This window comes from Panicum virgatum, chromosome 1N, assembly GCF_016808335.1.
Source record: "Panicum virgatum strain AP13 chromosome 1N, P.virgatum_v5, whole genome shotgun sequence".
NCBI lineage: Eukaryota > Viridiplantae > Streptophyta > Magnoliopsida > Poales > Poaceae > Panicum > Panicum virgatum.
The window spans coordinates 16,875,160-16,997,055 of NC_053145.1; the positions used below are offsets into that span (position 1 = coordinate 16,875,160).

General features: G+C 47.4%; 9 protein-coding genes, 1 long non-coding RNA gene, 1 other non-coding gene and 1 pseudogene across 22 annotated transcripts; 6 read left to right on the plus strand and 6 right to left on the minus strand.

Moving 5' to 3' along the window:
- The first annotated feature begins 7,331 nt into the window (after positions 1-7,331).
- Positions 7,332-7,438, plus strand: LOC120657779. Its single transcript, XR_005668317.1, has one exon. It is a non-coding gene; the product is annotated as a small nucleolar RNA R71 (small nucleolar RNA).
- A 6,600-nt stretch (positions 7,439-14,038) lies between these two features.
- Positions 14,039-17,656, plus strand: LOC120655363. 8 transcript variants are annotated; one of them, XM_039933123.1, is made up of 9 exons: positions 14,040-14,683; positions 15,487-15,762; positions 15,908-16,023; positions 16,107-16,196; positions 16,264-16,359; positions 16,435-16,494; positions 16,587-16,655; positions 16,730-16,815; positions 17,315-17,656. In XM_039933123.1, exons 3-9 carry the CDS (start codon positions 16,006-16,008, stop codon positions 17,334-17,336), a joined length of 441 nt encoding a protein of 146 aa, XP_039789057.1. In that variant the 5' UTR covers positions 14,040-14,683; positions 15,487-15,762; positions 15,908-16,005; the 3' UTR covers positions 17,337-17,656. The 8 variants fall into 8 exon arrangements, 5 of the variants coding, with proteins under 5 accessions (XP_039789060.1, XP_039789057.1, XP_039789058.1 ...); XM_039933124.1 differs by having other exon boundaries at positions 15,513-15,762; XR_005667443.1 differs by lacking the exon at positions 14,040-14,683 and adding an exon at positions 17,121-17,225 and having other exon boundaries at positions 14,691-15,762.
- A 1,147-nt stretch (positions 17,657-18,803) lies between these two features.
- On the minus strand, positions 18,804-19,689 carry LOC120655365. Its single transcript, XR_005667445.1, has 2 exons — positions 19,454-19,689; positions 18,804-19,340 (listed from the first exon to the last, which is right to left on the minus strand). It is a non-coding gene; the product is annotated as an uncharacterized LOC120655365 (long non-coding RNA).
- A 477-nt stretch (positions 19,690-20,166) lies between these two features.
- Positions 20,167-27,501, minus strand: LOC120655364. Of its 3 annotated transcripts, XM_039933129.1 has the most exons (11): positions 27,204-27,501; positions 22,666-22,891; positions 22,218-22,536; positions 21,911-21,985; positions 21,805-21,831; positions 21,596-21,759; positions 21,284-21,508; positions 21,093-21,185; positions 20,912-21,010; positions 20,474-20,806; positions 20,167-20,389 (listed from the first exon to the last, which is right to left on the minus strand). In XM_039933129.1, the coding sequence occupies exons 3-11, from the start codon at positions 22,261-22,263 to the stop codon at positions 20,360-20,362; spliced, it is 1,092 nt and encodes a 363-aa protein (XP_039789063.1). In that variant the 5' UTR covers positions 22,264-22,536; positions 22,666-22,891; positions 27,204-27,501; the 3' UTR covers positions 20,167-20,359. The 3 variants fall into 3 exon arrangements, with proteins under 3 accessions (XP_039789063.1, XP_039789061.1, XP_039789062.1); XM_039933127.1 differs by having other exon boundaries at positions 21,596-21,831; XM_039933128.1 differs by lacking the exon at positions 27,204-27,501 and having other exon boundaries at positions 21,596-21,831; positions 22,666-26,012.
- An 18,719-nt stretch (positions 27,502-46,220) lies between these two features.
- LOC120655366 lies at positions 46,221-47,886 on the minus strand. Its single transcript, XM_039933130.1, has 3 exons — positions 47,699-47,886; positions 47,490-47,608; positions 46,221-46,489 (listed from the first exon to the last, which is right to left on the minus strand). The coding sequence occupies exons 1-3, from the start codon at positions 47,809-47,811 to the stop codon at positions 46,470-46,472; spliced, it is 252 nt and encodes an 83-aa protein (XP_039789064.1). The 5' UTR covers positions 47,812-47,886; the 3' UTR covers positions 46,221-46,469.
- Positions 47,887-50,782: 2,896 nt separating this feature from the next.
- Positions 50,783-56,221, plus strand: LOC120655367 (protein FERTILITY RESTORER RF2, mitochondrial-like). Of its 2 annotated transcripts, none has more exons than XM_039933132.1 (5): positions 50,783-51,045; positions 53,615-53,703; positions 54,647-54,720; positions 55,364-55,442; positions 55,581-56,221. In XM_039933132.1, exons 2-5 carry the CDS (start codon positions 53,634-53,636, stop codon positions 55,811-55,813), a joined length of 456 nt encoding a protein of 151 aa, XP_039789066.1. In that variant the 5' UTR covers positions 50,783-51,045; positions 53,615-53,633; the 3' UTR covers positions 55,814-56,221. The 2 variants fall into 2 exon arrangements, with proteins under 2 accessions (XP_039789066.1, XP_039789065.1); XM_039933131.1 differs by lacking the exon at positions 50,783-51,045 and adding an exon at positions 51,217-51,375.
- A 4,192-nt stretch (positions 56,222-60,413) lies between these two features.
- On the plus strand, positions 60,414-68,564 carry LOC120655368 (peroxisomal fatty acid beta-oxidation multifunctional protein). The gene is made up of 18 exons (XM_039933133.1): positions 60,414-60,767; positions 60,901-60,972; positions 61,698-61,760; positions 61,862-61,918; positions 62,015-62,082; positions 62,180-62,261; positions 62,342-62,397; positions 63,250-63,552; positions 63,808-63,894; positions 64,229-64,403; positions 64,588-64,709; positions 64,868-65,031; positions 65,908-66,162; positions 66,896-67,017; positions 67,151-67,272; positions 67,387-67,532; positions 68,004-68,142; positions 68,232-68,564. Exons 1-18 carry the CDS (start codon positions 60,668-60,670, stop codon positions 68,277-68,279), a joined length of 2,181 nt encoding a protein of 726 aa, XP_039789067.1. The 5' UTR covers positions 60,414-60,667; the 3' UTR covers positions 68,280-68,564.
- Positions 68,565-86,592: 18,028 nt separating this feature from the next.
- Positions 86,593-87,624, minus strand: LOC120655369 (annotated as a pseudogene).
- Positions 87,625-87,780: 156 nt separating this feature from the next.
- Positions 87,781-89,462, minus strand: LOC120653370 (receptor-like protein EIX2). Its single transcript, XM_039931129.1, has 2 exons — positions 89,164-89,462; positions 87,781-89,131 (listed from the first exon to the last, which is right to left on the minus strand). The coding sequence occupies exons 1-2, from the start codon at positions 89,460-89,462 to the stop codon at positions 87,781-87,783; spliced, it is 1,650 nt and encodes a 549-aa protein (XP_039787063.1).
- Positions 89,463-89,745: 283 nt separating this feature from the next.
- LOC120655370 (protein tesmin/TSO1-like CXC 5) lies at positions 89,746-96,715 on the minus strand. Of its 2 annotated transcripts, none has more exons than XM_039933135.1 (8): positions 96,125-96,715; positions 95,280-95,351; positions 94,612-94,789; positions 92,820-93,176; positions 92,304-92,404; positions 91,754-91,848; positions 90,722-91,102; positions 89,746-90,230 (listed from the first exon to the last, which is right to left on the minus strand). In XM_039933135.1, the coding sequence occupies exons 1-8, from the start codon at positions 96,277-96,279 to the stop codon at positions 90,061-90,063; spliced, it is 1,509 nt and encodes a 502-aa protein (XP_039789069.1). In that variant the 5' UTR covers positions 96,280-96,715; the 3' UTR covers positions 89,746-90,060. The 2 variants fall into 2 exon arrangements, with proteins under 2 accessions (XP_039789069.1, XP_039789068.1); XM_039933134.1 differs by having other exon boundaries at positions 95,280-95,793; positions 96,125-96,713.
- A 977-nt stretch (positions 96,716-97,692) lies between these two features.
- Positions 97,693-101,246, plus strand: LOC120655371. Its single transcript, XM_039933136.1, has 8 exons — positions 97,693-97,847; positions 98,532-98,662; positions 99,351-99,423; positions 99,547-99,629; positions 100,046-100,084; positions 100,483-100,553; positions 100,642-100,756; positions 100,837-101,246. Exons 1-8 carry the CDS (start codon positions 97,793-97,795, stop codon positions 100,888-100,890), a joined length of 621 nt encoding a protein of 206 aa, XP_039789070.1. The 5' UTR covers positions 97,693-97,792; the 3' UTR covers positions 100,891-101,246.
- Positions 101,247-103,742: 2,496 nt separating this feature from the next.
- Positions 103,743-105,096, plus strand: LOC120655372. Its single transcript, XM_039933137.1, has 2 exons — positions 103,743-104,596; positions 104,722-105,096. The coding sequence occupies exons 1-2, from the start codon at positions 103,823-103,825 to the stop codon at positions 104,884-104,886; spliced, it is 939 nt and encodes a 312-aa protein (XP_039789071.1). The 5' UTR covers positions 103,743-103,822; the 3' UTR covers positions 104,887-105,096.
- Positions 105,097-121,896: the final 16,800 nt, after the last annotated feature.

Consider the following 121,896-nt stretch of genomic DNA (forward strand, 5'->3'; position numbering starts at 1 on the left):
CGCTCCGCCACCCGGCTGTGGGTACCCTAAAAATCCCGCGACACTCACCTATAGCCCCACTTTATACTTGAGAGATTTTTGGGAGATGAGAGTTTGCAAATAATAATAGGATAGCCACTTATATCGAGAGACATGAAAGGACTTGTGCAAGAATTTTTGGTCTAACCTTTGTTGCAGGGTATTTTGCTTCTAAAAATTAGAAAAAAAGAAAAAAAAAAGAAAAAAACCTCCAAGGATGGCAAGAAAAGCAAGTGTTTTCGATATTCAAGTTGCCGGCTAAAGGTAAGAGTCGTGGAGTAATATTGGATGAGTTTTTAAATGCCCATGATATGATTATCCTCGCTGCTCCTCTGACCTTTGTTTGAAGAAATATTGTTAGACTTGTTTGCACAAGTAAATTTTGCAGTTTGAGAACACTCGAGCAACCCATGGAAGGACTAGATGATTTGATTTGCTCGAGGACGAGCAAAAGCTAAGCATGGGGGGAATGTTGGTGCTCCTTAAGTACCCATTTTATTATATGATTAGGAGTGGTTTTGGTAAATTCTTCAGGATGATTAATGTACTAACCCGCCAATTGGCACCCGAACTTGACCGTTTTCGATTTTTTCCTGGATTTTGGAGCATGTTGTATTTTGGCAAGAAATTAGACATTTTCGGAGATGTTTTGACGCATGGTCACAACTGGGCTAAGATGAGAAATAAGGAGAAAAGGCCGCACGCGAAAGATATAACCGAAAGGGGCCAGAAAGGGCCCAGGCTGGCCAGCCTGGGGACCTCTGAGCCGGCCGGCCTAGCCCATTTCTGAGCTCAATCAGTCTCAGTTTTCTTCAGCACGAAGTATGCGTCAACCCTAATCTGTGTTTTACCAAAACCGCCGACCAGAACCGCCAATATATACCCCGAAGCTGCCGTCAAGAAGAGAGATCGTAGAGCAGGGAGATCGCAGAGAGAGAGAGAGAGATCCATTCGAGTTAGACACAAGAGAAAGGCGACGCTGGAGGCCTCATCGTCCCTCGGCGCCGCTGCAAATTGGAGGACAGCAAGGGATCCATCCCTTGCCGGAGATTTCGTCACCATGATCGACTACACTTTGCTTAGCTTCATGGGGTAAAGTCCTCGTTTGTTCATGGGGTTGTAAGGAGATTTTGAGTTGTAATTGCCAAATCCTTTATGAGATTGATCTATCACGATTCTTGTTGATGATGCTTTGATGCCTAATAGTTCGCAACTTGGCTTTGGGTTTGCTTTGCTCTTGCATGGTTTACTTAGATTACATCAACTATCGTGTTCTTATTGATTCGTTACCGATTATCCTCGTGTAGTGACAGTATGCGGGAGCGAAAGGTTTTGATCTTGGAACACACCTTTGGTAGATTAGATCTGTTCTTCGTTGCTTGGCGATTACATCTCTAGTGATCCTAGACCCTATGGACAAATGCTCTTCATATCTTGTGCACACACCTACTATTGCTCACTAGTCTAGATTAGATTAGATTGGTTAGATAAGATCTATTTCACACTCAATCATTCAATATAGATCTTTTACCAACATCATTAGTGCTTAGTTAAGCATAGTAATACACTTGTTCCGTGGATTGATAAACCTTGGGGGAATACTCTAAGGGAAAAGCTACATGATCCGTGAGCTTGCGGTACATAAATTGGCGCTCTAAGGAGTGTCAATAGTCACCTCTAGGGGACAGCGATGACACCCGCAGACGCCAAGGGGGTGGCAGTATTTCATGAACCACGAATAAATCCGCAAGCGCACAGAAAACCGCTGTAGCATTTTACCCGGGAGTAAACTGGGGTGTCATTTATATTTCCGCAGGGAAGGCGGTGTATGAAGAAACATATGCTAGTTAATGAACTTTATCTAGATTGGATATTCAGTTGCATAAACAGGGGTAAGATAAATAACATGGTAGGAGGTAGTGTGACACACACACAAACTACCCTCAAGGTAAATAACAAGAAAGATGCTATAGGCCGGGACCAAGGTAGAAGTTAGAGCTCGAGTCAGATGTGCTAGGCTAGCTATATCTATGCTATCTTATGGTTAGATTGTCAGAGATTAAACTACACAACCGGGAGACCACTATCGAAGCAACGAGAGGAGCCTGTACACCCCGGTGGCTTTATGTACCTCCTACCCCCCAATCCGAACATGGAGGATTACTAGGGCGCGAACAGGGCTGTCACCACCTGCCAGCTACCTCTACAAACTAGGGGAAAGGTTGACATCCAGCAACACTTAGCTAATCTAGACACCATGTCTACACTAGTAAGCGATACTCTAGTATCCCGCGTGGAGCCCCCACCCTTCGGATGGACAAACATCATACTAGAGCAAACATACGAATACTGGTGTAGTTGATAGAGTTCTAAGGCCAATATGTTAACCATCGCAAGCACAGGGCAATCATGCAATGCAATCATCGAATGATAACGCAACCAGATCATGAAGCATATATCCGATAACTCAGAATATACTTCTAGCAGATATCGGTAACCATAGTCTGATTCTATTACAAACGACTGAATATTACAAGAGAGAGCTTGAGATGAACCCATACCAGAACTCTCGAGCAACTCCAGGGACTCAATGACTCCTAAACTTCTCCTAAACTCCACTAAGCCTATAAACTACACAAGATGCTAGTTAGTGTGGTGTGTGTGTGTGTGTGTGTTCTATTCTCTACCCCCCTGTATTTATAGCCAGGGAGCCACGACCTCTTCCTCCTGTAACCGACATAGGGAGCCTATGGGAGGACGCCACATAGCAGCCTGAAGGCGGAGGGGCCCATGGGCCGGTCGGACGATGTTGGCGCCTACCAACATCACCTAGCGATGATGCCCGCAGATGCCAATTTGGGACGGCAGTATTTCATGACCCACGAATAGATCCGCAAGCGCATGGAATACCGCTGTGTCATTTATATTTCTGCAGGGAAGGCGATGAGTGATAGAATATATATAGATCAGTTGGTGAGCTCTATCTAGATTGGATATTCTCATGCATAAACAGGGGTAAGATAATAACAAGGTAGGAGGTAGTGTGACACACACACAAACTACTCTCTTGGATAAAAGAATAAAGGTTACTTTAGGCCGGGAGCAAGGTAAATGTCAGAACTCGAGTCAGCTTTGCTAGGCTAGCTATATCCACACTTTCTCATTAGTTAGCTCGTCAGAGATTAAACTACACAACATGGAGATCGCTATCGGAGTAACGGGAGGAGCCCGTACACCCCGGCGACTTTATGTACCTCCTACCCCCCATACCGAACGTGGATGATTACTAAAAGGCACGGACAGGTCTATCACCACCTGCCGGCTACCTCTACAAACCGTGGGTATAGTTGACATCCAGCAACTCTTAGCTAATCTAGACACCATGTCTACAGTAGTAAGGGATACTCTAGTGTCCCGCGCGGAGCCCCCACCCTCCGGATGGACAGACATCACACTAGAGCAATCATACAAATACTGGAGCAGTTGATAGAGTTCTAAGAACAAAAGACTAACCATCTCCAGCATAGGGCGATCATGCAATGCAAGCATTGAAGAATAATGCAACCATGACAAGAAGCATATACTCGATAACTCAGAATATACTTCAAGCAGATATCGGTAACCATAGTCTAATTCTATTACAAATGGCCGAATATTACAAGAGAGAGCTAGAGATGAACCCATACCAGACTCTCGAGCAACTCCGGCGACTCGATGACTCCTAGACTTCTCCTAAACTCTACTAAGCATAAAGACTATGCAAGGAATGCAAGAGAGGAAAAGGTGCGTGGTGTGTGTGTGTTCTATTCTCTACCCCCCCTTCTATTTATAGCAGGGAGCCACCAGCCGCAGCACCCCAAACCGACGTTGTGAGCCAACAGGGAAGAGCCACGTGCCTTGGTTGAGGCGGTGGGGCCCACGGGCCTGGCCGGCCGACCAGGTAGGTCGGTCAGCCTGCCCGGGCCGCCAACCACCCCCAACTTCCTAGAGTGGGCATGTCTTGGTCTCCCCTTATCCTAAAGTTGAGGCACGGCCCGCCCCAGCTGGGTTTGCTTCAGTTCTTGGGCTTCACTTGGTCCATTTGAGCCTGAATTGGTACTCTGATATTTTCTGTGATTTTGTGTCGGGCCAAAGTGTGCTTGTAACTTGCATATTGGCTTGAAAACACAACTTGCATATTCTAAAAGGTTAAGTGTGATTTAGGAACTTTATTGGATAAGGATGCGTGTAAGAAATGCAAACTCTCATGATTTTCTGATCAAGTTGACGCCTGGAAATGGTCGTTAATGAGCGTCAACAAGATCTCCCAAGCTGTCCTTTGCTCGTCCCAAGCAAAGTAGGACAAATCAGGTTGTTGATCAAAAAATCACTTTGACTCGTACCTTACCTGTCATGTCATAGTCTGAAGCAAAGAGATTCATCTATAAGCTTAAATAAGTTCGTTAGCATACCTTTGCTCAATTACCTTACTCCCTCATGGGGCTTTTTAGCTATCTCCTTGTCTTGGGCTGTTGAGAGTTAGAATAGTGCATAAAGCAGTACTTACTTGTTCATAGATCCTCAATCCATCTAGAGACACTTTTTTGAAAGATTTTTTAAAACATGGCAAAGCTCCAGGATAACTCTCTCGAGGCACTCATCTTGTATTTCCTTACAAGGGCAGTGTTTGCCTTTGATCTTCCGTACTACTACAAGCCTTTGTGGAGCTCAAGGTAGGATAAGAACAGATCACACTTGTATTCTATTTATTGTAAAGTCAAAGAGAGGATCCATAGAGAAACAAGTCATGCAATCTCGATCAAAAGGTGCAAGTGTATGAATGGATGGATAGATGGATGAATATAGCTTACTCCTTGAGGTAATGGCTTTTCTCTCTCGAATCATCCCTTTCTCTCTCTCTCTTTTTCTTTTTCTTTTTTTTGAGACATGGTTACCCCTTTTTCTCTCTTTTTTTGGGTCATGCTTCTTTGGCATGCCATTTTTTCTCTTCTTTTTAGGACAACAATAATCTGACTTTATTTTATTTCAGGAATGTTCTACGAGAGAGATCACCAAGACATGGAGTATTTATAGTTGTGAAGTGGATGGTGGTGCTAATTCCCAGTGTAGGAATATAACAAATGGATGGGACGTATACGTGCTTATGATCGAGAAAGCATGAAGAGCATCTTACTAGGGTCACCCAATTTGACAAAACTCAACACAATATCAAGCAGCATTTGTATAATGGTTTTTCATGGAATTTGACATATGGCTCTGGTAGGACATTGCATATCGCTGGGAAACTTGCCTTTTAATTTTTTTTTCGAAAACAACTCCAGACTTCAAGCATCACTAGAACAAGCTTGCATAACCTTATTTACCATATCTAAACTCACAACAACTTAGACTCGGATCAAGCATATGCAACCCATGGAACTTTCAGGTTTATTGGCAACATATTTGTATAACCAATGAATATAAACTCAAGAGAACTCATATTTTCAAACTATGCACAACAGACATGATAGAGCAAAGCAAAACTCATCCTTTCAACTTATCAAAAGGGAGTTAAAACATTCTTACCGCGCATCATGGAAAAGGGAAATAAAGCAGTCAATTTTTATTTTGTTTTAGGAAGTTTTTATCAATTTTTATTGAAAGTAAATAAAGGGATACAGTTGACTTAGGGGAGGGAACCTCCCCCAAGCTAGCTCTTAGTTTAGGGTCAAAAAGCAGGACCTTTCTCCATACCTGATCAGATTGAGGTCGTTTCGTCCATAATTGGAGAAGTAGTAGCAGTCGATGACGTCTTGTTCTTCTTGCGCCACACCTTCTTGATCTTCTTTGGTGGCGTAGGCGGCGCAGGAACAGGATCCTCGGATGTTGGATAGACGATTTTCAGATCTTCCCATACTGTATTGGTGACGAAATCAGGGATCTTCTGATCATCTTCTACTGGCTCGGTTGGTGGAGTATGAATTTCCCAATCCTCCCAAGCTGGCTTGGAAGAGGGGTGATAGTCTTGATCATCCCAACCGGTATCTGCCCATAGCCCTTATTTTTCACTATCCTCATGAATCAAGAATACCTCTCTCTTGTTTTGGAACTTAAATTTTGTGGTATTTCTCATGATACGGAGGCTGATTCTTCCTCTCCCCACATCAATTCTGGCATTTTTATCCTTGAGGAATGGTCACCCAAGTATGATCAGAATTCCAAGATCTCCTTCCATATCTAGGACTACGAAGTCCACCAATATGTAGGTATTCTTGACTTTTACCATTAACCTTTCCACAACTCCTTCTGGATATCTTATCGTGGAATCTGCCAGCTGAACACACATAGTGGTAGGGGAAATTGATGGATAGCCTAGCTTCTCGAAAGTCACATTGGGCATGATGTTAATGCTGGCTCCAAGGTCACAAAGGGCGTGATCAAATTCATAATCAAAGATTGAGAAGTTGATCACTGGGGTTCCGGGATCTTCTCTTATTGTGGCTGCCAACTCGCCCTACGCACCTCTTCTTGGGCATGTGAGCTTCTCTGCATAGCTGAGGGATGCCCTACTAAAGGGCTCTTTCCACATAGCATTGATGACATTCACGCTTTCTAGAGTTGATTCAGGTTGCCCCGGAATCTTCCCTAGTTCAGCAGCAGGTGTAGCAGCAGCTAGTTGAGCCATTTGAGTTTCTAGCGCCTTATTGAAACTCAGCTAGTTCTTCATAGTAGTGGAGAATCTGTCCATCTTGGCTTGGATGGTCTCCATAGATTTGTCTGTAGCGGCCAACTTCTTCTGAAGGGACTCATTGATCTTCACTTGGCCATAGACAAGATCTCTCAAGCTAGGCTGGTTAGGACTAAAAGAATTCGAATTCCCATTACCTCCTTGGTAATATGGGCGTGGTTGATTCCACCCCTGACCTCCTTGTGGACGAAACCCATTGCCATTGAGGAATAGAGCTTCTTCTTGGGTTTCTGGACAATTGTCGCCCGAATGTCCAACATTCCCGCAGACCTCGCACGTCATGCGAGTTTCCAAGGATTGAAGTGTTTGCATCTGAGCCTTATCTTGGGAATAATCCTCAAATTTCTTGAGGAGGAGATCAACCTTCATAGCGAGCATGTCGGCCTCCTTGATGGAGTGCATACATCATTGGCGCGGTTGGAGGCGATCATCGCTCCAACCTTGGTTGGAAACCATCTTCTCGATCAATGATGTAGCTCTTTCAATGGTCAGCGAGAAGAAAGCTCCACCCGCAGCGGCATCCACATGATCACGGGATGACTGTGTCAACCCGTTGTACAAGTTATGTAGAATGAGCCAATTATCCATTCCATGGTGCGGACATGCCTGAATATACTCCTGAAGACTCTCCCAAGCTTCCGGAATTGACTCATTTGATGCATGCTGGAAGTTCGAAATCCGATCACGAAGAGCATTGGTTTTGCCCGTCGGGAAGAACTTCGAGAGGAACGCTTTGGCACATTTGTCCCATGTATCCACAGCAGCCTTGTTAGCATAAAACCATTGCTTCGCTCTCCCCAAGAGAGAAAACGGAAACAGACGGAGCCGGATTGCATCTTGCGATACACCCTTGATAACAAAAGTACTGTAGAGCTCCAGGAACTACTGGAGATGAGCACTGGCATCCTCATTGGCCCTGCCACAAAATGGGCTGGCCTGCACCATCGTAATGAGACCCGTCTTGATCTCGAAATTTTCTCCTCCGGTGTTAACCTCGGGTCCGGTCGGGACCTGGCTAGCAGACGGAGCAGAGTAATCACGGAGTGTCTTCCGGGCCATAGCTCTAGGAGCTGACGATGATGCAATGACTGGATCAACTGCCGAGAGTGATCTCCGAGGTGATACGAGACGATTTCGCATCCTCCTCAAAAGTGACTATGGATCGGAATGAAAGTTTTGTGGCAAGTCGAAACCGGTCATACACTACCCTGTTTTCATATCAACGAAGACAAGAAAACAAAGCCAAGTTAGCCTGTTTAGCAAGCGAATACAAATTTTGATTTTATTCACAACTCTGCCTATATATTTCACTCTGTGGCTTACCCGGCAACGGCGCCAAAAATGCTTGTTGGCGCGTACCAACGTCACCTAGCGATGACGCCCGCAGATGCCAATTTGGGATAGCAGTATTTCATGAACCACGAATAGATCCGCAAGCGCACGGAATACCGCTGTAGCATTTTACCCGGGAGTATACCGGGGTGTCATTTATATTTCCGCAGGAAAGGCGATGAGTGAGAGAATATATAGATCAGTTGGTGAGCTCTATCTAGATTGGATATTCTCATGCATAAACTGGGGTAAGATAATAGCATGGTAGGTGGTAGTGTGACACACACACAAACTACTCTCTTGGATAAAAGAATAAAGGTTACTTTAGGCCGGGAGCAAGGTAAAAGTATGAGCTCGAGTCGGCTGTGCTAGGCTAGCTATATCTACACTTCTCATTAGTTAGCTCGTCAGAGATTAAACTACACAATAGGGAGATTGCTATCGAAGTTACGGGATGAGCCTGTACGCCCCGGTGACTTTATGTACCTCCTACCCCCATACCGAACGTGGAGGATTACTAAAAGGCACGGACGGGCTGTCACCACCTGCCGGCAACCTCTACAAACTGTGGGTATAGTTGACATCCAGCAACTCTTAGCTAATCTAGACACCATATCTACACTAGTAAGGGATACTCTAGTGTCCCGCGCGGAGTCCCCACCCTCCGGATGGGCAGACATCACACTAGAGCAATCATACGAATAATGGAGCAGTTGATAGAGTTCTAAGAACAAAAGACTAATGATCTCCAGCACAGGGCGATCATACAATGCAAGCATTGAATAATAACGCAACCATGAGAAGAAGCATATACTCGATAACTCAGAATATACTTCAAGCAGATATCGGTAACCATAGTCTAATTCTATTACAAACGACCGAATATTACAAGAGAGAGCTAGAGATGAACTCATACAAGACTCTCGAGCAACTCCGGCGACTCGACGACTCCTAGACTTCTCCTAAACTCCACTAAGCTGACTATGCAAGGAATGCAAGAGAGGAAGAGGTGTGTGGTGTGTGTGTGTGTGTGTGTGTGTGTGTGTTCTATTCTCTACCCCCCTTCAATTTATAGCAGGGAGCCACCAGCCGCAACACCCCAAACAGACGTTGTGAACCAACAGAGAAGCACCACGTGCCTTGGTTGAGGCGTTGGGGCCCACAGGCCTGGCCGGCCGACCAGGTAGGTCGGCTGGCCTGCCTGGGCCACCAACCGCTCCCAACTTCCTGGAGTGGGCTTGTCTTGGTCTCCCCTTGTCCTAAAGTTGAGGTACGGCCTGCCCCAGCTGGGTTTGCTTCAGTTCTTGGGCTTCACTTGGTCCATTTGAGCCTGAATCGGTACTCTGATATTTTCTGTGATTTTGTGTCAGGCCAAAGTGTGCTTGTAACCTGCATATGAGCTTGAAAACACAACTTGCATATTCTAAAAGGTAAAGTGTGATTTAAGAACTTTATTGGATAAGGATGCATGTAAGAAAGGCAAACTCTCATGATTTTCTGATCAAGTTGACGCTTGGAAATTGTCGTTAGTGAGCGTCAACAGCCGACCAAGTCAGGGCGCCAACCGCCCCCAACTGCTGGGGGTTGGGCTGTCCTGGGCCTTGGCTTGTCAGATCTCCAGGGTATGGCCTGTCTCAACTGGGTTTGCTTCGGTTCTTGGGCTACACTTGGTCCATTTGAGCCTGAATCAATGCTCTGATATTTTCTGTGATTTTATAACAAAGTGTGCTTGCAACCTGCATATTAGCTCAAAAACACATCTTGCATATTCTAGGAGCTAAAGTGTGATTTAGGGATTTATTCGAATAAATATGCGTGTAAGAAATGCAAACTCTCATGATTTTCTGATCAAGTTGACGCCTGAAAATAATCATTAGTGAGCGTCAACAGCTCCATCACACTCTAGCTGCCAGATTGCTTCGATGACCAGAGGGTTCTGCGAAGGTGCTGATGGTGTCCAGTCAGTGATGAAGTCTGCCAGAACCTGAGACTTGATTGCGCTTCGCGGGACAAAATCGATGGTGTGTGATGCCAACTGTGTTGCCCATTTTCCAATTCTTCATGAGGCCTCTCTGTTCTCAAACATGTCCCGAAGGGGGCCTTGATTTTGAAACTCTAAAAATAATGCCGAAGCTTCCTAGCTGCCATTACCACTGCATAGGCCATCTTTTCCATTTCTGAATATAGCAACTTCGATCCGCTAAGGGCTTTGGATACGAAGTAAATTGGTAACTGCTTCAAGGTCTCTTCGACCATTCTCTCTTCGACTAATGCTACACTTACTACAGAGCTTGAAGTCGCAATGTATAGCAGCAGCTCCGCTCCAGGCGAAGGGCTTGTCATTACCGCAAGGTTCTCCAGGTACTGTTTTAGATCTTCGAAGGCTTTGTCTTGCTCCGGCCGCCAGTGAAAATTTTTGGAGCCCTTCAGCACCTTGAAGAAAGGGAGTGACTTTAGATTTGCTTTGATGCCTCTTTCTGTGATCATGCATCCCAGAAGCTTCCCCCTTCTGACGCCGAAGACACACTTCTCTGGGTTCAATTTGAGCCCGTGTTTGTGAAGGTTGGCGAAGGTCTCTCGAAGATCTGAGATGTGGTCTTCACGCTTTTTGCTTCGCATGACAACATCGTCAACGTATGCAGAAATGTTTCTGTCGAGCTGGGTGTCAAGTACCACTGCGATGGTTCGGTTGAATGTGCATCCTGCATTGCGAAGCCCCTCAGGCATTCTTACATAGCAATACGTGCTGAAGGGAGTAGTGAAGCTGGTCTTTTATTCATCTGATTTCTTCATAAAAATCTAGTGATAGCCGGAGAAGCAGTCTAACATGCTTAACATCACCGACCCCACTGCTGCATCCACCAGGGTGTCGATGCGAGGCAAGGGAAACTCATCTTTCGGGCAAACCTTGTTGAGGGTGGTGAAATCAATGCACATTCTCCAACTTCCATTCTTCTTCAGGACCATGACTACATTGGCCAGCCATTCTGGGTACTGCAATTTGCGGATTACACCCGCATCGAGCAATTTCTGGACTTTTCTTTGTGCTGCTTTCTTGCGGTCTTCAGACATTGTTCGAAGGTGTTACTTCCGTGGCTTGACCTTCGGGTCCACCCTTAGGGAGTGTTCCATGAATTTTCTGTTGACTCCACGTAGGTCCGAAGATGACCATGCGAAGACGTCTTGGTTGTTTCGCAAAAACTGCATCAACCTGGAATCTTCGGCTTCTTCAAGCCCTTCACCAGTCGTTACTGTGCTATCGGGAACATCTTCGCATAGGGGAACTTTCTTTGTGTGTTCGCCCAGCATGACTCCCTCTTTGTGGTGTTGCTCGAACCTGGATGGCTTCGCTTCTTCTTCATCTTCTTCAGTGTTGGCAGCTTCGATTGCGTGTACATTTTTCATAGCACACGTCGCATTGTCTTCGCATCTTCTTGCTTCTTCTTGGTTTTCGAGGATCGTGATGACTCCACCAGCTGTTGGCATCTTCATGCAGAGGTAAGCTTGATTGATGACTGCCGCAAACTTTATGATGCTGTTGCGGCCGAAGATGTCATTGTATGGGTAGGCTATATCTACCACGTCGAAGGTTATGAGCTCCGTTCTCTGGATGTTGCCTTGTCCAAAGGTCACATTCAACTCTATTTTGCCGAGGGCTTCGATTCTCTTCCCTCCGAAGCCGATGAGCAGGTACTGAGATTTGTGCAGGTTCTTCTCTGTGAACCCCATCTTCACGAAGCATTGCCAGGTGAGAACATCTGCGGAGCTGCCATTGTCAACAAGGATTCGACTAACGTCATTTCCCGCGAAGTGTACAATATTTCTGCCAATGTTTGCGCGGATGACGAGGGGGCCATTGTGTGGGTAGTGTTGAAGCCTGTGGTCGGCTTCGAAAAACGTGATTGGGACATGGGACCAAGGAGTGTGGAAATGCTTGCCTTCGCACACATGCGATAAGGTGTGGAGGTATTATTTCCTCTATCGCTTCGCCTCGTGTACATGCTCATTTGAGCCGCTGGGGATGGCGTTAATGACATTTACCGTGCCTCCGACGGGATCATTGGCTCTTTTTGGGATTGTGCCGGGTTCTAGGATTGGTGGTGGGGAAGGTAGGCGGGAGCTTGTGGTGAGGGTTGTGGATGCCACGCTTGATGTGGCGCCGAAGGGGTTGGGATTTGTGGGAGTTGGGGTGCCGAAGGGGCCGGAAGGGCTGGTGGGGTATATGTGGGATTGTAGTGGAAGGTTGGGAAAGACGGGGATAAAGTGGGATATGCCGAAGTCCAGTGCAGTTGTTGCGAACGCTGCCACTAGATTTGTGGGGGCGGGCTTCGCGGCTGGTTGTTGTGAGTGTAATTGACGGGCTTCGGCGGTTGGGTGTTTGTCCTTCGGTCAAACTCTTCTTTCTTCTCCTTGACGAGGGGGCAGTCACTCGTCCAGTGACCCTTGTCTCTGCCATGGATGAAGCAGTAGGGTACATTCTTCCTTCGGCCGGAGTTTTCTCTGCGACCGCGGTTGGAATTGCTTCGGTCGCTCCTCCCTCCTCTGTTGTCTTGAGGCCGGGAGTCGCGGGCTTCATCATTGCCAGACGATCACGGATGGCTTGTCGCATTGCCTTGCAGCGAAGCTCTTTTCTTAGCTTGTTGAGTTGCTCCTCCAGCTCTTGCGCGGTGAGCTCCCGATCTTTGCCCTTCGATCTTGTTGTCATCGGCGCGTTTGACGTGCCAGCTTGTGCTTGCTGAGCATGACGCAGACGTTCGGTGAGACATGCGTCAATTCTCTTCATGACTTGGATGTCTTCGGCGGTGATGCCCAAGTCGTGGAGGTCGACCTCGAATTCCCCTTCAGTGAGGTCTTCGACCTCGATTTCTTCGTTTTGGTCTTCGTTGTTGATGTCGTTGTTCATCGTGACGAGGCGTTGTTTGTTGAAGGCGGTGCTTCGGTCGAAGCTTTGGCCTCCTCTGAAGCGGCAATGTTGAGTTTCTTCTTCGCTGCCATGTGGTCGCGTCGGAACGAGCCGCGGGTGGGCGCCAAAACTGTTGGTGTATGATACCCTTTAAGGTAAAGGAGTATCACAACAGCTCGGATCGTCGAGGGCGAAGCCACAAGGAAATAATCACAGCCACAGTACAACACGAAAATCAACGCACTAGCGTAATTACTCTTTATTCAATGTCCCGTCACACGGTTATAGGGGGTATTTATAGCCCAACGGCTCACCCACTCGCTCGCCTAAAAACACCTAACTGCCCCTTAACTGCCAGCATCTAGAAATATTCCAAGGGTCACTACAAGAAAGCTGGGCTTTTATGACGTTTTTGTCATGATGATAGAGATTTTCGTCATTAGCTCATTTGGTTTTATGACGTTTTTTAGGACCAGGCACATTTTAATGACGATTAGAGTGTTCGTCACTAACACTGAATGAAAATCGTCATAAACTATCCGACTGCTGCATCGTGACATTTTTTTGTTGTCATAGCATTGCATGAGCTGTCGTCGCTAATTTATGACAAATCAAATTTGTCACTAGTTGAACTCCGCTTTTTTTTATAAAAAATACAAGAAATATTATAGGGCCGAGCCACATGTCAGGGTGGGATCCATATTTTCTTTTTTATTTGTTGAAGAAATCCGAGCATGTGGGTCCCACCTATCTTTTATATTTTTTTTTAAAAAAATTGGATATATAGAACCCGCCTCTCAGAATTGAGTAAAAAACTGTAAAATTACTTTTCGGCTACAGGACCTAGTGAGGACAACCATCAAGGCAAGCAGGTGTTTATGCCTCCTATGATATATTTATATTTTTGTTATATAGTTGAGAATTGAGAATACTAGTAGATATAAATTCTTATATGACACTATCAAAGTTGTTTATTCCTTCTTTGGCTTAATTTTTTTTTCTATTTGACACCCGTTCAAATTTTGGTTCCGTGTTAAGTCGAGCGTGAAAAAAAAAACATTTTACCTGTCGATCCCATCCCCTTCCTCTCTCGTTTCCCCTCGCGCTGTCTCTCTCCCAACTCCTCTCCCCCAAACCCTAGATCGAAAATCGGTGGCGGCGGCGGCGTTGAACGGCCACGCGCGGCAGCACCAGCGACCGGCTTCGGCGTAGGCGCGGGGCCCCCACGGGACGGGGCGGCGGCTCAGGCGTAGGACTCCCCGCGCGTCGGGCGGCGGCGCACTCGCGCCCCCCTACGCGGCACTTGTGGAGATCGTCTCCATCCCCTGGCCCCATCTCGATCTGCATCTTGCTGGGCTACACGACGGAGGATTGTTCTATTGGTGTGGCCGGCGGCTGGTAAGCCAAGGATGCTGCAGCCCTGCTCTCTCTGCGCCACTACCTACTGAAGCTGCTCCCTCTACGAGCGAATCACGTCGCTCGCTGCGCTCCCGGAAGAATGGTGACCCTGCCGCCGCCGATGCTCCCGGCTCCTGCGCTACGTCCTCTGAATCTAGGTGCGCCTCGCCGCCGCCGCTCCATCCAGCTCGCAGTGGTGCAGCCGCTCGCATACCCATGGTGCGCCTGCTCGCTTCCCCTACCATCTCCAACTCAAAGTGGTCCAACCTCAGTCCCTCGGTTTCCACTACTAGCTTCTGGTACAGGTATACTCCCGTGCTCCCAAAGTCCCGTCTCTCCTCTTTGCCTCCTTAGTTCCGTACTCTAGTAGGCTAGCGGCAGTCTTTGGGTGTCCTAGCTAATCCTATGAGATTGTTGATAATTAACATGTGTAGATAGATGCGCTCTGTTATGAACTTTTGATAATTAACCTATGGTCGTGTTTGGTTACAACAGTAACCATTTCGCGAAAAGGGAATCTTGTCCGCATGGAGTACTAAATGAAGTCTATTTGCAAAACTTTTTTAGGGATGAGTGTAACTTTTCGCAACAAGTCTAATGACGGTAATTAATCCATGATTTACTACAGTGATACTACAGTAATTATCCTCTAATCACACGGTCAAAGACCCCATTAGATTCATCTCGCGATTTACACGGGGGGTTGTGGAGGTTGTTTTGTAATTAGAGTTTATTTAATACTCTAAATTAATGGTCAAAGGTGCGAAAAGTTTCCGCGAAATTTTTTACACCCCCAAACCAAACACAGCCATAGTGATATGTGCCATTTCTTGTTATGTTCTAGCAAAAAAGGAAGATTATTGGCCCAGGGTGTTAATCTTAGTGTTTTCGTTGTATGCGTTTGTTCAAATCCTTAGGTTCTATCTGTTATGAACTATAGATTTAGCTTGACCTCTGGAGGAATGGATGGTATACTGGTATCTTCCTATTTCATGATTTCATTAATCTGCAACTGAAACTGAATTTCAAATACTATAAATGAACATCAGTATAGTATTGTAATGTTAGCACCTTCATTGTATCTTCTCTTAGCTTGGCATTTTCCCAGGGCCTCACTTTTGTTGTGGACAACAGTGACAGAGTGCAGCTGAGGCTAGGGATTGAGCTCTACTAATTAGAGATATTATTAGATGTGGTTGGATAAGATAGATTGGATCTTGTTTAGGAGTCAAGTCATCCTCTCTATTTGAGGCGAAGCATCAATCACATTCAAGCAATCAAGAAGAATTAATGCCGAGTCCCCCAATAGTCTTGTCTCCCACCAAGCCAACTCTGGCCGGCCATCTTGCCAGCGGTGTTTACGATTTACCCATAATGAGCTAAGGTTCAAACAATTCCAGTGTTTGCAAACACGTTATTTTTGTACATAAATTTTGTATATGTGAGGAAGCTGAAAAAAACTACACTTTTTCAAAGGATGCATTTTGCAAGTACAACTGTGTTTTCCCTAATGATCTGTTGATTTTCAGGTAAATCATTTGGACAAGGAGATTCCTTTTGAGAAATTGAAACCTGAATTTAAGTCAAGTTTGGGATTGACAGCTGGGCGCATCCTTATTTGCAGACCATGTATCAAATGTTAGAGGTCAGTATCATCATTCCCAACAATTTTCACACACATGTAGGGAGTGCTATTTTTTATGTTAGTTTATTTTGTTCCTTCTGAAGCGAAAACGGCCTTCTGTATACTGTCGGAGACGTACCAAAAGGATCTCTCAGTTTTTGACCGAACTTATCACACACAAACCATATATTAAGGTATGTCTAGTCTGGATCCTTATTTTTCAGTGACTGAAACACATAGCCTTACCATTTTTATTTGCAGTGTACTGATTCTTGTGAAGATGCTTTGGAAAGTACCTGGGAAATATTTGAATCACTGTATGGCCCTATACAGTGCGATCTGTCAGGTGCAGTTGAGGTGAGTATTGATGTTCTCTAGTACTTCATTGTAGTTCAAATACAAAGATCAGTCTTAATTTATCTATTCTTGCAGATTTTCTGTGGTTCAATATTGTTTTACAGGGAGCCTCGGTTTCATCCTTTGATACGTGAGGTTATCATAAATATCTAAGTTTTATTATGTTACCATATGTTTTCTGCTACATTTTGATGTTTCTTGCTGTATGTTAATTGTCCCATTTATAGAGTCACAAGGAACTACTGAAAACACTAGCTGATCAGTTTTCCTTAGCAGAAAGGAGTGCAATGTCTGAGGTTTGCTATTCCTCTTGTTTATCAGTGGTCTGTTAGAACTGCACAGTTTAACCTCACCTGATTCCTCTTTTCAGCCACTGGAACCAGACTTAGATGATTTCTTGGAGCATTTGCGGCCTTATGCATTGATGTATATTAAGAGAAAGAAGGAAGAATCTGGGTATGCCATTACTGTCACTGATTTAGCACTCTCCTCGCAACAGTGTTAGTTTTGAGCACACTATATGGCTGGCATTGCTATTTGTTTTTTGATATCAAAACTCAATATTATACTGGCTATGTCAACATTCTTGAGGCATAAGATATAGAAAGTTTATTTGTGATGACTTGCCTAATCAGCATATGTATGCAACCCTAACCTATTAAGGCAATTGTTGTAAGATAGTAACCAGAGGCTGTTAGATGCAGTGCGCTAACTAAGAGACTACAAGCTTAACTATAGTCTCATCTCTGAGCCGTTATCAGGGAAGCATAAATGCTGCACTTGGAATCATGACTGAGGATGACTTGGAAATAGCACTACTGCACTACTAGTTCTTGACTGAGCAGAGCGGTGACTACTTTGTGTTGGTCCATATTTTTGTGCCTGCCTCATTATTTATCCTACACATTCTATCTATTACATTCTAGTACTAATGTTGAAATCCATTTTGTTATAGGGTATTGTGCAGCAGGCAGTAAGTGCTCGATGATAACTTCTATAGATGTCCTGAAGTAGGTAGGAGAATCAGCAAAAGGTGCAAGCAATTGGCAAGATTGAAAGTTTGACCAAGGCAGTAACCATTGAGAATGAGTAGGCAATTTCTTCATCTCATGCTACTTTCTAGATTCATGATGAATGGTCCATTGTTTAGTGATTTGGACATGTGACTTGGCTATCTTGTTTGATATTGTATTTTCCTTAAGACTATGTATTGCCTAGTATGATTGTGCTACTGTATTTGTGCCACCAGGATTAATAAATGATAAATGTGGCAATATTTATGTTGATTTTTTGTGAATCTATCTTCGAGTGATTGGGCTTTGGGCTGCAATGTTTGTAATGGGTTGAATGAGGAATGGGCTGTAATATCTGCAAATGGGTTGGACTGATATAAAAATGATCGACATGTGTAAAACGCAATGGGCCTGCAATTTAGCTCACAATATAGTGCTCTCCAAACGGGCTTTGTTGGGCCATTCATTGTTTTATGACGAATCAAATCGTCAGATCTGCCATGTCACATCCTAGTAATCGCCACATCACTAGAAGACTATTTTTGTGATGTTTTTTTTTGTCCTACGTGGCATTTGCATAGTCAGCCACGGCATAGATTTTATGATGTTTTCTGGGTTTGGTAGTGATGAAAATTGAGCGTCACAAATTAGTGACACCATAAGGATCGTCACAAAATTTGTGACAAAAAAACACGTTTTCGTCACAAAATACATTTTATGACCCACGTTAGGCAAGGATCGCATTTTCGTCACCCGAACGTCACAAAATGCAAAATATAACGAAAATAACCATTTTTGTGACATAAATAGAATGTCATCTAATGTCAAATCTCTTGTAGTGGGTAAAGTGGTAATGATATAAAACCGACAACATGTAGTGGGTTACAGCTGGACTCAACATCCCGTACAACCTCCTGATAGTGAGTCCTCCTTGTTTCGCACCTCTCGTCGCCCGGGCCTTCGTCGGTTCACTCTTCGGCTCTCTTCCGAGGGAGGCCCGCGGGATTGCTTCGCTGCGCACCTCTTCGTCAAGGCACATAGCCTCTTCGCCGGCCTTCGGTGGGACTAGCCTATGTTCTCCCCCCTTCGCCCTTGGGTCTTCGGACGAGCCCCCTTCGGCTTCGATGCTTGCTTCAACAAGCCGCGCAACTTCATCTCGCAGGTAGTTGAGTACCTTCAGCGACGGGCGAAGGTGGCGTCTTATGTTTCAATGTGTTTGCGGCAAGTATGTCTGGGCAATTTGTAAGGAGGCTTTTGGGTAGAGTAGATACCCAAATTCATTGGAGGATTTCCTAATTCGCTGGTTAAATTCAAATAACTGCAAAATCAGAGTTTTACGGATATTTGGGCTACGAATAGTGTGCTGGAGTTTATGGACAACACCGAATAAAATGGTGATAGAGAAGAAAGTCATCAAGCACCCGATTGAGATTGGTTTCAAAATCTTGGCTTTTATGCAGCAGTGGAAGATTTTACTTCGGGAGGAGCACCAGATGAAGATTGGACATGCGCTTGATCAATTGCAAAGGAAAGCTCAGGAAGTAACACTACACCAGAAGACCTCTACAGAGGCGGGCGAATAGCTACTGTAGCGGCAGGCCCGGCCACCCACCGCTATGCACTCGCCCCTAAAAATGGAATGTCTACTGCAGCGGGCGAAAGTTGCAACCGCCCGCTGCTACTGGCGAAAACAAAAAAATTAAAAAAAATCCACTCCGACCCAAGCGGCTGCCGGCCGCCGGAGATTCGCCTACCACCTCGGCTCGCCAGCGCCGCTCGCTCGCTGCCTCATCCGCCGTCCCCGCTGAACCACGCCCACCCGGAGGATGCAGATGCGCCGCCGTTGGTCGAAGGGAGGGTGCATCCACCGCGCGCTCGCCGGATCCGTGCCACCGTCCGCATGCCGTTGTCGCAGCTGCCTCCGCGAGCTCCGTCGTTGGATCCATGCCACCCCTCATCCGAGTGGCCCTGCACAGATCGAGAGCAAAAGAGAAGTGAAGTTAGTGAAATCCACAGTGAGGACAAATGAGATGCACAATTGACAAGGGAGATCGAGAGCAAGGGAGAAGGGGAGGGTGCACCGGTAGATCTAGAGTCAAATCCGTCGCGTGGCGCTGTTGCATGAGGAAGGGTCGCCGTCGTCGTCCAAGGCGGCGCCCTTTGTGGATCTCACGCCGCCGAAGTAGAGGTGGAAAGGAGGTAGCGGATCTCGCACCGCCGAGGTTGAAGATAAAGAGGCTAGGGTCGCCGTCGAAGGAGCCTCGCCCGGGGGTCGCCGTCCATGGCACCGCCCCTCGTGGATCTACCTCGCCACGCTGGATGACTACAACAGGAAGGGTTATTAACGACAGGATATGTGGTCGTTAAAAGTGCAGATGTGGTCGTTAAAAGTTATTAACGACCACAAAAATGTGGTCGTCCATGGTCGTTAAAAGTTCCGTCGTTAATACTATTAACAACCACATACAATTTCCAGTCGTTAACTTTACAACGACGACACAATATGTGGTTGTTGAAACTCTACTATCAACGACCACATTTTAATTGATAACGACCACAATTTTGATCGTTAATACTATTTTGACATGTTGCATGAGGTATTCAACGACCATTTCCTTCTTTTTTAACGACCACAATTTTTTTTATCAGCAACAACTTTGTACTATGGTAAATAGCTTTAACAACCACGTCAAAAAGATTAACAAATATTTTCTGATCGGCTACTTGTGGGGAGTTAACCACCACTTTGCACCATGTAGGGACACCATATATTTTTTAACAGGAAAAACATGCATGCTTGTTTTAAAAAATATATTTGCAACAAAAATAATCCAACATCATAGTACTTTGTGTTTTTTGCAACAAATATCCAGGACATGAAACTAACAAAGGCTAAGGCCAATCCTGTAAAGAAGATCAAACTAGCTGTAAAAACTGGCATATGCATGCAATGTAGATCTGCTCATGAACCATTCACTTGTCTTGTTTTAATAATCTTCATCCGGATATCTTGTTCCCTACAGTATGAATGTTTCATATCAGCACTGAAAAATAGGGGGAAAAATCAGGAATAAACAATATTTTTGAGTGTCCATGCTTACAGCTGATCCTGGTGAATCATGCTGGCTATAGTTAGCACTCATATACTTCTTCATTTGTGCCCATTCTTCTTCCATTCGGCTCATACGATTGTTAACTTTTCGATTTTCTTCATGAAGGACTTCATTATCATCCTGTAGTGCTTGTCTTTCTTGCTCAGACTGTGCTAGTTTTTCTATCAGTTCAGCCTTGCTAATAGCTGGACTTCTCAAGTCTCTTGCTTTTATTCCACCACAAACACCAACATGGTCATGCCTTGTGGATGGGAAGCACTTGTCCACAAGTTCTACATTAGAAAGAGAAGGGTTCAACAACTTTTCCTTCTGAATCTGTGCCTATAGAGCAAAACAATCTGAATTAGGGGCTTATACCAACACATATGTAACTATTACGAGGTAACACTGAACAAAAAAAAGGTCAATGTGGAATTATAAACTTACATGCTTGCTGGAGGTTTCAGAATCCACAAAAGTTCCACCCTTTGTGTGAGTGATAGAAAATAATGTGTCCAAACTTGGAGGGTTGTTTTCGTTGCCACCCTAAAGTGATAGAACAATGGAACATGTAATGAATTGACAAGTAAAAAAAGTGAGCAATGAAATCTATACAGTCTATACATACATTGTCCCATATGATCTGTCTATAAGGTTTGCTGCCACTGCGATGATGATTTTTTAAGCTATATCTATTTGTGGAGTTTCTCTTGCTTTTTGCCTACAATTTGAAGAAATTATGTTACTAAAGGCAATCACAAGGGGTCACATGTAAACCACACAAGTTATTATTATATAAGATGCAAGATCAACACTTACTATGAACTCCTTGCTGTAGAAATGTTCTTTGACAAGCCACTCCCAATCTGCTTTTGGAATCTCTTGAGGATAATTCTTAATAGCTTGTTGCAAATTCCTTGCTGGCTTAACAAAATGCCGATTTAAGTCTCCACGCCAATTGTTCCATAGATCTCTAGCATGCACCATGATCTCATTTTCGTAGACATCAAGTTCAATATTTTGGTCTGCATTTTTGAACTTGTCCTACATGGGTGTTAAACAAGTATTGTTATCTGGACTTTGCTGAAGGACAAAAAGAATAAATAGGCAGCTGCGTAGGAGAGAAGTTACCTTAATTGCATCAAAAATGTGCTTCTGAGCTACTGGACTTATATCTGTCCATTTCTTGACCCTTATTGGAGTAATGTTAAGATCACGCACAATTCTACCCAACTGTCGTGAGAATGTTTTAGATAAAGCTCTCTTGTTATAGAACTTCACTTTAATTTTCTCGCCTGCCTTTAGTTTAGCAACCTTCTTACATTTGTTTTTTCCACGACCTTGTTTCTTTTCAACTTTTTTGTCACCTGAAACATTAATGAAAATATCAGACCAATTTTGATCATGTCGGGACTGATTTTATTTCACTTGTGTTAGTGGTCATACCATTTAATGTATCTGCAAGATGCTGATCCTCTTGTGCTTCTTCAGTCTCCATGTTATCACTATTAGACAATCGGTCTGCATATGATGTAAACAGGGGAAGCTACTTTCAGTTTGAGAATATTGTAAAATTTCACCTAATGTCTATTTAATAACACTTTAATCTATGATTGGCTAACACTGTCACAAAGTTGAAGGTTACAGAAAATCGGTGCTCATCTCTAATGGTTGACATATTTAATTTTCAGTACCAACATCCATTAATATGTAGTACTCTAAGGAATATAAGTCATTGCAGCATGTTTCCTACCTTGATCGACAGACCTTCCATCATCTCTGCTCCATCCAGCGTGCATCCTATCTTGATGAACTAGATCTTTGTTCTTAGCTGCAAGGCAGAAGCATTAACTGCAAATAATAAAAAGTTTTAATTCAAAATGGATTTTCTAATGTTTTCATGGTTGGAGTCGCACATAAGAACTCCTTCACTCTCTTGTTCCATTCTGACCATCCCGTGTCTTCATCTTCTGGTTCAAAACTAGCATATGCAAAATATGCACCTTTGGACTTCCGTGTATTCATTGTCCTATCACACAGAGCATCTGATTCATATCTATGTTCTGGATCTTCTGTAGGAAGATAGATATGAGTCAAACAACTAAAAATTAGATATTATATCAACACCTTAATACCTTAGTGCATCCGTTATCATGATAGAATTAATTACATAATGATAACATAGTTGTAACATTATTTACCCTCAGGTACTTGGAAATGGTTCTTGAAACTAGTAGCTTTCTTGATTGAAGTATGAGCACCATTGGTGTCTGCATTACTGCTGTTATGGATTGGTGCACCGCTACTGATATTTGGATAGGTTCGCTTCGCATGTTGCTGACGAAGCAGTCCAGGACTTATGTATTGTGACCTAGCCAATGCTGCAGCTGTGAGATTTCCATACCTGCTCCTTTGCATAGTGAGAACCTGAACAAATAGCAGCCATATCAATTACTTAAAAGTGGTGTATGAAGGGAAAATTATTATGATAAACACTGAACCTGGCAATGAAAATACAGCAATATATCTTAAGAGTGTTGTGCAGTACTCCCTCTGTTCCAAATTATAGGTCGTTTGACTTTTTCAACCTCAAATTTGACCACTCGTCTTATTCAAAAATTTGTGCAAAACATCACTTCTTTTGTTGTGGATTGCTTTATTAATACAAGTTCTCGAAGAATGGTTTAAATTTGACTATGTTTGCATAAATTTTTTGAATAAGACGAGTAGTCAAACTTGGTGTCAAAAAAGTCAAATGACCTATAATTTGGAATGGAGGGAGTACATGAGAAGAGATTAGGGAAAAGAAGAAAAGGATTAAACCTGCTGCATGCTCTAGCTAACCGTGCCTCTAATTGAACTCTAGGCCAAACTCCAAGTTAAATGAAAGACTTGGAAGCTAAAACAACTATATTAAGGCTAACACTAACAGCTAGCCAACTCATGAAAAAAATAGGACCATCATGGTTTCCTCTTTCCACATGATGATATGTTTGAAGGGTCTTCAATGTGTTCTTCTTCATAACCATCATCATCTGGTTCAATTGCTTCATCATCTGAATCTTCAGGTGGTACATCATAAGTGTCACGTGGTTGCATTTTGACGACCAAGTGCCATCCTTTGATTAGATTGTCCTTAACAAAAAATACTAGAGAGGCTTGTCTAGCTAAGACAAATGGCTCATCTGTCTTAAGTAAACACTTGAAGTTTATGTTAACAAGTCCATAAACATCTGTCTTTATCCCGCGAGAGTTATTAAATATGTCAACCCACTTGTAACGAAATAATGGCACTCGCCTTCCACCTAAAAATTGGAGCTCAAGTATCTCTGTCAAAACACCATAATATTCTACTTGGTCCCCATCCATGCTTCCTTCAGAAATAACAGTCACGCCACTATTCTGTGTACACCGGTTCCTATCACGACTTTCGATGCGAAACCTAAAACCATGCGTATCATAGCCTAAAAAACATGTGTTTTTTAGAGGGCCTCGTGACAATGACAAAAGGTCTTCCATTCATTCACTTTTATCATTTTCATGTAAATGATGTACCTGCAGATTGAAAACATATCATGCAACCTCCAGAAACATACCTATTAATTAAACATGTATGTGTACAAAACTAACATTGTGTTATACCTTCTCTTTGAACCAAACAATAAAATATTGGTTCCAGAGTGGTGTAAATTCCTATAATTGGGAGCCCTCAGGACTGCTAGTGTACTCACTATAGTACCAAAAAAACTTAAATCATCATGTGAAATGAAAATAATATGTAGGAATAGTATGGCCTAAGCAACAAATAACTTATAAATTGTTGGACCTCATCACAATTTCGGAGAACATAAATATGGGCCTGTTGTAACTCAACCATATCAAGGTCTCTAGTTTTACAAGCACCAAGTGGTCGTCCAGAAGAGGAGAATTCTGGTAAATAGAATTTTTTATGGTCTGATGTATCATTGATTCTTCCAGGTCGATTGTGCATTGTCTCCATATCACCCAAGTACCTCGAGCACAATGTTATAAACTCATATGCAAGATAGCCCTCTGCTATGGAAGCCTCTGGGTGAGCCATGTTACGAACTAGGGACTTTAAAAATTGTATTTGCCTCTCAAACTGATACATCCAACGATATATTGTGGGTCCACCAATCAGGGCCTCGCTAGCCAAGTGTACAGGTAAATGCATCATGGGATCAAAAAAAGAGGGTGGGAATTCCATTTCAAGTTTACATAATGTGCTTGGTATTGTACTCTCAAGTTGCTGCAGTTGCTGAGTTGATAATGCTTTGGAGTTCAATGTGCAAAACAATTGGGACAGCTCTACCAGAGGTGCATAAATGTTTGTTGGTACAAGTCCTCTTAATGCAAAAGGAAGTATATGATTCAAGATGACATGGCAATCATGGCTTTTCAGTCCAGAAAGCTTTCGCTCCTTCAAATTAACAGAATGGCTGATATTAGAAGAAAAACTATCTAGAACTTTCAAATCTCTAAAGAACTGCAATAGTTTGTTCTTTTGTTCAGTAGTGAGATCGTAAGGTGCTGGTGGATAATCTGTCTTGCCATCATCTTCAATTGGATGCACATGTGGCTTTAGGTTCATTTCTTGCAAATCAAGGCGACTATTAATATTATCCTTTGTCTTTCCTATTGTGTTTAGAATTGTTCCAATAATACACTCACATATATTCTTTTCTATATTCATCACATCCAGATTGTGACGCAGCAAAAGTGTGCTGAAATAAGGTAATCAAAAAAATATGCTTTTCTTTAACCAGTTATCTCCTCTTTCACAGTGTGATATCTTGGTCTTCTTACTCGGATCCTTAGACAAGACTACCTCCTCTAGATCATTTACCTGTTGTAGCACCTCATCTCCTGTTAGTGGCTTTGGTGGGCCACGATGCTCTCTGGTACCATCAAAAGAAGTTTTATTCTTTCTCCATTTATGATCATTTGGAAGGAATAGCCAATGGCCCATGTAGCAAAACTTTTTACCCTTTGATAACCATAATGACCATGTTTCTTTGTGGCAAACGGGACAAGCCAGCCGTCCATTAGTGCTATGTCCCGATAGATTCCCATATGCTGGGAAGTCATGGATGATCCAAAGAAGAGCTGCTCGGAGTGTGAAATTTTTCTTGGTTGATGCGTCGTAGGTGTCAATGCCATTATCCCAGAGATCAATCAGCTCTTCAATTAATGGTTGCAGGTAAATATCAATTGCATCCCCAGGACCTTCTGGTCCAGAAATCAGCATGGAAAGCATTATATTTTGCTGCTTTGTGCACAACCAAGGTGGCAAATTGAGAGGAACAAGGAATATAGGCCAAATGCTATATGAGGTTTTCATGTTAGTAAATGGTTGGAAACCATCACCAGCAAGGCACAACCGTACATTGCAAGGCTCAGAAGCAAAAGAGGGATGGGTATCATTAAAATGTTTCCATGCTTTAGAATCAGCGGGGTGCCTCATCATGCCATCATCTACCCTACCCTCATTATGCCATGTACAGAAACTAGCAATTTTCCTACACATGTACAGTCGCTGAAGTCTTGACTTGATTGGAAAATATCGCATAGTCTTCTCTGGGATCTTCTTCCCTTTGGCTGACACTATTTCTTCAACTGAATGCTTATCTTTCTTCCGTCTCGATCTGTTACATACCTTGCAAAATTGTGCATCTATATCATTTTTCCAGTATAGCATGCAATCATTGTGGCAAGCATCGATTTTTATGTAGCTTAGTCCCAGTTCCTTCATAATCTTTTTGGCTTCATAATAAGAGTTTGGCAAAGTGGAATTATCTGGTAGAAAGTCCTTGCGGAGTAACTCCACTAACATAGAAAAGGACTTGTTACTCCACTTCCCCAAATTCTTTGTATTAAACAACTTAACAGTAGCAGCTAATTTGGATATACTAGATCCTTCATAAAGAGGTTGGCTCAAGTCTTCAAGCAATCTGTAGAATTTTGCAGCTTCAACATTTGGTTCCTGTTCATATTCTTCATTGGGAGTTTGTGCCGTCATAGTGTTGCTGATTGGGTTAGTTTCTTGGGGAAATAAATCCATCATCAACTCTTCCATTCCATTATAACCTTCTTCTTCAGTTATTTTATAAGAGCCACCATCCTCTTCAATTTCTGAATCTGTCTCAGGCTCACCCAAAACTTCTCCATGATGATACCAAAATCTATAGTTTCCTATGATCCCAAAGATTTTAAGATGGGAATACACTTCCCCACGAGATTTGGAGTATGTATTGCAGCATCTGATGCATGGACATTTAATTTTATCAGAGCTACCTGTCCTATTAAAGGCATAGTCCAGAAACTTTTTTTACACCAGCCAAATAAATATCTTTTTTGGAGATGTTCCCATCTAAACATTCCTCATTGATACGTTAATCAACTAAATCCATCCATGCCTTACTTGGTGCCATCTAGTGTTTTATATTGACTACCTAACTACCTGTACCAATATATATGGAGTCAAAACAGAGATATCTATCATTTACCAGTAAGATTTTAATTACGAAAATTTTATTTAAATGAACAAGACCAAATGTATCAGTACGCCTAATTGTTATTGATAGACAAGCAACTGGGCATGAGAGCCAAACGGAGCGTGAATAATTGTCAGATCAAACAATGCACTCCCCCCCTTTAATTTTCTGAAGTAGGAGCCCATAAAAATTGACTAGGGAGATGGCAATCAAAACTAACGGACCTGCAGGACGGATTGATAGTCCTAGTTGGAGAAACTAATGACGTTGGTCGGAGGTGCCGGCAATGGACGGCGGGGACGGCAGGGGCGCTGGCCGGAGGTCCTGGCGACGGGTAGCAGGAACGGGAGGGGCGCTGGCCGGAGGTCCCAGCGACGGGTAGCGCGGACGGCGGGGGCGCTGGCCGGAGGTCCCGGCGACGGCGGGGACAGCAGCGGCGCCTGCTGGAGGTCGATGGCGATGGAGATGCAAGAAAGGGAGCAGTAACCACACGGTCGCTTGGGATCCCTATGGCCTATGATGACCCGGCGAATAAACCACACGGTCGCTTGGGATCCCTATGGCCTATGATGACCCGGCGAATAGATAACTACGAAGTCAATAACTGATTCTATTAGATTAGAAATATTTGCGCCAAAAACAGAGCTGTTTCATTGAGTCAAAACAGAGTATTTTTTTGGAGACGGCCAAATCAGAGCAGGAAATTTTGGCATCCCGCTTTTTTTCCCCCACGATCCAAGGTACAGCAGCCCAGTTAACGACCACACAAGCAGCTGGACAACGACAGGATTTAATTTCATCGTCGTGTTCACTGTATAAGCTTTGGCCCGATGTGGAATACCACACGACGACCACATATTATGCGTGGTCGCTAATTTCTGGTCGTTGTAGGTGGTTTCTCTTGTAGTGATGGAGGTCCCCCGCCGAAGGAGAGATCGAGTGGGAGGAGAGTGAGGGGCAGGGCGCACGGTTTGGAATGAGAGAGAAAGAGGGGAGGGGCGCACGGTTGGTGGCGGCGGCTCGTGAGGGAGTGGGAGAGAGAGTTAGGGTTAGGAGAGGGGCAAGAGGCCATTTTATACGGAGCGTGGTCGGCTGCGGGATAGTTGGGCTACGGAGTGATATGTGGTGGGCTACATTTTGACCCGCCGCAACAAATAAAATGTAGCGGCGTGTTGCATTTTAGCCCCCCGCTAAAAAATGTTTTTGATTTGTAGCGGCGGGAGACTATTGGGCCGCCGCTTTTTTACTTTAGGCCTCGGCGCTACGGGTTTGTTTTGTTCTATTGTAAGATGGAGAGATCGCTAGGAAGGAATTTCTTAGTTGCTGTAGTCAGTTTTAGTTCTTTGTTTTGTGTAGTTGTTAGTTGCTGAACTCTGAACCTGGAACTAGCTTGCTGCCTGCGTGCAGCCGTGTGTGGGGAGCCTTTGCTCCATGCATCTCTCTTTCTCACTGTCTTGAACTGGGGCTTTCTAATAAAGCCGGGGGTGGATCCCTTTTTTCTAAAAATTGTCGCAGTTCAACACTGATAGTGATAAATCGTGAAAAAAAATCAATTCATAAGCTCACAAATAGGAAGACCAAACGAAGCTTATTCTTAACAAATGAAACACAAGATGATAAAGTTCAAACCAAAAGAACAACACGATGAAATTATAACATTCCCAACAAACGATAGGTCCTTGGAACAGGACGAAGCAACCACTCAAGCGGCCGGCACTACATCCACCTTATTGCTTCTTCAATTCTTCACAGTGGTTTGCCAGGCTTAACCGGTTTCTTGGGCATGTTCGGCTTCGCGGGCACGGGAACCTTCTTGACCTTGCGGGGCTGGGTGGGGGCTTTGGGACCTTGGTTAACTGTTCCCCCCTTATTGTTGTTGATAACAATGTTATTACCACCCCCAAAGCTAATCTTTTGGCCAGCACCGCCTGGCATTTTACTGTCAGATTTTGATGCTTATGTATCTTTGCTATTTCAGGGCACTTGCAGCGATGTGGGATAGTCGGGACACCTATGGGCGGAGGCTATTTATAACCACGAAGGTGAGCCGTAGGTGGAACCGTACCAGTACTCGTCATCACATGCTGATCCCATCTACCAGTTGTTGGGCCTTCACCAGTTGTTTCTGCAAGCAAAACACCTATTCCCAATTTAAAACAAAAGGATCAAGAGTACATTTGGTACCTAGGACTAAATATATTACGGTGAATAAACTTCTGGGAAGCACATGCACACACAGTTTGTGCTCCAGAGTCAACGAGTTAGAATAAGCATGGAACAACCCAGCAAATTGTCGAGAGAAGCATGCATGGTGCAGAGCCCCAAAGTACATAGCATGTGATGCATACATGACCGATGATGCGGGCGCTTAATTTGCAGCATCTTTTAGAAACTAGTTTTTTTAGATTAGATCAAAGAAGTGACTGTCCCGCTTTGTACGTACTACATTGAAAGCAATGATGACTGCTGCGTGCATACCAGACTTACAAACTTACAGCATCAAGGCAAAGTCGTATATTCTGCTTCATTCATCTCTAACAACGTGCTCAAAGATACTTTAGAAAATGAAAGATCCATAACATATATTCGTAGTCAAATGAGAGAAACAAAATGGAAGGTTGGCTTCATCCAATCCAATCCCCTCTAGGCGTCTTGAATCCCCCAAACTAGCTATCTTCAAAAGTTCAACATATGTTCATGTAAGCATCTGGATCGGTCGTTGCACAACTTTTTCATCCGATGGCATCTTTAGAAGCATGATGTTATACCCAGACAATTGTATAAGATTGGATCCAACATCTAATCGCGTACCGATTATGCAAGCTTGACCCACATGTTCCTTCCATTACGTAATCCCTGACATATGGCTGCATACGTCAGACAAAACATGCAGAGCTTTGCGCGTTTATTTGTTAATATGATGATTTCATATTCAACTCATTAAAATTAAATATGGATGCAGATAATTTCGTATATGCAACCCATTTTTGCTCATGCGGATAGCATGAATGCAAAATTCTTGGTTGTTCTTTAGAGTAGGGCATCAAATAATCTCCTCTATTGTGGCCCTAGATCTACCTCTCTATATATATTCTTTGACATTGCTGCTACCGCTCACCTTGGAATCGGTTCTTGCTCTTTAGCTAGTTTGCTCTCTATATTCTTACATTGCTGCTACCGCTCATCACCTTGGAATCAGTTCTTGCTCTTAGCTAGTTTTCTCTCTATATTCTTTGACATTGCTGCTACCGCTCACCTTGGAAACAGTTCTTGCTCTTAGCTAGTTCTCTCTCCATGTTCTTTGCTAGTTTTCACGCAACTGCTTTAAAATCAGCAAACAAACACGTACTACTCCAGCACCTCATCACCGTCTGTTGTGATGGGGATGTAAACCCGGGGTCCCTAATGGGCCCGCCTTAAACAGCAAAGGCCCAACGTCCTGTTGGGCTCAATCCGGCGCAGCCCGTAAACCGGTACGGGCAACTGCCGCTCCTCAGCACTCAGCGCAACCAAACACCGCCCCTCTGGGGACACGTCGAAGCCTCCCGACCTAGAACCCCCTGGGTCAGCGCTGTACCAAGCGACCCGGGTCGTGCGCACTAAGAATGCCGCCCCGTACAACAGGCGTGCCGATCAAGCCAGGCCCCATACGGGCTCACACGTTGCCCACTCCCTCCGCACGCCACGCCTGCGTGATCCACAGGACCCTCTGACAGGAGCACAGTGTAGGCCGTGCAGGCCGCATGACGCAATGGGAGAGAACGTCAACAAGCTCCGCCTTCCACGCCGTAATGATGGCTTCCCCTGCACACCACTCCATTACGCCTGCGGGTGTGACCGGGCGGCACCGCCTGACCGTGGCAGGGCACCCCTCACCGGGCATGCCATCCTTCAGGCAGAAGCCACGCAGGGGAGGACGCTCGACAGTGCTACAAACGGAGGAACTGGTACGGACTGACAGGATAGGATACGACCTCCGAGCGACCGCCCGAGTGACCAAGCCACCCCGACTGACCAGGGACGGGACAACAGCCAGACAACCCGTCGCCCAAGAAAACCAACCTGACACGAGCCTCTCCACTCCCAACCGACCGGGCGGGGCCTGACGACTGACGAGGATGAAGGACCCTCGGGCAGAACCAAGACACCACAATAGATATATGTAAACAGGGGGGCCCACCTTGAACTATAAAAGGGGAAGCCCCCCACGTAAGAGAGGGTTGGACTCCTAGAGGTTTGACTCTGAGAGAACACACCACTTGAAGGCTTGTAAGCTCCCCTCTGAACTTTGAGCACCTGGGCTCGAGAGCAATAGAGCAAGAGCACCACCCCCCATACTGGACGTACGGCACCTTCCGGCCTGAACTAGTCTAAATCCTCGAGTCTTTGCGTGCTAGACCATATCCGATCAAGCGCACAACAAATGAGCAATCGAGTAGTTTTATAGTTGGCCATTTTCCGAGCCGACAGTTTGGCGCCGTCCGTGGGGGGCACTTTGTGTGTTCACTGCTTCGGCGATCGGATGATTTCGATCACTCCATCCGCCACTCCGGCGGCGAGCCAGGGCGAGACGATCCGCTTTGGCTCCCTGGAGTTCCCCGCGATCCCCCGCAAAGGATTGTGGGCACCTCCACCGTTCCCGCCTTCCCAGACCATCCAATTTGGAAGTCTGGAGTTCGTCACCGACCAGCTCCGTGCACTACGCCTCCGCGAGAAGAAGCCGCTTCGGCGGCCTCTGAGGAGTCCGCTCCTCCTCCCAAGCTTCCCAAATTGAAGCGTTGGCGATCAATTCGCTGGCGCATCAGGAAGCGCAAGCCATCACTGCCTACCCACGCGGTGCTCCGCCGTATCGCGCTCTGGCATCTAACCTAGCCGCCAAGGATGTCAACTTGGTCCTCTACTCCTTGGCCAACGTCTCTCGACAGCTCGCAAGCGGACCCCCGCTACCGGCACCCCGCTCGTTCTTCGAGCGGCTGCCGTTTGGCCTACGCAACTCCGCGGGCACCTACGTCCGGGACGCACAAGACCATGCGTGAGCACCAGCCCACGTCCCAGTTTGTGGGCATGGTGGAAAGCTACCCCACCTCTGTCCACGACCTCCTGTGCTATGAGGATCCCCTGAGCGATTCCTCCAGCACGGGAAACAACTACCTGGAGGGAGCGTCTGCGTCGCGGCTACAGCTCCCAGCGAGCCGCCGCCAGAGGTGGTGCCGTCGCAATCGACGCACACCCCCCAGGATCACCGGGCGCAGGCGCTCGCCAACGCGTAGGCTAACGCTGAGGAACTTCGTCTTCAGCGCCAGCACACGCCCCCGCCGGTGGACTAGCTCCCGCAGCCTCACTCTAGGTCGAAGGGAGCAAATCCCACCGGATCCGCGCGACAACATGCACGGGGGGTCCACCGCGACATCATCAACGACGCCCGCATGCAACTCCTGCAAGATTTCCGCGCGGGCCAGAACATCGCCGCAGCGGCGATCCTTCTGCAGACACTGCCGGAGCCGCAAGACCCGGCGTAGAGGGACCTCCACCGCTAGGTTAGAAACCTGGTGGAACTCACAGCCGTCCAACAGGCGGCAAGTTCCTTCCTACACCGCCGCCAGGCCGCCGCCTCATGCCCGGCCGGCGGTGCTAGCCATCCAGGGCGGGAGCCCTCCGAGGTGCAGCGCATCCCACCGGAGCCGCAAGGCGGCATGGGTGGCGCATCGGACCCCGCGCCAGCACCAGCTCTTCTCCCATCGAGGCCACCGGTCCACGACCGCGTCGGCCCCAACTACGATGCACACAGTGTGATCCAAGGCCGATAACAAGCGCGACATCACATGGACGTCGACCGTGCGGCCGCTCGCGCAGAAGACGCACGGGCGTACGCTCCGAACCCGGAGTGCTCGCCGCTCCGACGAGGGGGACGCCCCTGCGACCCAGATGTCGACCACGACCAGAGCCCGGACCCACCGGGACCGCATGCCTTCACCAAGGAGATCCGCAAGGCTCTCTCCCCTCCCCCCAGCGTTTCTGGCCACCGGCAAACGTTGAGAAGTACACCGGGGAGACGAACCCCGGTGTGGGACTGGAAGATTACCGGCTCACATGTCGAGCCGGGGGAGCGAACGACGACCAGTTTGTCATCCAATACCTCCCGATCTGCCTCGGAGAGAACGTCCGCACCTGGCTGGAGTTCTTGCCTGCCAACACCATCGGCAGCTGGGCGGACCTCCGAAAAGTTTTCGTCAGAAACTTTCAGGGTACATACGTCCGACCTGGCCGAATTTATTAGAATGCTTTTTCCTTTATTTTCTGCTATACTTCCTCCTTCTCTCTTGGGACCTCAAGAATTGCAAGCAGGAGCCCGGCAGGACCCTACGGGACTACATTCGGCGCTCCTCCAAGCAATGCAACTTGCTCTCTGACGTCGTCGACGCCAACGTCATCAGCGTGTTTCTCACGGGGACGAGCTGCAAGACCCTGGTTCACAAGCTAGGGTGCCAGAAGCCGCGTGCCACTCGCGAGCTTCTGGACATCGCCACCAACCATGCCTCCAGCGAGGAGGCGGTTGGAGTCGTCTTTGTGCGGGAACAACCCGCTACAAAGGCGAAGCGGGATAACCCCGACGGGCCCTCCACGGGCCGTGAGGGGAGGAAGAACAAGAAGAACTGCTGACAACTCACCGCCGACGAAGTCGCGACGGCCGATCGGCAAGATAACTGCCCTCCCAAGAACAATCACTTCGACCAGCTTCTGGAGAAGCCGTGCACCAGCCACGGCTACCCGGTGAGTCACAAGTTCAAGGATTGTGACATGATTAAGCGCCTTCTCCGCAGGATGGGTAGGTCTGATGGTGACGGCCGCGACAAGCAGCCTCCCCCCGACCAGGACAAGGAGAAGCTGGCGGAGGAATCATTCCCCCAGGTGGACCGGTGCCTCGTCATCATCGGCGGTCTGGAAGATGATTGTTCCAGACGCCAGCAAAAGGTGCGACTCCGTGAAGTCTGCTCTGCCGGTAGCGCCATCCCCAAGAAGCTGAAGTGGGCATCCACGCCCATCATCTTCGACCAGGACGACCACCCGGTCCGCATTCCCCGACCGGGGAGCTACCCCCTCGTCGTTGACCCCGTCGTCAACAACATGCGCCTGTCAAAGGTGCTGATGGACGGGGGCAGCAGCCTCAACATCCTCTACATCGACACCCTCGAGGCCATGGGGATCCCGCGGGCTTGCCTACGGGCCTCTATCTTCACCTTCTATGGCATCTTGCCAAGCATGAAAGCATACCCGCTCGGCAACCTCGACCTGCCGGTCACGATCGGTAGCAGGACCAACTACCGCACCGAGACCCTCACTTTCGAGGTGGTAGATTGGAAGGGGCCTACGCCAAGTTCATGGCAGTGCCCAACTACACCTACCTCAAGCTCAAGCTCCCGGGGCCGAACGGTGTCATCACTGTAAGCGGCTCCTTCGAGCAGGCCTACGTCAGTAGCCGCGAGCACTTCGACCTCGCCACCACTGCCGCGAACTCGGCGGAGCTCAGCCAGCTTTGCGCCACCACCGCCGAGTGCCGCACCAACCCTGGCAAGCCTAGCCAGGCACCTACCTTTGTCCCGACTGAGGAGACCAAGTCGGTCGCGGTCGACGACGCCGACCCGACCAAGACAGTGCGAGTCGGCTCCCAGCTGTCGGCTAAATAGGAACTCGCGCTCGTCGACTTCCTCCGCGCCAACAAAGACACTTTTGTCTGGAAGCCGTCCGACATGCCGGGCATCCCAAGGGAGGTCGCCGAGCACGAGCTCCGTATTTTGCCCGGATCCAAGCCCGTCCAGCAATGACTGTGCCGTTTTGACGACGAGAGGCATAGGGCCATAGGTCGCGGTACCCGCAGACACATAAACTTCTCTACGCCGTTGTCATGGCGACCAAGAAGTTACAACACTACTTCATCGAGCACGAGGTGTCAGTCATCACTTCATTCCCACTCGGCGAGGTAGTCCGCAATCGCGACGCCATGGGACGGATCTCCAAGTGAGCGGTTGAGCTGATGGGCTACAACATCAAGTTCGTGCCACGCATGGCGATAAAGTCTCAAGCTCTGGCTGACTTCATCGCCGAGTGGACGGAAGTCCAAGCCCCGACCCCAGAGATCGCCCACGAGTATTGGACCCTCTATTTTGATGGGTTGGTCATGGGACCCGGCGCGGGGGCCGGAGTGCTCTTGGTCTCCCCAGAAGGTGGCAAGTTCCGATATGCAGTTCGCCTCCGTTTCCCCGTGTCCAATAACGTCGCCGAGTACGAGACGCTAATCAACAGCCTTCGCATAGCCATCGACATCGGGGCGACTCGCCTCTACGTATACGGCGACTCAAAGCTGGTAGTCGACCAAGTCATGAAGAACTCCAACTACGAGAGTCTTCTCATGGATGCGTACTGCCAGGAAGTCCAAAAACTAGAAGGGGAGTTCCGGGGCTTGGAGCTTCACCACATCCCGTGAAAACAAAATCCTGACGCGGATGCTCTCGCAAAGATGGCCGCCGAGCGCCAGCCGGTGCCCAGTGGTGTTTTTGTTAATGACTTGAACACGCCATCAGCACGAGGGAAGCTGCAGATTGCAGAAAAGACCCCAGCAGAGAAAACAGAGGATGCGCCCACCAACCCAGCCCTCGACCAAGCACCCGAGGGCCCGCAATGCCTGGCCATCGGTCAGCCTGACCCAGGCCAAGCAGACGACATGGACTGGAGAGCCGACCTACTGGATTATCTCCTCCAGGAAGTCCTCCCCCAGGACCGCAATGCAGCTCGCCGAATTGCCAGACAAGCCAAAACGTTCGCCGTAATCGAGGTCGAGTTCTACAAACATAGCCCCTCAGAAACCGGCATTCTCATGAAGTGCATCTCCATTGCCCAGGGCAAGGAGCTTCTTCTCGAGATACACGTTGGGATCTGTGGACACCACACCGCACCACGCTCCTTGGTCGAAAAAGCCTTCGGACAAGGCTTCTACTGGCCTACGGCCCTACGCAACGCAGAGGAAATTGTTCACGCATGCAAGGGCTGCCAGTTCTATGTGAAGCAAACCCACCTGCTAGCCCAGGCCTTGCAAACCATCCCCATCACATGGTCGTTCGCCATGTGGGGCCTCGACATGGTTGGGCCACTACGAAAGGCACCAGGAGGGTTCACCCACTTACTTGTCGCAATCGACAAGTTCACCAAATGGACAGAGGCAAAACCAATCACTACAATTGATTCCAAGGAGGTTGTCAAGTTCTTCTTGGACATCATCTACAGGTTTCGCATGCCCAATTCCATCATCACCGATAACGGAACCAACTTCATGGGCCAATACTTCCAACATTTTACGGAAGGATATGGGATCCAGATCAATTGGGCATCGGTCAGACACCCGCGCACAAATGGGCAAGTCGAAAGAGCTAACGGCCTAATTCTCCAAGGGCTGAAACTGTGAATTTTTGACCAGCTCAAAATATTCGCGGGTCGTTGGGTGGATGAGTTGCCAGCAGTGCTCTGGAGCTTGCGCACCACGCCTAACCGCTCTACAGGGTTAACCCCCTTCTTCCTAACATGCTGCTCTGAGGCTGTACTCCCTTCTGACCTGGACTACGGCGCGCCGAGAGTCAAAGCGTTTGACTCAGCAACGGCAGCCGTAGCCCAAAGGGATGCCATGGAACTTCTAGAGGAAGCACGATTAGCGACATTAAACCGATCGGCCTGTTACCAACAAACTTTGCGCGGGTATCACGAGAGGACGATACAGGAGAGGACGCTGCAAGTCGGAGATCAAGTCTTGCAACGAGTCATGTCGACGAAGGACAAGCACAAGCTCTCGCCGCCATGGGAGGGACCCTACACGATCGCAGAGGTCATACGCCAAGGCACCTACAGACTAAAAGACTATGACGGTAACACTCTGACCAACACTTGTAACATAGAGCATTTGCGTCATTTCTTTTCGTAAGAGCACAAAGGACCGCTCTAGCGCCCCGACTCGGCCACTTCCGGCTCGGAGCACTCAGGGGCCCGACACCTATCGATTTTTTCTCCCCGCACAACACAAAGGCCTTTTCCAGCGCCCCGACCGGGTCACTCCCGACTCGGAAGCGCTCGGGGGCCCAGTACCTGCCTTTTACATTTCCCAGCACACACGCTCTCTGGTTTCCAGTACCCCGATCCAATTGCACTTGGCTCAGAGCGCTCGGGGGGCCAGACCATGGTCTTCGACCATCCCACATTTCGCTATTTACGCCTATGTAGCCCCTCGACCTAAGCATTCTCAGGCCAAGGCGCTCGTGGGGGCCACTAGGACGGACCACGCAGTGCACGCGCGCCACCCCTCTCGTCACATGACACAACCCCATCTCGCATTTCTATCTCGCTCAAATGTTTTTCCCAAACTACTCGATCAATTGAATCCGTGTAAACGGTCTATGGTGACCAGCGACTGACGCCTTTGGGCTAGCTCCCGGCTATACGTCGCAGCCTATGATCAGCACGCTATTTCGAAAGATAGGATGCAGAGGGCAGAAACATTCACGGGCAAATAGAGTATGCAAATGGTGGAACTCATTTGGAAAAAGAAAAATATACTTAGCCCACTGGCGTGAATTGTTTCTTCCTCTATTACCTGCCTCACACAAAGCAAAAACTAATATAAGCTGTTTATTTTTGCACCGGCGAAAGACACCTCCCCCGAAAGGACGCGCGGCAGAAGCGCGGCGGAGCGCTGGACTCCTCGTCACGAGGGCGCTTGCCGTCAGCCATTAGGCAGGCAGCGGCGTCGATGGAGATGAAGCGGCGAACGAGGGTTAAATAGGCGCGCGTCATCACTCTGCAGCAGATCCCGAGCGAAGCGATGCCTCGGAGCGCGAACCAGGACACGTGGCCTATTCTGCGGTAACCGGTGCGACGCTCCACCTTACGGGTGCGTTCCCCACAATTTCGGTTAAAACTCTCGATGTCCATTCGTTTCTGATTGCAGGGAAGGCGGTGAACCATTTCGATGCCTCAAACGAATCTCAACCACCTGATTCGATTCAAAGTTCGAAGGCCAATCTGCTAAGGGCTCCACGCCGCCTTGACTAAACGAGCCAGGGAAGAAAAACCAAGACGAGCACCAAGCAGCCCAAGCCCGACCTGCCCCGGCAGCAAGCGGGTGTCTCAACCTTTCTTGTCCGATCTGGCCTCTAGCAATCCAACAGAATCCCCTCCAGGGGGGAGGCCATTGAGGCCCCTCGAGCCGGCGGACGGCTCAGGCATCTGTCTAGGACGCGGGTGGTAGAGTAGAGTGCTCCCAGCGGGCTCCGTTGACCCCGTCGTCCGCGACGGGGGCGGACTTCACTCGGATTGTCCTTAATTGGGCGTACCCGTTATCGAGCTCACCGAACCCGCCATTCGGGCCCATCTAGGTCAAGTGGTAGGGTTCACCTCCTCCGAACCCCAGCGATCACAGTGGAGTTCATTAACCGTTGAGGCACGAAAACAAAAGACAGTGCGGTAAAATATACAAACAAAATGACAATGCCTCCGGGCAATTTTATTCATTTTTCTTCTCGAAACAATCGGCCAAGGGCCATTACAACAAACAAAAGCTATCTGCCTCCAACTCAGGAGAGCAGTTAGTACAATGAATCAAATCCATTTACTCCCACTAAGGGAGCAACAAAAGGGGGCTAAGGCAGCGGCTGCTACATGTAAAGGCGGAGGACATGGCCAAAGAACATCGTAAGACTTCTTGTAGCACCTCGCAAGCCTTCTCCTAGCATCAACCGCACCGAGAGACCCCCGACGGCGCAGGAAGCAGGCGACGTAGTCGAGGAGAGTCTTCAGAGTTGATGTTAGCCCGGACTCCTCACCGATGTAGCTTCTTGTTGTCTTCCTCAAGACCTGGAAGATGGGCCATGGCCTCCTTGCCCCAGCCGCTTCGCCTTGCAGTCGCCACTCAAAAACCGCGCGCCTCCGGCCGGAGGCGCGGAGACCCGTTCTGGATGCAAGACCACCCTGCCAACAGAGCGAGGAACCCTTGACCGTCTCACGCTGCCACTAAGCGCGGTGCCAAACTGCGCTGCCTTCCAGATGTAGCTGGAAGATGAGGCAGCGGGTCCGCAGCTCCGCGCCAGCGGCACGTGATGCACCCACCCGAAGTCTCGGGGGAGCGGCACCAGCAAGTGGGACGGGCAAGGGCAACCCCCATGGCAGGATAGGTCCACGGCCACCGGGTCACCGGGCCGACACCAATGAGAGACCAAGAAGGCCACCAGCGAGGCTAGGTGCCCCCCAAGCCTGTTGGCAAGGGAGCAGGCAGACCAGTGGCCTGGCTTGCCTAACTCAGGCAAATAGCCTTCGCACTCCTCGACGTCGTCTCTCGGTTCACGGAAGGAGCACGATATCGTGCCCCCGCCGTAGAAAGATCCTTCGCCGCCCGCAAGCATTCTTCTAGCACCAGAGATATAGGGCAGGCCCGCCCTCATCTAGACGACGGGCATGGGGTGTGAGGAAGAAAACTACTAGGAAGATCTTCATGATCTTTTTCTTGTGTGGAACCTAGCGTCCACAACGCCCCTATTTATAGGCGAACGTGGGCACGAATGAACGCGGCACCCAATGGACTGGTCAAACATGGCGCACCGAAAGTCCTTATCAAACAGCGCACTCGCCTTCAATACTAAAGGACCGAGCCTCGCGTGCCGAGCGACCGTCGTGTCGCTCGGAGTTCCGCCGCCGTACGACCCACCAATAAGAGGTGACCCCCATAGGGGAGAAGCCGATGCGTCTACAGTGCAGCGACGGGACGCACCGATAGACCTCGAGATTCTGCGGAGCCAGCCCTCCAGCCGAATCACGCCAGTACTATCACCCGCCGAAAGCTTGGCACGCGAACAGACGGATGGGATGCCCTGACCCAACCATCAAGCCGAGTCCAGTGGCTTCACGATTACGAAAATCGCAAAGCCACTCGGGGGCCTCTAATGGGGATGTAAACCCAGGTCCCTAATGGGCGCCTTAAATAGTAAAGACCCAACGTCCTGTTGGGCTCAATCCGGCGCAGCCCGTAAACTGGTACGGGCAACTGCCGCTTCTCACCACTCAGCGCAACCAAAGGCCGCCCCTCCGGGGACACGTGGAAGCCTCCCGGCCGTGAATCCCCCAGGTCGTGCGCACTAAGAATGCCGTCCCGTACAACGGGCGCGTCGATCAAGCCAGGCCCCATACGGGCTCACACGTTGCCCAATCCCTCCGCACACCATGCCTGCGTGATCCACAAGACCCTCTGACAGGAGCATAGTGTAGGCTGTGCAGGCCGCACGACGCAATGGGAGAGAACATCTATGAGCTCTGTCTCCCACACTGTAATGATGGCTTCCCCTGCACACCACTCCATTACACCAGCGGGTGTGACCGGGCGGCACCGCCTGACCATCGCAAGGCACCCCTCACCGGGCGTGCCGTCCTTCAGGCAGAAGCCACGCAGGGGAGGACGGGCGGCAGTGCTACGAACGGAGGAACAGGTATGGATGGACAGGAAAGGAAACGACCTCCGAGCGACCGCCTGAGTGACTAAGCCACCCCGACTGACCAGGGACGGCACAACAACCAGACAATCTGTTGCCCAAGAAAACCAACCTGACACGAGCCTCTCCACTCCCAACCGACCGGGCGGGGCCCGACGACTGACGAAGATGAAGGACCCTCGGGCAAAACCAAGACACCATGATAGATATATGTAAACAGGGGGGGCCCACCTTGAACTAGGAAGCCCCCCACGTAGGGGAGGGTTGGACTCCTAGAGGTTCGACTCCGAGAGAATACACCACTTGAAGGCTTGTAATCTCCCCTCTGAACTTTGAGCACCTGGGCTCGAGAGCAATAGAACAAGAGCACCACCCCCCATACTGGACGTAGGGCACTTTCCGGCCTGAACCAGTCTAAATCCTCGAGTCTTTGCGTGCTAGACCATATCCGATCAACCGCACAACAAACGAGCAATCGAATAGTTTTATAGTTGGCCATTTTCCGAGCCGAGAGGTTGGTAATACCAACCGGTGCCCAAGGCTATTCATAGGCACTGGGTGGTGTTTTTTTTTCATGTTTGGTTTCATTGCATTTTATAGGATGCATCGTTCTTGGAAACAATGTCATGAAACTCTACAATGAAACTGGCAGGAGAGTCCACAAATCACCAGCGCAGATGCTCCGTTTAAATGGCTTTAATAAGTGCAGACCGTAATCCCTCCTTTTGCGGCCCATATAAATCCAGCCCATTCTCTCGTACAAAAGAGTGGTTGTTTCGTTCAAGTTTCATTGCATTTTATATGATGTACCACCTTAGGCTCACCCATAGGTTACTTCAAAAAAAAATATTCCTCTCAATCACAATTGCTGTGTAGGTGAAATGGTAAGGGAGCTACGTGCGAGGCAAGAGGTTGTGGGGCACTGGTTAAAATACCTAGTGTCCTAGGCACAGACATTTAGTCTCAGTTTCATAGTCTTTTCTAGTAGTGACTATTGGATTTATGTTCTCGGTCCAGAACCGACGGTGCTACCTGTTTGTGCTTTGAACCGGTGGCGACCATACCCTAAACCGCAGTTGCCTTGGCGGCCAAATACCACCACAGAAAATACCAAAACTGCCAAGGAAGTTGTCTTTTTTTAGCGAAAACCGTGGGGCAAAGAGCCCCGGGCGGAAGGAAATGATCCTTAGCGGCCGCCCACCAAGCAAAGTCCGCCAAGAGTAGAGAGCTAAGGAAATTCCATTAACTTGGCGGCCAGCCGCCAAGAATCATTTACATGGCGGTTTGGACGCCAAAAAAAGTAGAGCACCATTAAAATTGCCAAAGTGCCAAGAACATGTACAGTCCGCGCAAGGATATAAAACTTTACTTGGTGATTGATGGCCACCAAGAAAAGTTACTAACTTGGCAGCCTTCAACTGCCAAGAGAAGGTATTAACTTGGCAGTTGATGGCCGCAAAGGAAGAGTATTTACTTGGCCCCAAAATCATAATTTCCTTAGCTGTCAACCGCCAACAAAACACATACCACCAACAAAAATTGTAAATTTGAAAATATATTATCAGTTAATAGCTAAATAATATTGTTTGGATCAATATGTAATTCAAATTGCATCCATCAAGCATTCAAGCCATCTCAAGTTCCAGTCATCAAGGTAGCGACCAGCAACATATCATCATTCTTTCAAACATAGTATAAAGGAACAAAATATGGCACATGCAAATACATTGCCGCTGATGAAGCAGCTTTACTGAACAGAAATATTCAAAAATATTCCAATAGCAAATGCAGTTGTTACAATCAACTCAGTTGAAAAACTATTAAATCAAACTAACAGGACTTGGTATAGTTAACTCTTAACTCAAAGGTAAAAAGATCTGTAAGAAACATGGCACCATTAGGCTATTGTTTTGTGATTTTGGTGATTCTGTGACAACATAATTAATGGGACTAACAAGTTTGTGAGATCACATTTTTAGGATTTTTTAGATTCCATGGATGTAATTTGATGCATCCTGTTGACACCAGATTTTGACACGTGTCAAGGTTGAGTGTCGAAAAGGAGAAAGGTTGCTGTTTGGACGGGAACGGTGGATTTATCAGGCTGACGGTGCATCGCCGATGGAAGATCCTGCTGACCGGTGGGAAGATAAAGTTCACCAGATTTTTTGGGTTTCAGTTTGGCAGGCAATATTTTATTTAGAGGTAGTTTTTCTTTTGTGTTAAAATTTTGTTTTGCCCTGATCGGCTAGGACTCATTTAGCATAGGATATAAATATGTACTCCTGGTCATTGTAGAAGATTGATACACATCCAACAAACAAACCTTTACTTTTTCCTCGTAATTTACTTTTCTGTCAGCGAATTCGCTATTTTCTTTTTTCGCGAGTTCTTTCAAGCCGATCAAGGACGCCTCACATTCGAGCGACTTGGTTTGCTGGTAAGTGTTTGTTTACCGAGTAAATCTAAGCTTTAACTTCCGGGCGTATCGCTGTTGCTTCGTTCAGATCTATTCAAAAGTTATCGAAATTATCTAAGCTTTGATCTCTGGCGCATCGTTGTTTTCTCGTTTAGATCTATTCACAATTTATCCGGCTCATGATCTGTTTAATAGGCTGTTAGTTCCTTTGCTCATTACGATAAATCTTGCAAAGCCGATTAGATATGTTGTGAGCTTAGATTTGTTCAGATCCATATATTCGTGGGTTTGTGCATTGTCTCCTAGCACGTGTCGGTCAGATCCAACCATCCTTTGCCACCAATATCGGCACTTTCTTGCGATTTCTTACAGATCGCTTTTAATACTTATTTATCCCAATTGATCTATCCTTTTCCGTATCTCTTTTAATATTAGACCGCCAAGCTAAATACTACACTACTAAACTGTATTAGATTTTGAATAGATCTCCTGATACTACCTGAAAACTATCGAAAATAGAAAAAAAATACTGAGCTAGTAGTTCGGTAATTCAATATAGATTGATTAGACCAATTACTGAGTCATCTAGCATCCGGATACTGATCTCAATGGATAATATTAAAATTAGAAATCAAGCTATAAATTACTGAAGTGCATCACAGCAAAACACGCGGAGAAAAATTACAACACGAGGAGAAGTAGCTCAATTACTAAAAGATGTCGAGAGCTTCAGTATTTTTTCCAATGGTAGGTTCAGTAATTTGGAATCACCGATATGCTCCTCCACGAGATTGACCAAAATTAGAAAAGTGGGATAGTGCCATTATAGTGAGTGAGAGCTCAATTCCTTGGGCACGTGTCTTACAAATCACAATTAAAAGAGAGAGAGAGAGAGATTACGTGGACGGGAACAGCTGCCAGATTCCTTCGCTGCTGGCTCCATTTCACAGCCATGCACTGCACGCGTGGCAGCTGCTGCTGCTCCAGCGCAGGCACTTCTCCTTGCAGGCTGTGCTGCCGTCTCTCCACGAGGCCACGCGTGCGCCGCTCCCTGCTCCCCACTCTCCGTGAAGCTGTGCGGCCGTCTCTCGGCGAGGCCGCGCCACGGTTGCTCCATAAGAGCAACTCCAGCAGGGACTTTATTTAAGTCCCTATTTTATTTAACTCCCTACTTTTAAAAGTAAGGATCAAGAGCTCAAAAACTCACTTCAACAAGACCCCTACTCGAGTCCTTATAGTAGGGAGGTACCTAAATTTCTCCTCCCAGCCCCATCTCCCACGGGTCCACAAGGAAGCCCCTATTTGGAGCCCCCATGCCACCGCCGCCCCTACTCCCGCACGTCACCGCCCACTGCCGCCGCCCCTTCTCCCGCGTGCCACAGCCCACCGCCGCCACCCCAGCTCCTGCGCGCTGCCGTCGCGGGCCGAGCCTGCAGCACCATCCTAGCTCTTCCGCGACGCCGCTATCGACTAGGCTCGCCGCGCCGTCCCAGCTCTTCCGCGCCGCCGCCGTCGACTAGGCTCTCCGCGCCGTCCCCGCTCCTCTGCACCGCCGCCGCCAGCTGGCCTCGCCGCATCATCCCCGCTCCTTTGCGCCGCCGCCGTTGGCTGGGCTCGCCGCATCGTCCCGCTCCTTGCGCCATGGTGGAGATCTAGCTTGCCCGCTTCTTTGCGCGGCCACCTGCTTCTTTGAGCCGCCGCCGCGGGCTGGCTGCTCCTCCACGCCACTACTGCCGGTTGCTCCTCCGCCATCGCTACTGCCCTCACGCAGCGAGGCTGGGCTGGGCCGGCCGGTCAGCCAGCAGCCGGATTCGGTGAATCTTGGCGACCGAGCCGGTCTCGAGCTGCGGCGACCGAGCCGCCGGCCTAGAGCTTCGGCGCCCGTGTCGCTGGCCCCGCGCTACAGCGCCCCGTCGTTGGCCCCGAGCTCTGGCGCCCACGGCACTGGCTCCGAGCTGCTGCATCCCCGCCGCCCGCCCCTGAGCTCCGGCGCACACGTCGCCGGCCCAAAGCTCCGCCGCCTGCGAGTGGAGGAGATGGAGCTCCACAGCCGGATCTTGTGGCGCAGTGGTGCACCCCGCCCCACTCCTCCGCGCCACCGCCGCAGGCCGGCCCGGCGGTGCTCCCCCTGCTCTTCCACGCCGTCGATGCAGGCCTGGCCGGCAACGCCGCCCTTGCTTCGTCGCGAGAGATATCTGTTGGGGAGAAAGAGACGAGAGAGGAGCACAGGGAGGGGCGAAGGAAAAAAAGGTAGAGGATATGGATGAGACTCTGACAGGTGGGTCCTACCTGTCATAGGAGAGTAGGGGCTCAAATGTAGGGACTGTTACTGGAGTTAAAACTAAAAATTATAGCCCCTAAAAATAAAAGGAGCCCCTACTCAGAAAAGTAGGGACTAGAAATAGAGACTATTGCTGGAGATGCTCTAAGAAGCCGCATCGTAGCTCCCCCACGCCGGCCACCCCGCCGCTGCTCCCTCATAGGGTCGCGCCGCTGCCGCTACCCACGGGCCGCATAGTTGGTCCCGCGCGCAGCGCCAGCTTGCGCTCTCCTCTAGTCGCGCTCCGCGCCGGCCCCGCCATTCCCACGACCCGCCGGAGAAGATACCGAGAACGAGCTCCTCTCTCGAGGCCGCGCCGCCATGGCTCCACGCTCAGGCCGAGCCCACCGCGGCTCCCCGCGCGCCGTCACAGCATCCACCCCCGCGAACCCATCGGTGGCCCTCGCACCGCCGCTCCCCTAGAGGCCGCACCGCCACCGCTCCCTTAGAGGCCGCGCCGTCGCAGCCTCTGCGCCTCGCCGGCGTGAGGGCTCGCATAGAAGCTGGACAGGAGGGGTTGCGGGGTGGGTCGGGTCGGGTGTGGGAGTAAATCTTGGATGTTAGATTGGTTAGGTGTAGAATGCATTCTACACATAGGGTGTAGAATAGCGCTGCCCTATAAACGAGAGATTAATTTTTCTTATCAAATTTCACCTCAAGTGTAGTCCTTCAAAAGATAGAAATTCTTAGCCTAAACTAGTATAAATTGAGGCAATGTGAATCTTTTCTATGAAAAAGCCGCAAAAACACTCAATGAGGTACTTTATAACCTCTCCACAAACATGGTGGCTTTTGTCAACACTCCCTTATCAAGATAATATAATAGATAAATTTGACTGGTACTGAATAAAATGGGAATATATTTATTTACTAAACATTAAAAGGAATCAATAATCAATAACAGAAATAAATCAAAATATAATCAGCATAATTTTTTTTAAACAAATGCAACCCTCGGACAAACTTCGAATATAAACCGCATCTCTGGAGCTGAAGCAACTGATAATTAACCGGGTACTTTGAAAATAAATGTGTACCAAGCAATATGCGCACTGCCAACTATACTCATGTCGCATGAGAATGACATTAAATAGCTGGATACAACATGAAAGGAATCAATTGATTTTGTCCATTTAACTGTTCTTATCACTGGAAGACACTTCATATTTTTCACTCAGCTTAAATTGTAAGAACAAACTTTGGACCATACATTACAAAAAGGGAGGCAGTGCTGTCACAAAGGCAAGGAGTTCCCTGCCAAGAAAAAAGGAACAAGTTTAGTGGATTGTATTACACAAAGTTGTTAGATGCAAATTAGAGCACAAAGGTATCCCAAAACATGCACCACATTCATTAAACCAGTCCTGGGTGAGATAAAAAAAACTGACATGTAGCTCTACTCAGTACTTAAAGCTAATTTCATAATTGCGTATGTTTACAACAACTGGTTTCCATGGTAAGGTAACAGGTTTAAGATATTATCATTAACACAAGTATTGTGAGGCATTATATACAATAATCACAGCACTTCAATGAAAGTGAACTGCTCTACACTTTCATTTTCGTTTTGATGGCCATCCATTTAGACCTTATATGAGTCAGTTCTCCAACAATCCTGCCATCGTATTAGTGTTATTTGCTCTCATGTTTATTTGTGTTATTCATTAACATGAACTTGCTGTTTACATAGTGGGGCCCTGGATACGAAACAAAGTTATTAGTGTGTAAATATCCTTTTAGGTATAGTAACCTTGTTTAGCAGATCTGATCACCAAGCTCAATGTTGAAGCAAAAGGTAAATCAGTGCCAACTTAACGCTCAGAACTTCAGAAACCAACTGAAGCATAAGTAAAAAACAAGGTTTCATTATTAAATCGTTCACTAAAGAGATGCTATGCAGCTAAATTATTTGCTAGACTCTGTTTGTTCATAACTTGAATCAGAATCAGTTGGAACCTCAAAGATGTCGGTGACACCATGCATACAAATCAGTAAAGAAGTACCAAAATTTTCTCACAAGGTATAACAAATGGACATAATTTGCACATGGTCAATGTGATAAGCTTTGGGACGGATGAAAATCATAGACTCCGACAATTCTAAATAGAGATAAAAACAAAAACAAGCTTATAGTCAGGAAAACCAGGGAAGTTAACATGTTTGCCCAGACACCTAATATGCAAGAGATGAATATGAATGTCCACCCAAAATATCCAGTTACATACAAAACAGCAATATTGGGCAAGAACCGCACCTTGGGGTACGAGACACCAGCTCCGCGACTCAGACGCGATGGCTGACAGCAGCCGCGCCAACGCGACGGCGCTGTGGAGCGGCAGCGCGGAGAGCAACCCACTGGACACCAGAGGCAACCTGCAACGCAGTGCAGCTAGTGTGAGCGCGAAAAAAGGAGATGTGCAAAGAGGAGACGGGGCGTCGGGGGTAGGAATGGTGGGCGCGTACCTGGTGATGCTGGAGGCGCGGTGGGAAACGGGGAGGCAGCTGCGGCGGAGGAGGGAGGAGGAGACAGCGCGGGCCAAGGCCCTAGATCGGGCGGCGACGGCGGTGGCCGCCATTGGAGTTGCGTGGAAGGCCAAATTCCGGTGAGAAGGGAGGATAGGGAATGTGGCAGATAGAGAAGACCGGACGGCGGCGAGGGTTTTGGGACTTTTGGGCCTATTACAGCCGCCGTGGCTCATTTCGGCCCGCCACTGAAACCGAATTGAAGCCCAATGTCCACGGTACGTCTGGTTTTATGAGTTGGGAGCTTGGGACCCATTGAGTTGAGCTAAATTTTGGTCGCATCAAAACACATGCAAATAAATATCTATATCTATCTTTATATATCTGTAATCGTTGGGCACAATTATCCATCACTTCATATGATGGTTCCATCACTTCAGATGATGGTTTCGCAAACCATCACCTAAAACGCATGGGTTCCTACGATAACTTTTATTGTGCGATATTAGTTTGGACCGGCTCATTTATATTTGATTGTTGTGCTTATTGACAGCTAAATAGGAGATAAATTATGCATGCATGCATACAGAAGTAGAAAAAATGATTATGTCCCTGCATTCATGCAAATCTAAAACCAAAAAATTATAACAATTAAATCGAGCATCCAGATTATATTTAGAATGCACCATTATCTTTCTTAAAATAAGCCTATGTTTACATTGTATTTTTCAAAATATTTTTTAGATACTAAAAAAATAATTTCATATTCTATGAACAAATATTTTAAGAAGACTCTACGAACAAAAAATTAAACATAACGAACAAATAGTAATATTCAACGAATTAAATATTACACTTCATGAACATGTGATTGTAAAGGATAAATAATGAAAAACGAATATTGTGAACAAATAGGTCAACATTACGGAATAATTTAATCTAAAAAATGAACAAATAATTTAGCATTACGAACAGATTAGTTACTTGTAGATAAATAATATTTCATGAAGACAAATTAGCATATAAAGGAAACAAATTATTTCACACGCTAATTTATGAATCTATAATACAGATAGATTAGTATACGTTGAGTAGGAATTGCTTTTAAATGTGAACACAAGATTATTTAGACTTATTTATATATTAAAATCAATTTGTATATGCAGACTTAGGAAGTAGGAAACGGAAATAATGGAGAAAATAGATAGAAAGAACAAAAAAAACAGTCGGAGCAATAGAGAACAGATAATAAATTAAAGAGAAGATAATATATAGCCATGCATGCATGTTGCATACAGCTGGCCAACCTATTTGTATGTGGATGCACAGGAAAGGAAAAGTAAAGTCTGCACCTATGACGAGTGAAGATTAAAAGCTTATATTTAATGCTATTGAGCTAAATAGAATTAAAAATAACTCAATCCGTACTTCACATGATGAATTCCATATTTGTAGGCTATGCGGTATATAGCTTCCCGGTAAGGGCAGCCACAATGTGGCAGAAAAGTAACCTTAAGCTTTGAAAAGTTGATCATAGTCATTGTGGAGAGAACCGTAAGGGCGACCACCATAAAAATCAACCATAGTCTTACAGTCGACCAAAAGCAAATAAAATAATCAAAGATTCTTTCACTTCCTCCGTCACTCCCTTCTCTCCTTCCAGTCGTCTCTCACTGACACACTGGCATGGGTGCAGAAGGCAGATGTGGTGGTGGCTGGGACGAGCAATAAGCACTCTGGCCCTCTGACACACTGGCCCACTTTATGATCAAAATGAATATGAGCATTGGGCTTGCTCTAATCGTTCGCCGTTCATCATGTGGAGGTTTTGGTTGTCTAAATGTTTGGCTGTCCGTCCTGCGCTCATCGGCCCACTAAAGAGCCCCGGGCTTGGTTGTCTAAATGTTTGGTTGTCCGTCCTGCGCTCATTGGCCCACTAAAGAGCCCGCCCAATCATGCTGCCTCACGAATCGATATTGTGCGTCAATACTCAATGGAAAAAGTTCTATTTACCTTCCTGAACTATAGGTCGAGTTTACATTTCCACCTTAAACTCGAAAATCAGATATTTTTGGCTCCTCGAACTCACGAAACCGAACATATGACCTCGCTGGCTTGTTTTTCTTAGTGGGTTTTTCTTTTCTTTTATATTTATTTTGAATAAATCTTTGAAAAATCATAATAAATAGAAAAAATTATAAAATAGAAAATCAAAATTTGATGGACTCCACATGAGTAGGTCTATACAGATAAACATATAATATGATACAATTTAGTAAAAAATTATTTTTAATTTTAGATATATGCTTTACTATAATTAATTCATATCTAAATTTTATGTGGTCCAATTATGGTGAACTTTTTATGGTGGTTTAATAATTAAATTATTGAGCTTTAGTAAAAATTTATGCTCATTGGATCATGTATGCCTAAGTTATAAATTCAGGAGTTTAATTCCAAGCTACGCCAGACTCTTCAGTTTGTCAATAATATATGATCCAATGACTATCAACTTTTTACTGAAGCTTAAGAATGTAACTATTAGCTCACCATAAAAATTTCACCATAATTGGACCAATGAAAATGTAGATATAAATTAATTATAAAAATATATATATTTAAAATTAAAAAATACTCAATTATATTTTATAATATGTTCACTGTATAGACCTACTCTTTTGGAGTTCAACAAAATTAAATTTTTTATTTTATGATTCTTTTGTCATTTACTATAATTTTTCAAAGATTCATCCAAAATAAATATAAAAGAAAAAGAGGAAACCACTGAGAAAACCACACAAAAAGGTCTTTCCGGTTTTGAAAGTTCGAGAATTAAGTTCGAGAAGGCAAAATATCTGATTTTTTTAGTTCAAGATGGAGACGTAAACTCGTCCTATAATTAAAAGAGGTAAATAGGACTTTAGGAGTCGTGTCGGTTGGCCCGTCCGTTTGGCGAATCGGCTCACGAAAATAATTGTAATGGGCTCCTTTTGGAACCATCAACTTGGCTTGGGTACTGGATCGCGTCTCCCGGTGCCGCCGCCGGCTCGATCTTCCGAGGCAGCTCCTCTCGCAGATCCTGCACACGCATCCGCACCTGCTGCCGGGCGCTGCCGAGCAACAGCTGGAGCAGCTCCAGACGGACCGCGAGGCGGAGAAAGACAAGGACAAGGAGAGTGGTGCTGGCCGTGGCCTCGATCTGCGACGCGGCCAACTGCAGCAGGGGAAGCTGCACCGAGCTTCCGAAGCTATCTGCCCAACGACGAGCGCCATTGACACCCTGGCTGGTCCTAGGCCTGGAAGGCCATCCCCTTCTCGCTAGCCCTGCGTCATCCCCAACGCCAACGGTAATGGCTGAATTGATCAATCCTGACCTCTGTAGCATTTGCTGTTTCGTTAGTTCACCAATTCGAATAGAGTTTGAGCCTTGGCTGTAGGCTGGCGGGATCTCTGGCTCCGATCGAGCTCGGCTCGGTATGCTATCGAACTCCAGCTTGAAGGTGGCAGGCTCGCTCGAGCTCGGCTCGTTGACAGCCCTCCCCTTCCCCCTCACGGCTCAGGGCCTCAGGCTCATCTCTGTTTCTTCCCCCCTTCTCCCTCTGGCTCTCCCCTCCCTTGGTTTTCCTTCCCTGGCGGCGGCGACCGGCGCCCCTTTGCCGGCGACGAGCATCCACCAGGTATGCCCGCCCCTTCTCTTCCCTTCTGCTGTGCGCGATGGAGCGCCCCAAACCCTAACAAAACTGTTTGTATTCGGATCTGATCCAGGTACAATACAATATATCCTACTAACTTCGATTTCGTTTGCAAAATCTGTCGGGTTTACTACATGTGTACACCCATGTCCTATGCTGGGTCCTCCCCTGGATTCAACTGTTGGGAACATATGCGCGCCAAGAACACGCCAACTTGTTCTTGATTCTTATCTGATATAGGGTTTCATTCTTTTTGCTGCGCGTTCAAATTCGGTTGGTATCATTGCCATCCGCTGGTAGCATGGCAGGATGAAACCTCCCGGCTCCTGCGGTTGTTTGTTTGAAATTACTGTCAGCGACGCCCTTCCAAGTGATTAGTAATCTTTTTGCGAAATCATTTGTCTCAAATCATGTTTGATATTGGGGTATTTAACTTTTTATCATTATACCGGATGGTACCTCCTGAGATAGCACTCTTGTTTTTGGCACTACGAAATCAGCATAGGAGAGAGAAAAATGATACAATTTTACCACTTTTGCTTGTGTGGCTGCCAGCGCGTCACTCCAACTCGGCTCCAAGTCAGCAGGGGCGCCATGTGACGAGCGGGCAACGACGGCAGACCGGCCGGCGGCGGCATGGCCGTGTTCCCAGCGACCTGAGCAAGGATGCCCAAAACCAGAGAGAGCACCACGAGGAGGATGACGAGGCGAACCTATTTTTGTGGTTAGCTCATGTAGAGGAGGTCGGGAGGTAGATGCTCAACGTGGAGGTCAAGGTGGCAGCCATGGTGGTCTGGGGTTTGTTGGCGGGAAGCTCCTTCATCACTTGGCTGGCATGGCCGGTGGGTTGGGAAGGTTGGGGAGCTCACGGGCTAGCTGCTGGTGCAAGCAATCGAAGGATGGTGGCTTCAATAGGGTGAATTTGGGAAGGGGGCGGAGCACGGCCATGGGGCTGCCATGGAGGCCGCCGGCACTCTGCGCAGGCATGGGAGGAGGACGAGGCGCAGGAAGCGGGGCGCACGCGGGAGAAGGCTCATGATGCGCACCTCGGCGGCGTACTCCTTGCGTCCCTACCCTCGTCCAGCTCCCGCCACCGCGGCGGCCTCAGCGTCTCTGCCGCGTCCGTGGCGGCGGCGCAGCCCACACCGGCGTCCTCGGCCGCGGCGGCATTGAGCCGCGACGTGCTGTCGGAGGCGCTCCCGTTTATCAAGCGGTTCAGGGGCAAGACTGTTGTGGTCAAGTACGACGGTGTCGTGGCAATGAAGTCGCCGGAGCTGTAAGCATCGATGATCCGCGACCTGGTGCTCGTCTCCTGCGTCGGCCTCCGCCCCGTGCTCGTCCACGGCGGTGGGCCCGAGATCAACTCCTAGCTGGTGCGCGTCGGCGTGGAGCCGCAATTCCGCAAAGGGCTCCACATGACGGACGCGGTCACCATGGAGGTCGTAGAGATGGTGCTGGTCGGCGGTCAACAAGCAGCTCGTCTCCATCATCAGCCTCGTGGGAGCCACCACCGTCAGCCTCTAGCACAACCCACGGGACCACCGTCTCCTCCTTGGGGTCGATAGTGGAGGTGAACTAGCACCTCGTGCAGCTCCGCGGCCTCGCCCGTGGCTGCGGAGAAGCCGGCGGCGACGGAGTCGGGCAGTGGTCCCTCGGATCGACGGCGTACCAGAGTAGGACGTCGCCCATGGCATTGGGGCGCGCGGTGCCATAGGAAAGCGGCGGCAGTCGGCGGTGGGGCGGCGGGCGCGGGGGCTTCTGCTGACTTGGAGCTGAGTTGGAGTGACGCGCTGGCAGCCACGCAAGCAAAAGTGGTAAAATTGTATCGTTCTTCTCTCTCCTATGTTGATTTCGTAGTGCCAAAAATAAGAATGCTATCTCAGAAGGTACCATCCAGTATAATGGTAAAAAGTTAAATAGCCCTTTGATATTTGTAAGCAGAGTTGTGTTGTGGTAGGATATTATGCTGTTATCTATCGTGCTGCGCACCAAGTGGTATATTTCGGTGTATATGGGAAAAACTGTATTGTGGGCTTACTTTTTATCTGTATGATAATATCATCCTTTTGCGATTTTGTTCTTTAGAAAGGCAATCTAAATAAAATGTTTCATGTATTATTATCTATATATGCTGTGGGTAGTGAGGCATATTCCTTTCCGAATTATTCAGTCAGGTGTTTTATTTTTTATGTGTACTGTTTTTGTGATATATTGGGAATTGTAGGCATTGAGTTTCATCCACGATGTCGCAACTCAGAACACGTGCATTGCCTGGAGCTGCAATCTATGGCATTTCAACTAGGAGATTTGGAGGTAGTTATTCTATCAAGTTTCTCTGCGGTTTTATTTTTGTTTTTCCGTTTTCAATCAGGGTTTTCTACATTTGTCATCATACATTTAAGGTACAGTTGGAAATAAAAGGATCAGCTGAACTACAAATGCAATAACAGAGTGTTTTCAGGTGAAAACAAGTAGATTTATCAGTATACATCTACAAGAACAGATAATGAGATTAATGGACCTCTTGCAAAAATTAGCCACTCAGCCATTATGTTTTCCAAAGCTGTAATGAAACTATTATATGGCTCTGAACATTTCTTTTGCCTCCTGTACTCTTAAATCCATACTAGTTTATTAATTATCCTTAAATTTGTTGTATTATAAAAATGCATTGAAAAAAGAAAACCCGAAGAGTGGTGGTGGTGTCCATATTTGGTCTAGTGTATAGGTGCAAGTAAAGAATTTTAATTTGTCTGGTAGCATAGTTCTTACCAGCTTGTCTTTTGCTCTGGAGATTCACCATTGTTCAACTTCAGGCGTGAATGCTGATGATCTCATGCAGATGCCATTTATATATGTCATGGATAATCTACGATAGCACGCTTTCCGTTTTTACAAGATGGTCTGCATCACTGCATGTGTAAATACTCTTTGTAGATAAATAGAACAGTTGGTTGTTTCCTAAATTGCACAGTAGGTCCCTAAAATTGCACATGTCTCTAAGCTTGAGAATTGTACATTTAGGTCTGTGGATTTGTACAAGTGGCCTGAAAAGTTCCAACTCTTAATTGAGGATTGTACACTTGGCATAGGGACCTAGGTGACACATCCGTGCATGTAACATTTGATTTTGGATTTCGTGGTTCATGAATCACCACATTCCTTCTTAGTTTTGGCATGCTGATCATCTTATGCACATCATTATTTGTACTATGTAGTGTTGAATAATGCTCATTATTGTCTTGCTGTCTGGCAGGTTCACAATTCCAGCAACCTAATGTTAATCGCATCTCATTTGAAGGGAAAGTGTCTGCTAAAGCAACATTGAGAGTAAGAACATTTCATATTGTTGTCTATTTTGGTCTTACTACCTGTAGACTCTTAAGGGATTGTGAACTAATCACAAAATCTGCCTTTTGTAAACTAACTATACATTCTATTGTCTGTACAGTTCCCAAACTATTGCACAGGGAAACTTCTGTGCATTTAAAAGCAATCTGTCATTGTCTCAATGTTGTAATATAAAATTACACTGAATCATCTGCTATGGTAATTATGTTAGATTGACCCATTCTACTTTGAGATAAATGTGCCAATGGGAACCTCATTGTAATTTATAATTTTATATCAATCTTGAAGGGAGTGTGTATTGTGAAAAATTTTACAGTTTCAAAATGGCTTAGTTCAATGTTGAATGGATCATGGATTTGTAATGTTTGATGACGAATTACTTGTCTTCGATGTGCATAATTTCTTAGATACCATCATACCAAGAATTATTACTGAAGTATCAACTCTGAATTGTTAGGTACACAGTAAATTTGAACTTGCACTATATCTTGTGAGTTACTTGTAATGCTAGCCTTCAGTTGTGAAATTCAAAATTGAATGTGACATTTTTTACTCTGTATGATTTACTTCACTGTCAGATACTTTGTTTAACTACCTTTCCTATGACCACTGTTTACTGCAGAGTGTGAGGTGTAAAGCTACTCAAACTCAAAGCGTCCAAAAGAAATCTTCTAGTGCAACTGTTCAGCGTGATAAGAAAGGTACTTAGAATTCTCATACTACATATAATTGAATCCAATTTTATTTGTCTTTGAAGCATGTAAGTATGTAACTGAAGTTGCTCAAAGAGAGCAGGCAAACTCACCACATCTGCTAAATTTCACCTGTAACTGTTCCAGGGAAAGTCCAAGGGCCAAAACTGGATGATGGAAGCGGTGGGTTCCCTCCATTCCGTTTCGGCAAAGGTGGGGGCGGTGGTGGAGGTGGCGGGGGTGGCAGCAACTACTTTGGTGGATTCCTTCTCTTCTCTTGCGTGTTGCTCCTTGATTACCTGAAGGAGTTCGAGAAGCACCTCCTTACTCGAAGGCACCGAGCTGGTGATGATGCTGGCAATGGGCTGCTACAGCCATGATCGCTGTTACCAGCCCCAGTAGCTACAAGTTCTGAATTTTGACGAAGAAGGCTTCTGGCCAGCTTTTTGAAAACATATCATGTGACCGTCTTGGTAGTTTATGTTTTCTTTCCTAAGGACTGCTGAGAAAGATCATATCAGATTCGAGACTCGAAGGACTGCGTCCGAGATGCTGAAAGCTCCTGCACGCAGGCTGCCGAGCTGGCCTGGAAATATGAACCTAGTGTGATGTAGTGTGCCCGTTTCAGATGGATCCTGTGGCTGGTGGTGTGGAACGCTTGCCGATTGCGATTTGGACCAGTTAACTAGGAATTTCGTGGTGGTTTTTGTTCTCTATTTGCTGGACATATAACCTTTTGCTATTGTTGAAATGGAGACTGTTAAGTGGACAGGGGAAATGCTGCGCCATTGCTGATTCGTTTGCGGGAAATTTCCTGGGAGATTCAACACTGATTGCCTAAAGAGGGTCCAAAGCTACTTCAAAGTTGCCGTCAACAACATGAGTTGTGAACGCAGGACCTGAACCATAAGTCCATAAGTCGGTCGGCCTGCAATTCAGTTTTCGTTTCGATGCAGTTTCGTCTCATGATGATGGCTTGTTGCTCGTATGAATTTGGTGGACTTGACCTGAAGAAGTCTCGATGTCCCGCTTTGGTCTTTGGGTCCTGCTTTCCAGTTTCCACTTGCCTATTCGGCTAGTCAGCTATCGATTTATTTCGGTTTATTCTCTCTCACAAGTCACAAAACACTATTAAATCAGCCGAAATCAACCGGGTTTTTTTCACTGCCACATGATTTTTCTGAGCTCTTCAGTGTGCAAGCTTTTTTTTGTTCCATGAAACTGTCTGCATCGTTACTTTTAGAGGATCGTGAGCCTGGAGTCGCAGAACAAGCATGTGAGTCGTCGGTGCTAACAAAACGTTTTGTCAGATAAAAAACGAAATAGAGTTGCAAATCACGTTGGTTTGGTGAGGGCATCTCGGTGCCAGCCTGCCAGGTCTGAATCTGAAGCATGGTGGCCGTTCTTTTATTCAAGACATGGAACACCAGCAGGAAGGAAGCCACCAACGACAGATTGATGGTTACGGGCCGTGACAAACATGCCGACACCGTTCTTTTACTAGTTAAACTCTGACGTACAACGTTGTGGTTCTTTTTTCATGTCTGCGAACCTAAGAGCATCTCCAATAAATTGCATTTCTCCAATATTAAAAAAATTAATAAAGATGGAGATGCTCCAACAGATTACCACACCAATCTCCATTACCTATAAATTTTTGGTAATCACCAAAACACACTTCCCTCTTCCCTAAATCTAGGATATTTTCTTCTACCCTATTCTTGATGATTGCATTTTGGTACTCTGCTGCAGTAACTATTACTCCTATCTAAAACACAAAAATAGTTATTGGTAATGGACATAGAATATGTTTTGGATATGGGATATGACTAATTTGTTGGAGATGTCTTGTATTCGTCACTTTTGAAGCCAAATCTACCTAGCGATCCTTTTTTTTTTATGTTGTCAAGCTTTATAAATATAAAAGGACAGTGGCAGCCAAAATTTTAAAAACTGTCAAGCTAAAGTAAAAAAGAAAAGGAGATCTTGAATTAATTTATGCCCCGAGGAACTAGATGGAATAATGTCTGTATCCTAGAGAAATTAATGATAATGCTCGGAAAAACATTTCTTGTATTTGTAGCCCAGATTAAAGTCTTTTATACGGGCAGTCGGGCACCGCGACGATCGTAGCCGGCCGACCAACTTGGACAGCGCTGAGCCGCTGAGGCATGCCAAGATATCGGCAGCAAAGGATGGGCTCGTGCCATGCCATCCTCTAGGGTGACGCTCTTTTCGGCACGGCATCTTATCTCATCGTTGCGCGTACTTGCGTGTGCATCCCGCAGTACTCGTACGCAACATCCATTTTCTACTCGTTGCCGGAATATTTTAATCTTTAATTTATTTTTAAATTTTATTTATAGCACTGTGAGGCAGGGCCAAACCTTTGATTTTGGAAGGAGATAATAGGCCTACTGGTTACACCCCATTAATCTTATGATTATCTTACCTAACAGAATTAGGGTGGTTTCATGCATTATCTCTTTATTCCTTGACTGTGAAGATCACGTCTAACAGAAAAAATATTTTTAACATTCTCCCACTTAATCGACCGGTTAATAATGTTCATTTTAATTCTAGTGTTCACCCTTAGCATAATAGGAACTACTGGACCAATATGTCGTCAGTAGCTTGATACACTACTGGGACCCTATTACAACCCACAGCCTTACCGAAACACTTTGTTAAAACTTAAAACATTTATTCATTAATTGGGAGTTCGTAACGGCCCTTAAATCCGGACCTAAAAACTATACATCAAACCCATATCTGTAAGGTGTTGCTTAAACACATGCGATGGTAAGTTTTTAATAAGCAGATCCGCTAACATAGCATTAATTTCTATATGCTTAATTTAATAGTTCAATCATGTCATGTTTCTTCTTTCACGATACCATGCTTAAGGTCAATGTTTTTAGGGTAGTATGTACCCGTTCGCCGCCCCACTTGCAAGCTGACACATGAGCAGGGAAGGAAGCCACAAAATACGGTTTTTTTTTATGGTTACAGGGCGTGACATGACAAACATATGCTGACACCGTTTCCACGTGCACGGGCCATGCAGTTTCGCTCAAAGACTCGACGAGTTGCAGTTTCACATGACAAGTACTATCGCCAAAGGACTGCTACCCTAGTGGTAGCACCGCTGGAGGCACTCCCCAGAGGTCCTGGGTTCGATCCCCCTCGGGGGCGAATTTCAGCTCTGGGGTTAAAAAAACTCCCTCGCTTGTCCCACATCCAAAGCACTGTGGAGCCCGGCCTAACTCACAAGGCGACGGGCCCCCGTGTACGGGTGGGGCAGGGGTTCGGGGGTTTTCTTGGCCTGCTGTGAAAAGGTCATTCTACCTCTCAAACAATGCCGTGGGGGCGGTCTCACCCCCCGCAGGTCAAGTTTTTTTTTTTTTTTTCACATGACAAGTACTATCTCTCGACCTGTGGTGAATGCGATACGGTGAAAAGTGATGGAAAATGACACGTGACGCGCTCGCCACACTGCCACAGTTTGGGCTATCTTTTTAGAGAATATGCATTGCTACGTGTTTTATTAAGAGAAAGTAAGAATTTCGTTAAAAAGGCTTTGAGCTATCCAAAATGCATATTAGCAGCACATGTTTAGTTATACCCCCGGTTATATTATCATTACTTTTTTCACGGTGGTTTTGAAAACAAGTGCATATCTTGAACACATTTACATGTTAAACTCTGACAAATGTACAATGTTATGGTTCTTTTTTCATATCTTCGAACTAAATGTATCCATCACTTTTCAAGACAAACCTACCTAGCAATCCCTTTTTTTCAAGCTGCGTGCCCAAGGTATTGTTTGGGAGGTGGGTGCCTGCGGCGGGACAGCGTCAATGGTGCCGCGCGCTGCTCGTCCGGAGGGGTGGCTGCTGACACAGTTGTGCGGCTGCCATGCGCAGCTGGCGCGTCGTTGCCCCTCTGGAGGTGTAGTCGTGGGAGACGCGATTTCGACGATGGTGGTGGCCGGCAACAGGGTCATCGAGGCCTGACGTTCATTCGGAAAGGGAGGGGGAGGTACCCTTAGGCGAAAGCCTTGACGACGGCGACGCCTATGGGCGCCGTTTTCCCGTTGGGGGCATCGTGCTTCTTCCCTCTCTCACATCTTCCTCTAGGGGTGAAAACCCTATCCTTCTTGGACATGCGACGATAGCGTCTTCGACGTCATGCCCTTCTTAATGGCGTCGCACCTAGAAGTCATTATGGCCTTGATTGTTGTCTTCGATGGTCACCCTTCACCTTGGTGGCCGCCTGGCGGCTGTGGCCAAATCCGATGACGTGAAGTCGGAGCTACTGCGTCGGGGATGTAGCTCGGCAATGATAACACGGGGCGGATTGTTCTTCGTCTGTGGGGGGTTGCTGCAGATATAGTTGGCGGTCATTGGGAATGGGGCCCTGGTTCCGCTGGAGGAAGTCGAAGCTGCTCTTTGCGCAGCGTTCGAGCTCGGCAATTCTGACCTATGTGACCTCGGCCATTTGCCAGCCCGATGGTGGTCATCAAGGGTTTGTTTCGGGAAGTCGGAGCTGCTAGCTTCTAATTACCTCGACAACGATGATTTGTTGCATGTACCACGGCCTTGGGTGGGTTACTCATCCCGTGGTTTGGTTAATATTTTTTTTTTTACATTAAACCTCTATTCTTTTTTAATGGAAAGCCAAACCTCCTGCCATTTACTTAAAAAAAGTACAGTGACAGCCAAAAATTTATAAACTGTAAACTGAATTTTCTAAAAGGACAAAAACAAGTGACAAAACGCTCGAAGCAGACACGATCGTTAAGGCTACTGCTACCCTACCTGTAGTGAGAAAAGAAAACGCTCGACGGTCGGACCCGTCCGGTCCCGTGGCGGTTGGTCCACGCGACCCACCGGCCACCGCAGCACACCCGAACCGGCTGGGTGGATAGATCACACCACACGGGTATGGGACTCGACTGTGGAGTGGTTGCGCCGTGGAAGCTTTGGCCTCTTCTCTTCATTTGTCTTTCGCCCTCCGGCCTCCGTCGTCGTCTTCCTTCAAATCTTCAATCCTTCCCATCTCCATCTCTCCAAGCCGCCATTCTAAATAAAAAAAAATCTCTCCAGCCGCCCAAGCTTAAAACACTTGCGCACGTCTCCCCCCGCGTCGTTCCCCTCCCATCTCTCCCGCGCCGTCTCGCCACCCCACCATCGCCCTCCGCCCCGATCCAGCGAGCCAGCGAGCGGCCGGCCATGGCCGCGGGGTCGATCCGGGTCACCATGGAGGTGGGCGCCGACGGCGTCGCGCTCATCACCATCGCCAACCCGCCCGTCAACGCGCTCCACCCCATCAGTAAGCAACACCCGCTCGCCCGCGCCCTCCCTCCTCCATGTCTCCCTCGACTTCCGAGTATTCGCTCCTGGGAGTTCAATTCGTTGCTCTTCTAATATTAATGACCCCGTCCGGGGATCCGCCTCGCCTGCAGTCATCGCCGGGCTCAAGGACAAGTACGCGGAGGCCGCGCGGCGCGACGACGTCAAGGCCATCGTGCTCACCGGTCAGATCTCTCACCCACACCTCCGCCCCGCTAGTCCTTTCGTAATTCGTTCTCCAACTACACCAAACGATATGTTTCACTGACCACCGCCTGCTGGTTTAGTCTTCTTGTGTAGGATCGGGTCTCTGCTTTCCTTGCCTCCCCTCGGATTTTAAATGTTTCGTTCTAGAAGGACTAGTTGGTGCCGGACATTTTAATTTTGGTGCTATCCTTGTTTACTATGGTTATTTTGGCACCATCGCTCGCTGTCCTAGTTTTCTACCATTCCTGCTCGCCTAGTCCACCTCGAAGTTTGGTTGGGCCTGCTTGACCGCGGTACTGATTGATCAGTTTTCAGTGGCGCTTACCTCAGGAGCTATTAGTATTTGGCTCAAGTGGACCCAAGTGATGGAAACGAAAATACAGAGCTGTAACATTTTACTTGAGATAATAGCGATAGCTTTTCATATTTATATACTTCTCTACTAGGCTGGGATGAGGTTTATACCTTTTTTTTTTGTTATACCTTATACTGAAAGGATATCATCCTGTTATCTGTTCAGGTCATCTGACATAAGGCACAATTTTCCCTTGTGGCTTGTTTCATCGATGATTTATGTGGATGTGCTGCTAAACTTGTACCATCGTACACTTGACTAGTGTACGAAAGGGTTCCATGAAAGTCAATTCATATTGAATGTCAGTTTTCTGATACTTGTCCTTGTCCTGGATTCTGAATTCCCTAGGTGCCGGAGGCAAGTTCTGCGGAGGATTTGATATCAATGTTTTCACAAAGGTTCATCAGACTGGTAATGGAATGCCTTCCACTTGTGCTGTTGTTTGGCCCACTCTACGCTGTGCTTACAAGAAAACGGTTTCTTTTGCTTACACGTGCAACATCGACTTGCAGGGGATGTATCACTTATGCCAGATGTATCCGTTGAGCTTGTGTCAAACATGATGGAAGGTATAGCTTTTGCAACACTTCCTTGTATGCTGCTATCTATTTGTATACTCTCTCGCTTCTCCTGATATTATAATGGCTGGGTGCATTTATTTGCAGAGGGCAAAAAACCTTCTGTTGCAGCCATTCAAGGCCTTGCTCTGGGTGGTGGCCTGGAATTGGCTATGGTATGCTGTTTCTGTTGATGGACATTGTCACAGCTGGCTCTTGACCTTTCTGCTGGATCTAGACTAAAATCTGTGTATCTGTAAATGGTATGTTCAGGGTTGCCATGCTCGGATATCTACTCCTGAAGCTCAGCTTGGATTACCAGAGCTGACTCTGGGCATCATGCCTGGATTTGGAGGTATGGATACATCTGTGCCTGAAAACGGAACTGCGGCACTAACATGTCTTGGATCTAACTGTGTTAAGTTTTTTATCTAGGAACCCAGCGTCTGCCAAGGCTTGTAGGTCTGCCCAAAGCAATTGAAATGATGCTGGTGAGTTCATCTGTTTCTTGTATAAGTGAATTCTTCCTTCAGATGGGGTGAAGCTCATTGTCTAAACTCTACAGGATTTTCCATGAAATGAACCTCAATTATAGTATCTTATACAAGGCTGTAAGCTACTGAATTTTATGGATGGTGTCCTTGTGGATGGGGAGGTGGGTCGATGACTTGAATTATGGCGTCTAGGATAGGGATGGGGTGACATGACCAGTACCGGTTATTCAGCACGAGACTTCCAGATAGATGGAAGGAAGGTTAAGGGAAAGATGATTGATGGGGATATTTTAATGGGTATTCGTCCATAATCGTATGCTTGCCCCAGAGGAGTATAGAATAGTTCATCTTTAGCATATTACAGATTCATCCTGTAATATTAACTTGTTCCTGATCAGATAATCATGTTACACTTTCGTGGCAGCATCCAATAAACTTGGGTTGAATGTTGATAATTGTCCATACTTCAAACTGGATAATGACAAATTGTTGTTACTAAATAGTGAAGCCACTTCTAGTTCTTGGAAGGGCAACTTGAATTTACATTTGGCTGCTCAGTTATATGATATTTAGAGAAGACATATTTGGGGGCAAAAAGATGATCACAAATATGAATCCCTACTTAAATGTTAAATGCAGATACTTGTTTCTATCATTACCATAATTTAATTCAAGATATGTGAGATGCCAATCAGTAGGCAGTATCTTGTTTTGTGAACCTTCGGTGTAATGACTTGTCTAGAAAACAATTTCCATGTTTTACTTTTTACTTTTTTAGCTAATTACTGCAATGAACTATCACGTGATGTTTCAATGTATTGAATCGGGTGTTTTGTATGATTTTTACAGCAAAGTAAGTTCATCACTGCAAAGGAAGGGAAGGAACGTGGTCTGATTGATGCCCTTTGCTCTCCTGATGAATTGATAAAGATGTCACGTCTCTGGGCTCTGGAGATTGCTAATTGCCAAAAGCCTTGGATAAGATCTCTTGGCAGAACTGATAGGCTTGGATCACTGTCTGAAGCTCGTTCTGTATTAAGTGCAGCAAGACAGCAAGCGAAGAAGATTGCACCAAACATGCCACAGCACCAGGCCTGCCTTGATGTAATCGAAGAAGGCGTATTATATGGAGGCCATGCCGGTGTTTTGAAGGTATGTACCTGTACCTGTCTCCTTAAAATAGGGAACTGAGGCAAGATTATGTACTATTTTCAACTTCTTTTAGTTATAGAGCTAGTGTACATGTCTATATGGCAATAGCTTTATTATGGCATATGTGCTGGATCAATGCTCTTTGACTTGAAATAGTAAACACCTTGCTATAGTGGATGACACATTCCTGTTTCTTCTGTTGTTTACCATATAGCCTATTTCATATGTTTACCTAACACACCTTAATAAATGCAGGAAGCCAAGGTGTTCAAGGAGTTGGTTGTAGCACCAACATCAAGGGCTCTTGTCCATGTTTTCTTTGCTCAACGTTCCACCACAAAGGTCGTCTTCCAAAGTACCTTACCTTCCTTTTCATGATTTAGGCTTCATCGTTTGCTATGTCTTCCATTCTCTATCAAATCATTATTCATTCGCTGAATAGCTTCAAACAGTTGATCATTGGATGCATTATCCTTTTGCTTTTAATTCTTTAGAACTGAGCTGATGTCTAGATACACCACCTGTTCTTTAGCATTGTAGTAACATGATAACTTACATGAGTTTCTACTAATAGAATATAAAGAACAAAACTGTAGGTGAAGACTGAAGATACATTGGTGCAGTGATAGCATTTAATTTTTGCTGGTGTCTGACTCATACTGCTGATTATGTATAGGTGCCAGGTGTAACTGATGTTCAACTGAAACCCAGGCAAATTAGAAAAGTCGCTGTTATTGGTGGTGGTCTGATGGGCTCTGGAATTGCAACCGCACTTCTTGCTAGCAACATTGCTGTTGTGCTCAAGGAAGTGAACCCTCAGTTTCTGCAAAGGGGAGAGAAAATGATAGCAGGTCAATCTCTTTATATAGCTGTTGCATTTCTGGAGAAATTGTTCCAGTTTATTCATGTCCTTTTGAGTTCTCCATGCTATATTGAAACCACAATGTTTCTTCTTGTGCTTGAGCTATTGGATTATCTTTGAAAGTTACGTTTATAAGTTACCTTATTGGCAAATTTTAACATTCTTCATAACAGGTAATCTTGAGGGTCTGGTGAAAAGAGGCTCATTAACAAAGGATAAGATGAACAAGGCCATGTCACTTTTCAAGGGTGCATTGGATTATTCGGATTTCAAGGATGTTGATATGGTTATTGAGGTTAGTCTTCGTAACTTTTAAGAATTTGTTATGATTGTACTACATTGTTTTGTTCTTGAATCTTAGACAACTTTATTTAGGTACATGATTCATGGGTTTATGTTTGTAGGACATATTTTGTTTGTTAGGTTCTTGTGACAGTTCTTCTGTTCTTGTAGGCTGTTATTGAGAAGATTCCTTTGAAGCAATCAATATTTGCTGATATTGAGAGAATCTGCCCTAAACATTGCATACTTGCGACAAACACATCTACCATCGATTTGAATGTCGTTGGCGAGAAGACAAATTCTCAAGATAGAATTATAGGGGCTCATTTTTTCAGGTTTGTTAATTCTGACTTGTGAATTTGTAGCAGATCCTGAATACTAGCAATGCAAAAGTTATAGAGTGTGGAGTATGAGTATGCTTGTGAACTAATTATTGATCAATTTATTTGCCAAAACACAAACAAAAAAACTTGTTCGTAGTTTCAATTCGAATTCTACCATAGTTTTCCAGTTCAAATACAGATACTAATTCCTACAGGTTGTATAAAAAGCAAAGACAGTTTAGTGTTTATGTTTATGTTTATGTACTGCATGGTAACTTATGCATATTTTACTGAAGGCTCATGCATTTTTTTTCGCATGATACATTTATCGCTAAAACTGAACTTGCATTAGATGATTCTTCGCAATACACAAAGCAGATGGATAAAAGGAATCTTTTCAAAGTCTTTTAATAAAGAACATGGGGAATGACCTGTTCTCCTGTTGCATAACCCTTCTGTTCTGCACTATTTTATCAATCATTAATTGATCCTTGGGTGTCCCAGAGGACTAGTGGTCTAGTGGCATGTCATGTGTTTCAATTGGTAGCTAGAAGCCTGTAGCCTTGTGTCATTTGCAGCCCTGTGATTATATTTTTGTTGGGGAGCCTATTTATCAAAAATTCAAAATGTATGGAAAATTTATATTGAGCATTCATATAAAATGATAGGCGAAGTAGGATATGGACAAAATAGTGTTAGGTCGTCCCTATTTTACTATTTTATCAAATGGTATGGAAAAAAAAATGTTGGACACATAAAATGATTTGAAGAGGATATAGACATAAAATAATGTTAGGTTGCCTGATTTTACTATTCTGGATATTATTTGCTTGTGCTTGCTTGTTGTGAAGACGACATGCTAATAATATCATGTTATGGTGTTTGCAGCCCTGCTCATATTATGCCCTTGCTTGAAATTGTCCGGACAGAGAAGACATCACCACAAGCTATCCTTGATCTCATCACTGTTGGGAAGATCATAAAGAAAGTCCCTGTTGTGGTTGGCAACTGCACAGGATTTGCAGTTAACCGTACATTTTTTCCTTACACACAGGGTTCTCATCTTCTAGTTAGTCTTGGCATTGATGTTTTTAGAATTGATCGAGTAATAAGCAACTTCGGCATGCCAATGGGACCTTTTCAGTAAGTGCTTTGGCTCTGTTTCCTAACATCTGCATATAGCATTAGATGACCATTATAAAATTCGCTATTGAAAATGATTTAATTATAGAAAATAACTTGGTGGAGTGTAATCCGACAAAAGAAATATTCCCAGGATAAACTTATTCTACTTGTTCCTTTGTTGAAATTATAAATTGGCTTTTCTATATTCAAATTATTCTTTTGAAGTGAAGATTACATTTTTTTCACTGTACAAGTACATGCATATTGTTACAAAATAAACTAGCATTCTGTTAACATGTGGATCAGCCGTCGATTATTGGTTACCTAGGTCAAATTAGACTGATCAATGGTCAATGGCCTCACATCAATCTTCTTAGGTGTGAAACACATATCCCTAATCAGCTTTGGAGCAAATCTGTTCATTAATTTTTTATCAAATACTACCTCATTCATGAATACTTGATGTTTGGGAAAACAAACGAACTAAAACCATTGAATGTATTCATTACTAGATTATGAGTTCAAATTGTCTTCCTTTTTCAGATGGGAATCAACCATTACCTGGAAAAAAAATAATGCGACATCTTTACTTCTTTAGTATATTGTGCCTTAGCCAGCTTGTTAAATTGAACAATGCAGATCTGAAGCACTGTTGATTCTTAAATGGCCATAGTTGATCGATTGTTCTAAATTTTGCTTCCATGATTCGCGCGAGTTCTTATATTCAACATTTTTCCTTGCTGCTCAACAGACTCCAAGATGTAGCTGGGTATGGAGTAGCCTTGGCAGTAAAGGACATCTATGCTAAGGCCTTTGGAGAACGAAATTTAGACTCCGACCTTGTGGACTTGATGGTAAAGGATGGGCGGCAGGGTATACTTCTTAACCTGCTTTTGCTTATGTTAATCTGATCTTACCTGATATGATGGCACAAGCTATCCAATAGATGAATGGACATTTGTATGTTGTTCCTGAGGAGTGAAATTTTTAAGTTACTGTTTCACAGGAAAGATGAATGGCAAAGGTTATTATATTTATGAGAAGGGCGGGAAGCCAAAGCCTGATCCTAGTGTTCAGCGTGTGATTGAAGAGTACAGAAAAGGTGCAAAGACAATGCCTGGTGGAAAGGTATTACTTTCTCACTCTTCCAACACATGGCTTGTGCATTTATTAAGAATTGTCATTCTACCTCCTGTGCTAATTGAGAAATATCCTGGTTTGACCAAAATATGTTTCTTGCAGCCTGTTATAACAGATCAAGATATTTTGGAGATGATTTTTTTCCCAGTTGTGAATGAGGCATGCAGGGTTATGGATGAAAATGTTGTAATTCGGGCTTCTGATCTTGATATTGCTTCTGTTCTTGGGATGGGCTTTCCTAAGTACAGGTACTCAAGTTTTTAACTATATTCATATGTTTATATAATTACTTTGGTACAGATATGAGTTTTTTTAACTACCTTGAATCTGCCCATTTGGTCTTTTGATCATGCCTACCACATTAGTTTTTCTTTTGCTGGGGTTTGCTGAGTGAATTTACAATTTGATTCCATGAAAATCTCACTAAAACCAGAGGGCAATGATACTCCTAGAAGAGTAATTATGTGGGCTAGCATTCTATACCTTTACACATGTGTATAGTTTATCAATTAGCATTTCCCAGTGATTGATAATGTTCTTAATTGTTTGAATTGTCCCAAACTGCTGTATACTTAGTTATGCAGAGAGTTCTCTAATGAAATAATTACTGTCCTCATACATACAATACATGAATTTCTACAGTGCATTGTTTTTGGATTTACAAGGAGTTGCCGTGCCTGTTCTGATATCAGTTTTAATTTTCAACAAAAAAAATGCAGGGGTGGTCTTGTCTTCTGGGCTGACACTGTTGGAGCACCTTACATATATTCAAAGCTAAGCAAGTGGGCTGAACTTTACGGTCCCTACTTCAAACCATCATCGTATTTGGAACAAAGAGCTAAGAGCGGTGTACCACTGGTAAGCACGCTGTCTACACAGATAATAGTGTGATATGCTATACTGAACCAGGCTATTCACCGTACTAATCATTTTTATGTCGTCTGCAGAGCGCACCAAGCGCATCACCGCAAGGTTCGGCGAGGTCGCGCATGTGAGGTGCTGAAGAAGTGCGTAATGAGAGCATCGTCTGCCCTGTTCATCAGTCCACCTCTCAAACACGAGAGGAGGTCCAGAAAAAAAGATGACAGAATAAATGGTTTTGCATAGCCGTTTATATGGTTCAAATTTTGCTGCCTTGGACTGTAACTATGACAGGGTTTCTTTGGACAGTGGCAAATCCAGTGTGGCAAGCGTTCTTGTATCTGCCCAATGTATTACGTATGTATGTCACGATCATTCGTACCAAGTTCAATAATAAAGAAGGAAATTTGCAGCCACCAGTCATCTTCTCGAGTTGGTCCCTCGCACCAGCTGTACCTTCCAATCTTCCACCTCTGTCTCCGCTTGCTCGCTCTTTCGCCGTGACCCAGCGGACGACCCGGCTGGCTAGCCAGGGGCGTCGCGGAGCTTGAGGTTGATGATGCGGGTGACCATGGAGGTGGGTGCCGACGGCGTGGCGATCATCGCCATCTGCAACCTGCGGGAGCTATACATCACGCACGTGACAAACCCCCGCGGGAGCTGTACATCGTGCGAGTGACAAAATCCTGACAAAATCCGGATCACATGAAGAGCTCGCTTCTTCCTCGCTCTTTGCGCCTCTGTTCGGGGTTGGGGGCTGGGGGCATGAGGTGGGTGGGGAGCGGCCGGTGGTGAGGTCGCCGCCGGCCAGAGTTACTAGGGTCTGGGAGCTCCAATGGCTGCCGGCTTTAGAAAAGAATGTGTGGGGTGTGGGGGGGGGGGGGGGGGGGGGGGGGGTCGACAAGCGGTTAGCGGTGGGTGGTGGTTTGGGGTGTCTATGTATCGCATTCTGCGATAGGAAGCAAATACGTCGCAGAAAGAATTAGCTGGCGCGGGTGGGCCCGCACGTGGCGGACGGACACGAAGCGCACGCGCCGGCCGGCGTGAACGACGCGCATGCTGGAGGCCCATTAAGCTTATTTTCTTTCTTTCTTGCTTTCTCTTTCAAAAAACGTTCTAAGATAAAAATGTTCACTAAAAGTTTTCTGCACTTTTTAAAAAAAATTTCTGGATAAAATTTAGAATTGTTTACAAACAAATTCAAAGTGTTTGCCGTGAAAAAAAAGTTCCCAAATTGTTCCAAGAAAACAAAGGGTATTTTTAAAAATGTTCCTAAATGTTCTAGAACTTTTAGTTAATTCTGGACCATTTCAAAATTAGTTTTGAAAAATATTTGAAATATTTGTTTTGGGATCATTTCAACTGTGTTCAGGAACATTAAAAGATATTTCTCAAAAGTGTTCCGGAAACATTAAGATGATTTCTAAAATGTTCTAGAACTTTTAGTTTATCCCAAAAACTTTCAGATTTATGTTGGAGACATTAGCAAATATTCTGGAAAAATTTCAAGATTGTTCTTCTAAAATGTTCTAGAACTTTTAGTTTATCCCGAAAACTTTCAGATTTATGTTGGAAACATTAGAAAATGTTCTGAAAAAGTTTCAAGATTGTTCCAAAAAATATGCATTAAGACGGTTTCAAAACATTTCAACAATGTTCCGAAACACTAAGATGGTTCTCAAAAAGTGTTCCAGATCATCCCAAACATTTTTGAAATATTCTGAAACATTAAGATTTTATTGTGTTTTGGGAATAATTCAAGAGTGTTCCGGAACATTAAGACGGTTTTCAGAAGTGTTACGGAACATTAAAATGTTTTCAAAAGTGTTCTAGGAACTTTTAGTTATCCCGAAATTTTCAGATTTGTTTTGGGAACATTTTGAAAAATGTTTGGAAAAAATTTAAGATTGTTCCGAAACATTCTTAGTTGTTTTAGCAGCATGTCGAGATTGTTCTGTTTTTCAAAATGTTCCAAAATATTTAGTTAGTTTAGAAACATTCCAGAGTGTTCTAGAATATTTCAAAATTAGTTTTGAAAATTTTTCAAAAATTTGAATTCAGAACATTTCAAGAGTGTTCCGGAAACATTAAAGACATTTCTAAATAGTATTCTAGAACTTTTAGTTTATCCTGAAAACATTCAGATTTGTTTTGGTAACATTTTGAAAATGTTCTGGAAAAAATTCAAGATCGTTCAGAAATATTCAGATTTGATTTGTTTTCAGAACATTTCAAAAGTGTCCGGAACATTAAGACGGTTCTCAAAAGTGTTTCAGAACATTAAGATGTTTTCAAAAGTGTTCTAGAACTGAAGTGTACCGGAGCATTTCAAAGTGTTCTAGAACATTTCAAAAGTGTTCCTGAACATTAAGTGTTCTGGAACATTCTGAGTTGTTTTAGCAACATGTCGAGATTGTTCTGTTTTCCAATATGTTCTGAGACGTTTAGTTTGTTTAGAAACATTCTGAGTGTTTTGGAATATATCAAAATTAGTTTTGAAAATATTTCAAAAATTTGAATTCGGAATATTTCAAAAGTGTTTCGAAAATATCAAGACATTTCTCAATAGTATTCTAGAACTTTCAGTTTATTCCGAAAACATTCAGATTTGTTTTGGTAACATTTTAAAAATGTTCTAGAAAAATTTCAAGATTGTTCCGAAACATTCAGATTTGATTTATTTTTGGAACATTTCAAAAGTGTTTCAGAACATTAAGACATTTTCAGAAGTGTTTCGAAATATTCTGATTTGTTTAGTAGATTGTTCAGTTTTCGAAACATATTGAATGTTCCAAAACTTTCAATTTATTCTGAAACATTCAAATTTGTTCAGAGAACATTTCAAAAATATTGTCGAAAATTTTCAAGATTATTCCGAAACATTTAGAATTATTTTTGGGATATTATTGTTTTCAGTATTTTTTACTTACAGAAAATGTTCCATTCATAGAATAAACAAATTCATGACATTCATAGAAGGTGAACCAAGATTTTGAACTTTTTCGTACAATACATTGAGCACAAAGAAATTCACACATCGCCTCAAGTGTTTCGGACCGTGATAATGTTGAGGTGACCATTTGGAAGTATTCAAGATTTCTTTGAAAACTATTCAAAGTGTTCTAAAAATTTTTCGATTCTCCTAGAAGTTTTGAAAACACTTTAGAATGTTCCAGGATATTTAAATATTTTGTAGAAAACTGAATCGAGTATATTCCATTGAAAATAGAAATTGTTCTTATAACAAAACAAAATGTTCCAACAAAATAAAATGTTCTTAGAAAATAAGATATTTTGGAACAAATAAAAATGACATAGAAAAATATTATAGAAGCATAATTAAGTGCAGTTTTGTTTTAAAGATCATGTCATAAGAAATACAACATTGTAATCAAAATTTGATATGGGTAATCATCTTTTGAACTATTTTCATATTCAAATCCTATTTGCATAAGGATCAATGCAACACTGTTTAGAAATAAATTCAAAGTGTTGATTTTCATTGGTTGGATAAAATTTAGAATTGTTTAGAAACAAATTCAAAGTGTTTGCCGTGAAAAAAAGTTACCAAATTAGGAGGTGCTGCTTCAAACATTATATAATTTCCCAAAAAGGTTATTATGAAACAAATAAAAATGTTCCGATACAAATATTGTTCTAGGAACAAAAAATCTAAGAACAAAGTAAAGTGTTTTGTGTGAAGAAAATGTTCTCAATGAAAAAAATATTCTGAGAACAAATAAAAATGTTCTAAGCAAATAAGAAATATGGTGAAATTAGCAAACTCAAAATATATTCATTTATGATCTTGTAATAAATTGTACGTATTTAAATTTTGATTTCAAGCTAATCCTCCACATTAATAGGTTAGCATGCATGCGCTGGATTGGCTGGCCACACCGTGGGGTCAGTAGTGAGCCAAGGGCCATCATTGGGGCAAAAAACGGTACGAAAGCAGCAGAGGAGGAATCTTCAGCGATAGCTCTAATTGTACTGGCGCGCGCTACAAATAGATTTCGCCGGTGGTTTGTGGGTGAGCGGCGAGGCGCCGCCGGCTAGGGTGGTGGGTGCCGGTAGTGGGGTCAAGTCCCAGGTGGTACCCGAGAGGGATTAGGGTAGGGTGGGGTGGGGATGCCCCGGCCGTGGATGGTGGGCGGGCGGCGCTGAGGTGAGAGTCACTGTCTGGAGCGGAGGAGGACGGAGGCCCGGGGGTGAGGAAGAAGATGTTAGTGGGCTAATTTTCATGGGCTTTCAGACGATAAATCTCATTTCCACTTCGCTGATGTATAGCTGCACCCTCTACAATCTGGCCATCAATGGCCTGCACCCGGGCCAGTAAACCCCACTACACAGTACAACGTAGATGCCCACAACACACACGCACATTCACCCCTATGAACACACGTACGCAAACCCTACCCCTATGAGCACCTTCAAAGAACTGAGCACCAGCAGATCCGAAGATTCCCGAAGTCACCACTCAAAAATAAAAAAAGTAAACCCCACTACAGCCTTCCTTTTCCCTGCTAATCTGCTATTCGGCTCTGTTTCATCCCTGGACATCACATTGATCCCGTCGGCCGTCGTGCTCTCCGGCGGTTTACATCTTTCGCCGTAATTGCTGGAGCCAACCGTCTTTCGAATAACGTGGATATACTTAGTGCAGATTTGGACGCGTGTTTATTTGCAATAATAGTAGGCGCGAGCTCCGCCTTCCGCCCCCTGCCGGTCGCCGCGCCTACACCTCAACGCGCACGTGTGGTGGCCGCGCCTCCGCCTGGTTCCTGCGCCGGATCCTTTCCGCCGTCGTGGAACGGATTTCCTAGGGGAGAGCAGATCAGGAATCCGTTTCAACACTATCCTTTGGCTAGGGGATATTTTGGCCCGTTCATAAATATTTGCATGGAGAATTGATGGCAACCGAAGCGACAGAGAAAAGAAGAGGTATAGAAAAGAAGAGGTAAGTTTAGCAGAACTAAATACTGAATTTTCTGTAGATGTTCTAGCTTCCATTTGATTCGAAGCCACAATTTGGTATTGGCATGGAAAATTGTTCTATAGCAAACATGAGATTGACTAGAGAAGCTTTAATTTTGGCTTTCCAATATTTTGCTTAGATACAACACAAACCAGACAATCCCGTTCTAAAGGTAAGATAAACTATTTGTAAACATATGCAGACCTTTTACCCAAACGCAAGATAAACAAATATTTTTAACTTCATCCTCACCATCGAGGGGATCAGACCAACATTATTACACAATGTAGCAACCACACCACATTCTTACAAAACGTTTAAAGTATAAAATATGCTTATTGAAAGTCAATCCGTAAACTAAAATCCATAGGATGTGAAGAAACAAAAGCCAATATCTCGAGCAAGCGACATGTCTCATCCTCCCCTTTTAATTCACACTGTGCTGCAGCTGCACCCAATATGTTCTCCTTAATAAAACCTGCAAAAAAAAATTTTGGTTAACAATTGTTTAAAATAATATCGTTCCTAGAGAACCAAATCACCTAAAACATTGCCAATATGCCAATCAATATCTTTTGGTGGTGCTAAACCAAAAACTAAGTGAATAAGTTGCAAACTTTACTTCCAATCCAATTTCGCCTAGCTAAATTATACTTTGCAAGTACTCACCCCTTTTCAAGTACGACATACAAATTTTAATCTCTAAATGTATTATGTGCCAAATCTCTTGTGTAACCTTTATACTACTATTAACAAGATTTTTATACATAAAGTGTACCGTGAAGAAGCTATTAGCTTGTAGGGACCATGTGAAGGTCTCCCTCCCCTCTTGTAAATCAACATAAACAACTTACCCACTGTATGGAGCCAGTCCTGTAGTTTATCCCCCACTAAAACTCTCTTAGAAAAGATATTTAGTGGTTTGGTGCTAAGCACTTTCGCTATCATAGCATATGTCAGTCGGCGAACCATGTTAGACAGAAATGGGAATTGGGACCAGCCATATATCTTCCTCAAATCTTATTTGTGAACCATCTTCAAGCGAAAAATGTCGAAGCTAAGAAACTTATCCTTCGCCCCCATTCGGCTTCTCAGCAACTCTTGCCCAGTGCCTTATTCATTGCATAGTTTAAATGACCATTTACTAAGCAATATGTATTTTGAATATCCAGATTTTGTATTCCCAAAGCACCTTGTTCAAACACATTCAACTGTAACATGAATTTCCCTAGTAATCTAACACAGCGGACGAGAATTTGTTTCCAAGTTTTGGCTACACCCTATTTAATTAAGATCCAAAGATTTGAGATATAAGAAATAGAGGAACCAATTAAGGACACGTACCATTAATATTCATGCATAAACAGATCAGAATTTTAATTGACACATTTATTATAAAGAAAAGGAAATAATTAAACCATATGGACCGTACAACAACATGTAGAGATCACTTACGACAGCAGCAAGGAAGATAGGATTCTGGCAGTTCACTCTAGCGCGTCAAACCTCGCCTTGTGGCCCACCCTGTTTCTGGATGCCAACGACGGAGAGCAAGGCCCAGAGATGCGTCAGGAACTCCCCGCCTTGCTCCAGCTGATCGACATGCACATCCACAAGTTTCCTTGGAATCGGAAAGTGCGATGTACAGGACGGTCCCTGCCCAGAACTCTGCCATCACCCTCCAACACAGTTCTGTCTTGGAGCTGAAACAGTTGCTTCCCAAGCTTGACACCTTTCTGAAAGGTCGTCAGGCTATGACCTGAAATTTCACATCCTTGAATTGCCCTTTCCTTCTCCTCCTTGGTCATCCTTGTTCGTCCTAGATCTTTTGCTTTGTGCAAGACTTGTTGAAGCCTGAACGCTCATCCTCCTCGTCCTCCGGAGACATGCTTCTTCGTGCCTGCCTCAAGACTGACTGAAGCACCCTCATCGTGTTTTTGCTTTTCCCTGGTAGGATCTCCGGGAGAAATGCCACCAGGTAAGCGCAGTACCCTGACAATGCTGTAGCAGCTTTATGAGCATCAGAGTTGATTTCCTTGTCAAATATGTTACAGTACCAGGTTGCAATGTGCCACATCAGGATGGTGTCCGTGTGATTTTGAGTCTCATTGATCCATGAGAATTCAGGCCCAACCTGGTTTCTCTCTAGAGTTTTGGTGCCCCTGGTTAGCTGACGGCCATCTTCATGGATAACACGCTGAAGCTCGACGGCGAGAATTCTTTTGACGCTGTGCGGCATGATTACAGGCTCTTCTTCTTCTGGGTGATGCTTAATGAAACTATATGAGTCATAAGAGAGCATATGTTTCTTGAACAAGGATACACATGTATTCATGTGATTGCCGCGGTCATAATCTTCGATAAGTGAGTATTGCCCGATCTTGTTCTGCCAATAAGGCGGAGTCAAGCAGTTAAGAGTTTTTCCAGCAAACCTCTCAAGTACTGTAGGACTGTAAACCAATCCTGTATCTTGAGGATATTTCTTCAGAGCATTAAATATTGTACGCCAGTACAGTGGCAAAATAGGTCTTCTTTGGAGCCAGTCAACTAGAACAATGATGAACATTTCTACGGCCGAAATGGCAAGGCCGAGTGCTCCAAACGTCACACCACTAAACAACCAGCCGCTGAACAGCAACCGGCCGCCGGACAACCAATCCAGACATGGCCATGCCAGGGGGAGACAATACCATGCTAGTATATCCTGCAATACTGCCCATACTTCTTGTGCAACTGATAGCATGCCAGGGGGAGACAATACCATGGAGTGATAGGTGGTGAAGCAGTAATCGTGAAGGAAAGCCAACTGCACCTCAATAATGGTGAATACCCTGTCGCAGCAGTCTGTTGACAGCAGCCTCGTCAATTCATCCCGACGATGCCCTTCTTCGGTGGAGGCAATCCCAAAGTAGAGCCTTGTTAAAATCCGGCAATAGTTGTAAGAGAGGCAGGTGTCTCGACAATCTCGCTTGTCATCATCATCTTGCCATTGCTGCAGAATGCCTTTGATCTGGATCATTTCCCCATCTTTCTTCATCCTATCTGCTGCTGGTTGAATCAACGGCATGTCAAGCACAAAACACAGGTACGCCAAACTGTTGAACACCGCAAGTCGGTTAGTCCCAGGCAAGCACCACAAGAGGGGAGAAATTGTGAGCATCAATTTGAAATGCTGCCACCGCAGGGGCGGGCTGTCGCTGCGAGCGTAGGCTGCCATCTCCACAGCGCCCTTGGAAGCGGTAATGATTAGGAGTATGCAGGATCCGACGTGGTAGATGTTACCGGAAGAGGACTTCCAGACTACGGCACCGGCGATGTAAGTTACAATAGCACTCGTCGGCAGGTAGTAGGCAGCCATCGCGCTGCGCTGGACCAGCCAGTGGCCGGAGCAACGGCGCATGGGGCCCAAGAAACACTGGAGGAGACGTAGCAGCAGCCCTGCCACCACTGCTATAGTCACCCTGGTGTCGAGGCTTGCTTGGTGAAAGGCTACGGACGCTACCACAGCAGCCACCAAGACCAAGGAGTACGCCGCCCACGCCCTCCATGGCGCCATCTTGCTTCTCCCTCAACCCACTCCTGGCTGGCGCCCTCAGATCAGATCTCGGTTGCTGCAGAGAGAGAGAGGCGTTTGGGAGAGGAAATTAATAAGCTGTATGAATAATAATGGAGAGGGACGACAAGATCAGTCGGTATAGAAACAACTAGACAGGTATGTTTTTACATGGCTGATACATACAACATCCAAGTCGCAAACATAACTGTTACGTAATTAAACGAGGGTTGAACCGATGTGGCATCGGCGCAATGCACGGGTCTAACCGGTGACTACTACGTCAGCTGTCAGGAAGGCAATGGCTAGTTCAGAGCCGTGAGTGACCGGTTACAATGGCACCCTCTCATCGGTTTAATCGGTGGTGCTCGCAGAAAAAGCCCAACGGCTACAAACGACTCTATGGACTTGGTGGCCTATATACATGTCATCCCCCGGTCATTTGAAGTTTGCTGGAGTTCACATACATCACACCCACATCTAAGACCACCCCCAAGCCATTCAAGATTTTAGTGATCACATCCTTAGTCCTTAGCACACCTTTGAGAGTGTTAGTGCTAGATTAGCTCTTTAGTGAGTGAGATAGCAAGGTGTTGTACCTTGTCAGCTGGTTCTAGAGTGAACCACTAGAAGATCTCGGTGCGCCGGCCCCTTGGAGCCTTGTAGGCTCGTCGGCAACGTTAGCGACCCTCCGACTTGGTGTGGAGCGGCGTCGACAATTTTGTGCGGGGACGTGGAGACCCCCACCGTTCTTGGTGAAGCTCCTTAGTGGAAAGCGGGATCAAGGTGACTGTGATTATGTTCACAGAAGAGACTTGATTACCGTGAAGCGATACTCTTCGTGAGTGCTTCGAGAACGTGGATGTAGGTGTGCCTTTGTGGCTAGCCGAACCACGGGATAAATCTTTGTGTCGAGAGTTTACTTCCTCTCATCCCGCCTTTACATTTCCGCATTTCATACTAGCAATTTTTGTGTGCCTTTACTTTCATAGAGTAGTATCTTGATAGAATTGGCTATATGTTGCTAAACTCTTTTTGGGATTGGAGTTTCACACTAAGAAGAATCGTAGTTGCACATTTAGATAGCACATTTTAGTTTAAATTTTGTACAAACTAGTTGGAGCCATATGTTAAATTTTTAAGTTGTCTAATTCACCCCCTCTTAGGCTAGAGCACCCGATCCACTTTCACAAACTGGTAACAATGCGTAGGAAAGGAAGATCGGCTAGTCAAACCCGCCGTTTCTGACGATTATTATTGTCCTGAGCTCTCAACTTTTTTTGAAATTTAACTAGGCGCCGCAGGCAAATTCGGCGGAGGATTTGACATCAATACGTTCGCACGGATTCATCAGACTGGTAACAACGGGGTTGCCTGCCCTTGGCTTCTTGAAATTCTTTCCCTTTTGCTATTTTACACATCCAACATTGGCTCCCTGGAGACATGTCCCTGCAAGAATCTGTTGAGCTCGTGTCACATATGGAAGGTATAACTTCTACTCTTTATTCTTATTTTCCCATAGTTTCTATTATTTCACAATTTCCTTTCTTGTTTCTACCGGTATTCATTGCTCTATCTTATTAGTAAGCTGTAACAGCACTGGGCAGCCCCCCCCCCCCCCGCGCGCGTCGCTCCTCTTGGCAACAATCTGCGCCGCCGGCAAACTCCCCTCCCCGGGTCGCCCCTGATGGCCGCCGCCGCCGCCGGCGTCCCGCGCCCGTCCGGCGGTGTCCGTCTGGGCGGCGGCGACCCCCCCCCCTCTCCCCTTCCTCCTCCCCCGCCTCCCTCCTCCTGGCCCCCAAACTTGCCCTCGACGTCGACTCGCCGCCGGCCGCCGGGGTTGGATCCGGCCGTGGCCTCGCCGGATCCGGGGTCCGCCGGGCCGGATCTAGGCGTTTCCGGCTGGATTGCGCCCTCCCCCACCTCCTGCCGGCCTGGGTGCCACGGCGTCGCGGCCGCCTGTGGCTTCGGGTGGCCTCGCCGCCGCCGATGCCGCTCCATGGCCGTGGCCATCGCCGCTCGTCTCGGCTGGTTGCGTCCCGCGCGCCTTCGTCCACCGGACCGCCCCTTCTCGTCGTTGTGGCCTCCGGGCCTAAGGATCCCCTTCTCGTGGCCGCGGGTTGGGGGTTAGTCCCTTCCCTTGGCTGCTACCCGTGGTCGCCGTGGGTCGTGGGGGTTCCTCTGCCGGTGGGGGCGCTGCCGTCGGTGGACGCTCGTGGCGGGCGGCATTCGTCTAGTTCTCAGGATCTCGGGCGAAAGCTCTGCCTAGTGTTGTGCTGGGCCAACAACGATAGCGCTTGCGGGCGTCGTTCCCCTGCATGGAGGCGTTGTTGTGTTGTCCTGGGAGACGTCGTCCTTCCGCCTCATCGCTGCGGTCTCCATCCTTTCGGCGCGGCTTGTGGTGGGTCGTCTTCACTGGGGTGGGTGCTCTAGGGTGGAGTTGAGGTTAAAGCCTTTGCCTGTCTGCAGGCCGATGATGGCAACGCCTTTGGGCACCGCTTTCCTTTTTGGAGGCATCATTCGTTCGCTCCTTCCCCCGCCGTGCCCACCATGGCTGGTCGCCTTCCTCTGTACCTGGCTCGCTCTGATTTATGCACTGTCGTCTTGGAAGCCTAGGTCATGGCAGATGCTTTGCCGCCCTGTTGCGATATCAACTTTTGCTTGCAGATGGTGGATCGCTGGCGGATGCGTTGCCGCCGTACATTGGTGGATGCTTTGCCACCTGTGGTTACTTCGAGCTTGGCGGATGCTTTGCCGCCATTCCTCTATGCTTTTGCCGCTATGGTCGTGCTTCTAGGTGGATGCTTTGCCACCGTCTCCTGCTTTGTGTTGGCGATAGATTTTTGTGCAGGTCCAGCTCTTCGGGTGGCCTTTGTTTGGGTGGCTTGTTTAGAGTGTCCTCCCCCTCCATGTTTCTTCTGTTGTTTGTGGCCATTTGTGAGTTTGTATGTACTTTTTCTTCAGTTTTTCCTTTTTCGTTAGTCCTTTGTGTTCTTGTGTGGTCCAAGTCCTGTTTGGCCGCAACAAGGTTGTGTCTGTAACTGTTTTCTTCTTAATAAAAAATGTGCTCAGGCACGGTCACGAAGAAAATTATTAGTAAGCTATAGCTCAGCCTAACTTGGACTACCAGAGCTAACTCTCGGCATAATTTCTGGATCAGGGGGTAAGGATATGTATTTCATATTCCTCTAACAATTTGAACTACTGCCTCCATTAGTTTTGCTATGCATTGCTTCTGCAATAGATTTTAACAACTTCACCTTTTATATAGGAACCTAGCATCTTCCAAAACTTGTAGATGTAACACCCCCAATCCCAAATATGGCTCTGTTCTACTCACATGTTGAGTAAAGCACGCACTCGCACCAATCTCGCTTATGCTTTCGTCTTCGCTTTATGTAAAACGGTAAACCCAGGGGTTCCGAGCCTCACCCTCAACTAGCAAAGTGGACAACTCTCCACCATTGCCATGTCACTCACACTTGGGCCTCTAGTTGCCATGTCACTCACACTTGGGCCACTAGTGGGCTCAAATTTATTCTTGTTAAGCCGGGACGTCATAGTAGGTCTGCTCAAAGCTTTAGAAATGATGATGGTGAGTACAATATATTGCTTGTCTAATTAAAATTCGCCCTTCTAGGTTTGCAAATGAAGAATTGCAAATTTGAAGCCTGGATAAATATGTGGAATCCCTATTCTATTTTATTACCAACTAACGTTCACTTGTAATATGGCACTAGATCAACGGACCACAATCATTTGGGTGCACTGTAGCAAAACCTTTACTATCAGTAAGCATTAGTTAACATATTTTACTGAACTGTGAATCCAATGGCTCATCCAGCAGGCATATAGTTCTATGTTTTCAGTTACTCCTAACACTATATCATGAACTTCCCTCGATCACTTATCTGGTGTGGTTTTGACAGCAATCAAAGTTCATTACAGCAAACGAAGGGAAAGAACTCGGTCACATTGAGGCCCTTCAGTTATTTCCCATATTTTAACACTTAATCTATTCAGGGTCCAAAGGCTAGAGTTTGACTGTGGAGTAGTAATACAGAAAAAAGAGGGAAAATAGTGTTACCTTTGCTGGGCCGGGTCCTCAATTGGATGTTGGGTTGTGCTGAGAGTGAGGTCTTTTTGTCACAGAGACAGTGTGGGACGGGCATGGCTGTGTTTCGGTGTTTTTCCTTACTGCGCGATCAGCTTCCTACTCTTGCAATTATTTTTTGCGGCTGTGCCTGAGCACGTTTTTCATTAAGAAGAAAGCAGTTATAGACAATTAGAATCATGCATTTACCTCCGGCAGAGAGTAAAATTATCAAATTCACGTCCAGTGGAGTATTGAATTCAGGTCCATTTGCGCCGATCATTTGCATCCAATAGCATAATCAGTTTGTTCAGATTAACCATGCCATGTCCGCCTCTTCAGAGCACGGCGAGCACATTGCAAGCTTCGACGAGGTCTCGCATGCGAGGTGCTACTTCAGCAGCAGTCCGGCAGGGCAATCGCTCGGTCAGGGTTTCTACGAAGATCGCAGCAATACATGGCTATGCATCCTGTTGCAAATGGCAGTTTTTCCTGCCTGGAAAATCTGTACATGCCAGTGTGCCGCAGTCATCCTCTTCATCAGAGCAATATATGCGGCCCCTCCCCGTTTTTATGTGTGTGTTGTTGCAAATCAAATGCAAGTAAAGTCACCTGCTCGTGTGGAGCAGAACTCGACCGTACTCAGAAGATGATTTTGTCACCATTCAGAAAGGACCGTACCATCTGGAGAGAGTTTTCTCACCACTGTTCTTGGACCTCTTCCACATGGCAGAGGTCGTTGCCGTGCGTGCTGTAGATCGCTGAGGTCGCCAGCAGAAGTTGGACCAGCTGGCTCGTGTGGTGCGATAAACCAAGAAGGATTCTTGTTCAGCCTATTCGGCTGGGCTGAAACGGTTGCTGCTGGTGACCGTTGGGATTGATGGCTTGTGACCGTTGTCAGCGTGGAACACTGTAGCTACAGGGCTGCTATCCAAACCGAACAGGCTGATTAATTAGCCGTGTTGGGAGGGTTCCTATTCCACACGGTATGGTGATGCGACTGATGTTGCAGCTGGCGTGGCTTGGATGGCAACATGGTTCCTGTTCAACTAGCGTGAAACTCTCATTCCAAAATAATTTTTGCAATCTATAGCCAATACTAACAAAAAAACTATACTAAAAAAGTAAAGGCATACAAGTTGCAGGTAAGAATTGCAGAAACGTAATGAACAGATGAGGGTAAGCAATAAGAAAGCGAAAATAACATAGTATTTCCAATGTTTGCAGTGTATTATTGATTAATCAATCTTCTCAAATCTAATCCAGGTTCATTGGAACTATATAACCCCATACCCAGAACTCCAATTAAGAAAAAACATGGAACTGCCTACAGTATACAAAATAAACTTGATAGCTAGTCTCTTCAACACCCCCCCCCCCCTCCCGCACAAACAAATAAAAGTAAGAAAGCAAACTCTAGAAACGAAGATTTTGTAGGGAGTTATTGATTAATCAATCTTCCCAAATCTAATCCAAGTTCATTGGAACCCTATAACCCCATACCCAGAACTCTAATTAAGAAAAAAATGGAATTACCTGCAGTATAAAAAATAAACTTGATAGCTAGCCTCTTCACCCCTCCCCCACCCCCCAACACACACAGAGAGAGAGAGAGAGAGATAAAAGTAAGGAAGCAAACTCTGGAAACGAAGATTTATCCCGTGGTATCAGTAGGTACTAAGTCATCTCTAGTCTATATTGTTGAAGCACTCGCTAAGAGTATTGTTTTTTTGCGACCAAGTCTCTTCCAGGACAACCCTAACTTGGCACAAAGGTTCATACAGTAAGGCTCACGTCAAGTTCCCGGTCACCTTGATGCCACTTTCCACTAAAGACCTTCTTCATGAAGGATGAGGGTGTCCACGTCCCCAACACAATGGTTGTCGATGTCGCTCCACACCAAGCCGGAGGAAAAAGACTTGCCGGCGAGTCTCCAAGACTCCAAAGGACCGGCTCACCAAGATACAACTTTGGTTCACTCTAAAACCAATCCAAAAGGTAGCAACATCTTGCTATCTCTCATTCTCACTAGAGCTAAACTTGCATTAACACTCTCAAGGATGTTCTCAGGCCAATGGATGTAATCATTTGGTACTCTTCTAGTTTGGAAGTGTTTTCAGGGTGTATGACTTCTCCTAACTTCAACAACCTCAAATGATTCGGGGTGAGACGTTTTTATAGGCTACTGTCGCCACCGTCGGTTGAACCAGACACACTGTGCCTGCTACTAGTCGTTGAACTTACCGTTGAGCTCCAGTTATCCTTGTCTGCTGACGTCGTCATTGCACCGACCATCAGTTCCACCAATTCTGAAGGCTTTGTCCCTCATCCTCATCTGCTACTTGACATGCTCTCTTATCAATGTCAACGCTCTTGATTGCACCATTGGTTCAACCGGTGCCTCTGTGACCTCTTCACTTGATCCCCGTGTCAACTTAGCATTGCACTGACCCATTAATTCTCTAACCCATCAGTTTAGTCAGTCGCCTGATTTCTAGTGCACTTTGTCCAACTTGTCTCGGTTGTGTCATTTGGACACCTTGACAGCAATTTGGACATCTTGACTATGGATTGAACAACATCCATAGGAGCTACAAATCCTACAAACCGCACTTACAGACTTTGTTTGTCCCATTGATCATATTATCATATAATTACTAAAATCACAAGCTAATGGAACCATGCTTGTCACAATTTCAAAGAGAAACACAGGCAAAGAAGAACTTATATAGTTTTTGTGTGAGAGCTCATCAGATGAGCACACCCACGAGCTAAATAATCGTGTGTTAGCCCACACCTACCTATAGATGGCCACGTGGCATGCAGCCCATGGGTCAGCCCACAGCACGGATTTTGGCACGGCATGGGGTCAATCGGGCCTGGGCGGCACAACACATACCTAACCTTGCAAATAGATTAGAAACCATACTATACCCACATCAATCTATTATTATGAGAAACATTAATATTACTCATCTCGCTCCAAATTAAACCACCACCACCACCACACATCAATCCATCCCAAATATTTTCGCTCATAATGTCATAAACTATTAGCCAAACATGGTTATAACCCAATAAAAATTGATTTCCCAAAAAAAATTATAGTAGGCTGTACCACACTGTTTTACACAGAGTAGCTACTAGTCATACTGAGTCATGTCCAACAAATTTCAGTCAATTTTGATAAAATTTAAAAGTGTGAACGCCAGGCTTTATTTCCAGGGTCCGGCTGTTGATGTGAGATCCACCTATAATTCTTGCCATATTATTTTGCACAGAGTAGCTGCTAGTCATGCTGAATCATCTCCAACAAATTTCAGCCAATTTCGATAAAATTTAAAAGTGTGAACGCGAGGTTATATTTCCAGGATCCGGCTGATGACGTGGGACCCACCTGTAATTCTAGCCACACTATTTTGCATAGAGTAGCTGCTAGTCATTCTAAATCATCTCCAAAAAAAAGTTCAGTTAAATTCAATAAAATTTTATAGTTTGAACACGATGTTTTATTTCTAGGGTCCGGCTCTTGATGTGGGCTCCACCTGTAATTCTAGCCATACTGTTTTGCACAGAGTAGCTGCTAGTCATACTGAGTCATTTTCAACAAATTTCAATCAATTTTGATAAATTTTTATAGTATGAACGCGATGTTTTATTTCTAGAGTCTGGCTCTTGAAGTGGGATCCACGTGTAATTCTAGTCACACTGTTTTGTACAGAGTATGTGCTAGTTATATTGAGTCATCTTCAATAAATTTCAGTCAATTTTAATAAAATTTTATAATGTAAACGTGTGATTTTATTTCTAGAGTCCGGCTCTTAATATGGACCGACATTTATATGTAGTCGTACTGTTTTGCACAAAATATCCATTTCAGACCACCCCAACCCAAATTTACATAGGACCCGCCCGCCCTACCCAAATACCTAATATTTCCTCCATCCACAAAAGAATGCAATTCTCGTTTTTCGAGAAGTCAAATAGTTTAAACTTTAACTAAATTTATAGAAAAAATAATAACATTCATAATACAAAATAAGTACCATAGATTACTTATAGATTATATTTTCATAGTAAATTTATTTGAAGATATAAGTACTAATACTATTTAATATAAGTTTGAACAAACTTGAACTAGTTTGACCGGCACGAATTTCATAGTTGCATTTTTTATGAACGGAGGAAGTACAACCTATTTTAACCCACTCAAACATATTTTATATCAAAATCTAACTCATTAAACCGATTTCAACACAACTCATTTGCAGGCTAATGCCTCGTGCGGTCGTGCCGGTAGAGCCGCTTCATGCACGTGGGCTAGTCCAGGCACATTTAGCAGCTGGCTCGTAATTTCAGCGTGCCTGGGCCGGCAGCTTAGTCCGTGGACGAGCACAGCACGGTCTTTGTTTAGTAGTCGTGCCTTAAAGTTAATGGAGCCCATGCCGGGCCCCCCTTTGGCCATCTATACAGCTACCTACGGCGGCGAACCGGCCACATCCATCGCCTGAGGCCATAACAGGGCCCACAATGAGTCAATGAGCACAGTACGTTGCTGATCGGTGAGAACACGAACGAGGCAAAATATCATCTGTGGTCGTGGACTTCCTGTTAGCATCCACAGAAGTCTTGGCATGCATATGCATGCGACAACTCGGCAATTACTGGAGGACATGAGAGCGAAAGGGGATACCATGTTACGGCCGCGTTCAAGAATTCCAGGATTCATCGGACGCAAGACGCGTACCCACTGATGAACTTCTGTCATCTTTGAATGTTTACGCTGTGCTGTGAGGTTCATCTCCTGTTAGTTCTTCCAATTCAGTGTGCAGACCACGACGCCAGGCAGCTTCCACACGAGTCATCCCGACAACCTGATAATAGGAGAAGACGACGTGAGAGGTGACACACTGTATGTCTGTATCTGTATGCAGTTGGCCGCCGTCTCATCCCTGGACGGAAGGGGATGCATCTGAATTCAGGAGAACTGGCAGATACAATCACCGGCCCATGCATCCATCTTCAGACCACAGACTTGCCGGGTCAACCACGACTCGTGGGGTGGTAATGGATCGTAGCTCCAGTGCCTTCACAATCCACCTTCCTTCACATCCATCTGGTGATAGAACAGAGCCGCCCAGCCCAAGTTAAGAAAGTAAAAAAAAAAGTTCTACGGTTCATCAAAAAGGTGAGTCAAGCGATAGGGACAGAATCATCAGCACACCTCACTTGGACACTGTTGCCGGCATCGGTCCTCGATCTCCTCGCATTGAACTCCGGCGACCGGATCACGAGTCCGAACGACCGGTCTTCACCGGAGTCCTCGGCAGCGACGTGCCTCTTCTTCTGTCTTGCTGCAATTTATTGCATGGATTGACGTAGGCATGTGGCAAACTCCTGTATCTTATCATCAAGGGCAGAATTAGGGGTGCCAATGGGTATTCATTAGGTGCCCCTCCAACCCTCACTAGTTCAAAATTTTATACTAATTTTCCAAATTGAGATATGATTTTGGAGATTTAGTATAAAATTTTGAACTAGAGAGGGTTGGAGGGGCACCTAATGGATACCAATTGGCACCCCTAGGCAGAATGAACGCAGGTGAAGAAACACCGCTATCTGAACTTAAAATGTTTGTTGCATTAGAAGGAGTACTATTTCTTCGTGGCAAACATGGTACAGACACGAACGCTCACGTATGCTAGCTAGGCCATTCAGTCAGAGGGCACCCAATACAGCAATCAGTGTCATCCTTATACAAACCTCATGCTACAAACTTGAACTACTTTACATTGCAGACAAGCATTTACAATGTACAACGTGTGTGATCAATTCATGAGTTCAGTAATCAATCTGCTTAGCTCGTAGCGCTTTCCTTCGCGCTACTGCGCCTCGACAACCTCACGACAACAAAAACATACACAACATCATACGCCATGTCAATGGCCTGAAAATACGCAAACCTCCACGTCTTCACAAACAGCAAGGAGAAGAACACCAGCCAAAGCCCCACCACAAGTCCTACAGCCAATCCAAGGTAAAAGAACACGATCTTGGACAAACTTTTGTCTCCATGGAGAGGAGCCTGCTGAACACTGTCATCGCCCCCAGACGAACAGTTCTTCGGTAAAGGCGGCCCGCAGAGACCGGCATTGCCAATGTAGATGTATGCTGGATTGGCAAGTGACTGGAGCTGGTTCCCTTGAGGTATCATCCCTGACAGATTGTTGTAGGACACGTTCAGGTGGCTCAGTGAAGTCAAGTCTGATAGACTAGATGGGATACCACCAGAGAGCATGTTCATGGACAAGTCGAGGGACTCCAGCTTCTTTATAGCTCCAATGTTCCATGGGATTGTTCCATTCAAGTGGTTCCTGGACAGTTCAGGTTCACCAATCCTGTGAGAGCAGAGAGCTCCTCCGGGATCTCTCCACTGAGAACGTTGTCAGAAAGATCAAGGCTCACCATGTAGATAACCCCACTGGTGTAGTCACGATCTTGTCCCTTTGTCACGATTGGAAGACTGTCCACAATCCGATCGTTGCCCGATGCACCATAGCCTGTCAATGGGTTCAGAGAAAGTGGTGGGTGTTCTTGGGTCATGCCGGTCATGTTTCCAAGAGAACGAGGTATGGAACCAGATATCCTGTTCTCGGCTAAGTCCAACAGCTGCAGATCACCAAGCCCTGCAAGCTGAGTAGGGATGTTGCCAGTGAACATGTTTGATCTCAACCGAAGATGTGTCAAGGATGGCAATTTCCTGCCGATCCACTCCGGTATGATCCCGGAGAACATGTTCTGAGCTAGATCAAGGAATGTCATAGCCTTGCAGTGCTTCAGGAACACTGGGAACTCCCCTGAAAGATTGTTATTGTACAAGATGAGAGTAGTAAGACCAAAGCCACCATCGGACGACACATTTCGGCACCGAGGGAGGTGGCCGGTCAGACCGTTGTTTGATACATCCAGGTGCAGCAAGTTTGGAAACTGACATAGAGATGCTGGCACTGTTCAATTGATCCTATTGGAGGAGACATCCAGCTCCACCAATTCAGGAGCTCCAAACTCTGATGGGATTGAGCCAGATAAAGAGTTCCTTGAGAGATCCAATACAAGCAGCTTCTCCGGTAACAGTGGCACAGAGCCAGTGAGGTTATTCGCTCCGAGATATATTGTAAGTGAAGAGTTCATAAATCTCAGAGAGGATGGCAACCTTCCATTGATCTGGTTCACCGAGATGTTCAGGTAAACTGCATCTGAAAAGGACTTCCAGAACCACTGTGGCAGTCTGTCCACTATACCTGAATGGGAGATGTCCAAGTACTTGATGTCTGGCTGGTGCATGATCCATGCTGGGAACTGTGGACCCATCCTGACATCAGGGAAGTAAGCATACACCAATTTGCAAGGAGGCTTCCAGCTGGGCCTGATCTCCATCGACATCGAGTTCTGCGACAAGTCGATCCACTCCAGGCTCACCAGGTTCACAAAGTGGGCTTCCAACAAGCTGCCATTCAGGTTGTTCTTGTTCAGGAAGAGCCTGGTGAGCTTTGAGAGCTTGCCAATTCCTTGGGGTATCTCTCCTGCAAGATTGTTGAAGGAGAGGTCAAGGTCTGTCAGCTGAGCCATGTCGCCGATCCACTCCGGCAGACGTCCGGATACGTTGGCTGCCGACAGCTGCAGCACCCGGACGTCCCCCAGCGCGCAGCGGGGGAGCCTGTCCATGAACTCCGCCATGTCGCCGCCGATCTGGTTCACCGTCACGTCCAGCACCTGCAGGCTGCAGAGGCGCTGCAGCGTCGCGGGGATCATGCCGACCATGCCATTGCCGTCGAGGTTGAGCACATGGAGGCCGGTCATGTTGCCGATGGCGTCGGGTAACGGGCTGGACAGCGAGTTGCCGGAGAGGTCGAGGTACGTGAGGGTCGGCACGTTCCAGAACCAGGCGTCCACGGTCGAGGCGTTGATTGCGTTGGAGGAGAAGTCGAACCTCTGGAGCCGTGTCAGGTTCGCCGGCGACGACGACGACGGCGACGTCGTGAGCCCGCACAGAGGCAAGGAGAGGACGCGCAGAGACGGGAGCATGCTGACGGCGCGCACCCAGCCGACGGACGCGTTGAGGTTCACCGACCCCATGTCGAGGTACTCCAGAGAGGACAGGCCGGCGAGCCAGGAGAGGTCGCCGGAGTGGAGGCCGGAGAGGGAGCTGAGGTCGAGGGTGACCAGCCGGGACAGGTTGCCGAGCTGCGGCGGGACCTCGCCGGCGACGTCCGTGGAGGAGAGGTTGAGGTACCGGAGGGCCGAGAGCGAGCCGAGGAACCGCGGGAGCGGCGGCGGCGGCGCCACGCCGCCGCCGCTGAGGCTGTTGTGGCTGAGGTCCAGGTGCGCGCGAACCGCGGGAGGCGGAGCAGCGCGGGGCTGATCTCGCCGCTGAGCCCGGTGCTCCCGCCGTCGGCGAGCGCGTTGCGGAGCCGGAGCTCCGCGACGCGGCCCGTGACGTTGTCGCAGACGACGCCGCTCCACCGGCAGCAGTCCGGGCGCAGGCCCGTCCACGAGGAGAGCGCGCCGTCCGGGTCGCTGGTGAAGCCACGCTTCACGTCGAGCAGCGCGGCGCGCTCGCCCGGGACGCAGCCGTCGGCGCCGCCGCCGAGCGCCGCCAGCGCCAAGAAGAGGATCGCCGCGTGCATGGCCATGGCGAGCGCACGAGGTGTTCAGCTCCCCGATCTGTCTGAACTATGAACAGATTCAGTGTTGCCATTAGCTGTTGCTGTGATGCATTTGTAGCAGCCGGGAAGACTGATTCAGTGTTGAAATGGTCGCTCGAATTTATGGTCTGTTGCTGTCGCCTGGCTGACCGTCCGTACACAGGGATGTACTCTACTGTACTCATGTACACTCTTCATGCCACGTCACCAAATTTCAATAAAATATGACCGCAACCAGATTTACTTGCTTTCAGCAATTAGCAATACATGCTCGATGAAGTGCTCACATTCTCAAGTCTCAAGATCACTGTCAGTGATAAATTCAGAAGGATCAGCTTCACACAAAATCCCAGAAACATCAAACAATGGATCAGAATTTATTAAATTATTATTACATCAGCGTGTAGCTGACCTTTTTTTTTTTTTTTTGCTTCCTACACCTCATGAATGGCTGTTGCCAGTTGCCAGAAACGGCAACAGGGACTATACGATCTATCCTGCCCATCTATGTACAGAAACAATTTATAGCGCAGGGATCTTCACATGCGCAAACTTCGATCCTGTACCTAATCCTACAGAGCTTCCACTATTGCCTTTCCGATCCATCATTCTGGGTCGATTGTTGATTAGTTCTAGGGGTTTCAGCGCAATTCGCAGGAGCATTTCCTCCAACTTCTCTCGGCGCAATAGAAGGTGCTGCTCCGTGATGTTGTCGGCCATCCGATTCCATCGCTGCCTCTGATGAGGATTTGTGTTCTGTGACATGAGCACCAATGTTACAATGACAAGCTCATCTGAAAATAGTGTAATAATAACAAGAAAGATTACGTTTGTAGTGTGAACACCTACAACTTCCAACAGTGTCTATAAGCAGACAAAAGTTGCATGGGTATAAGAAGTGCCGGTTTCTAGGATCTAGTAATTAAAAAAAGAACATATGTAAACATGGAAAAGCATGGGCCTCATATAGCTCTAGCATATATCTCCAAATTTCATAAATAGACATTGCTAGTGATGATGGGAGTTCAGAGTCAAATTTTCATACATAGTGGCTTTTCAGGGAACTATAGCTCCCACGGTTTCCAGATTTGACACTTAATCAGATTGATTACCTCTTAAATGGTCAAATAATTACCAGTTTAAATCCCCCATGGAAAACTACTTGCATTTTATCTGCACGTAAGAAACTGAATGACACATCTACTGAAGGCCACACCAACAAGATCAAGAGTGCAACACTGACTCACCATTTATTTTTCCACGTGTGATAATCACACGAAGATACTCCCGCAACCCAGTCAATACTAGGTTTTCTTGTGCAGCATTTATCTCGGAAATATCTTGATCACAGGAAACTGAGGGAAATGAACATCTATAATCATTTCCAAATGTGGTCCCCTGCTCATCACACATTAATGCTTGTGTTGTTGGAGATGCAGGCCTAGAATCTTTAGCTGTGTCAGACCAATGGGAGTCAATTTCATTAATGTTTGGTTGATCACTACATCCTCTTCTGAGGATGTCCATCTGGGAGGCTTCTTTCAGTTCCTGCTGTTTGCAGTTACCATTGTTTAAACCACCATTCACATGGTATTGATTCTCCACTGTAGTCCCATTCACTTTATTATCTGTACATACAAGCAAAAGGGGAAAAAAAGAGTTAGAAACGTATATAGGGTCATGGCAATCACTCCTTCACAAAACAGAGGTGCAAAATTCTAGCTTGAGGCTTGTCACTTATACAACATAATCAATTTTCATTCGAATGTTCACACACACATGTTGAACCGGTAACCCTACTTACATGCATTCCCATGTTCATCTCAAATGATTACACTGATATTTTTCAATACAAAGATCAGTTACTGTTTCCACGAAAATAGAAGGTAAATATTAAGTTTTTTTTTTTGCTTCACTTTGGAATTACCATTATATTATTTTCATGGAGCATATAATGCTCAAAGATTTGGTCTAGGTTGATTCTAGACTTCTAATTGATTTATTATGTGGAAGTAAATGTGGTTGGATGGCCAAGAACATTAGCACATGATCTGAAAATGCTACTAGTTAACAAATTTAAACAACTGGGATTTTTTTTAAAAAAAACAAAAGGAATCATAAATCAAGGTTAATGCCTTCTAAGTATCATGCCATTCCTTATTTCCGGTGCACGCAATTCTCTTGGTGATATCTAATACTTAAAGCGCTAATGTTTATGCAAATTTTGGGTTTAACAAATATTTAGATAAAAATAGGAATGAAGGACAAAGACTCTGTACCAGCTATTGTCGCTGCAGCCATTCTGCACACAGTCACCAATTGTGTGACTAGGTCATTGACCTCACTAAGGTGGATGGTGTTTGCAAGTGGAGACCTGATAGAAGTAGGTAGACATAAGTAAACAGGGAGGAGCAAAGTTGTTCGTTAATATATTGGGCTTAAAATAATCCTATAAAAATGCAGATTAGCATAAACAATGATGTCACAAATAACTTCTAAGAAATGACTGGTCACAAAAATGTTGCAGTAACATCGCAATTAAATGTTTTTCTAAATAAGGCACTTAAATGTTTGCAAGTTGAAGGGTTTACACTCCCAACTGAAGCTATATAAGGAGTGCGGCCCTCTGAAATGGCGCTAGTCCAAAAGTCCCTTCCTTTTTCCCATTTTGAGAGGTAGTGCAAACAAGCAGAGGTGCAGAGCGTCTTTCTGTAGCATTAGTTGGCTGGGCAATTGAGCAATTCTAGGTCCTTAACAGATAATCAGCTCATTGTATACTATTGTGCTATTTATAATATAAAAGGCTAAATATCTTTTAATTCAACCTACCTGTAGGTTGGGTTATATGATTTAGATTGGGAATTGGCAGCATTATGCCCATCAAATCCTGTGGAAGAGGGTGCATGCAATGAAACATCTGCATGGTTATCCTAGCACACAAGAAAATCAAAGAATGGAAAAAAAAAGGTTAGACGAATAAATAAGCATTAGCCCAAAAAGAAGTGATGTCAAGCATCCAAGGAATAGTGATGCCAATAACAAGAGAAGAAATTATCTGTTTAAACTCAGTATTCAGCAAGGTTTTAAAAAACGCTAGACGCTAGGTGAACGCTAGCCTATGGTTTAGAGTTTTTTGTGATTAAACGTAGATTAAACGTCTTTTGTGATTAAACGACATTGTGATTAAACGCAACGCTAGGCCAAAGTTTAGAGTTTAATCAAGATTAAACGTAGTTTTAAAACGTTTTTTAAAACAGGGGTATTCAGTTAAATTTCATATGCAGCTCAAGATTCATTCGCGCAGTTGCTTGTTGCTGATTAAACCGTTTGGGAGTTGGAACATACCTTTAGAAATTGTGTCTCTGGCATACTTCCTTCACTGTTTATCCTAGGACCTAGGGCATCTTCATGAGATCTTTTTCTACGCACCGGAGAACAGTTGTATCGTGATGATCCAATGGTACCATTAAGTGCTACACTAGCTGCTTGTTGAATTTGATTTCCGTCAGATGCATAGTCCCCTTGAATTAAAGCTTTTCGTTCTTCACTTCCTTCAAAGTTCTTACAGTCCATGCACCTACAATTCTTGGAGCAAAGAACATTTGATTGGTAGCATTCACAGTACTTCTTTAGGCACCCTGACTTCTTGCAGTGGCAACCTTTATTGTGCTTTGGCACAAGAGGCACTGCTCCAGAATTATCCTAACAGTCAAGAATGACAGTATGGTCACATGCAGCTCAAGCAAAAGAAACAAGAGTGTATTCATTGGGCAAAAACACAAACAACCTAGAACATACGGATTAGACACATTTTCAGAATTAAATTTCCAAAAAACAGAAAATATCCTGCTAAGTGCTAACAAACATGGGGAAAAAACAGCACTAGGAAAAACAGAGAAAAATATCCTGCTAATAACGAATAAAATGGAAATTTAATTGGTCAACACAAAATCTTGAAGCCTAAAATGTAACATAACAAAGAAATCCAAGATCACTTGGCAGTTTTCATGTTAATTAAAGCCATTGGAACAAAAATACCAATACATAGAGACTAATATAAGAGGCTATGAATTAGATAAATGAATAATGTCAATTTGAGGGGTAGAACATAAATGTCTCAATTAAGAATAATTGTACAAATGTTAACCAATGAGGACGAAAGTAAATACAACATGAAACCTACATGCTGAGTGTGTCGAACTGGTGTCTTGTGTGTCACCGATACAGTAATGTGCACTTTTTCAAAGATAGGAATTTGGTAATATAAAGAGGAAGATCGATGTACACAGGCACAGCTGTATATCAGTGATACATAGGTGTCCAATGAGATGAGATAGAGATCTGAGCTGTAGTTATAATAAATTATGTTGAAGTACATGTGAATTGCCCACCTCTTCCCATCAGTTTAAGCTTTTGGGTTGAATTTGTTGGTGCATGCAACTCAATATGGTATCAGGGCTAGAGGTCTCAAGCTCAAATCCTAGCAGACGTGATTAAATAAAATAATTGCACTAATTTCCACGTTTGAGGTCTGAGGGAGCCTACACATGAGGGGGATTGTTGAAGTATAAGTGAATTGCACACCTCTTCCCATAAGTTAATCTTTTGGGTTGAATTGGTTGGTGCATGCAACTCTATAAATTACATCATAGCAAATATACAAAAGAGATATATTGATGAAAATAAAACTTAGGGATTGCATCAGGGTTAAAAACAAGGACAGTTTGGCTACCAGAACATATTGTTTTGAGCCCTTTTCACTCCTTTACTCGCTATTTGAGCCCTTTAAACATGGAAATTCTTGACAATTCAAAAAAAAATGAGGAGAAAGAAAATAAAATTAACTCGGACATCAATCACCGCCTGTTGATCATTCAATTTCTGGCTTGCCAGAATCCAAGAAAGAACAGCTAAACAAGACATTTAACCTCGATGCTATCATCCCCATTTCTTAGATCCAGTTACGACAGTAGCATGTAATCACAAAATGCTAAGAAACAGAGTTATTGATGAATGTGTCACTGCATTACTTAGTGTTCTCTGTTTCACTGATAATTGGAAGAAAAATAATCTCTCTCCAAACTGGAATGAATTTCTCGAGGATATGAGACATATGAACTACTGTTGAGGAAGGTACCTTTCGAACATTGTGTGTACTTGGGCCGTTTTCAATTTTAGGCTGAAAAGCAAGTGGGTTACGCTGAACAATCGCGTTAATAGCTTCCTGTCTGGCTTTCTCGTTCCCAACAATATTTCCACAATTTGAACAGTTGCAGCCATCACAGAATTGTTGTTCTTGAAAGCATTCACAGTACCTAACAAATAAACACCAAGTCAGCGAGCTTACCTTCTTGTAACATAGCATAACACGCTATATAAAGAAAATAATCAAATAATCACAGAAAAAGTGCAATCTAATGTTACAGCTCTTGAAAAGATTACTTGAAATTACTCAAATTACCAAAGTATTAAAGAAGCAATAATAAGAGTAACAGATTAGTGCATGAGAAAGAAAGTTGCGAAGGCAATTGAACTAAAATAATACAAAAACAAAAAGTGTTAGCTCCCATATACCTATACTAACGCGCATAATCCACTTTGGTATACACAACTTATCTATTTATGTTTCATTAGCTACAAAACCACGGAGCACTCTCAATGGTGAGTTCCTTTCCAGTTAGACCATTCTTAGTGAGTTCCTTTCAGTGCCCTTAAGATGTAATTGATGGAGGGCCTACTGTTTTGTACTTATGTTTGCCTTGCAGCTAACATGAAATTGTATGTGCAATGAAAATCAACACTCACATCTTTAAACATTTTGAGTTTCTACAATTACAGTGCTTCTTTTTCTTTGGAGTGCCACTTTTTGCTTCAGGCCTGCAAAAAATAGAATGCAACACCATGTCAATAAAAGGAATATGTTCCAAGCACCACTCTTTTTCTAAATGCAAAATAATCGAACCGCAAGAAACACAATTTCTGTAGGAAGACATGAAAGGCAAGGTCCCAATCATGTATGTTGACTGACAAATTTGAAGAATATAAAACTTGTCTGCACAAAAAAAAACGTAACACTTGGCCTTAAAAGGTATGCACTATAGTTTGAACTCAAAGAAATCAACATTTCCAACCATCTGACCAAAGCCTCTGTTAATAAATGTGTAAGCACCAATACTAATCAATTACAAACCATCATAGCCAATAACCAATTCAGATAAGATATGTTTAAGCAATAAGCATCAATGCTAACTAATTGCAAACCATGATATCAATAACGAATTCAGTGATATTTACCTTCCACGGTGCTGTGCATGTGTACCTGTTTTGATTAGCACAACATGGTCAGACAGAACCCAAATTACTAAAATTTACTCTAAGCTCCAATACACCTCAAACATCTTTACAGAAGTCATAGGCACGCAATTGCTACTACAGGAGAGACGAGCAAATGAATGTATTTTACTCAAGCTCTTCATAATATTTAATATTCAAAAATCGCCAACTCATTTAAACAGATTTGCATCACATGCAACAAGATTTAAAATGAAACAATTGAGCTAAACCCAACAGGTCCCACGAAGCAAAAACGAAACCATATGCAAACACACTAACAAAAGGGGGAAAAATCCCAAGCCAAGGAGCTTCCTTACGGGTTGAAGGCCATAGGCCACTGCCTAGACACCGGCATCGCGGGGGGCGCCGGCTTGGGCTGCTGCGGAGCCACCGCGGGTACCTTCATCTCGCCCGCGGCGGCTAAAACAGCCGGCTTCGGCTGCTGCTGCTGCTGATTCTTCTCCTGCTCCATCGCACCACCAGAATGCCCACCAATACTAGGTCACCGATGCCAGAACGGCAGAACCTCGAGGCGGGCTATGCAATCCGTACCCGGACCTCCGCGCACCGGCTCAAAAACCAAATCTTGCAGCGCGAGCTATCGGAATTGGATCGAAAGGCGTTGAACAGGGGCGAGCTCCTCAACTCATCCAGAGTCTAGAACTCAAGAAGCAGCGGGAAACACGAGGGGGGAGAGCGCGGCAGGTCGAAGGAATCAAACCCAAGAAGCCAAATTTCGGACCGGGACACGGAGATTGAGAGGAATTGGATTTGGGGAGGAGATGAGAGGAGGAAAGGCGAAATCTTGTTAGAGTTTGGGATCGAGGAGGAGACGGTGGGGGGTGGGGGGAGAAGAAGCTAATGGGCAATGGAGGTCTGGTCTCTTCGCAGTTTTTTTGAATCTGAAATATTTTAAGCATTTATCGGTTATTATTCTCGCTGCCCCCATCTCTCTCTCCTTCTCTCTCTCTAAACTTTGTACACGGGGTGGGGATGGTTTGAATTGGACGGCTGGACTTGAATCGATTTGAAGGGTTGGACGGCTGTGGATTTCAGTAGTGTGCTCCTGGACTGTGGTGGGTCCCACTAAATTTTCAAGTTTCTTGAAAGCGTAACAAGGAGATAGAAGTTTGAAATTGTGAATAGCTGGCTTTTTATTGCAATAATGGTGCTCAACGGGTACTACGGGCAGTAGCGAAAGTAGATGTATGTTGAAGAATGGTTTCTTTCACGTTCTTCTCGTTAGTGTACTTAATTTGGTCCCTCTAACTAAATATAGACATTCTTCTACTCTAGCACTACCATTGTTCATTATTAATCTGCCATTTTATTAGGCTCATAGCCTTTCATAACTCAAATTGCTATGACGATTATTGGTTGATGGTTTGTGATTCTTATGGGAGTTAGTGAAGATAGTATGATGTACACGCACAAACATTTTAAAAATCTATATTAGTTGCATAAATACATGAACGTTTGTTGCTACCGTAAAAAAACTATTGGATTAAGCCTCAAGGCAAGAGGGAGCGAGCAATGAAGGTGGAGCGAAGAGCATAGCCACAAATGATACGAAAATGGTAAGACAGGAGTAATATGTTTTTAATCCATACGTTTTTTTGTGTATAGTAATCAAATTTTGATATGTTTGACAATAAATATAAATTAACCTATATTTTGGATCCAAGAAAATTTGAAAATATATAGATATAGAATAAAAAATAATGACATATTTTTTGTTCCTGGTTATAACAGTACATTTTCTATGTTTGACCACGAGATTAAACACCAAGAAAAGAGGAAACTATGGACCTCTCTTGGTAAGAAAGCCCACCAAAATCCAAAGGAAGATGTGACCCGGCCCATGAGCGCGCACGTGCCAAGCCAGGGTGCCGCTCTGCGCCTCTGCCGCCGTGCCGGGAGTAATGTCTGGACACAATCACACCACAGGGGAGCTGTGAGGGCGGAGAGCAGAAGACGGCGGAGCCATGGCGACCACTCTCTCGTTATCTTCACCCCTCTTCCTCACAGCTCCAGCCAGAGGTAACCTGCCCCGGTCCCTCCATGATCCCCCTCGCCGCCCCTCTCCTCGCCTTGGTGATGTTGTTTCGAGCGTAGACCGAGACGGACTTTCAACATTCAGCTTCGGAGTCCCCGGCTGATTTTGCAACGGACTCGCGATGGCCCTTCTTTGATACTGAATCTGTGCTAAAACCGTACGATTGGTTAGGTTCAGCATGGCTATCTTATTACCTGCCAGTTGCATAAACCGGAAACTACAAACTAGTACTGTAGTACTTACTCCCTTTGATTCCAAACCTAAGGTCGTTTTATGATTCTGTCCTGTCACACTTTTTAAATTTGGCCCATCAATACATGAAAAGTTACTTAGGTTCAAAACATATGGTTGATGCTATGCTACAATATTCATCATGGAGAATACTTTCATAATATATAATTCACTATTTAAAATGGTATACTTTTACTAAAGCTGCAAGTGTCATTGGATCTATATTTGGAATCAGAGGGAGTAATAGAGAGGTGCCTGCTTTTTTGCCCAAAATACTGCATCTCTTGCGCATCTGTTGTGTTCATAGTATCTTGAGGATTAGTATTGGCTGGTGGCTGCTGGCTTCAGACTTCTGAGAGAAATTGCAATTACTTGCCAGAAGAATTAAATTGGGACACATTTGCAATGTATGATTTGGTTTTGATTGAATTCTGCAGCTAGAGATGTGATCTCGTATGGAGTGGCTTCAGCTAGTTCATCATGGAGCACTGCAAATGCTCTAGGCAAGGGCTACTTGGCTAGGGTACATGACCATGGGCAAAAGCGTCGCATGGCAATAGTATCTGTGGTTGGTTAGCAAACTTCTTAGTGTAGCCTACCTTTCTCAGTACCTCCTAGTGTGATTTGCTTTAAATCAATAAATTTTCATTTGCATCGTTATTTCTGGTTTATTAGCAATATATCATGAAAGAAATGGCGCGGTAAATGTTGAATTGTGGAGAGTGAGCCAAGTTAATCTGTGCATTATAAAAACTCAGAGGAGAAAGTAGAAATTTTAAGCCTATAAATCTTCAATTTGCATACTGGTGTCTCTCTCACTGGACACCTGTTGACTCTATATTATGCTTGACGTGACATGCATATTACAGTCCTCAAAAGTGCTAGGTATGTTCGCATGATCATTAAAAATCTGGTTTTTTAGCAGTATATCATAAATTCATAATCATAAAAGAAAAAACAAATGAGCAACGAATGTTGAATTGCAGAGAGTGTGCCAAGTCAATCTGTGCATATAACTCCATGCTACACCAAATTAATTTCACACAGTGATAATTCCTGACTGTTCTGACATGCAGCTCCTGCGCATTTGAGAAACATAATACACGTGCTCTGATAATGGCTTCTGAGAAACTAAATTTCACTATGACTTCATTGCAAGTTTTCTACATACGTTGTGTTGCGAGAGCTCATTCTTTACAAGTGAATTTAGCTTGCAGCTTGTTTGACCCACTAACATATTGTTTCCTTCTTCCTAGATTGGAAGAAAATCAAGGACTAGAGAAACGGTTGTCCCTGACCCCGACTATAGGTTACCAATTGCTATACTTGGTGAGCTCTGAAGTTAGTAAGTAGAACATCTCTTAGCATGTACTTATTACAGCAACAGAAGAAGATGGCAAGTGTTTAGCATGGTTATTAAGTGATTTAACAACAGCTATTGTCCAAACGCAGGGATTGCTGGTGCTTTTGCATATGCAGACAATCTTTTGGCTGCTGCTCCTGTAGGACTGCTGGGGCTTCTTCTTTTGTTCCAGGTCAGCATACCCTAACCAGGCTGCTTTTGGAGTTCAAATCATCTATTTGATTCATGCTGATCACATAATATCAGAGGATTATATTGTTTCTAAGAGCATGTGCAAGTTAACTCATGGAGTATATAAATATTTTTTTTCGAGGGCATATATTACAACATTTTAGTTAAACCAATTTCTCTACTATAGTTCTATATTATGTATTATTTGCGCAGACATCCATGTGTTTCTCTCATTCCTGCTATCAGCAACATAACAATTCAACTCAGCACTCTTGACTGTATCATTTTTAAGGAACCTGAGTATCTCACTATTAAATATAAAAATAAGGAATTTGATATATCCTCAGTCCCATGTGTGTTTTTAACTATGATTTAGTTGGTTTCTAATGTTGGCTGTGCTGCATTCTTTCTCTGCAGACTACAAGAGTGAGGTTCGTCTTTGATAATGAAGCCCTGGTTCGTACCCTGTACTTTTCTTATCTTAGGAGCAAAATGAATATTTGAAAGTATGCCAGTCAACTCATGAAAATGTCTTCGAGAACTTTTTGCTGGCTTGCATGACGCAAATACATAAAACGTTTTTTTGGAGAGAAAAAATATGAACCAGGTTGTGTAATATGAACCAGGTTGTGTAACTCTGTGGTTCTTCCATGCGCTCCGGCGCTAATCCCTCTGTTGTGTTAGGGGCTTCTAGCTTCTTCCAGTGCCACAGGGTGATGCGGCGCGGTGTGGCTTTCGCCTTTACTTTTAAAAAGCAGATGATGAGGATTTTATTATTTAAAAACTCAATCTTTGCATCTGAAATGATGAACATACCTACTTTTTATAACATTTCATAAGCTTGTGTTATATAGGAGGTGAAAGTTGGAGACCAACTGCAGGAGTCAGGTGAAAATGTTTTTGTTGGTGGCAAGAACCGTTGGAAGTATGCTAATCCTTTGTGCTAGAATTCCCAGCCAATTTCTTTGGTCATGATAAGAGGTTCACAATCTAACAATTCAGTTCATGCATAGGTACTCAACGTTCGTAAATTGGGAGCTATGGTGGCCACAATTTCCTATCTTGGTTTACTTCAAAGAGACCCAAACAAAACCTGAGGGACAGATCCACTTCTTCCCCGTGATATTTGTAAGTACTAATTTAGCCTTCAAGTCGAAAAAAATATTTGTTTCCCAATATCACGGTGTTCAACACAATGTTATGAGCAGAATGGCCAACAACTCTATGATGTCATGGTGGAGCGCGCTGGCGGCCCTAAGTAGTGCTGAATTGCTGATCTTCCCTCAAGATGATGAGCTGAGTTCCATGGCGTTCTGTGGCATCAGTTGACGCTCCAGGAGGCAAAGGCTCCATGCCTTTTTCAACCTACCTGACGTGCGTTCCTCCTATAGCTCTATGCATCACCTTCAAGATGGAATGAATGGATGATTTATTAGCTAGCATTTGCTTCTTCTGTAGATATATTAGAAACTGATGTAATGCAACATCAACGACCCATCTGAGGCAATACATTGGTATTTAATTGGATGTATATTTTATATTTAGATGCTATCAACAAGGCATCTCCTGTAGATATATATTTGAAGCTCATGAATGAATTTATTTTTTTCAAGAAAAACATTCATGGTGTGTGGTGTCAGATGTCAGTAACGCGGATATCCTGGAGAAGCGGAGCAGGCAGGGGATCTGGGGAAGCAAAAATCGCAGGCTCAGGGCCTGAATGGGGGAAGTGTGATAGCCCCATTTGGCTGCAACGTGAAATGGGCTCTCGTATAGAGTTTGTAGGCTAAATAGAAGTAGTTTCAATATTTTTTAGTGTAACATACTTCCTCTATTTTTATTTACATGTCCTATTAGATTTGGCCTAACTTATTTATTTTTAACTAAATTTATAGAAAATATTAATAATACCAAATTTATTTCATTGAATCCACCATGTAGTGCAATATGTTGTATAGTAAAGTTATTGCTATATTTTTTTATAGATTTGGTCAAAGCTAGTCGATGACCGTTTGGAGAGAGCGCGCCCCCCACCCACCGGAGGCGACAGCGCCGCCGCCGCGCCTCCTCCACCGCCCGTCGGACGCACCCAGGTCCTCCGCCGCAGCCTGGCCGTCCCCACCCACTTCCAAAGCCCCACGCGCTAGCGCAGCCCCGTTCCATGCCGTCCCCCAAGCGGAATCGCTCCCCACCACGCCGCCCAGATCTGGATCTGACAGCAAGCTCCGAGGATGCTCGGTGGTGTCGGACACGCCGGAGTCCCAGCAAGGTATGCCCACGCCTCCACCACGCTCCTTTGCAGAGGTCGTCAGAGGAGAAGCCCAGCCGGTCTTCAATTCCACTCCGTCCAATGCACCAACCACCAAGCTCAAGTCCGCCATTACGATCCCAGCAAGAAGCAATTACTACCCCGGCTCCAACACGCCACCCCGTCGGGATATAGCTCATCGCGCTCGCGTCTCGGCCGCTCCGGAAGGGACAGCTGCGCGGCGCCACCACGCCCCCCTGCTGCGACAGCTCGCAGCGCCTTCAATTTGCCAGAACCGTCCGCGGAAGAAGGTTGGGTGAAGGTCAAGGGGGGCGTACTGGTGGAGGAAATGCAGGGACTCACTCCGCAACGGCGCCCCGCATTTACGCCGGCACCAACCAAGCCGCTCAAGGGAACAAAACCAGGCAGCGCTGCGAGTCTTCCGGGAGAGAACACACGGGCGCTGCTTCATCTGCCTCGCCCCCGGCCACCGCGCGGCCACCTGCCGCGCCCAGTACTGCTGCTTCGTCTGCAACCGCTCCGGCCACCGCGCACGTGCCTGTGGCCGGGGCCCACCGCACCGCAGTCAACGCCACACGCCGCCGGCCAAGTCAACATCAGGCAACCACCGCGCCAGCCGCAACCGTCTGGCATCATCGCAGCCGGCGACCACCATCCACCGCCGCACTAGCCACAAGGAACTCCCGCCTCCGCCCAAGCCGACGTCGAGGACCAAGATGTCGCGCCTCGGCGACCTTGCCACCAGGCCTGAAGCTGAGGACTGCCTCGTCCAGTCCACCCGCGTCATCGACGACCGTCTGCGCGACTGGGACACTACTGGCGCCGTCACCTGGGCGGTGCACGGCCCGGAGTCCACTGGGCCGGCGGAGGTGGAAGCGGCCATCCGGGAAGAGTTCAACTTGCGGCACGACGAGGTGAAGGTGACCTGCCATTTCCCTGAGTCCTTCCTTATCAAGTTCAAATATGCCCGCCATTGTACGGTGGCCCTGGAGAAAGGCTCGGCGAAACGTCGTGGCATCGAAGTTTTTTTCATCAAGTGGAGAAGCATCCGCGACGCCGAAGGGGTGGCCCTCCTCTTCCGCGTCAAGCTCTGTCTCGACGGCGTCCCGCGACACGCCTGGTCGGCTGAGCTGGCAGAGCGCATCATTAGCCGCACCTGTGCGCTCGAAGGGATCGAGACCAACCTCGACACGCCGGCGGACACGAAGACCATCGATCTGTGGGCCTGGACGGCCAACCCGAGCGCCATCTCCAAGCTGGTCTGGCTCACCTTCACAGGTCGAGCACACGACCCCCACCTGGCTTCCGTGCAGGTCTCCGACACCCCGCCGGAGCGATGGCAGAGAGGGGTCAAGCACCCTGTCATTGTGCCCCTGGAGGAGTTCCAGGACTACACCGCCGCGTCGGTCAACCTCGACAACTGGACCTGCACGCCGACAACGCGCAAGCTGCCGACTTGGCGTCTGGGGGTCGTCGATGGCGAATCGGCCCCTAGGCGGGGGCTGGAGCGGCCGGGTCGGCAACCATCTCCCCTGCGTGCCGGAGAACGCGGTCGCCACGCTGGCCACGACGGCCACGTTGGCGAGCAGCGCCGCAAGGACGGAGAGGACAAGGATCGCCCACGACGGAGCTACAACGACGACCATCACCACTGGTGGAATGTTTGGCGACGCAGGGACGACGACGAACGTGATGGTCGCGGCCGTGACCACGGCGGCAGGCACGGCAGCGAAGGGCGTAAGGGGAGCGACCGCGATGCATACCGCGAGTGGGAGCGCTCCCCTAGACGTCGGAACTGAGGAGGCAGCTCCTCACACGGCGGCAAGAGGCACGAGGCGGCTGTGGACAGCATCTCCCCACATGGCGGCAACAGGCAATTTGTGCCAACGCAGGATGTGGTGCTTCCTCAGCAGCTGCCCAGGCTGATGGATCTACGCTCCAGAGAGGTGATTGAACTGCAATTTCTCTTTCACAATCAGGCTTCAAACATTCAGGAGGCGGCCAGGAACTACCTCAACGGCAATCGGCTTCCCGGCATCCCCGACACGCAAGCCCTGAACAGCCTCTGCAACGACTACATCGCCAAGGCAGCGGCACTTGCAGACAGGCTGCAACTGCTTGGCGCAGAGGAGGAACGGGATGAAGCCTGGTCCGGCATTGGGGGAGCGCAAGGATGTGCTGCGCCGGCTCCTTGTTTGGTTCCGGCGGCGGATGTCTTCCAGCGCATCCTCACCGACCTGCCGCCGGCGGCAACTATGGGAGAGGTGGACGCAGCTCTGCAGCATATGCGCCTGCTCTCAGCCTCCGACATCGACGACATGCTCGAGCGTCCTCCCTCACCAACCCGGGCCACACCTGCGCCACTTGATGGAAGCTTCGTCGGCATGTACCAACGGGCTGGCCACGCACACTCGGCGAACACTGTTCCGGTGCCTAGCGAGCTGGCTGTTGTGCCGGGCACCGGGAACGGAGCGCCGGCGGCTACGGGCGCGAACGAGCTACAGCATAACGAGGGATCGGCTGCCCCAGGAGGCCCGGCACTGGTTGACTGCCTCTCCGTCACCCCGACGCCACCACTGCTGAACCATAACGACATCCCGCAGAATGACAAGGCTCCAACTGGGGACGCGCCCACGCCGCCGGCACCAGCAATACCGCCCAAACGTCAGCTGTGCCATCGCGGCTTCGACATGACTGCGGTACGTCGGAGTGCCCGCCTTGCTACTGCTCGACCGATGACAACAATGCAACGTGCTCAAAGAAATCTCTGCCGCAGCTTGGTTTGCTCAATGATGATTTGCTCCCTGTTGAAAATGCGCTACAGGAATTCCTGGCCATGTTCCAGGGTCCGTTACCGCACTACGTTGTTGCTGCGCTGACCGCCGCCTTCAACCTCGACGATGATGGCGCCGAGGAGCTTGATGAAGCGCTCGCTGCTGTCGCTGGGGACGCGATCGATGATCTTCAAGATGAAGCAGCAAACCTCTAGGTGCTGGCGCAGGCGGCTGCAGTCTAAGCGGCGTCTGCAGCATTTATCCCCAGCGCCCAGCCTAGTTTAATGATAGCTAAATCAATGTCAGAATTTTGGTTCAGAGCGGGTTGTCAACGCTCAAAACTGCTTTCGTCCGGCGACTACGCTTTAATCTTGGCTGTAACTCTAAAGGCTGATCTTCATGGCATGTTATGTGCTCCTTTTGCATCTCCCTTTGTCAGCATTTGTGGGCAGCATTCAGCTAGCTTCCAGGGCCACCCACAAAACAGAGCAGCGTCAGGTCACTTGCACCTGCAACAGAGTTAACATCGTGCAACAAATGACAACAACCAATTTAGAAATCTTGTGCTGGAACGTGCGTGGGCTCAACAGAAGAGCGCGCCGGGACACTGTAAGAGAGACAATTACCACCACTTCTTGCCATCTTGCGTGCCTACAGGAAACAAAGTTGCATGACATCGACCAGTTCATGGCGTCCCACTTGGGAGGCCATAGGCTGAACAAGTATGCGTTTAAACCGGCTGGAGGTTTGAGCGGCACGAGAGGTGGAATCTTGTTGCTCTGGAATGACGACTACCTCGATATCTCCAACATTATCATAGGAGAGTTCCATGTCTCAGCAACTGTCTCCCCCACTGAAACTTCTTCGACATTCGTCCTCACAGTTGTCTACGGGCCAACACTCTCATCTAGAAAGCAAGCTTTCCTGCATGAGCTGCAGCAGCTGAAGCCACAGCCTAGGGTGCAGTGGCTTTTACTAGGCGACTTTAACATGATCTACAAGGCAAGTGATAAAAATAATAACCGACTCAACACGAGGCTTATGAGGTGCTTCAGAGAAGCCCTAGACGACTGCGATCTTAGAGAAATTTATCTCCAGAATAGGAAATTCACTTGGAGCAATGAGAGACAAAACCCGACGCAGGCAAAATTAGATCGTGTCTTCTGCAATGAGGAATGGGACACCAACTTCAGCGGCCACGTCCTCCACGCTCTGTCTACATCGCTTTCTGACCACTGCCCTTTACTTCTCTCCAACCAAACTGGACCTAGGCGTCCAAACTCCTTCAAATTTGAAAACTTTTGGATCAAATTGCCGTATTTTCGTGAGGTGGTTGCAGCTGCATGGAACAGCAACTCTCCGCATCATGAGCCATTCCATAAGCCTTACCACAAGCTCCAAGCCACGACCGAGGCTCTTCGTGCCTGGAGCAAACAGCTCATCCCCGACGCCAAACTCCATTTACACATGGCCCTTGAAGTAATCCTTAGATTGGATGAGGCGCAGGAGCACAGACAGCTATCGCCGGAGGAGCAATCTCTACGTAAAAGGCTCAAACTAAGAGTGCAGGGGCTGGCGGTCATTGAGCACGCCCGCCGTAGTCAAGCAGCCCGACTGCGAGAATTAAAATTGGGGGACGCCAACACAAAAATTTTTCACCGGAGAATCAATGCGCGAAGGAGGAAGAACTTCATACAACGTCTCAAGAAGAGAGATGCAGGGTGGGTAACTACACATGAGGAAAAAGCCGCTGAGATACAGTCCCACTTCACGGCGACAATGCAACGCCCACCAGTCCGGCATGCTGACTTCAACTGGGACATCCTTGGTATCCAGCAACACGATCTAAGGGCGCTGGATGATCCTTTCAGTGAACATGAAATAAAGAACGCCATTGACCAGATGCCGGAGGACAAATCACCGGGGCCGGACGGCTTCACCACTGCCTTCCTGAAAGCTTGTTGGGGCATCATCAAGAAGGATATTATGGAAGCGGCTAACGCTTTTCATTGTCTCAGGTTGAATAGTCTGCAACTAATTAACTCAGCCAACATAATTCTCATCCCCAAAAAAGATGGCGCCGACACTGTAGGAGACTTCTGGCCAATAAGTCTCATTCACTCCTTCATCAAAGTCATAACCAAAACTCTTGCACTCAGACTACAGAAATACATGCCCTCCATCGTGTCACAGTGTCAGAGTGCTTTTATCAAAACAAGGAGCATACATGACAACTTCATGGCGGCGAGGACAGCTGCACGACGGTATCACAGAAACAAGACCCCCGCTTTATTCCTTAAACTTGACATCACCAAAGCGTTTGACTTGGTTCGTTGGGAGTATCTTCTTAACCTACTCCAACATCTTGGTTTCCCGCAGCGCTGGAGGGATTGGATTGCTGCACTTTTATCCACCTCCACTTCATGTGTTTTCCTCAAAGGGGTACCCAATCCGCCGATTCATCATGGAAGAGGTCTACGACAAGGCGACCCTCTTTCGCCGCTTCTATTTGTCCTTGCAATTGACCCTTTGCAGAGAATTCTCGAATTGGCTACTGAGATGGGTGCGCTTACCAAACTGAGGGGTAAAGGCCCGCACTTGCGCATCTCCATGTATGCGGATGATGCCGCCCTCTTCGTCGCTCCGTTGCAGGATGAGGTCCGCACTCTAGCCAATATTCTCAACTCCTTTGGCGAAGTGACTGGGCTCAAAACAAATTTCTAGAAATCGACAGTCATCCCCATATGTTGCCAAGGTATTGATCTAAGTCCAGTACTCATCGGCCTCGCGGCAAAAAGAGCAAGTTTCCCAAATAGATACCTGGGCCTACCTCTGTCAACGACAAGACTGAAAAGTGTTGACTTCCAACCGGTAGTGGATAAAATGACAGGTAAGCTGAATGCGTGGAACGGCCGCAATGTGAGTATGGCAAGGAGGCTCACACTTGTGAAGTCGGTTTTGACCTCACAGGCAATACATCTCCTTTCAGCCCTGCGTGTGCCAAAAGAAATACTCAAGCTCATTGACAATAAACGAAAACAATTTCTATGGGCGGGCAACGATGTGCTGACAGGTGGAAAATGCAATGTCAATTGGCTTAGAGCGGCAAGGTCAAAAAAAGGGGGAGGTCTGGGTAATCCTTCACTTGGGCAAATTCTCAAGAGCCTTGAGACTGCGTTGGCTTTGGAAGCAATGTAAGAAGGAAATTGGCCAATGGTTGGACTCCGAAACTCCATGCACAAGCACAGATAAACAGCTATTTGCGGCAGCAACAACTCCATAGGTAACGGTGAAAATATTTCCTTCTGGGAAAGTGCCTGGCTTCAGGGCCGCAGACAAAGGGACATTGCACCAACAGTCTTCAGCATCTCAAGAAGAAAGAACAGAAGCCTCCGAGCTGCGCTTTTGAATAGCAACTGGGTGCGTGACCTTAATTTTCATAATGCACATTTCTCACCGGCTCATTTCAGGGAATATTGCGACCTTTGGCATCAAGTGAGCCAAACAAGGCTACATCAAGATATCCCAGACAACATTACTTGGAAGCTCACTGCAGATGGTACTTTCAGAACAAAGTCGGCCTATGAGGCACAATTCGTTGGATCTTCCGCCACTAGCTTTGATAACCTCATCTGGAAGATTTGGGCGCCGCCGAAATGCAAAATGTTTAGCTGGCTGGCCATCCAAAACAGGATTTGGACGGCCGATCGTCTTGCAGCAAGGGGATGGCCGCACAACACTAATTGTGTTTTATGCCGCGCAACACAAGAAACAGGGATCCATCTCTTTGTAGATTGCCGCTTTGTGAAGAGAATTTGGGATGCTATGGCCACCTGGGCCAAAGTCGAGGGACTTAGACCGGCAGCTGGGCAGCCTTTCCAATCAGTGGAGGATTGGTGGACCATATTAGCGCAACTACCTTCAAACGACGGCCGGCGCCAATCACTTGACCGCGATCTTGGCTTAGCGGGAGACTCTTTCTCTCTTTGGTTTTTTCTTTCTTTTGGCCGGACGATTTTCTACTTTTTTTGAAGACATGTGCTTGGGCTTTTACTGTGCAAACTTTTAGTTGTTGCCCGTCGGGCACCCTCCTTTTTAATATAGCGGGTAGCTCTCCTGCCGGTTTGTTTCAAAAAAACGGAGGGGGTAGAAACAAAATGGATCACTTGAATATTTTGGGTGTATCCTTTAGCTTCCGCTGAACAAATTCTTGGAACTAAGAATAATCATCTCAAAGAATTCTTAGAGCTGGACATATACCAAAGATAACAATATGATTGCTTATCTCTGTTCTGCTGGCTGTGCCTGGTGACCGGTGCTGATTTGTTGTGATGGAAAAGTACTGCTGGCTGGTTGGTGGCTGGTGTTGATTTGGTGTGAGAAAAGCACCGCTGGCTGGTTGGTGAAAAGCCGGCCATAGTCCCGCCATTTAAATATAAGTCCCGCCATTTAATATAGGTCATTCTAGTTTTTACCCTTGAGTCAACTTATTTAATTGAAAACTTTTTCACGCTGCAGCTGCACTGGTAGCGACTGCTATAGGTGTAGCCAACTCTAGCGAGCAACCTGTTTCCATTGCAGGGACCCTAACTATACCTCTAAAAATCTCCATTTTAAGTAAGGGAGGAAGATGAGGAAAAAAGAGGAAAAGGAAGAAGAAAAAGAGGAAGAAGAGGTGGAGATAGAGGAGAAAAAGAAGCAAAAGCCTCCTCACCTTAAATTAGAGCCAATTCCCTATTACCATTAGAAATTACCTCTTTATTTATTGCTAATTTGATTGGTTAGCAGGTAGTTATTTATATTGGAAAACATAATGTGCCTAAGAAACTAATGCCAAAAAAATGTGAAGAAATATGAAAGATGTGAACGGTGAGAAAAATTGAAGGAAAAAAATTATTGTATATTACAATCTATTTTAACTCGGCAAAGAAAATTGCATCCAGTTATTATTCCCCTAAACAAAAAGACAAAATTAATAGTGTCGCGGGGTTTCTAGGGGTACCCACAGCCGGGTGGCGGAGCGCACCCGCCTATTCCCTGAGAGGGAGTACTCGGGGAAGTACTAGGCGATGGGGCTGGATCTACGCTGAGACAAGGACTCAAGAACACGTGATTTAGAGTGGTTCGGGCCGCCGGAGCGTAATACCCTACGTCCACTGGGAGATGTATTGTTCTTGGTGGTGTGAATGACTCTATCCTCTGCTGGCCTTGGTTCTTGCCCAGCCTGAGGTCTTCTAGCGGCGCCTCCTCCTTTTATAGATCAAGGGGAGCGGATACATAGGACGTTGATGCCCCGACAGGTGGGCCCAACGCGACTGCGGCTACAGTGGTAGCGAATCTTTCCTCCGATATGCGTACTGCTGCTCTTCTGACTCAGGGGGTCTTCTCTTGTCCCGTCAGCTAGGTGCCCGTTGGAGTAGCGTAGCTTGCGGCGTGGCCTGCTGAGGCTATTATGTAGCGTCATAATGGGCGAAGCCGAGCCGTCGTATCCGACTGTTACGGCAGACTGGCAGACGCGGCATGGGCGGCGCCAGCGGCTCCACTGCCTTGGTAATACGTGATCAATAGTGCCCCCTGGTCAATCAAACGCCTCGGCTTCCGCTATATCAATGCGGACGCCCACCTACCGAAATGAATGCGAAGGTAGGTGGACCTCAATATGGAGACCAAGGGCCTCATACACGTGTCGGCCCCGGACCACCCTGAGGCGGGGCGTCGGAACCTTCCCTTGGAGAGGGGTCCGGTTGCTATGCGGGGGGTCCGGGACCCTATGAGGGGTCCGGGATCCGGCGGGGGTCCGGACTCTTCGGGAGGTCCGGAGCCCTGGCTGCTTGAGTGCCTGTCTCTCCTGGGACACGTGGCGTCCCCGGACCTTCCCCGGCCGTGGAACGGGTCCGGTCTATTATCGGAAGGACAGGACTTCGGACCGCAGGGGTCCGACTGTTTGGTTGTAGTCAGGGATGACCACTAAGGCTCTTGCCTAGACACAGCAAGAGGGGGTACCCCAGTCCTGGGGTACCGACAGTGGCCCCCGGGCCCATCTCGGGAGAGGTACGAACCCGCGGGTGGGGCCATCACCGTAATGTGTTCCTACACAACTTGGTTTCGTTGGTGTGCTCTTGGGGAGAGCGGTCATCCCGGACCCCTGAGGCCGGTATGCCCGCTGCCAGGTTTACATACTAGAGCGCTCTCCATGGGGCGACGAAGGTGTAGGCTTAGGGTGCGGAACCAAGCTAAGCGGCTACACAGACTTCGGATCGCTCGGGGAGCAAGCACCACTTCCCGGACCCGGCTATTGACGACCGTGGCGAGCGGTCTCCGCCGGAGCGGGCTTGGAGCGACCGTGGCGAGCGGTCTCCGCTGGAGCGGGCCACCGGAGTGGACTTGGAGCGACCGTGGCGAGCGGTCTCCGCCGGAGCGGGCCACCGGAGTGGATTTGGAGCGACCGTGGCGAGCGGTCTCCGCCGGAGCGGGCCACCGGAGTGGACTTGGAGCGACCGTGGCGAGCGGTCTCCGCCGGAGCGGGCCACCGGAGTGGACTTGGAGCGACCGTGGCGAGCGGTCTCCGCCGGAGCGGGCCACCGGAGTGGACTTGGAGCGACCGTGGCGAGCGGTCTCCGCCGGAGCGGGCCACCGGAGTGGACTTGGAGCGACCGTGGCGAGCGGTCTCCGCCGGAGCGGGCCACCGGAGTGGGCTTGGAGCGACCGTGGCGAGCGGTCTCCGCCGGAGCGGGCCACCGGAGTGGACTTGGAGCGACCGTGGCGAGCGGTCTCCGCCGGAGCGGGCCACCGGAGTGGACTTGGAGATCAATCCGATGAAGCATGTTTCCGGACCTCATAGTAAGGTGCAAAGAAACCAAGCCTTATACTAGAAGAGAGCCCGGGATCTCTAAAGACAGCAGTCCTGGATACTAGAGTACTTGTAACAGGGTAGTGAAGTACGTAAACTTAGGGTACATTACCAGGCTAAGCCACGCAGAGCTTCTCTACCCCAGGATACAAATACCACTTCTCCAGAGCAGGTCCTTAGGGGTCCGGACTGCCTTCCAGCTAGAAGGGGTGTCTTCACCTGACCACAAGCCAGCAACTTAACTTGGATTGTTAGCAGCAGAGGTAAAGACTCTGTTTGGGAGGAAGAAATGGTTAACCAAATAAACAGCCAACCAGAAAGAAAGAGTGTAACCGGAGTGGAGCCGAGATAAGGTCAAGAAAGAAAATCTCCTTTATCATTGTGGTTATCACGGTATACATCAGAGGTCGGGATTACGAGGTCGGACCTCCACCGCTCCGGACCGCTTTTGCCTGTTTGTGTGATAGGGCCAGAGGTCGGGTTTACAAGGTCGGACCTTGACCGCTCTGGACACACACGTAGATGCCACGTTATTACAAAGGAGAAACTCTCTCATTCCTTTCTTAGGAGTAACCTACGGCTGCATGCTATACAGCGCGTTCTTCGGAGACGAAGGCGTCCTGGATGTGCCCGAACCGCATCATCCAGCATCACCTTGGGAGCTCGTGGGACCCCTCCTTGCCTAAGAGCTGTCACATGCCAAGGTAGCATGAGACAGATTCTTTGGCTTTGAATGGAAGAGGCCCCCGCCCCCTGCCGTTGCCGTTGGAGACCAGACACCCTTGCGCAGCAGATGGACCGGTGCGACGCGTGGAGAAGCGCGGTCGTTTGCCGGCTTGTCCTTGGTGCTAGCGCCAGGGGCCCCCGCGCGAGGCGGCGGGGTCCTGTCTGCAGCAGCACCGAGCAACGCTGAGGTGGATCTCCGGTGCTGGCGACGGCAGGACGCCACGGTCAACTTCCTCCGGGGTGGCTGTCGGCTCCAGGCTCCATGTTGAGAGAAAGCCTTGAGCCGACGCCATGCCACCGCAGAGGAGGCGTGGTCGTTGCTTGAGAGAAAACCTTGAGTCGACGTAGGAGCGGCAGCGCGCAGCGGCGCCTCCGCTGTGCGCTGCTACGCCGGCTCTGAGGTGTCGCAGTGGCGACGCCGGGTGTCGGAGCGCACCCGCCTATTCCCTGAGAGGGAGTACTCGGGGAAGTACTAGGCGATGGGGCTGGATCTACGCTGAGACAAGGACTCAAGAACACGTGATTTAGAGTGGTTCGGGCCGCCGGAGCGTAATACCCTACGTCCACTGGGAGATGTATTGTTCTTGGTGGTGTGAATGACTCTATCCTCTGCTGGCCTTGGTTCTTGCCCATAGCACAGTCGGACCCCTGCGGTCCGAAGTCCTGTCCTTCCGATAATAGACCGGACCCGTTCCACGGCCGGGGAAGGTCCGGGGACGCCACGTGTCCCAGGAGAGACAGGCACTCAAGCAGCCAGGGCTCCGGACCTCCCGAAGAGTCCGGACCCCCGCCGGATCCCGGACCCCTCATAGGGTCCCGGACCCCCCGCATAGCAACCGGACCCCTCTCCAAGGGAAGGTTCCGACGCCCGCCTCAGGGTGGTCCGGGGCCGACACGTGTATGAGGCCCTTGGTCTCCATATTGAGGTCCACCTACCTTCGCATTCATTTCGGTAGGTGGGCGTCCGCATTGATATAGCGGAAGCCGAGGCGTTTGATTGACCAGGGGGCACTATTGATCGCGTATTACCAAGGCCTCCTGGGTCAGGTCGCTTCCCTCCCCGCGGTGGGTCCTGCTGCAATCGTTGAGGCCGGTGAAGCTCCACGCCGGTCGCGGCCGCTGCTTCAGGGGGGCGATCCGGCGCTTCACGAAGTCGCTGAGCACGTGCCACGAGGTGAGGCCGCTCCCTGCCAGTGACCTGATCTTATCCAGCACGGAGTCGAACTCCGGCTGCAGCGATGGCTTGGCCCTCCAGGATGCTTTGTCGGAGGCGGGCCCCGCGGTCGGCAGGACAAGGCGCTCGTTGGCTTCGGTGGTGGCAATCACCCAATCCCTGCGCCACTCCTCCCACTTTCCGCCAGCAAGGCCCGGAATGTAAGGAGTCGGCAGGTCGCTCCTTATCTGGAAGTAGTACCCTCCTACTTCGTCCCTGCTCCTTCCGGACCTCACCAGGATGAAGAAGTAGCGGAAGAGGATGACGCAGGGACGCACTCCCACGAACATCTCGCATAAATGCACAAAGATGGACGCCAGGAGGAGGGAGTGGGGCGTCAGATGCTGAAGCTGGAGGCCGAAGTCTTCCAGCAGCAGCAGCAAGAATGAAGAAATCGGCAGTCCCACGCCGGCGGAGACGTGCGAGGTGAATAGCACGAACTCCCCGGCGCGGAGGTTGCCAAGGGGAACCGAGCCTGCTCGCACCCCCCAGCCGGTCTCCTGAGCGCTCCACCCAAGCAGGCGACGCACTGTGTTCAGCTCTCCCTCGGTCTGGAAGCGACGGGGATGAACAAGGGATGCCATCTCCTGATGGGTGAGGAAGGAGCCTGTGTAGGGGGGAGAGAAGGGCGAGGAAGGCTCGGAGGCAAGGGGGCGCAAAGGCTGGAGGAAGAAGACGAATGCGGGAAAGCAACCGTGGAATGCGGTATACCCCGTTATAAAGCCTGTCTCAACCGGCGCGCCCCGGAACCGTCGCCGGAACTCAAGCGACGCCCGCACCAGGAGTTAGCCGCCCAGTCCATGACGTGGGGGCCCAGGCCCACCTGTCAGGGAGGGTGGGTAATCAACGGGGGTGCGAAAAGGCGGGATCCGAACCGTCGCCCGCGCGCGTGAAGCAAGGCGGAAGCCGAGCTGACGTGCGCGCATTAATCGCAGGCGTGGCCGAGCTTTTCGGGAGCTGCGCTGGGGGTAAATGATTCGTTTACTCCGGCCGCAACAATGCCGAACGTCGCGCATGTGACTAGGTGAACCACTGATCGTGGGGCCCATAGTCAGTAATCCGTTGAGACGTGATGAGGCAGCATCCAACCCGACGGGTGGTCGAAGCCGGTCGAGACCCCTGCAGAAGGGAACTCCAAGCCATACAGAGCCAAGTCGCAGAAGTGGCCCCACCTGTGGGTGCGTACCTTCCCCAAGGTGGGCCCGGGGGCCACTGTCGGTACCCTGTAACAGGGATACCCACTCTTACTGCAGCAAGGCAGGACCCGCGTAGTTGTCCATAGCTGCGTGGGAAAGGCGGAGTAGCCAGGCCCCACCGGTCAGGCTCTTCCCTCACTAGGCCAACGGCCCCGGACCCGCTCCCCGCCTGGGGTAGGGTCCGGAGACGCCACGTATCCCTAAAGAAGGGACGCTCCGTACCGACCGCCGAGGCCCGGACCCCAATAGGGGTCCGGGACCTCCTGCGCCCGTCCGGACGACCCTCACCATGTGGTGGTCCGGAACCGCCACGTGTCCCGAGGACGCGGGATCGTGCGCGACTCTTCCGCAGGGGGACTCACCCACCCACCGCATTTAATGTGGTGGACAAGGCGTGCTCTGCCACCGCGGTACGTGAGGCAGCCTTTGTCAGGCCTCGCTGAGCACCGCGTATTACCAAGAAGCACAGTGCAGCCGCCTGTGCCGCACCTGCGCAGGGCCCGCCTGTAGCATTAAATGGATACGACGGCACGGCACTTTTCCATCATGCCGCCTACGCCGCAAGCTACACCACCCGCTTAAGCAATGTGACGGGCGGTGTCACTAGCTACGACGGGGTCGCATTTCGTCATCCTCTTCGTCCCCATGGTTCGCGTGGACGACGTGGAGATGACGGAGGGGGTGGCGTCCTCCACGCCACACGCCTCTCGCGTTCCTGCTCCAGGGGCAACTGTGCCTGTGGAGCAGCCACCGTTGGCGGCGGCGCGAGCCGCCCGCCGGCAAGAGTCAGGGCGCCCATCAAGGGCCCCCTCACAGGCTGCGAGCGGCGGAGCGCTAGCAGCGGCTAGGGAGTTGCTTCGCAACCCTCCGGCTGAGGCAGCCTCGCCAGACACCCTGAGGCAGTGGCGAGACGACGTCGACCGTCTCCTCCACCTGGCTCAGGCCTCCCCCAGTTCTGCAAAGACTGGGCAACGACCTCCGCCTGGCAACGCGGTGGTACCTTACCACCAGCGTCAGGGCGGTGCGTCGGCATCTGTGCGCTCCCCCACCGTGAGGGGTGCACGAACAGAAGACTTGCGGGCGGAGCTCAACCGCCGGCGCGCGGGGGAGGATGCCCGCGTCGCTGTCGAGAGGGCGCGAGAGCGCCGTCTCAACATTGAGGGACGCAACTTCAATGTCGATCTGGATGCGGCGGCACCCAGGCCTCCGGTGAACGCCCGGATTCAGCCAGGTGCACCGGTGGCCGGGGTGGGCTGTGCTGCGCTTGCGGAGCACCTCCGCGCCGTGGCGTGGCCACCCAAGTTCCGCCCCCACCTGCCGGAAAAGTACGACGGTACTACTAACCCGTCGGAATTCCTGCAGGTGTACGTTACCGCCATCACAGCGGCTGGTGGCAACGGCGCCGTCATGGCAAGCTACTTTCATGTAGCCTTGTCTGGGCCAGCCCGGACCTGGCTCATGAACCTCACACCTGGGACGATCCAGTCCTGGGAAGAGCTCTGTGCAAGGTTCACAGCGAACTTCGCCAGCGCCTACCAGCAGCATGGTGTGGAGGCACACCTTCACGCCGTGAGGCAAAAACCCGGGGAAACGCTTCGGGCTTTCATCTCGCGCTTCACCAAGGTACGGGGTACCATTCCTCGTATCTCAGATGCATCTATTATTACTGCTTTCCGTCAGGGGGTGCGTGATAAGAAGATGCTCGAGAAGCTGGCGACGCACGAGGTGGAAAGCGTCACTACGCTTTTCTCCCTGGCAGACAAGTGTGCCAGGGCCGCTGAGGGCCGTGCATGGCACTCAGCCCCCCGAGACGGAGACACCAAGGCTGGTGGCTCCAGTGCTACCGCTCAGGGCGGTGGCAAGAAGAAGAAGAAGAACCGGGGTCGTGGGGAGCCGCATTCTGGCGGACCAGTCGTTGCAGCAGCAGCGCCAGCAGCGGCGCCGGCTGCGGCGGCAGCGGCTGGGGGCCAGAATGCACACGGCAAACGCCCTCGCCCGCAAGGTGGAAGCGGAGGTTCATGCCCAGTGCATCCCACCGCTCGCCACAGCGCCGCTGACTGCCGCGAGATCCAAAAGCTCGCGAAACGGGTCAGTGGGCGGCGGGAGCAGCCCTCTAAGGATGACTCACCCCCTCCTCGCCAGCGGGCCGGCAAGGAGAAGGCCTCTGACAGCGGGGCCGCAGCCGGGGAGAAGGAGCTGGGGTACCAATCCCCCGCTCGAGAGCTGAAGGGCGTCTATCACAACGACGACTCCGATTCCGACAACGGCGACCGCCGCAAGAAGCTGTACGTGATGTATGGCGGGAGCTGGGAGCTTGTCTCCCGGCGGGACGTGAAGACCCTTCGCCGGGAGGTCCTTTCGGTGAAGCCGGGGGTCCCGAGGGCGGCGCCGCACCAGAGGTGGATGAACACCACCATCTCTTTCGGGCCATCCGATTGCCCGGAGAATATGGCCGGAGCTGGTGTGCTACCTTTAGTCACCGCTCCTGTCATATCCAATGTGAGGCTTTACCACGTGCTGATTGACGGAGGGGCTGGCCTCAACGTCATCAGTTATGCAGCATTTAAGCAGCTGCAGATCCCAGAGTCCAAGCTGACTCCCTCTCGCCCATTCTCCAGAGTGGGCCCACACCCGGTGTTCCCCCTGGGGAGCATCACATTGCCGGTCACGTTCGGGACCGAGGAGAACTTCCGCACAGAGAGCGTCATGTTCGATGTTGCGGAGGTGAACCTCCCGTTCAACGCCATCATTGGCCGACCGGCACTCTACCGCTTCATGGCCATTGCCCACTATGGGTATTTGGTCTTGAAGATGCCTTCCCCTGCTGGAGTCCTCACCGTGCAGGGCGACCGCACCGCTGCCGTTGCAGCAGTTGAGAGACTGCATACTCTGGCGGCAGAGGCTGCACGCTCCAAGGAGGATCCGTCCACCTCGCAACCCAGGGCGCCTGCAAAGGCTCCCAAGGTCCAACCATCTGATCCGGACCAAGTTCCCGTGAAGTCGGTACAGATTGGAGCAGACTCCACCAGGACCACCCGCATCGCGGGGAACCTGGAGGAGAAATAGGAAGACGCGCTCATCGCTTTCCTCCGGGCAAATGTCGACGTGTTCGCCTGGGAACCGTCGCAGATGCCCGGGATCCCCAGGGAAGTGATCGAGCACAATCTGAGGATCTACCCCGACGCCACGCCGGTGCGCCAGAAGCCTCGGAAGCAGTCTGTGGAGCGGCAGAACTTCATCCGCGAAGAAGTCCACAAGCTCCTACATGCTGGCTTCATCGAGGAGGTCCACCATCCCGAGTGGTTGGCCAATCCGGTCGTCGTCCCAAAGGCCAACGGGAAGCTCCGGATGTGCATCGACTACACCAGCCTCAACAAGGCATGTCCAAGAGACCCCTACCCTCTTCCGCGTATCGATCAGATCGTGGACTCCACCTCCGGGTGTGATCTTTTGTCTTTCCTAGATGCATACTCTGGTTTCCACCAGATTCAGATGTCTAGAGAGGATAGGAAGCATACTGCCTTTGTAACAGTAGATGGGCTTTATTGCTACATTGTCATGCCGTATGGTCTAAGGAATGCCTTACCCACGTTTGTGCGAGCTATGAACAAAACCTTCTGTAATCTAATTAGAGATATTGTTGAGGTTTATGTCGATGACATTGTGGTCAAGACTAAGGTAGGATCAACACTAGTGGAGGACCTGTCCCTTGTCTTCGACCGTCTTCGCGCCACCCGCACGAAGCTGAACCCAGAGAAGTGCATCTTCGGCGTCTCAGCAGGGAAGCTGCTGGGTTTCCTGGTCTCGCATCGAGGCATCGAGGCAAACCCAGCCAAGATCAAGGCGATCGAAGCAATGAGGCCTCCTGGCCGCATCAAGGACGTCCAGAAGCTTACTGGATCTCTCGCTGCTCTTAGCCGCTTCATATCGAGGCTGGCTGAGAGGGCCCTTCCCTTCTTCAAGCTGTTGAGGAGGTCCGGTCCATTTTCATGGACCGAAGAGGCTGAACAGGCCTTCCAGGAGCTGAAGCAGCACCTCACCTCGCTGCCAGTATTGGTGGCACCAGAACCCGATGAGCCGTTGTTTCTGTATCTTGCTGCATCTGCGGAGGCGGTCAGCATGGTGCTGGTCGCCGGAAGGATGGAGCAAACCTGCCAAGGGAGCACCAAGGTCCTCTTGGCCAAGGATGGTGAGCCGGACCCCGGACACGGGGGCCCGTCAGCCTCACCCCAGCTTGAAGGTCCGGACCCTGCACAGGCAGGTCCGGAGGAGCCTCATCCCAGTGGGAGCCCAGAACCACTGGGGGCCCAAGGGACAGATGCGGTGGACAAGGGCGAACCGGACCCAGGAACTAGGGTCCGGACCGTCCAAAAGCCAGTCTACTACGTCAGTGAAGTCCTCCACGAGGCAAAGGCCAGGTATCTTGAGACGCATAAGCTTATCTATGCAATACTTATTGCGTCCAGGAAACTGCGCCACTACTTTCAAGCACACCGAGTTGTTGTAGTGACCTCTTACCCATTAAGAGCGATTCTACACAATTCCAACGCCACAGGCAATATCGCCAAGTGGGCAGCGGAGCTGGCGGAGTTCCAACTGGAATTCCAGCCACGCCATGCGGTCAAAAGCCAGATCCTGGCTGATTTCATAGCGGAGTGGACTCCTTCCCCAAGCAACCCTGGGGGTCCGGTCATAAATGTTGGACCCCCGGAGCCGGAAATCAGGACACCAGTCTTCACCGAGCCTCACTGGACACTCTTCTTTGATGGGTCCGCCCGCGAGAAGTGGGCCGGAGCTGGTGTGGTCCTCATCGACCCAAATGAAGATCAGCTGAAGTACATGGTGCACCTTGAGTTCAAGGCCACCAACAACATGGCGGAATACGAGGCTCTGATCTTCGGCCTGACGCAAGCCCTCTCATTGGGGGTCCGGCAGCTTCTGGTGAAGGGGGACTCCCAGCTAATCATTAAGCAGGTCCGAGGGGATTGCAATTGCAATAATCCCCAGCTCGCGGCATACCTCATACACGTGAGGAAGCTCAAGAAGGACTTCGACGCCTTGGAACTACAACACGTTCCCCGCGAGCACAACTCAGCAGCAGATGATCTCTCTGCGAGAGCATCTACCTGGGCATCTGTGCCTGAGGGTGTCTTTGAAAGACGGCTGCTGAAGCCTACTGCCCAGCCTGCCGAGCCGGGTGACGGGGATCAAGCTGGCACCTCGAAGCTAGCGGTCCCGGCAGCATTCCACCTATGGTGCCCAACTAGGGCTGTGTGTTCTGTTGAGGAGCCTGGTGTCCTCATAGAACCACCCCTATCTGCTTTGGGAGCTCCCGATGCATGGATCTCCGAGATCCGGGACTACCTGAAAGATAACATCCTCCCTGATGACGATGTGTCCGCTGAGCGCATAGTCCGATTGGCTAAACGCTACGCGGTGGTAGAAGGGGATCTCTACCGCCGTGGCGCCAACGGAATCCTCATGCGATGCATTTCCCAGGGAGAGGGCCGCGAACTGCTTGCGGAGATCCATGGAGGCGAGTGCGGAAGTCATTCCTCCTCTCGCACGCTTGTTGGCAAGGCCTTTCGGCATGGGTTCTACTGGCCAACAGCACTCCAGGATGCGGCTGAGCTGGTAAGGTCCTGCAAAGCATGCCAGTTCCATGCAAAGCAAATACACACCCCAGCTCAAGCTCTACAGATGATTCCGCCCTCATGGCCATTTGCTGTGTGGGGTGTGGATATCCTGGGGCCTTTCCCCCGGGCTGTCGGCGGGTACCGGTTCCTCTATGTCGCCATCGACAAGTTCACCAAGTGGCCAGAGGTTACTCCTGTGGTAAATATTACTAAGAAATCAGCAGTCGCATTCCTCAGGTCCATTGTGTGCAGATTTGGCGTCCCAAACCGCATCATCGCGGACAACGGGACCCAATTCAAAAGCAGACTCTTCCAAGAGTACTGTGAGGACATTGGCATCCAGCTATGCTTTGCGTCCGTGGCACATCCCCGCAGCAATGGACAGGTTGAGAAAGCGAATGCAGAGATCCTCAGGGGACTCAAGACCCGCACCTACAACTGCTTGAAAAAAGCATGGTGCCAAATGGGTTGACGAGCTTCCGTGTGTACTATGGGGCAACCGAACCACACCCAGCCGAGCTACCGGGGAGACTCCGTTCTTCCTGGTCTACGGGGCTGAGGCATGCCTTCCCCCAGAAATTCACCTGGGCTCACCACGGGTCCAGGCCTTTGACGAATCCATGCAGGAGCAGCTGTGGTGCGACGACGTGGACTTCGTTGACGAGCGAAGGTGGCGAGCAGCAATCCGAAATGCACGCTACAACCAGGCGCTCCGGCGCTATCGTCAACGGTTCGTGCACAGTAGGGAGCTCCGGGCTGGCGACCTCGTCCTCAGACGGATCCTGAACCGAGCGGGGCTCCACAAACTCTCCCCCAGCTGGGAGGGGCCTTTCAAGGTTACAGAGGTATGCCGGCCCGGATGCGTTCGCCTTGCCACAGAAGACGGAGTGCCGCTGCCCAACCCGTGGAACATAGAGCATCTGCGTAAGTTTTACACCTAGGCAGAGCAGGGAAATAACCTTTCCTTTGTAATAAGATAGAGTTAGCGTGCGGCCCGGAGCGGTTGAGGGCCACCCTCGTAAACCCGACCTCTGGCATCCATCGCACTAGCGGCTAACGCGCGGCTCAGAGCGGTAGAGGTCCGACCTCATAAACCCGGCCTCTGGCATCCATCGCGCAAGCCATGTACATCGAGATTGCAAAGGAAGGATTTTCTCCTAGTTCTGTCTTTGTGTCAAAGTTAAATTAAGCATTTCGATTCTCGGAATTTTCGCTTTTTTCTAACCCCCGCGGGACCTCTACTCTTGTTGCTGCAACTAAGATCTGCATTGAGCTGCTGGACTACCGTACAGGTCCGGACCCTCTTGCTGCTGGAGAGGGGTCCGGACCCCTAGGGACCTACTCTGGGGAGCGGGTACTTGTTTCCTGGGGTGGTTCGGAGCCCAGTGTAGCCGCTTAGCTGGTTCCGTACCCAAAAGCCTGCACTCTCCACCACCCTGTAACGAGTGCTCTAGTACCTGGAGCCGGGTAATTGGGGGCCCGGACCTCGTCCCAGCTCAAGAGCTGGCTTCCTAAGTCCAACACGGCGTGTCCAGCACCATATCTCAAAGGATCAAGCACAGCAAAGTGACCTCACCCACTGCTGCGAAGGGTCTAGGACGATG

Bases quoted from the DNA above. Each gene is read 5' to 3' on its own strand.
- LOC120655363 (XM_039933123.1), top strand. The intron at 16,197-16,263 runs GTATGTCTAGTC...TTTTATTTGCAG, and splicing joins CACACAAACCATATATTAAG to TGTACTGATTCTTGTGAAGA. The intron at 16,360-16,434 runs GTGAGTATTGAT...CTATTCTTGCAG, and splicing joins ATCTGTCAGGTGCAGTTGAG to ATTTTCTGTGGTTCAATATT.
- LOC120655364 (XM_039933127.1), bottom strand. From the start codon at position 22,263: ATGCACGCTGGATGGAGCAGAGATGATGGAAGGTCTGTCGATCAAG. The intron at 21,986-22,217 runs GTAGGAAACATG...CATCATATGCAG, and splicing joins TGGAAGGTCTGTCGATCAAG to ACCGATTGTCTAATAGTGAT. The intron at 21,011-21,092 runs GTATGTATAGAC...CTATCACTTTAG, and splicing joins GACAGATCATATGGGACAAT to GGTGGCAACGAAAACAACCC.
- LOC120655366 (XM_039933130.1), bottom strand. From the start codon at position 47,811: ATGGCGGCCACCGCCGTCGCCGCCCGATCTAGGGCCTTGGCCCGCGCT. The intron at 47,609-47,698 runs GTACGCGCCCAC...ACTGCGTTGCAG, and splicing joins CGCGCCTCCAGCATCACCAG to GTTGCCTCTGGTGTCCAGTG. The intron at 46,490-47,489 runs GTGCGGTTCTTG...TTTTCTTGGCAG, and splicing joins CTGGTGTCTCGTACCCCAAG to GGAACTCCTTGCCTTTGTGA.
- LOC120655367 (XM_039933132.1), top strand. From the start codon at position 53,634: ATGTCGCAACTCAGAACACGTGCATTGCCTGGAGCTGCAATCTATGGC. The intron at 53,704-54,646 runs GTAGTTATTCTA...GCTGTCTGGCAG, and splicing joins TTCAACTAGGAGATTTGGAG to GTTCACAATTCCAGCAACCT. The intron at 54,721-55,363 runs GTAAGAACATTT...TGTTTACTGCAG, and splicing joins CTGCTAAAGCAACATTGAGA to AGTGTGAGGTGTAAAGCTAC.
- LOC120655368 (XM_039933133.1), top strand. From the start codon at position 60,668: ATGGCCGCGGGGTCGATCCGGGTCACCATGGAGGTGGGCGCCGACGGC. The intron at 63,895-64,228 runs GTCGTCTTCCAA...GATTATGTATAG, and splicing joins CTCAACGTTCCACCACAAAG to GTGCCAGGTGTAACTGATGT. The intron at 64,404-64,587 runs GTCAATCTCTTT...TCTTCATAACAG, and splicing joins GGGAGAGAAAATGATAGCAG to GTAATCTTGAGGGTCTGGTG.
- LOC120653370 (XM_039931129.1), bottom strand. From the start codon at position 89,462: ATGGCCATGCACGCGGCGATCCTCTTCTTGGCGCTGGCGGCGCTCGGC. The intron at 89,132-89,163 runs GTTCGCGCGCAC...CAGCCACAACAG, and splicing joins GCGCTGCTCCGCCTCCCGCG to CCTCAGCGGCGGCGGCGTGG.
- LOC120655370 (XM_039933135.1), bottom strand. From the start codon at position 96,279: ATGGAGCAGGAGAAGAATCAGCAGCAGCAGCAGCCGAAGCCGGCTGTT. The intron at 92,405-92,819 runs GTATGTTCCAAC...CTTGTGTGCTAG, and splicing joins CAGAGACACAATTTCTAAAG to GATAACCATGCAGATGTTTC. The intron at 91,849-92,303 runs GTAGGTTGAATT...TACTTCTATCAG, and splicing joins TCATATAACCCAACCTACAG to GTCTCCACTTGCAAACACCA.
- LOC120655371 (XM_039933136.1), top strand. From the start codon at position 97,793: ATGGCGACCACTCTCTCGTTATCTTCACCCCTCTTCCTCACAGCTCCA. The intron at 99,424-99,546 runs GTGAGCTCTGAA...GTCCAAACGCAG, and splicing joins GTTACCAATTGCTATACTTG to GGATTGCTGGTGCTTTTGCA. The intron at 99,630-100,045 runs GTCAGCATACCC...CTTTCTCTGCAG, and splicing joins GGCTTCTTCTTTTGTTCCAG to ACTACAAGAGTGAGGTTCGT.
- LOC120655372 (XM_039933137.1), top strand. From the start codon at position 103,823: ATGGATCTACGCTCCAGAGAGGTGATTGAACTGCAATTTCTCTTTCAC. The intron at 104,597-104,721 runs GTACGTCGGAGT...AATGCGCTACAG, and splicing joins GCGGCTTCGACATGACTGCG to GAATTCCTGGCCATGTTCCA.